The following is a 127,622-nucleotide window of genomic DNA, read 5'->3' on the forward strand; positions in this document are numbered from 1 at the left end:
AATTCCCCAGCTCCACATATACAGAAAACAGCCAGAAGTGGTGCCGTGGCTCAAGTGGCAGAGGGCTAGCCTTGAGCAAAAAGAAGCCAGGGACAGTGCTCAGGCCCTGAGTCCAAGCCCCAGGACTGGCCAAAAAAAAAACAACACAAAAAACTGTGGCCTCTCCATTTTCTTGCTTTCCAACAATATGTAGGCAGAGCAAATTATCCAGGGGAACAATAAGGGACAATCAAAACCCTGATTAGGGTAAACCCGAGGTTCCTGGAGCCCAACAACTCATGACATTTGCAATCCAAAGAATGTCCTCTATAACCTCTATAGTTTGCAGAAAGTTCCCACCTTCTATTAGCTTTTATTAGGATGCCAAGATGGCCTTACTTAGGCCCGGTAGCCTTATTTCAATATGAATATATATTATTTAATATAAAATATATAAATAAATTACGTAGACTTAAGAGACAAGGTCCCTTCTGTTAAATGAATGCGTGCACAGCACCCACGTACACTGGCTGACCATCAGGGGGCGACAGAGAGATCGGGCAGGAACGGAAATGAACGAAAAACCTCAGGAGATTTGGACACCTTCGGCCACCGTCGTGTCGTAGGCCAGAAAGGGGCGGGCCCTTCCGGAGTCCGCGGTACCGGAAGACGGTTTGTTAGACGGTTTAAACACCACTGCTGTGGCCGTTTCGTGGTGGAGTTAAACCTCCGTCCCAGCGCTCAGGGCTTGACCCTTGGCTCTCGGCTTCCGACCCGGCCGCCTGCGTGCGGCTGCTCTGGAGGCTTCGCGGCCGGGAGCCGAGAGCGCGGGTCGCCATGGCGACGCCGGCGGAGCTGGAGCGCTGGGTGCAGGAGGAGCTGCACTCAGTGCTGGGGCTGAGCGAGCGGCACGTCGCGCAGTTCCTCATCGGGACGGCGCAGCGCTGCGCCTCGGCCGAGGAGTTCGTGCAGCGCCTGCGGGACACCGACACCCTAGACCTCAGCGGGCCCGCGCGGGACTTCGCCCACCGGCTGTGGAACAGGGTGTGCGGGGGGCGCGGCGCGGCGGGGGGCGGGCCTGGCGGTGCCCCGTCCAATGAGTGCAGTTCACACACGGTGGGCTAGGTGCTAGGTGCTCCAGCGCACCGGGAACAGAAAGGCTCAGCTGTAGTATTCAGTGTTAGGAAACTGGAGAGCGGGAAAAGAATAGGCCGGACTCGCACGTCAACTGCCAACGAGGGGCACAGACCTTCCTGCAAGTTTGGAGGTTGTGTGAGGGTCTGGATTTGGGGCCTTTTTGTTTTTTCCTTTCCCCCCATTCTTGGGGGTTGGACTCAGCGCCGGGCACTGCCCCTAAGCTTCTTTTATGCAAGGTTGGCACTCTACCACTTGAGCCACAGCACTGAGTACTGAGCACTGAGCACTGATACTGAGGAATCGAATCGAGAACTTCATGCACTTCAGGCACTCTACCACTAAACCACATTCCCAGCCATAGGGCTCCGCTTATATGGGTCTTAATGAAGCTAAGCTGATGCTCTACCACAAAAACCCCAGGTTCTCAAACCACAGTTCAAATAGCCAATCTGTAAAGGGTGTGTTAGAAGCTCTGTTGGAGGGCTGAGGAGGTGAGAGTAGAGATCAAGAAAGAAAAGCTTCCCCCTAAAGACCTGGAATTTTTCAGGATGAGAATGGGGAGAAATGTAGGCATAAAAGATAAACTCCTGGTGGGCAGGTCTGGACACTCTTGTCTTCAAATTCCTTCTGCCCAACAGGTGCTCAGTAAGTGTAGACTCCGTGCGAATGAAAGTGTACATATGGCAGATGATCCTATAAGGTACTTAATGAGAAATGAGGTTAGAAGTAAGTATTATGGCAGGAGCTTGTAGCTCACAGGTAGAGTACATGTGTAGCATGTATGAGGCCCTGGGTTGAATACATAAATAAATACATACAATAGCTGGGTGCTGGTGGCTCATGACCTGTAATTCTAGCTACTTAGGAGACTGAGACCTGAGGATTGCAGTTCAAAGCCAGCCTGAGCAGGAAATTCTGTGAGACTCTTATCTCCAATTAACCACCAGAAAACCCCAAGTGGAGCTGTGGCTCAAAGTGGTAGAGCACTAGCGTTGAGCAAAAGGGCTCAAGGACTGCTCAGGCCCCACGTCAAGACCTACAATTGACAATGTAAATAAAAACAACACCAAAAGTCAGCACCATGAGCCTAAGTACATTATAGGTCTGTTAACTAGTTTGTCCCAGGAGTCTGGTTTTAGGCCATGCATGTGAAGGTACTGTGAGTCTCTTGTGTAGGAATGACTTAATCATTGGGAAGAACAGAGCTAGGAAAAATCTCCATGAGGGCAGAGATTTTTGTCCCTTCTTTATTTCTATAGTCATGGTCCTTGGCACATGGGACAGGTTTAGTAAATGCCTGTTAAGTAGATGACTAAAAGGAAGTTCAGAAGCTGAAGGCTCCTTGTCCAGTCTGATGAACCACATATCAGAGACTGAAGGCTGGCTTAATATCAAGTACTTCCTTACGTTAGGAATTGAGCTAAGTAGGGGCCAAGATCAGGACCTGGCTTACACACCATATTGTCTCCGTTATGGCAGGTACCACGGAAGCCAGTGGTAGAAAAGCCATCTCGGGTGGCAGAGCGAGAGGCTCGAGCCCTGATAGAGAAAAACCGATCTTACAAGTTGTTGGAAGATAGTGAAGAAAGCAGTGAGGAAACTGTGAGTAGGGGTAAGAGCAGCCTCCAGAAAAAGCGTAAAAAACGGAAACACCTCAGGAAGAAACACTATGATGAGGAGGAAGAAGAGGAAGACATTTCTGAAACAGGGAAAAGGAAGAAAGGGTAAGTCAGAAGCATGGGAAAAGAGGATGGAGCAATGGATGATGGGATGATAAGCCTTTTGGAAGCCCCTATTTGATGCAACCGTCTGGTCTGCAGGGAGGATAAAGAGCAGACAAAGAAAGCAGAATCGGAGGATGAGTGGGAGCGGACAGAGCGAGAACGTCTTCAGGACCTGGAGGAACGTGATGCCTTTGCAGAGCGAGTTCGGCAGCGGGACAAGGATCGGACTCGCAATGTCCTAGAGCGCTCAGACAAAAAGGTACGAGCAGCTTGTTGTGTTCTATTTCCAAGGTCCCTGGGTGAACTGTGAGGTGGCTGTGATTGCAGAGATTGTGATCTCTGGGAAGACAGGAGGCTGTCTCCAGGAATGAGTTCTCTGTGGTGAGAGGACCCTTGTGGGTTTCCTGGCAAAGGTGACTATGTACAGCACAGAGGTTCCTCACTGAGATGGGTGCCCATTCAGAGGGTACAATCTGAACATCTTTGGAATTCTAAGAGGACATGGCCATGGGTGTGAGGGCTTTGTTGCTTCATACCCCCTCTACTCTTGGTTTCTTCTCTCAGGCTTATGAAGAGGCTCAGAAGCGCCTCAAGATAGCTGAGGAAGACCGGAAAGCCATGGTGAGTCCCAGGGATAAGGAACCCAAGATCAGAAGACCAAAGGAAAGACTACATGATGGAGCGGTTGGCCATAGGGAAGGGGATTACAGAGGAAGTGCAGTAAGGATGCTGATGAGTGAGCAGACAGGACCCAGCGGAGACAAGACTTGAGTGGTAGAGGGAAGGAAACCCCCACTAACCTTCCTTAACACTTTATGATCGAAATACATTGTACATCAGTGAGTGGAATGTGGCTTTTCCTTCTCATGGAATAATGAGATGTCAGGCAGCTAGAATATTCTCCAAGGGGTGCCTGGAGGACACTGCCCAGAGTATGCTGACCATTCAGTGTAGACATACTGTCTCCATATACCTTCTTTCCACCTAATCTTGGTATCCCCTTTGGCTTTCTGATCTTGTTTAGTTTGGTTGTTTCATGGGAAGGGGCAGAGCCTTTTGAGTTCATGAACTTGGCTTTTTGTGATGTGAAATCAGATAGAGTAGGCAGTTTCCCAAATACTTGGTCCTGTCAAAGTCACATTTAAATTTCTTGAAAGAATTTTTTGTCATTTGTGGGGCTTGAACTCTGGGCTAGGGCACTGTCCCTGAGCTCTTCACCTCAAAGCTAGTGCTCTACCACTTTGAGCCACAGTGCCACTTCCAGTTTTCTAGTGATTAATGGAGATAAGAGTATCATGCACATTCCTGCCTTTGAACCACATTCCTCAGATCTCAGCCTCCTGAGTAGCTAGGATTATAGGCGTGAGCCACTGGTGCCCGGCAGAATTCTTTTCCTGGTGGCACTGGGGTTTAAATTAGATGCTGTGCACTTGCTAGAAAGGTGCTTTACCAATTGAGCCATTCCTCTAGCCATGATTTTGCTATTTTTTTTTAATGTGCTCAAGCCTTTATGTGTTCAAGGCTAGCACTCTGCCATTTGAGCCACAGCACCATTTTCGGCTTTTTTTCTGAGTAGTTTATTGGATTTAGGAGTCTCATGGACTTTCCTGCTCCAGCTGTGTTCAAACCAAGATCCTTATCCAGGTGTGAGCCACCAGCACCCGGCCATGATTTTCCTTGTAATTTTTTCCAACTATTGCTGGAATAACAGGTGGGCAGTGCCCCTCCAACCTTCCCCTCCCCCTCCTCACTGGCCTACAACATGAGTAGCTAAGATTATAGATGTGATCCTTTGGTGCCTGCTAAAAATTTTAGTTTTTGTTTTGTTTTTTGTCAGTCCTGGGGTTTGAACTCTGGGCCTGGTGATGTCCTGGACCTTTCTTTGCTCAAGGCAAGTGCTTTACCCCTTCAGCCACAGTCCCACATCTGACTTTTGGAGTAGTTTATTGGAGATAAGAATCTCAGGGGTGGGGCTGGGGATGTGGCCTAGTGGCAAGAGTGCTTCCCTCATGTACATGAGGCCCTGGGTTCAATTCCCCAGCACCACATATACAGAAAACGGCCAGAAGTGGCGCTGTGGCTCAAGTGGCAGAGTGCTAGCCTTTAGCAAAAAGAAGCCAGGGACAGTACTCAGGCCCTGAGTCTAAGGCCCAGGACTGGCCAAAAAAAAAAAAAGAATCTCAGGGGGTTTCCTGCACCGGCTGGCTTCAAACCATGATTCTCAGATCTCAGCCTCCTGAGTAGCTAGGATTACAGGTGTGAGCCCCCAACACTGCACACTTGGGGTAGGGAGGGAAGGGTGTTGCTGATCTGTACTAGGGATAGACTGTCCCTTCCTGCCTCAGGTCCCTGAGCTGCGGAAGAAATCCCGCAGGGAGTATCTGGCCAAGCGGGAGCGGGAGAAGCTGGAGGACCTGGAGGCGGAGCTAGCTGATGAAGAGTTCCTCTTCGGAGATGTGGAGCTCAGCCGTCATGAACGCCGAGAGCTCAAATACAAGCGGCGAGTGAGGGATCTGGCCCGGGAATACCGGGCAGCCGGTGAGCAGGAGAAGCTGGAGGCCACCAACCGCTACCACATGCCCAAGGAGACGCGGGGACAGGTGAGCTGAAACAGTGGCTCTTCATAGGTTGGAGCACGCCTTGGCTCCCCATGGGTAGTGATGAGAGGAGGGCCCTGGCACAGGAGGCCACTCCTGTCTTCTGATCTTTGCCTGTCCTTTCCATAGCCTGCTCGAGCTGTAGACCTAGTGGAAGAGGAATCGAGTGCTCCTGGGGAAGAGCAGCGGCGATGGGAGGAGGCCCGGCTTGGGGCAGCATCCCTAAAATTTGGGGCTCGAGATGCTGCCTCCCAGGAGCCAAAGTATCAGCTAGTGCTGGAGGAGGAGGAGACCATTGAGTTTGTTCGTGCCACTCAGCTCCAGGGTGATGAGGTAAGAGGGAAACTGGGAGACCCCCTCCCCCCCACCTAAGCTGGCATGTAGCTCATAGCACTCCCTTCCTTCCTTAGGAGCCATCAGCTCCCCCTCCATCAGCACAGGCCCAGCAGAAAGAGTCCATCCAGGCTGTCCGTCGCAGCCTCCCTGTGTTCCCGTTCCGGGAAGAGCTCCTGGCTGCCATTGCCAATCACCAGGTCCTCATCATTGAAGGCGAGACCGGCTCTGGGAAGACCACCCAGATCCCACAGTACCTGTTTGAGGAGGTTAGTCATCACAGCTTCCTGGCTGGGGCATAGGGCTCACAGTCCTGCCCCAGCTCCTTTACATAGCCTCAGGAGTTATTTACCCATCTTTTCCACTAAATCTTGTGGCTCTTTAAAACAAAGACCATACCTTTTTTTCTTCAGTCCTGGGGCTTGAACTCAGATTCTAGGCACTGTCCCTGAGCTCCTTTTGCTCAGGCTAGCACTCTACTACTTGAGGCACAAAGCCCCTTCTGGCTTTTTCTGTTTCTGTGGTACTGAGGAATCGAACCCAGGGCTTCATGCATGCTAGGCAAGCACTCTACCACTAAGCCACATTCCCAGCCCCAAGATCATACTGTTTGTATACCTCATGTCATAGTGTCCATGCCCAGGAGGCATTTAGTACACTCAGGTGGGCAGGCCTAGGAGACAGATGAGATGGGCTGCAGGTCACTGTTGCACTCCCCATACTTTAGCCCAGCATGGCCCCCACCTCTCACTGAGGGCCAGAGAACAAGGAGGTAAAGGGCTTGTTTGCTATCCTTTGGGTCTGCAGTCTGTTGTCTTGTTTGCCTGTCTTTCTCCTTTACAGCTTCTCCCTGTTCTCTCCTTTCTCCTAACCTTCCTGGGTTTTGTAGCTTCTCTGAACTGGGGCTGGCTCCAGGAGGCATATTTAGCAGTTACTTTTTTCTTGTCATTCAGGGCTACACAAAAAAGGGCATGAAGATCGCCTGCACACAGCCCCGGAGAGTGGCAGCCATGAGCGTGGCCGCCAGAGTAGCCCGGGAGATGGGCGTAAAGCTTGGGAATGAGGTGAGCCATGAGAACTCGGGGGTGAAGGGATCTGCCAGAATGTGAGACTCGGTCCCCATTGCCCTTGGGACCCCACACCACAGGAGTACTCATTGATCCCCTGTCCCCTGTCCTCATGTTCCCCTCATGGGACATAAGTCCACTCTCAGTTGCCAATGACCCCTTTGACCAGGTTGGCTACAGCATCCGCTTTGAGGACTGCACATCGGAGAGAACAGTCCTCCGCTACATGACAGACGGGATGCTTCTGCGGGAGTTCCTTTCTGAACCCGACCTAGCCAGCTACAGGTACTCGCAGGGCCCCTACTCAGCTGCCCTCCCCTCCTGTAGCCTTTCATCTTCTCTCCTCTTCCCACCCAGCCAGTTCAGCCATCGCCTTCTGATCAGCCCACCAGTTCTTGACTCTGTCGATGAAATCGTCCTAGAACTGATCTGTAGGTCTCTAGACTACAGAGCAGCAGGATTTACAAATCCAAAATGGCAGAGTGGTGCAGTGAGGACTGGAAGTGCTGTGAGACCATTTGAATGTAGTCAGGTGGGGAGAAACTTAAGGGGCACCTGTGAAGTGTGTGAAGGGCTATCACATGGGGAGAAGTGCCAGGGCTTGTGCCATACATGCGACTCTGAGGGCATTGGAACCTGGGAAGTTCCACTGTGGCACATCAACTCTATACCTCAAGCAGACTCTTGACTCTGACCCAGAGATGTCAGAGTTATCCCAGCCCTGTCCAGCTTCTGCATCCTAGCTGCTGTCCTTTCTTTCCATCCCTCCCTTTTGTTATAGAGACTTGGCATCCAGTTCTCAATCTCCTCCTTCATTGCTCCTTCCCTTTTCCCAGTGTGGTGATGGTGGATGAAGCTCATGAACGGACCCTGCACACAGACATTCTCTTTGGGCTGATCAAGGACGTGGCTCGCTTCCGGCCTGAGCTCAAGGTCCTGGTAGCTTCTGCCACACTGGACACTGCCCGCTTTTCCACCTTCTTTGATGATGCCCCTGTCTTTCGAATCCCTGGCCGCAGGTTTCCAGTTGACATCTTCTACACCAAGGTGCGCCCTCAGGGAGAGTGGATTTAAGCGTGTGTGTGTGTGTGTGTGTGTGTGTGTGTGTGTGAGAGAGAGAGAGAGAGAGAGAGAGAGAGACAGACAGACAGACAGAGAGACACAGAGAGACTGAGAGAAGTTGGGGCCTTTGGGGAGGGGACGTGCAGTAAAGTGTATGATGAGCCGGGAAAAGAGATGCTTGTTTATAAAGGTGACTTTCCACTCTGCCCTCTCCCCCCCAGGCTCCAGAGGCTGACTACCTGGAAGCCTGTGTTGTGTCTGTGCTGCAGATCCACGTGACGCAGCCCCCCGGGGACATTCTGGTGTTCCTGACGGGACAGGTGTGTGCTAGAGTGGGAAAGGGGCTGGTGTATCCCTCGGGAAGACAGCGCGGGGTGTGGGTCTCCGTGACTTCAGGATCACTGATGCTCTCTTACCCCACATCCAGGAGGAGATTGAGGCTGCTTGTGAGATGCTCCAGGATCGCTGCCGCCGACTGGGCTCCAAAATTCGGGAGCTCCTGGTGCTGCCCATTTATGCCAACCTCCCCTCCGACATGCAGGCTCGCATCTTCCAGCCCACACCTCCTGGGGCCCGAAAAGTCAGTTGGAGAAACTTCCACCCTTTGTTTGTTTTTGTTGCTTGTGGGGCTTGAACTCAGGGCCTAGGCTAAGGGAAGGTGAAGTAGAGGAATGAGGGGAAGAAGGGGTCAGGCTGCTACCTAGGAGAAGAGGTCTCTGTAGAAGGAAGAGTGAGGAGAACATGCGCCTCAATGGGTGAGAAAGCGACTACTGGAGGTACAAGTGGCGCCTAGAGGAGGTTGGAAAGGCAGCTGGGGCCTTGGGCCTTGGGCTTTAAGGTTCTTGCTTCAGTTCGGTAGTGTGAGAGCTGGGAGTAATGTGACAGGCTTCTGTGGTTAAAAGCATTCTGGCCAGGCACTGGTGGCTCAGACCTGTAATCCTAGCTGCTCAGGAGGCTGAGTTCCAAAGGACTGTGGTTCAAAGCCAGCACGTGCAGAAAAGTCCACTGAAACCCTTCTTCATAGTCCAGAAAATCAGGGCTAGAGGTGTGGCTCAAGTGGTAGAGTGCAGGTTAAGCAACTATAAAGTTCTGAGTTCAAATCCTAGTATCACCACTGGGGGGAAAAAGGAACCATTCTGGATGCCAGACGGCTCCGTAGCAATAGAAGCTGGGTGATGGCTCTAGGGAGACTATTACAGGAAGTGGTGTGTGAAGATGAATATGGAACTGGTAGTAAGGAAGATGGGGTAAGAACCTGTACACCCCCATCTCCTGTCTCTAAAAGAAAAACCCTAAGTGTTCTCCTCCGTTTTCTTTGCTGACTCCCACCCCCATTTCTTCTTCTTCTTTTTTTTCTTTTCTTTTGCCAGCCTTGGAGCTTGAACTCAGGGCCTGGGCTCTGTCCCTGAGCCTCTCTGTACTCAGGGCTAGTCCTCTACCACTTGAGCCACAGCACCACTTCTGGCTTTTTCTGTTTATGTGGTGCTGAGGAATTGAAACCAAGGCCTCATGCATGCTAGGCAAGCACTCAACCACTAAGCCAGCTTCCCAGCCTGCCACCCCGTTTCTTTTACCTGTTTTCTGGTCTTGTCATCTTCCAGCTTTAGATATGAATTCTTCTGCCTTCCCTCCCCTCCCCGCTCGATTGTCCATTCCTAGCTTTCCTGAGGATCCAGGTGGATGGGGCTCTGGATCCGATCCCATGTGCTTTTCCTCAGGTGGTTGTGGCTACGAACATTGCAGAGACATCGCTCACCATTGAGGGCATCATTTACGTTCTGGATCCAGGGTTCTGTAAGCAGAAGAGCTACAATCCCCGCACAGGCATGGAGTCGCTCACTGTCACACCCTGCAGCAAGGTCAGCCTGGGTCACCAGGGGGTGGGGAAAGGTAGAATTGTCCTCTAGGAAGGGGACAACTCAACAGCAATAGGGTGGCCCCACTTAGAGGATGGGGGAAGAACAGTTTGCATCCTCCCAGATTTCTTACGTAAATACTGCCTCGTCCTTTGTCTTCCCTGAGCCCATCATCGGCCAGCCTGCCTGTTCTTTCTTTCCAGGCCTCAGCCAATCAGCGGGCTGGGCGAGCAGGTCGAGTGGCTGCAGGGAAGTGCTTCCGCCTGTACACAGCCTGGGCCTATCAGCATGAGCTGGAAGAGACCACAGTGCCTGAGATCCAGAGGACCAGCCTGGGCAATGTGGTGCTGCTGCTCAAGAGCTTAGGTGAGCAGGCTACATAAGTGCTCCCGAAAGGCAGGGGAGGCGGTGGGGCCAGTGGTCCGTATGTCGGGTCTCTATCCTTTACCTCTTTCTCCAGGGATCCATGACCTGGTGCACTTTGACTTCCTGGATCCTCCACCCTATGAGACCCTGCTGCTGGCCTTGGAACAGCTGTATGCCCTAGGAGCCCTCAATCATCTTGGGGAGCTCACCATGGTGAGGTGGCCGGGAAGCACAGGCTGGGACTGGATAAAGCAAGAGAACCCTGTTGTGGGGGGGCACCTGACGGAACACTCAGCTTTCTCTTTGTTCTCCTCAGACTGGTCGAAAGATGGCAGAGCTGCCCGTGGACCCCATGCTATCTAAAATGATCTTGGCCTCTGAGAAGTAAGTCTTCCACCTGTCCCAACCCAGGAGACGCCTCCTCTGCCTCAGGGGCCGCCTCTTTTTCCTTTTCTCTTGATCAGATTATCTTTTAGCAAATAACAAGGTATTTAAGAACTCTTATGGCCCCTTTCAAGGCCCTTGTTATAAAATGCCATCATGTGCCAGTGGCTTCACCTGTAGTCCTAGCTTCTCATGAGATCTGAGGATTGTGGTTTGAAGCCAGCCCTGGGCAGAAAAGTCTGCAAAACTTTATCTCCAGTTAACCAGCAAAAGAGTTTGATGATGGCTAGGAATGTGGCTTAGTGGTAGAGTGCTTGTCTAGCATGCACGAAGCCCTGGGTTCGATTCCTCAGCACCACATAAAGAGAAAAAGCCAGAAGTGGTGCTGTGGCTCAAGTGGTAGAGTGCTAGCCTTGAGCAAAAAGAAGGCAGGGACAGTGCTCAGGCCCTGAGTTCAAGCCCTAGGATTGGAAAAAAGAAAAAGAGAGAGACCAAGGCTCTGAGTTCAGGCCACAGTGCCACCACAAACAAAACAAATATGGTGTGCTCTTGATGATAATATTAAGTGGATGTGGTGTGACTCCCCTTTGAAAGCCAGTCCTCTGCTGCGGTTGTCAGAACCCTCCCCAAGGCACACAGCCACACCCTCCTACAAAGCACCCACAAGTCCCCAGTGCTCTTCCTGCCCCGCCTCAGCCGCCATCATGCTGTGTAATGGGGTGATTATATTGTGGCCCCTCCATCTCCATCCCCACAACCTGCCACCACCACCAGAACACATTTGCTGTCTGATTTGTGGCCACTGTCCCAACCAGTTCTTCCCACGAGAGACCCCATCCACCATACTGATCACTCTCCTTTTATTGTGGCCTGTTCTTTGGTGCCTTGCTTTGAACTCTGTCTTTTCCTGTTCAGGTACAGCTGCTCAGAGGAGATCCTGACGGTGGCTGCCATGCTCTCTGTCAACAACTCCATCTTCTACCGGCCTAAGGACAAGGTTGTCCATGCTGACAATGCCCGTGTCAACTTCTTCCTCCCTGGTGGGGACCACCTGGTTCTGCTCAACGTGTACACACAGGTCAGGGCTGGGGTGGTGGGAATGTGGGAACTGTGGAGACTGTGGTCCTCTTGTATGCTGAAGGGCCCTCTGGCTTGCTTTTGATTCCTCCTCATCTAGTGGGCTGAGAGTGGCTACTCTTCCCAATGGTGCTATGAGAACTTCGTGCAGTTCAGATCCATGCGCCGAGCCCGGGATGTGCGGGAACAGCTGGAAGGGCTCCTGGAGCGTGTGGAAGTCGGTCTGAGCTCCTGCCAGGGTGACTACATCCGGGTCCGAAAGGTCAGTGTTGTCTGCTGCTGTCTGCCCAGAGCCCCTAACCCCACCCCCACCCTGCACCCCGCCCCAGGAGCTCTTCAGGCAGGTCCCAGCCTGAGCTCTTCCCCTGGTGGAACATGTGTTCTCTCAGACCACTAGAGCTTATCTCAGTGGGTTTTTTACGCATCCCTTTCTAGTTCTCTGAAGCCTAAACAAGAGTCCCCCCTGTCTGTCGGACCCACTGACTTCTCTCCCTGCTCCCTAGGCCATCACTGCTGGTTACTTTTACCACATAGCACGGCTGACGCGGAGTGGCTACCGCACAGTGAAGCAGCAGCAGACAGTCTTCATCCACCCCAACTCCTCCCTCTTTGAGCAGCAGCCACGCTGGTTGCTCTACCACGAACTTGTCTTGACCACCAAGGAGTTTATGAGACAGGTAAGGGATCATTACCTGCCCGGGAACGGGGAGATTGTGTGGGGAGATGGAATGCTCACAAACTAAGAACCAAGTTTCTTGTTTCTGGGACTGGTACAGAAAAATACATTGTTTTCATGTAGGGTCAGATGAAAAGACTTCCTTTTCTTTTTATCCTTTTTGTGAGTGTATGTGCTGCTATTAGGACTTAAACTTAGGGTCTCTTGCTCTCACTGGCTTTTTTACTACTTGAACCACACCTCCGTTTCTGGCTTTAGAGTCTGACTTGTCTGCCTGGGCTGGCTTCAAACTGAGATTCTCAGATCTCACCCTTCTGAGTATAGAACTTTTATTTTTTTTAATGTCACTCCTGGGGAGTGAACTCAGTGTCGGGGCGCTGAGCTTTTCTGCTCAAGACTAGTGTTCTACCACTTGAGCAACAGCGCACTTCCAGCCTTTTCTGTATATGTGGTGCTGAGGAATTGAACCCAGGGCTTCAAACACACTAGGCAAGCACTCTACCACTGAGCCACATTTCCAGCCCTCTTCTGCATCTTCTAACACTTGTATTTGATATATTCATTAAAACTGTTAATTCATTTGCTCATAGAGAGATCTTTATGTTTTGTTTCCTGGAAGTAAGGTTTGATGCCTATGTAAGGAAGAATGAACAAGCAGCATTCATTGGAAACACCCTAAAGGCTCTGAGAGAATTCTTTTCCCTTTGTCTTCTTGTGTTTATTTTTATTTTATTTTATTTTATTTATTTATTTATTTTGCCAGTCCTGGGCCTTGGACTCAGGGCCTGAGCACTGTCCCTGGCTTCTTTTTGCTCAAGGCTAGCACTCTGACACTTGAGCCACAGCGCCACTTCTGGCCATTTTCTGTATATGTGGTGCTAGGGAATCGAACCCAGGGCCTCATGTATATGAGGCAGGCACTCTTGCCACTAGGCCATATCCCCAGCCCCTATTTTATTTTATTTTATTTTTTGCCAGTCCTGGGCCTTGGACTCAGGACCTGAGCACTGTCCCTGGCTTCTCTTTGCTCAAGGCTAGAGCTCTACCACTTGAGCCACAGTGCCACTTCTGGTTTTTTCTATATATGTGGTGCTGAGGAATTGAACCAGGACTTCATGTATACAAGGCGAGCACTTTACCACTAGGTCATATTCCCAGCCCCTTTGTCTTTTGGATGGAACTTCCATGTTGCCTTCTCCTCCTCCTCCCCCAGAACATTTTAACATGGAACGCTTCATGAATTTGCCTGTCATCCTGGCACAGAGGCCATACTAATCTCCTCGGTATTGTTCTACTTGTAGTACATGTGCTGGAGAAGCAAGCATGACCATTAACTCTTAATTTCACTTTTAGTAGCCCCTTAAAGCTGGCTTCTCACTGGACGCCAGTGGCTCACACCTCTAATCCTAGCTACTCAGGAGGCTGAGATCTGAGATCACAGTTCGAAGCCAGCCCAGGCAGAAAAGTCCCCCGGAGACTCTTATCTCCAATTAACCACTCAAAAAAAATTGAGCTGTGGCTCAATTGGTACAGCCCTAGCTTTGAGCACAAAGAGGCTCACAAACAGCACCCAGGCCCAGAGTTCAAGCCCCACAACTGACCGGAAAGCTAGCTTCTCTCTACTCATAGCTGCCATTCCTCATTCCTTCATTCCCTGTGCAGAGCCCACACAAGCCCGCTTCCATCTATTACCCGAGCTTTCAGGCTTAGCTGCCTTAGGGGCTCCTAAAGACATCACATCTAACAGCTGGCTTGGTGTCTTCTAGGATCTGAGAACTGTAACTCATATTCAATAACATTTAAATGTGTTGTAATGTGTTTAAACACTTCTTGGATCACAATGGTAAATAAAGCAGACGGAGTCTGTCCCCAGAGTGTACTTTAGTCTTTTCATTCCAGCTCCTTCTTAGGGATAGCTTACTTGATATTTTATTTTATTTATTTATTTATTTTTGGCCAGTCCTTGGGCCTTGGACTCAGGGCCTGAGCACTGTCCCTGGCTTCTTCCCGCTCAAGGCTAGCACTCCGCCACTTGAGCCACAGCGCCGCTTCTGGCCGTTTTCTGTATATGTGGTGCTGGGGAATCGAACCTAGGGCCTCGTGTATCCGAGGCAGGCACTCTTGCCACTAGGCTATATCCCCAGCCCCACTTGATATTTTAAATATAGAGTTACATTTGCACCTTAGGTATGCAACACAGCCAATACATTTTTTCCCTAGCCCTGCAGTCAATGGGAAAAGAAGCTTTTTCACCCACACACTTGAGATTCTAGATTAAAAACGAAGGAGCTCTACTGATCTTTCCTCTCTCTTCCAGGTGTTGGAGATTGAAAGCAACTGGCTTTTGGAAGTGGCTCCCCACTACTATAAAGCCAAGGAGGTAGAAGATCCCCATACAAAGAAAATGCCCAAAAAAATAGGCAAGACACGAGAAGAGCTGGGGTAGAGAAAAGGACAAACGGAGAGGGACACAAACAGAACTTGATACCAGCACCTTTCCTTTCTGTACATTGTTTAATATCTATTAAATAAAATTATTTTTGAATAAAGCTTGTGGGAACTTCTTGGATGCCCAGAAAGTGACATGAAATTCCATCTCATATGGTCACTTAAACTATTATTTACAAGTCAGGTTACACAGCAGCTTTACACAGCGTGAGATGGAAAGGAAGGACAGAGAAGGTGGGGAGGCAGCTGGCTCTGGAGATGTTTGGCTGCCTCCTCCTCTTGTGCGTAGCCAAGTTTTCAAGGCTGTCCAGCCTGAGTTCTGGATCAGGCCTTGGGACACACATTAAAGTTGGGCTCTGGCTCCGACAGCCCCAGAGTCACCAGAGCTCCCACTAGCAGCTTCTTCACAGGCGATGGAGGTGAATGCGAAGGCATCATCTGCAGAGAGGATAGTTCATAGACGATGAGGCAGTGCACAAGATAGCCTACCCTTCAGATGGCCCCACCCAAGCCCCAGAACTCACTTTGTCTAAGTGATGGCGGCAAATGAGGCCACTGGAATTCAGGTAGAAGGTAGAATAGGCATCGTAGGTCCTGGCAAAGGAAGAGACTTTGTGAGTTCCGGAGAAGCTACTGGCCCAAAGCTTAATTCAAGTTTTTGGTCAGTTCCAGGGCTTGAACTGGGCGCTTTCCCTGAGCCTCTTGTGCTCAAGGCTAGAGCTCTACCACTTGAGCCATGGCCCCACTTCCAGTTTTTGAGTGGTTAACTGGAGATGGAGAGTCTTTTTTTTGGGCCAGTCCTGGGGCTTGGACTCAGGGCCTGAGCACTGTCCCTGGCTTCTTCTTGCTCAAGGCTAGCACTCTGCCAATTGAGCCACAGCGCCCCTTCTGGCCATTTTCTGTATATGTGGTGCTGGGGAACCGAACCCAGGGCCTCATGTATATGAGGCAAGCACTCTTGCCACTAGGCCATATCCCTAGTCCGAGATGGAGAGTCTTGAGGGGACTTTTCCCCTTGGACTGGCTTCCAACTGCGACCCTCAGTTCTCAGTCTCCTACCTTAACCTCCTGAGTCTGAATTATAGTCCTGTACCACCATGTCTGACCACCTGGGGAACTTTTTTTTTTTTTTTTTTTTTGCCAGTCCTGGGGCTTGGACTCAGGGCCTGAGCACTGTCCCTGGCTTCTTTTTGCTCAAGGCTAGCACTCTGCCACTTGAGCCACAGTGCCACTTCTGGCCGTTTTCTGTATATGTGATGCTGGGGAATTGAACCCAGGGCCTCATGTATAGGAGGCAAGAACTCTTTGCCACTAGGCCATATCCCCAGCACCCTGGGGAACTCTTAAAAGTCCCAACTGTTGGGCTGGGCATTTGGCTTAGTGGCAAAGTGCTTGCCTCGTATACATGAAGTCCTGGGTTTGATTCCTCAGCACCACATCTATAGAAAAAGCCAGAAGTGGCACTGTGGCTCAAGTGGTAGAGTGCTAGCCTTGAGCAAAAAGAAGCCAGGGACAGTGCTCAGGCCCCGAGTTCAAGCCCCAGGACTGGCAAAAAAAACAAAACACAAGTAAGTCCCAATAGTCAGATTGGCCTCTGAGCAATTAAATCAGAATGGCCCAATTTTAAAGATTTAAAAGATCATCAGTTGACTCCACTGTACAGCAATTTTGGGTTTTGCTTTGTTTTATTTTTCTTTTGTCGGTCATGGGGCTTGAACTCGGCCTGGCCCTGTCGCTGAGCTGCTCAGCTTAAGACTAGCACTCTACCACTTGAACCACAGTGCCACCTCCAGTTTTCTGGTGGTTAATTGGAGATAAGAGTCTTATATAGGCTTTCCTGCCTAGCTTTGAACTACAATACTCAGATCTCAGACTCCTGAGTAGCTAGGATTACAGGCGTGAGCCACTGGGGTGCCGACTTTTTTTTGTTGGTTGGTTTGTTTTTGCCAGTCCTGGGGCTTTGACTCAGCACTGTCCCTGGCTTCTTTTTGCTTAAGGCTAGCACTCTATCACTTGGGCCACAGCACCACTTCTAACTTTTTCTGTTTCTGTGGTGCTAAGGGAATCCAACCCAGGGCTTCATGTATGCTAGGCAAGCATTTTACTGCTAAGCAACATTCCCAGTTCCCCCCCCCCCTTTTTTTAATGTTTTTTGTTTGTTTGTTTATGTGGTACTGAGGAATGGAACCCAGGGCCTTATGCATGCTAGACAAGCATTCTACCACTAAGCCACATTCCCAGCCTGTACAACAGGTTTAAGAGCTTATATTCAATGTGAAAGGCTGAGCCTAGTAATTTCTCAGGATTTTACCAGCCAGAAATTTACTAGGTACTTTAAGGCTGTGAAGCTCAACTTAGACACTGTCATTTGTTCTGTATTATGTAAGAACAATAAATGTACATGAAGAAAGAAGTTGAAAGGTTTTGTAATACATATAGTCATTCCTTCTGTTATATTAAACTAGAGTAAAACTATCCCTCTGCACACAGTCCAGATGAAGCACTGGTGAGATATTAAATCACGAGACTCCCAAAAGGAGAAGATGACTGGCTCTTACCGGTAAAGCTCCTCTTTGTCCCGCTTGTAGAAGCGCAGGAAGAACATGTGGATGGGTAATCCCACAAGGCGCCAGCGGGCTTGCAGCGTCCAGTTCTCAGGGTGGCGGGTTAGTTGTAGAATCTCCAATCGAAGTTGTGCAAAGTAGTTCCAGGCCAGGAAGCGACAAAGAGTTAGGGACAGAATGTACCATGCCCGGCCTCTGTGAAGAGGAATAAGAAGATTTTCATTAATGGCAAGATCAAAACACCATACTGGCTTCTGTCCAAAGAATGGGGAGAACTTGTGAGAGCAGCCTAGAACCTTCTCTGGGAAAAGGGTCTCCACCCTTTCCTCCCTCCAAGGCCTCATCCCGGCCCCCGTTCTCACTTGGTGCGAATGTTGAGGATCCCATTGATGAATTCCACATCTGATGAATAGAGAGAATAGTCGTGGGAGTGAAGGAAGAGGTTGGGAAGCTAGGTAGAAGAAGATGGTGTCAACTCAGTGGGAAAGAAAACATACTATTAGAGTTTCAATTTATTGGATTTTTTTGTTGTTGTTTGTTTTTCCGAGATAGGGCCTCACTAGGTAGCTAGGTCTGGCCTTGAACTCCTGCGTCTACTCCCTCTACCTCTGGAGTGGTGGGATGGCCTATACTAGCACACCGCCATGTCTGGCTTTTTAGTTTTCTAATTTTAGGGCTCAGCCCCTTGAATGAAGTCTCATCCAATCCCATGCTAACCTCCCTTAGTCCACATGGAGGAGCATCCTTTCCTCAGGACTAGGTTGTAGATCTGCCTCCTGGTTCTGAGGAAGAACTCAGTTCCCTAACCTATCTCCAATGACGGCCCACATCCTTCCTCCCTGCAGATGGCCATTTGTGAACCCACTTACCTCTTGTCTTAGTTTCTCATACATCGCAGCCAGGTGCTCTTCCATACTAGGATCTCCTGAAGGGGCGGCAGGGGAAGGGTGGGCAGTCCCAGGGGCTTGGAAAGGTATCAAACCCTCAGGAGGTCCCTCAAAAAGGCTCCTAAGCCCATCAAGGCACCCACTGTGCAATTCGGGCCCTGGTCCCTCCTCCCCCTTTTCTGGAGGGAGAACCACCCATGGTGAGTTGAGGGTCAGGACCTGAGAGAGAGGAAGAGGGGGAAGCTGGGAAGGGGACAGGGTTGGAGGACGTGGAGGTGGAGGAGACCAGAAAAGAGGAGAAGATGGAGAAGTGGCAGTTGTAGAGTGGGGCCAGAAGGGTGGGAATGGGAGAGTCCGTGGAGAAAGCTGATCCTAAGGAGACAGAAGGGAAACAAGAATCAGATGCCTAAAGCTTTATTCAAGCTATGCTTGTTAACAGATTTGCAATTCCACCTTCATCATTATTATTATCTCTAAATAGTTGTACAATGCCTGTAATCCTAGCTATTCAGGAGGCTGGTATCTGAGGACCACAGTGCAAAGCCAGTCAGAGCAACACAGTCTGTGAGATTCTGTTTTTTTTTTTTTTTGCCAGTCCTGGGCCTTGGACTCAGGGCCTGAGCAGTGTCCCTGGCTTCTCTTTTGCTCAAGGCTAGCACTCTGCCACTTGAGCCACAGCGCCACTTCTGGCCATTTTCTATATATGTGGTGCTGGGGAATCGAACCCAGGGCTTCATGTATACAAGGCAAGCGCTCTTGCCACTAGGCCATATTCCCAGCCCAAGTCTGTGAGATTCTTATCACCAATTAATCACCAGAAAACCGGAAGTGGAGCTGTGACTCAAAGTGGGAGAATGTTTAGCCTAGAGTGGAAAAGCTCAGGGACAGTGCCCCACGAGTGACAAAAATAAATAGGCATAACAAGGGGCTTCAGTTCAATGTCCATTTTTGGATGATGCAATTGAGTGTATTTTGACCAGTGTCAGCCCTTCCATCTTTCTTCATCCTCTCCATCTACTACTTTGTGTGTGTGTGTGTGTGTGTGTGTGTGTGTGCGCGCGTGTGTGTATGTGAGAGAGTGGGAGAAAGAGAGAGAGAGAATACTCAGGCTTGAACTCAGGCCTGGGCACTGTCCCTTAGCTTTTTGCTCATGGCTAGTGCTCTAACACTTGAGCCTCAGCTCCAGTTTCAGCTTTTTGCTAAATTGTAGATAATATTCTCCTAGACTTTCCTGCTCCAGCTGGCTTTGAACAGTGATTCTCAGATCTCAGCCCCCTGAGCAGCTAGGATTACAGACCTGAGCCACCTGTGTCTGGCTCTACCGACAACTCAGCAGAAGAGATGTATCTTTTTTTCTTTTTGCACCAGTCCCGGGGCTTGAACTCAGGACCTGGGCACTGTCTCTGAGCTTCTTTTGCTCAAGGCTAACACTCTACTACTTGCAACACAGTGCCACATCTGGCTTTCTCTGTTTATGTGGTACTGAGAAATCGAACCCAGGGCTAGGCAAGCCACATTCCCAGCCCGAGAGATGGAATTACTAAAGGGAAAAAGAAATGGACTAATAATCTCTACTGAAAACAAGAGGAAACATAAACACAAGTACAAATACCTGCCCCAAGTGTTAAGGAGCACCCTAAGATCCCAACAGTTTGGGGGAAGTTCCGCCTCTCTGATTGCAAGAATCCTAAGAATGCCTGTTCAATGAACAGGTTTTATTACACTGTGAATGAAATGAATGACCGCGGCAAGAGTAGTTGAGAACATGCAGGTGGAGATAGAGGAATGTGCGTTCAGTTCTCTTGTGTAACCTTCGGCGACGTTCTCACTCCCTAGGCCTGCTTCCTATAAACGTCCTCTTATAAAGGAGGGCAATAAAGACTCACTGGGTTATTACGAGGGCTGTATGAGATAATAATGTATATAAAACTTCGAGGCGAGTGTTAAAGGTGGACTGTTTCATCTTTGGCTGTGAGCGCAGGAGGTCACCCAAAGTCATTACTGACCCGGCTCCCCAGGAAGCCCTGGGGGCGGGCCGTGCCGGGCCCCGGCCCCAGTCCGCATGTCCTAAGAGGCCCTTTCCTGGCCGGGGCGTGGTGATCTTGACAGCCGGGGACCGGGGTCCCAACCTGACCCACCCAGAAAGAAGTTCCTGCCGTGACCGCTCTCTAGGTGCAGGAGGCGCGGGCTGCACGGCCAGGCCCGCGGTCCTGGCCCGAGCGGGGACGCTTAGGAGCGGCGAGGCGGCCCAGCGGCTCCCCTCGCCACCCTGCCCTTCAAATCACCTCCAGGCGCAGGTAACCGCGGACTCGGGCGCGGCGGACACGCCCCGCCGCCCCCCCGCCAGGCAGAGCCGCCAGCCCGGCATGGGTCGCGGGCAGGCAGCACCTCCTCCCTCTCCCGCACGACCCCGGGCCAGTCCACGCGCCGTCCGGAGCAGGTGGGCAGGGGCGGCGGGGTGCCACTGCGCCTGCGCGGGACCCGGCGCGCTCCGCCCCACGCACCGGCTCCGAGGAGGGTCTCTTCCCGCCCCCTCGCGTCCGCTCCCGCTGCTCTGCTCTCACCTGGGGTCGAACCTGGTAGGCGCGGAGGCAGGGGCCAAGACGCAGGGCCGCTCCCCGACTGGGATTGTACATGATCTTCCGGGAGTGGAGAGGGCGCCTGCCGAGTCCGGCCTCCGGCCTTCTCACCGGGGTGAGCGCGCCCCGGAGCCGGCTTCGTGAAGGGGAAAGGGAGGGAGGGGGGGGCCAAGAGCCTGAGGGAAGGGAAACGGAGATGTTGCGCGCTTGCGCACTGCGGGCTCCTGGGAGGCAGCTGAGCGCCGGGTCTGCCGAGACTGCGCCTGCGCTAGTCGGACCGGAGGCTGTCCTGGGGCGCTTGCGCACTACGCCCTGCTTGCGCCAAAAGCTGTGGCTGAAGGCGGGTTTTAAAATGTGAGGAGTGGGTGTGATTGAAATAATGACAGACTGGTTTTTTAATAACTCATGATTAGAAAAATAAATTCTTTATTGTCCTGGTTAAAAATAAGATACAAATGATTCAGAATGGATAGGAAAGTGGTGAATGAATGAGTGAACCAATAAATCCACGAGGAGTGCGGCTTGGCTGTGTCCTTTAGTGAAGGAAAAATTATGCTTTGAAAGGGTGCGGGATGGGGGAGGGGGCCTGTGGTCACCAGGGCCTGGTGCTGCGAAGTTCCTGCAGGTTGCGAATGAACCTGGCGTTGAATATGTCTCCACCCACTGTCCAGGACGGGGCTGGTGGAGCCTGGGCCTGGGGAGGAACTGTGTGCGTGGGTTCCTCCGCAGACCCATCCTGTGACAAGACCTGCTTCTGAGTGGCAGACCTGGTGGGCGAGGAGGACAGTGAATTACAGAGGCAAGGATGTGGAGATTAAGGTTAGGTACCAAATCTTAATGTAGAGGACACTTGATGGATATGCAACCAAGGAATTAATACTGTGTCCAAACTCAACCCCTGAGAATGGCAAAGCGAAGCACCAGACTTCCACCTATGGAGAGAGAGGCTTGTACCATGTTAGTTAGGACTTGTGGGAGGAGCTGCTGTCCAAACAGTAAGATTTAGGAGATAGGAATAGATGAGAGGAGAGTAATGTTAGTCAGGTATTGGGAGCTGTCTCAGAAGGGGTTTAGACCTCACCTATTCTCTGTTTCCCGTTCCCCCTCCTTCGATCCCTGGTTGCCTGTGGAAATACCAGGCATGTGCATGGGGAGATTGGAGTAGACAGTGTTTGGCTTACTGGATTTGAGGATAAGGAGAAATGAATATTTACCTTTATTGAGGGACGGAGAATTCAGGCCCCCATGGCGGCTGTAGCAGCAACTTTGGGCTACCAGCCCTGGGGAAGTCCCCCTGTAGAATAAATGGGAGATGATGGGAAAGAGGCTACAGGATGAAAGATGGGTGGGTATGAAGGATTAGAGGAAAAGAATAAGAGAACCAGCACAGGAACAAAGAGGGTAATTATTGTTCCTAAGAGGCTCTAATCTAAGCTTTGCCCCAGAAAAGGGATGAGAGTTCATTTAACATCCCAAGACTTCCTGAAGTAGTGCGAATACATTTCCTTATTCTAACTGAGGTAATGCATAGTGTGATCTAAACCATATTATTTGCAAAGAAAAAAGCCAGGCACTGGTGGTTCATGCCTGTGAGCTTAGCCACTCAGGAGGCTGAGATCTAGGATCAGAGTTCAAAGCCAGCCTGGGCAGGAAAGTCCATGAGGCTCTTACCTCCAACTAGTTACCAAAATTAATTTTTTATTTAAAAGCCAGGAGGAGAGCTGTGGCTCAGGTGGTAGAGCACTAGCCTTGAGCCATTAAACCTTGGGGACAATGCACAGGTCCAGGCCATGTCTCCAGGACTTCAGGACCGGCACACACACAAAAAGAGAATCTGTTGGGACTTGATGTTTGGTTTGGAAAACATGGTTACCTGAGTATAGGATACCTCAGACTAGGCTGGGAATGTGGCTTAGTGGTAAGAGTGCTTGTAGGCAAGCATGCATGAAGCCCTGGGTTCAATTCCTCAGCACCACATAAACAGAAAAAGCCAGAAGTGGCGCTGTGGCTCAAGTGGTAGAGTGCTAGCATTGAGCAAAAAGAAGCTCAAGATACCTCAGACTAGAGGGAAGTAGGGAGTAACAAAACCAAATTTAGGAGAGAGCTTTTGGAGAATGACAAATGGACTACCAGTGGAAGTAAGGGTTTGTCTTGAGACGAGAGAGACAGCCAAGGGATTTGTGGGACAGACATCAGGGAATCACAGAGCAGGAAGAGGAATCCAGAGAGCAGTCATGAGATCATTAGTGGAGCCCAAGACACTGGTAAGTCTTGACATCCCAGGGCAAAGGAGAAGTTACTGGGAGAACTGGAGAACAGAAGCCTACCCAGAGGGGTCCGCCTGCTACTTAAGAGGAGACCCAACCTGCAAACAACAATGGAGAGAGGCAGACAGCAGATGCTGGAGGAGGTAGTGAGGCTCCAGGAGAGGAGGTTCTGAAGGACTCAGAAGGGAACATAATGAGAAGGACAGGGGTCTGATACCCCGGAAAAACAAGGGGTGGGACACAAACCAGGCTGACACCTTAAATTCCTTTTTTTTTTCCTTTATGGTACTTTTTTTTTCTCATTGAAAATGTCAATTTAGAAAACACAAAAGAATTCACACTTTATTCAGACAACACAGAGAGGGAGAAGAAAAGGGAGGAATAGGGAGAGGGAGATCCTGCTCCCAAGGATTAAAGGGGCACAGTGGGGTACCTGGTCTACCATACATACATTCAGAGGGTGGGGAAGGAAGGGCCTTTCTATATGCTGGGCATGGAGCAGGGAAGGGAGTCTGGCTATGAAGGGAAGAGGAGAGAAAGGCCAGTGGAGAGTGGCCGTGTCTCATCTCAAGACAATCTCACAAGACAGGCATGTATTCGCATATCTACCAGGGAGGTGTGGGATGAACGGGATTCCAGGATTTAACAGATCCTCGAGACCCAGGCCTATCTACAGAAACACGAGTAAAAGGAATCCCAGGGCCTTTGCTGGGATTTCCTGCCAAGAAACCGAGTCCTTCAGAGACTCTGGATCTGGGGGAAGCAGTGGTGTCTCCTTTAGAGACCCCAAAGCCACATCAGCTTAGAGGTTCCCTGGCATTGACACACAATATGTGAAAATGAGGAGTTTGGCAATGTGGAGTGGAACTCCTTTGGGGAGCCAGTGAGTTCCTGTCCTACCTGACTGGGCGGCTCTGAAGAAGAGCTCGCTTCTTGGCTGGCATTAGCAGGCTGAGAGGGTGATCAGTGCAGTGGGTGGCATAAAGCAGTATAGAGCCACCAGTGGCCACTGTAGAGGGAACTGGGATATTTTTACATGGACAGAACTTGAGAGGTTTCCCTGGAAGAAGAAGGCCCTTAGGCCTGTGGTGGTCTGGAGTCTGCTGGCAAGCCAGTGTGCTTCTCTAGATACTCAGGAGGAGCCGCCCAGGCGGGGCCTAGGGGTCTGGCAACAGATCAGGCTGTCTGTGGGAGAGTTCAGAGCCCAGGTTGGGAGAACGAGGGTGCCTTCTCTGATAAGAAAAGCTACAAAGTATTGGGCTATTTGGGACCCTGACAACCCAGTTGTCCAAGAAAGGAGAAGGAGGGCTCTGACGGGTCCTGCCAGGTCCCACTGGGTCCTGAAGGCTGCAGCAGAAGAGTGGGTCAGGTTCTCAGGGAGAAAGGACTGCCCACCCCAGGTCTCCCGTGGACACAGAGGGAAAGGGGGAGGATGGTCAGTAGCGGCTCTCATCAGAGCGGGGAAGGGAGCTATGGAGGGATGTTATGGACAGGAGGAAGGGAGAGGGAAGATGGGGGAGAGAGAAAAACAGAGCAGTCAGAGTTGAAGAAGTGCAGAGAAATAAAGAAGAAGCCCACCTCTGGCCTGCTGGGAAGGGCTCTGGGCACAAGGCATTGGCCTTGGAGCCCAAGGGCTCCCAAAGTGTGACACACACCCCAACTCCGCAAGTGCTAAACCGACATTCCCTGTCCCTGAAGGCTGGGGGCACCCAGGGGAACCCCAAGTCTTCCCATTCTTCCACACAACCCGCTCACCAACACCACTATCTGTGCTTCCTACAAGCTCTAATCTGCTCCTTTGTTCTTTTTCCCAGAGCACTTCCACAAATCTATGTCAATGTATTTTTCTTAAAAAGGTTTTAAAGCTCCTCTTCCCATCCACCCATCACTGTTTCATACTTCACACCTCTGACCTTCTAGTGAGCTCCTGACAGGCTTGAGGCTGGTTACCTGGTGCGGCGCCGCTGGGCCGGGCTGCCCCCAGGGTCGGTGGCCAGCAGCAGGCGGGCCGTGGGGTGGGGAGGACAGAGGCGCAGAGAACGCAGCAACTCCTGCTCTGGCACAAAAGGGCGGAGGGGACCCCGATCTGGGGAGTTTCCCAGGCTGCTGGAGCGCGGGGGTGGGTGGGTTGGAGGTGTGGCACGGCGAGGGGCCCTGTTTAGGGGCCAAGGGGGCTCCACAGCTACCTTCAGAACTGGGGAGAGGAAGAAAGAGCGGGACAAAAGGAAAAGGAGAGAGGGGTCATGACACAAGGATCAGGAAGAAAACAGTTATTTTGAAGGGCATCATTCTTCTCTGGGCCCCTAAGCACCCTCTTTCTTAGTGTTAAGATCCCGAGCCTGGGCGGGGAATGTGACTTCATGGTAGAGTGCTTGTCTAGCATGCATGAAACCCTGGGTTCGATTCCTCAGAACCACACAAATAGAAAGCAGAAAAAGCCGGAAGTGGTGCTATGTGCTAGTTTTGGGCTTTAAGAAGCCAGGGACAGTGCTCAGGCACTGGGTTCGAGCCCCAGGACTGGGGGGGGGGGGAAAAGGCTCAGGGACAGTGCCAAGACCTTAGTTCAAGCTGTAGGACTGGGGGTGGGGGGGCTCCCCAAGCCTGTTCACCCTTCCCCAGCCCCTCTTACACTCTCTGTCACTGGAAGAGTATGGCTTAATGTCTCCTTCTGCCCTCTTGGGTGGCAGCTTCCTTGCTGGAGCTGGTGGGGGGGGGGAGTGGGGAGCAGACAAAGGGAGGCATTAGAAAACACTCTTTGCACCCCTCCTCCCCACCACTCCCCACATCCCCCCCAAACCTCTGCTCCCTGTCACCACAGTTCCTTCTGGGAATGCCATCACAGAAGCCGTGCTGTGGCAAAGCCAGCACACCAAAGGAAGTTTGGGGGTGGGAGGGATAATGCTGGAGCACTTTTGGGGAGAGCCAGGAGGAGTAGGCCAAACACAGTTACAGGAGAAAAACCCTAGGGGAGATTGGGGCCTGGGAGGTGCAGGGAAAGGCGGCCGAGGGGGAGGCGAGCTCTTACTGTCCGTGGGTGCTGTCAGGCCCCCCTGGGGTTCTGGGGCAGTGGAATGGTCCCAGCTAGGCCAGCGAGGACCCTGAGTTCCTCTAGATGAGATGGACAAAGCCCTTGGTTAATTGGGAAATGCTCTGGAGAAGTCAGAGGAGGGTGGGATAGGTAGAACCTCTCCTTCCTGGGCAAAAAGATGTGGAGACTAAAATTTTATCAAGCTAAGAGAAAAAGGATGAGGAAAAATTATAGGCATCCAAGAAGCTGCTATCTGCACGCAGGAGTTGACGGATGTCTGGCCAATGCTCAGCCCCCGTTCCCTCTTAGGTTCTTCATGGTGGGACAGAGCACCCTGCGGGCTGACTCGCTGAAGCCTTGGCTAGCGCATTCCCTGCGCAGCTGCATCCTCGTTGTTCTCCTGCCTGCGCAGGACGCACACAGGTGCAGCTCTAGAAGCCAGCGGAGGCCTGCAGAGGAAGAGCCTCGCAGTGTCTGATGCTGGCGAATGCTAACCACAGGCCACACACTGTTCTCTCTCTAGGCTGGATGTTATTCCCTTCCCTGGGGACAGAGGGAAGGTGCGGGCCAGCTGCAAGGCCAGCGCAGGCAAGGGCCCTTCTGTACCAGCCGCACTGCACAGCCAGTGGGGGCCGCACCTCTCTCCTGGAGGATGTGCTGAGGGAAGGGGCCAGGCTGCGAGATGAACGTGTGGGTGTGGGTGTGGAGATGGGATGGAGAACCTGCCCAGCACTGCAAATTTGATTTCTCCAGGTCAGTTGCCTTTATGTAGTTCAAAGTACTATAAGCCCAGTGCTGGTGGCTCATGCTTGCAATCCTACTCAGGATCTGAGGTTCAAAGCCAACCTAGGCAGAAGAGTCTAGGATAGTCTTATTTCCCACCAAGCAGCAAAAAGCTAGAAGTGGAGGTATGGTGCAGGTGGTACAGTGCCAGCCTTAAGCAAAGGAGCCAAGTGAAAGCTCAAGGCCTTGAGTTCAGGCCTCAATACACACACAAAAAAGTTACAAATATTGAAAGTTATCTTCTAAAATTACTGTTTCAACTTCGGACTATGCCAAGACTGGAAATGGAAGGACTGCCTGCAGTGGCCCGTCCCTGCCTGACTGGGAGAAGCCTGGGAATTTACAAAGGAAAGTCACTGTGGCCTATTTTCTGGATCAAAGTGAGAGAGATTCCGTTGACATGGATCTTTAAACAGGCTCTGAAGAGCTTGAAAACCTGGCCTCCTGGTATGGGGTTGAGGGCGAGGTCTATTGGTAGAGCTCGTTCTTTAGCATTTGAGAGGCCCACAGACTCTCGGCAAGAATAAATACACTGTGTTCCTGTGAGGGCAAAGGCAAACCGGGGTGACTGCTGGCAACTGAGGGTGTTCTGAACTTTTCTGAAATAGCCCACAGAGAGCACTGCTGGAGCCTCTAGAGAAATTCGCCATCACTGTCCTACAGTTCTACCCATTCAATGCAGGCTTTACCAGCAGGCACGGGGTCAACCGCAGCAGCACGCGAGTGTCGAGTTGCCCTCAAAGAAGGAGCTGGGGGCCCTGTGAGGAAGGAAGTGGCGGTGGCCCTCAGTGGGGGCCAGTGGGACCAGGAGCCCCTTCTTTCCTTCCCCTTTCCCAGCTATGGAGCCAGCATAAGGTGAGGAGACTTACGGTGCTGATGCGCAAAGAAGCCTTCAAAGATCACAAAGTTGTTCACCTAGAAGATAAGGCAAACAAAATATAGTTGTCTGTTCAACCACTCCGCACTTACTGGATCTCAGCACTTGTTCCAGAAGGAATAAAAGAGACTTTTGCAAGGAACAAAAGCCAGTTCTTGTCCTTGGTGACAAATCAGTCAAAATCCCAGACCCCAACAAACAATCCTCAATGTCATGTCTAGCTTATATAAAGGACTCAAATAGTACTTAAGCAAATTGTGTAGTGTATGTGTGTGTGTGAATGCACTAGTACTGGGGCTTGAACTCAAGGCTTTTCACTCACTTGGCTTTTTCACTCAAAGCTCGCACCCTACCACTTGAACCATACTTGCTGGTATGTTGGAAATAAGTCTCAAGGATTTGTCTGCCTGGGCAGGCTTCAAACCCTGATGGTCAGGTCTTAGCCTCCTACATAGCTAAGATCATAGGCATAAGCCACCTGCACCTGGCCCAAACAGTCTTTTGAAAGGATAAAATAGGCTAGATGCATCAAATAATAGACTGCCTATCTACTAAGTGGTAAGACCCACAAATTTACTCCTGGAAAAGGAAGCAGAGCACCACAGAGTAGCTATGTGGGAGTAGATCAGAGCAAGTGTAAAGTCCCCAAGCTCAACACCAGTGCTGCCAAACTATCAAGTAAATAAATATATCTCAAACATACTATCAACAAAATGAAAAGTTAGGCATAGTGGCTCTTTCAGGTAATCCCAGCACTTGGGAGGTTGAGGCAGAAAGACACTAAGTACAAGGCTAGCCTGTATCACATAGGCAAGACCTTGTATAAAAAGACACAGGGAAAACAAAAGGAAGTAAAAAGACAACCTATAGAATAGGAGACAAATTGTAAGGCATACACAGATAAAGATCTTATATCTAGATTATAAAGAACTTTTAACAGAGAATGCAGTCAAGAATTCAATGTATATCTTACAAAATTAAGAAAAGTGAGGGACTGGGCATCAGTGGGTCACACCTTCAATCCTAGCTCCTCAGGAGACTGAGATCTGAGGATCACCATCTGAAGCCAGTCCAGGCAGGAAAGTCTGTGCAACTCATATTTCCAATTAACAAGTAAAAAAGCCAGAAACAGCTGTGCATCAAGTGGTAGAGTAACAGCCTTCAGCATAAAAGCTCAGAGACAGTGCTCAAGGCCCTGAGTTCAAGCCCTGCAACCAGTACCCCCTCAAAAAAGTAAAGCAGAAAGTCTTGAGGACATGGCTAATCCCAAACCTAGTAGATGTGATTGGTAGAGTTGGGTCTCAACCACTAGACTTCTGGTTCTAGCTGTAATGTTTCAGCCAAAAATACGGTGTAGAAGTTAAGGAGTACAGCCAGGTGCCAGTTGCTCACACCTGTATTTCTAGCTATTCAGGAGGCTGAGATCTGAGGATTGCAGTTCAAAGCCAGCCTGGGCAGGAAAGTTGGTGAGACTCTTATCTCCAATTAACTACCAGAAAAACCACAAGTGGCATTGTGGCTCAAGTGGTAGACTGCTAGCCTTGAGCTGAAGAACTCAGGTATAGTGTCCAGGCCCAGAGTTCAAGCCCCACAACCACAAAACAACAACAAAACAAACTCAGGGACAGCATTCAAGCCCTGAGTTCAAGCCCAAGGACTGCCTTTCCCTCTCCCCTGAAAGAAAAGAGTAATTAGATCAAACCAGGGCCTCTACCACTTAATAGCTGTGTGAATTTGGTCAAGTGAGATGTGTAAAAATCGATTGAGGTGATGCAGAAAGATGCCACTCAGAGCTCACAGAAAGCTCTCTACTGTCCACAATCTACACTGCTCTGGTTTTCCTGCAAGCTCGCTTATGGGACTGATGACTGATGATACTGTGCTCCTCCCAAAGCTCTCTGCTGCCTCCTAATGGAGAAATGCATTGCGGAAGGACTTTCTCAGTAGACCCTACCTAGACTTAGCTGTCATGTCTACTATTCCAGAAGAGCTCGCAGTACCTTGGGAAAGATGGCTTAATACCGTGCTGCCTTTTCGTTTGTTTTCCTTTTGTTCCAAGTCCTGGGGCTTGGACTCACGGCCTGAGCACTGTCCCTGAGTTTCTTTTTACTCAAGGCTAGTACTCTACCTCTTGAGCCACAGCACCACTTCTGGCTTGTTCTGTTTATGTGGTGTGGAGGAATCGAACCCAGGGCTTCATGCTTGCTAGGCAAGCACTCTACCTCTAAGCCACATTCTCACTCCCCACCCCCTGCCCTAATGCTGCCTTTTCTTATGTTGGTCTTTTTTTCTTCTTTCCCATGGACTTTCCTGCCAGGGATGCCTTTGAACTGCCATCCTCAGATTTCAGCCTCCTGAGCAGCTAGTATTACAAATGTGAGCCACCAGCACCCAGCTTTTTTTTTTTTTTTTTTGGCCAGTCCTGGGCCTTGAACTCAGGGCCTGAGCACTGTCCCTGGCTTCTTTTTGCTCAAGGCTAGCACTCTGCCACTTGAGCCACGGCACCACTTCTGGCTGTTTTCTATATATGTGGTGCTGGGGAATCGAACCCAGGGCTTCATGTATACAAGGCAAGCACTCCTGCCACTAGGCCATATTCCCAGCCAGCATGCATCCAGCTTCTTATGTTGGTTTTTCTATATGGAAAACACCTTAACCTGTACACTTTGACCACCTAACAAGACCTAACAAGAATCCACCTTTATTTGGGGGGTTCTGGAGTTTGAATTCAAGGCCTTGCTATGCAAGTGCTCTACTACTTGAGTCATGCCCTTAAACATCTTTTTTTTTTTTTTTGGTTCATCTCGTCGGGCTTGAACTTGAGTCCTGGGTGCTGTCCCTGAGCTCTTTTGTTCAAGGTTATTGCTCTAGCTAGTGCTGGGCTTACCTTTTTTAGTTTTAAAAGTATGAAGCACATTAGGATTATAGATATCTCCTCTATTTAGATTTAGTATGTATGTGTTTTTTTTGTTTTTGTTTTGGCCAGTCCTGGGCTTGGACTCAGGGCCTGAGCACTGTCCCTGGCTTCTTTTTGCTCAAGGCTAGCACTCTGCCACTTGAGCCACAGCACCACTTCTGGCCGTTTTCTATATATGTGGCTGGGGAATCAAACCCAGGGCTTCATGTATACGAGGCCATATTCCCAGCCTGTATGTATGTTTATCTATTTAGATTTGCTTACAGATGGCTCATCTATTTAGACTTACATATTAGCTGATTGTACCAGTACTGGTGCTTAAATTCAGAGCCCATTACTCTCACTTGGCTTTTCCCCTCAAAGCTGACAGTCTTCCACCTGAGGCACGTCTCCACATCCAGCCTTTTCTAGATAACTGGAGATAAGTCTCTTAAGTCTGTCTGCCCTACCTGGTGCCAGTAAGCCTCAGATATCAGCATCGGTGTAGCTAGGATTGTAGGTGTGGGCCTAAAACCCAGATTTATTTCGTTTTTTGAGACAGGATCTTACTATCTTTGCCAGGGCAGGCCTTGAACTCACAATCCTCATGTCGCCCTCTCCCAAGTGGCTGGATTATGGGTTTGCACCACCATTCTCGCCCTTTCCACTAGTGCTTAGACTTTTGTTTTTTTGCTGGTCCTAGGGCTTGAACTCAGGGCCTGGGCTCTGTCCCTGAGCTTCTCTGTGCTCAAGGCTAGCACCCACTTGAGCCATAGCATCGCTTCCAGTTGAGTGGCTGGCTGGCTTTGAGCCGCAATCCTCAGATTTCAGCCTCCTGAGTAGCTAGGATTACAAGCTCTCTTAGACTCTTAACACGCTGATCAGCAACATTTGGTTCAGGAAACCACTTGTTCCCCCTAGAAATTTTCTTTAACCTTCCAGGCCACCTGACTTGTGAACTTTCATCTATTTCAGAATCCTCTTGTTGGGAGCATTTGCTAGGCTTTCCTTCTGGTCTTTCCTCTTTTTTTTTTTTTTTTTTTTTTGTCTGGTTTATCCTTTTATTTTTTTTTTTAAGATTTCTGCATATTTTATTTTATTTATTTATTTTTTTGCCAGTCCTGGGCCTTGGACTCAGGGCCTGAGCACTGTCCCTGGCTTTCTTTTTGCTCAAGGCTAACACTCTGCCACTTGAGCCACAGTGCCACTTATGTGGTGCTGGGGAATCGAACTCGGGGCTTCATGTATACGAGGCAAGCGCTTTTGTCACTAGGCCATATTCCCAGCCCAGAGGAGACCCTTTTGACACAGGTCTCACTATGTATCCCAGCTTGGTCTCAAACTTGATCCTGTGGCCTTGGCGCTGTCCCAGAGCTCTTTCCCTCAGGGCTAGCGCTCTTACCAGTTTGAGCTACAGCACCATTTCTGGCTTTCTGGTGGTTAATTGGAGATAAGAGAGAGTCTCACAGACTTTCCTGACTGAGCTGGTTTCAAACCTCAAACCTCAGATCTCAGCCTCCAGAGTACCTAGGATTATAGGTGTGAGCCATCAGTGCCAGATCAAATCTAGTTTTCTTCCCTAACTTCTTAAGCGTGCCCAAGGGCTGAATCAAGTACTTTTTCTTTGGCAATATCTTGTCTGATTGCTTTAAATACCAAATGCATGCTGAAAACTTTCTACTCCAAATCTCTTCCCTAGGGAATCTCCAGGGAAATACCCAATTGTCTTCTCAACTGGACATGTCACAGACATTTCCAGACTCTGTGGCCGAGAGTACAGCTCAGTGACAGAGTGCTTGTCTAGCACTTGATTCTATCCCTTGCAACACACATACACACACACACACACACAATCAATCAATAAAATTCAGAGGGCACGTTATTTCCCATGGAAGTTAGATCTAAATTACAGACATATATGAAAACATATACTTGGCCATATACATATATATACAAACAAACGAAAGTATGGTATATGCAGGGGAGGACTCAAATGATGTAACTCCTTTGAACTACTAGCGTAGTTTAACAAAATGAATATTAGGAAGCTGAAACATTTTTTGTCAAGGGGTGGGGGAAGATGGAGAGAGGAAAGATTTGTGTATAGAGTCATAATACCCAATTGAATTGAAAACCATTTGTACACCTACTTAAAGGTAATTCAATAAAATAAAAATTAAAAAGGAGAAAAAATTTTAAAATAAAAAATTTGCCGGAGGGGGGAGGGAAAAGGGGAGGGAGGGATGAGGGAGGGGGTAACAAGTTGAACAAGAAATGTACTCACTGCCTTACACTTGCCTTTAACCCCTCTGTACTTCACTTTGACAATAAAGGAAAAAAAATCTTAAAAAATAAAGTTAATCCATATACAAAGAGAAAAAAAATTTTCCAGAATGTTAAAAAGGGGAATGAGGAGGGGAGAATCAAGCCAAGCAAGTGTGAGGCTCTGAGTTCAACCCCCAGTACCACAAATAAATAAGTGCAATAAAAACAAGATCCAGCCAGTGAGGCTTCCTCCTCATTATCTCTTACAGCTGCTCATCTACTGCCTTCATCCTGATTCATGTCACTTTTCTTGACACAGTCCCACATTGTGGAGTTTGCCCTAGCCATTCCCTCGGTCTAGGATCCTGTCCATCTCAGATTCTCTATGTTACAGCTCAAATGATATGTTCACAGTGAGAACCTCTTAATTATATGTGAACTGGCACTCACATACACCCACATTGGCACTCCCAAGCTGCTTACTTGTTCTCCTTTTTCCAGAGTACTTTTCATTAACCATATTATACTTTACTTGTCTATGTGTTTCTCTCCAAATGGAATATGAACTCCACAAAGGCAGAGACATTGGTCTATTTCACTGAATAAAGTATTCCTCGTGCCCACAACAGACATTAAAATACTTGCCAAATGAATGGACAGCATCAGTAATACATTACTGCAGCTACTTATAAACAACATCACCTTCCCTGTGATGAACCAAAGCTCCCTGAGGATAAGGAATGCATATTATTGTAGCCCTCCAATAAATGTTGACTTACTGAGTAATGATGACCTGTGTGAAAACAAAGTGGTGGAAATGAGCTGGCAGTGCTGAACATGAAAATGAGGTATGAAAACAACCCATGATACAGAACTTAAACATATGAGGGTGAAATAGCTGTGAGATGCACAATGGTACCAGCAGAAAAAGAGAGTTGTATAAAATAAATTCTATGTGATAGAGAATAAAGAACTGTTGGAAGGCATCATGTCGTTGCCTCAAATAAATGAATACAATGAAAGTGTCCAGTGAGGTTCTATCCTTTGAGCCTCTAACCTGTGGGACAGTGGTCTCCAGGTTGTAGTGCTTATTCAGGAACTTCAACAGCTTCTGCGAAGGTCGGTCAATGGCCAGTTGGTGTGGTTCAACTCGCTCCTTCTGCAGGGAACAGGAGATTCAGGGTGGGAAGAGGTATCATAAAAACTTGCCCACAGGAATTCAGGAACTTGGGGAGGAACTAGAAGAGGGGAGAATAGCAAGGCCCTTGGGAGGAATCAGGACAAAAGAGCTTTTGATCTCCTTTTAGATGAACTGGTGAAGAGATAATGATACCTGTAACATATATTGAAAGAGTTCTTGCCCATGGCCATGACGCTGCACAGACTCATGGATGTAAAAATCCAGGATACAAAGTGGTTCTACCTCATTGTGAGCCTCACGATCATCCTAAGAAATAAAGAACAATAGACATCTTCTAGGATCCAGGCATCTTTGCTGCCTTCCAGTCGTTAATATTTTTATTCTCTCAACCAAAGCATACAGATTCCCAGCTTCCAGTAACACTCACCAGTACAAAGAGTTTCTTGTATCCAACTTTAAGGAAACCAATAATGGCTCCCTTCCCAGCCCTGTAGGATGGGGGAAATAATGAACAAGTGGCAGTCAAAGAAGGGAGAAGGGACGTGGGAGGAAGGAATTAGGGTATGGAAAAGCACTATGCACTCACGGTCGGGCTGAAGTGTCTTTGAGCACATAAATAACATGGCGGTTACTTTGCATTCTTGATGCACTAGTGATAGGAGCAGGAAGATGCTGGGCCTGTCAAGAAGGAGGCAGATTTTTTTTCCAAGTCCCTAGGTACCTAAGAACCTAGGCCTACCTTATGTACCCATCCCCAAAGTTCCCCCTTGACTCCCTCTATGACCCTTGAATACCTTAGCAGAGGCTTTGCCCAATTCATCTACGATGGTCATAATTTGCTGCTGCAGATCAACACTGTGGAGAGACAAAGAGTCAGATACTCATTGAATTAGAGGGCTCTGGTCAGTCCTTCCTGGGAATGGGCTATAGCTCCAATCCAGGTTCAACTTTCAAGCCCAGCTGCCTTGACTTGGGAGTCTTCCAAGTGCAACTCCCATCCCACCCCTCTGGATCCCAAACATTTGCTACTCCTTTCAAGATGGTCCCCTCCCTCTCCTCTTGTTAAGATTACTATGGGGAAGCAGGAGGGACAGGTCAGCCACAGACTTTGTGCCCCATTGGACGCAAAGGATAACAAAGGTCACAGATCTAAGGGCGGATCTAGACCTTTAGGCTTAGGGTCAAAAGTCACCCAAGGGTGGAGCCGGGACCTCAAAAGGAAAGGCTGCTAAGGAGAAGGGGGCGTGGTGCCTGGGCCGGTGCAGGGGAACCGGGAGGGGAGGGCCGGGGGACGGGTTTGAAATGTCACCGGGCCGGCGTTGTGGTTCCGGGTCGGCGGGCCGGGGGCCTCAGGTGCTGGTCCAGCACCGTGATCCGCTCCGGGAGCAGCGCGTCCACATCAAACGGGAACTCCATGGCCCATTGTGCGAGGCCGGACCCGCCCGCCCGAGATGTCACTTCCGCCCGCGGCCCCGCCCTGCGCGGCGGCATTTCCAGGGGCGTGGGGGGCGCTCTGGGACCGCCCCCAAAGGGTCAGGGTCGCCCTCCCACCCCAAGCCCAGGGCAGGGATCCTCGGGCTCCAAACCAGCTACACCCTTCGCCAAGCTGCTCCATAGCCCTGCATTCCGCCCCAGTGAAGCCATCCCAACGCTCACTTTCTGGGCCAGTGAGCAGCTGGGAACAGGAACACAGCCACGGGGGAGAAGAGATGGCAAAAGCCATCCTGCTAGGATGGTACTAGTGCCTATCCCCTGCCAAGTATGATACAGGAGCCCCGAGCAGGGCCAGATTAATCTGACCCCCCCCCCCCACTCCCGCCTCACAGCAGTCTATATGTGAAAAAACAGCACCACTGAGCAACTTGCCCCAGATTCAATATGAAGTGATTCAAAGCAAAGCCAGAGACTGGAGAAACAGTTTTATTGTGGAAATGCTGCCTAGGCAGTCTGCAAGTGACAGCTGAAAGCATACACAGAGACTTGGGCTACCACACACATCTACACTGCCCTCCCCCAATCTCAAATGGACTTGTCCTCTTTAACAGTTATTTTCTGGGCTGGGAATATGGCCTAGTGGCAAGAGTGCTCACCTCCTACCTGGGTTTGATTCCCCAGCACCACATATATAGAAAACGGCCAGAAGTGGCGCTCAAATGACAGAGTGCTAGCCTTAAGCAAAAAGAAGCCAGGGATAGTGCTCAGGTCCTGAGTCCAAGGCCCAGGACTGGCAAAAAAAAAAAAAAAAAAAAAAAATAGATTACCTACATTAAAGAAATCTTTAAAAACAAAACCAAAAAATAAAAAACAATTATTTTCTTCCTCTGTCTGTCATTAGCAAAAACTAGACAATCTTCCAGATAAATCCCATCGCATAATACTAGAGACTCTCTCCTAATTCTTCAGACCTCCCCTGTCTACAAATCCTAAGAAGCATTCTGAGGGTCCTCTCTGGAGGCTTCAACTGGTGGTGTGAGAGGCAGCTCAGGCATTGATTCGGGTGGGGGGCCGCTTTCTTCTTTGAGATTTCCCCGATAGAGCCGGCGAAGGCGGGACAGTTCTCTCTCGGGTGGCTGTTGCCAGCTGTACCATGAGTACCAAGGGTCTCCTGAAACCAGGGTGGGGGCTGGCGGAGTAGCACTCACGGCTCCATGAGAGGTACTGAAGTCAACGTCCCGGGGTTCAACCTGGGGAATGTGGTAGCTGAGGAGACCTAAGAGATTTAGAAGGAGAAATGAGCTTAGCTCCACTGGCTCTCACTTTGTAATCCTATCTAGAGGATCACGGTTTGAAGCTAGCTGAGGCAGACAATACAGGAGACTCTTCTCCAATTAAACAGTTAAAAGCCAGAGGTGCAATTGTGGCTCAAGTGGTAGAGTACCAGCTGTGAGCAAAAAAGCTAGGGAAGTACTGGCTCTGAGTACTGGGGGAAAAAAAGCCTAAAACAAAAATTAAAATAAAGGAGAAATGAGCTGGGTGCTGGTGGCTCACACCCATAATCCTAGCTACTCAGGAAGCTGAGATTTGAGAATCGCAGTTCAAAGCCAGCTCAGGCAAGAAAGTTCATGAGACTCTTGTTTCCAATTAACCACCAGAAAACCAGAAGTAAAGCTGTGGCTCAAATTTGGTGGCAGAGCATTAGTCTTTAGCAAAAGAGCTCAGGGTTCAAGCCCTGAGTCCAAGTCCCAAGACCAAGAACTACAACAACAACCAAAAAAAAAAAAAGAGAGAGAAATGAAGAATGAGGAAATTGTAATCCCTCTGTACATCACCTCTATATTAACAATAACATATATTATTTAAAAAATGAGGAGGGGTAGTTCAGATTCAGATGAGAAAAATGACCCTAGAAATAAAAGAATCCTAGTAATCCTAGTACTGTAATCCTAGTACTAAGGAGGCTAAGATATGAGGATTGAGTTTCCAAGCCAGCCCAGGCAGGAAAGTCCACCAAAAAAGCTGGAAGTGAAGCTGTGGCTCAAGTGGTTGAGTGCTAGCCGTGAGCAAAAGGAAGCCCAGGGCAGTGCTTAGGCCTTGAGTTCAAGCCCCAGGACTGGCAAAAAAAGAAAAGAAAAAGAGACCCTTAAAGCCATGCACTACACCTGGGATTGTAGCTACTTAAGAGGCTATTCTTCCATGCAGGAAAAGGAGACTTTTATCTCTAATTAACCAACTTCCAAGCTGGAAGTGGAGTTATGGTTGCAGTGGTAGAGCACTAGACATTGAGCAATAAAGGTAAGAGACAGAACCTAGGCCTTGGGGCTGGGGATATGGCCTAGTGGCAAGAGTGCTCGCCTCGTATACAAGAAGCCCTGGGTTCGATTCCCCAGCACCACATATACAGAAAATGGCCAGAAGTGGCGCTGTGGCTCAAGTGGCAGAGTGCTAGCCTTGAGCAAAAGGAAGCCAGGGACAGTGCTCAGCCCCTGAGTCCAAGGCCCAGGACTGGCAAAAAAAAAAAAAAAAAAAAAAAAAAAAAAAAAAAAAAAGAACCTAGGCCTTGAGTTCAAACCCCAGTACCAGGACCTAAACAAAACAAAAGACTCTTAAACTAGGTTGGGTGCCATCTTTTCAGAGAGGTAGGAGCACTTAAACATATCTTCTGGGCCTAAATCACCTTCTTTAAGCCTAAGAAAACTGGTATTTCCTATCTCATGCTCACCATGCTCCCTGGCTTTGTGGATGGCCTGGGTCAACTTCTTGTGCTGCTTCATACAGACACCTATGGAAAGAAAAATTAACCTGGTGCTCATTCTATAAGGCATAGTAAATAAAAGAACATAACTGTTCCTACATGCTGACAGAGAGCTAGATTTAAAGATGTGCCTTTACTTAGTGGCCAGACCCTAAATCCAAGCCCCACAACTGCCCCTCCCCCCCACAAAAACAGCTGGAAGTGAAGAAGTGGATGAAATGGTAGAGCACTAACGAACACAAAAGCTAAGGGACAGTGCCCAGGCCCAGAGTTCAATCCCCAGGCCAGAAAAAAAATAAAGAAAGAAAAATTGAGGCAGGATGATTGAAAGTTTGAGGTCAGCCTGGGCTATATAATAAAACTGTCTAAAAAAAAAAAATCTGGGAGCCAATGGCTCACACCTGTAATCCTACTCAGGAGGCTGGAAGCTGAGGATCACAGAAAAGTCCATGAGACTACTAGCCACTAAAAATGCTGCAAGTAGAGCTGTGCTTCAAGTAGTAGAGTGCTAGCCTTGAGCAAAAAAGCTCAAGAACAGTGTCCAGACCCTGAATTCAAGCCCCGAGACAGGCAGATACACACAATAGAAACCTTTGTGATAAACAATATTGATTATAGGTTTTACCCCTATTAATAGTGTGGTTGGATAATGGTTTGCTGCAAATTTTTTCAATATAGGGAAAATAAAGGATGTTAGTCTGGCTTTGTGGATCCTCTGGTCTCTGTTTCAACTTTGCCACTGCTGTTTGGAAACAATTGTGGACAATATAAAAACAAGAGGAGGGGACAGCTGTGTATCAGGTGGTAGAGTACTGGCCTAGCAAGCATAAGGTCCTGAGTTCAAACCCCAGAACCATAAAAAGTAATTAAAAAGCACATGGCAGTGGACCAGATGCAGCTTGTGGCTAGAGTTAGGGAATAAATATAATCTTGAGGGTGACACTAACCAAGATAATGTACACATAAATGGACAGGTTAAATTGGAATCCCTTTGTACAACTAAAAAAAAAACTTTTTAAGCATTAAAAATTACACCATCTTGAATTGTCATGCTTAAATTTGGGAGTTCTACCTGAAGTGACAATGTAGTAATAGTTTGCTTATCATATGCCAGGACTGCCAAAATAACTAAGGTGATAATAGTACAAATGTGAGCGCTCATTTATGAGAAAAGCCTTTTGTAAAAGTGAAGAGACCTTAAAGAAAATAACTGTCATTTACCTTTGAAGAACTACATTTAGTCTGCTTATAGATACTTGTATCTTTTGTCTACATATAAATGTTTCAGCATGAGTATCACCATTAAGCTAAGAGTTCCAAAAAGTGTAGGTATACTTTATGTATGCCATAAATTGGAGCCCCCAAATACCTGTTGTCTAACTGCATAAACAAGGGGTGCTCCAAGGAAAAGCTATTCTGGTACAGACAGTGATGACAGGCTAACCTGTGTACGGGGCATGGAAGATAATACCCGTGTGAGCGCAGACAAACTGCTCCAAGAGCTTCACATTCTGTGGAGAATGGTAGAGAAACATAAGCAGATGGAAAAGTAGCAAGACCATAAAAAGTACACAATCCCAACCCATCCACAAAGATACTCTTCCTTCTCTTGTTCTCTGGATGCTACTCTTGTTATTTCCCAGCTTTAATCCCATCAATTCACTTTTTTAATCCCATCAATTTGTTAGCCTTTCAACTATTTCACTTGTCCATCCTATACTCTGCCACTGGACTCTGGCAGAAGTCTCTTTTGAAGAGTTTACCTTCTAAGGTCAACCTTAGAGCAAAAACCTAAGGTTGGTCATCGGAAGGCCCAAAAAGCACTAAAAAATGATGTTGTAATATGTATAAACAGCCAAGGTATATAACAGAATAATGAATATTATACATACATGATGAAAAACAACCTCATAGGTGTTTGTTTTGTTGTTGCCAGTCCTGGGGCTTGAACTCAGGGCCTGAGCACTGTCCTTGAGCTTCTTTTTGCTCAAGGCTAGCACTCACACCTATAATCCTAGCTACTCAGGAGACTGAGATCAGAGACTCTCAGTTTGAAGCCAGGAGCAGGAAAGTTCATGAGACTCTTATCTCCAGTTAAAATAAAAAAGCCAGAAGTAGCACTATAGCTCAAGTGGTAGTGTGCTAGCCTTGGGCAAAAGGAGCTTGAGGACAGTGCCCAAGCCCCAGGACTTGGCAAACAACAACAACAACAAAAAGACTATAAAGGTACCAGAATATAAAAACAGGTGGGGCACCCACAGCACTATCTCTAACATTATGAAGACACTCTAAATCCAAATCCGTCCTCTAGATAAAATGTTCTCCTTACCCTAAAGTCAACGTGCAATTTGTGATCTCGGCAGATGGGGCAAGGATTTCCAGCAACTTTATTCTTACGCTGTAGAGAAGAAATTAGTAGTTGAAAGTATCCAAAAACCTTGTCCAAAAAGAAGTGCTGTTGCTAGCCCTATTACGCATGCCACAAACGTGCCACCCTCAAAAACTCACAATGCACGTCTTTCGAGTCGTCTGTGGGGGTACACCACCTTTGTGATTGCGGCGATAATCAGCCCAGACAGGGCGAGAACCATAGCGATTCTCATATTCTGAAACAAAAAATCAGACAAGTTATATCCCGGTGGGAGTACAGGTGTGTCTGTCCATTTACTTCAGACCTCACCTGATCCTCTCCCTTCCCCAATTAGGTATACCTTCTGATTCCAGATATTTCCAGGGTTCATTCTCATAGGGGGAAATGGGAAGCGTGGGCAAATCTTTTTCAGGAGAGGCTTTGGTGCAAAGAGTCTGGAGGGGAACCTACAAAAGAGGGGGGGAAAATAAGAGAAGGAATTCAAGGAAAGGATTCCATAGTTTTCTTTGCACTTTGGGGAGAGGAGGAATGTGTCCAGTGTATTAATGTAACTTAGCAGAAATACATTATAGAAGGTATTATTTTGTAGGTGTTAAACTGACAAATCAACTTTCTCCAATATCCAACTGAATTCTATGCAATAGGTTAAATGGAAAGGGATAACCAGGAATAGGTAGCTGGGAATCTTCTTAGAGAAGACTAATTAAAAAACCTGGCAAACAAAGGTACTGTGCTTTAGGGGAATTAACTGAATCTGGTGGAAGGGGGAAAATAGGGTATTTGTCCTATTGGAAGCAAGATGTACGGTGGCACAGGGGACATAGCACAGGTTAATCTCCAGTCCAATCCCAAGTCACTGAGTTGCTCAGTTTCATATATGGTTGAAGGTCAACATTCCACAGAACAGATTTGAGTCCTCACGCTTGTTTAAAGCTACCAAGCCTGTAATTAATTCTGTCGTGACTTCGATCACTGCTTTTCAAATCTACTTTAGGGAGTGGCAGCTAAGCAAGTCTTCCTATCTCGCCCTGCACTACTACGAACCTCCAGGGTGGTGAGTACCTAAGGCTGGAGGGAAACCTCAACCTTAAGGGCAGAATTGATCGCTCCTGCGTGTTCTTTTAAGAAACAGATTCCCAAGTCGTAAGAATGTGCTCTGGCTACATAAATCTTGGCTACAGTTACTAGGGGATAGCAGGAGCTGGTAGATATTAAGATCTCTTAAATCCAAGAACATGCAGGGCAACATAGTATTATATAGTTTACGGCTGCCTAATATCTAGGGATATAATCCGACCTTGTAATTACTTTATCGAGGTGGCATTTTGAGAAGTCATAACCCTGATTCTCAGGACTAGAGAATGAGAAGAGGCGCGCCGCTCTGGACAAGGGAAGGTGTTGCGGGAAGTGTCAGGCCAAAACATTAATATCTGCCCGCTGATTCAAGGAGATGGAAAGACGACCTAGAGAAAGCATAACAAAGTCAGGGCTCTGAAAATAACGTCCTCGGAGGAGTTACCTGAACTCCGTAAGCACTTTGGAACGGTAAAAGCCTAGGAAGCCGCCCCCGTAGCGTGTTCAATACGGAGGCTGCCATCTTGACGTACGCCCGGAGTAGAAATGTCCGGGAGAACGACTGCGCATGCGCCGGACACTGGGCGGGCCAAGAATGATCCCGCACTGCGGAAGAGGGCGGCGTGTTTGCGTCAGCGCGGAAGCGTAAAAGGGAAGCCGCGGGGGGCGGGGAGCTAATTTCAACTGCGTCACAATCGAATTAGGCCTCAAAATTACTTGTTTTTGGACTAGTCACTACGAGTCATAGAATCTATACTTATAGTATGCCTTGGAAGAAATTTTGAGCGCGATTTTGAGCGCGATCCTTCCAGTGCGCATGCGCCTGCAGATTTCTACCAATCGAGGGTGAGAAATGTTTGCCTGGGCGGAAGTGGAGGACACAGAGGAAAAGGTGGAGCTAGATTTTCTGATCATGCGCTCGCAACCGGGCGGCGGCCGGGAAGAAGGCGGAAGTTAGTGGTGGGGAGTTGCCCTTAGCGAAAGGTAGGTTATCCAATCAGCGGCCGAGTTGTACTTCACGTTGGCCAATCATCTCACGCCTCGCGCACAATGTCTCGCGACAAGGGCGTTTCAATAGCACGTTTGAGTGCGTTGGGTGGAGTCCGGATATAAAAGACTCCGCCCGAGCGGGCAGCCGCCATTCTGGTGTTCGTTTAGAGGTAAGTTTCCCGTCTTGCCGTTTAGGGCGTTAGGTTCCGCGGCGGTTGTTGGGCTGGGAAGCGGGCTAGGCAGGATCTGGGAGGCAGCCACAGCTTATCTAAAGCGGCTATGACCTGTTTGGGACGTGGGGATGTCTTTTGGACCACAAAGGTGGCATTGGAGGGTCTTCTAAAGCGTCCCGTACTGACCGCATCTTTCTCCCTTGTGTTCCTTTCATCCCAGGTTGAATTTTCTCGGAGAAAGACCACGAGGTTGGCCACGAGGAAAACAGAAACGAGCCGCAGCAACATCTAAGCCCTTCAAAGGATCCTGAGAGGGGGGAAAGGGAAAACAGCCGCCACCAGCCCAACCACTGTGTCTTCTGCCCCTTCCCTCCTCCTATCTTGCCCACCCCACCAGCCCACGCTGCTTGGGACTTGAAATCTGTGGCCGAAGGACCGTCACCACATAACTTCAAAAATAATCAACCACCCTCCCTTCCTAAACCCACTCAATTTCACTCATCCAGCGTTTCCTTTTTTTGAATCCACTCAGCATTTTTTCTACGACCCCCCTCCCTAAATGCGGAGTTGGGTGGGGGGGAAAATGAATACTGAGTTGGTCTTTACTTTTTAAGAGACTTTTTGATCCAATGAGACCCCCCAAATAATTGAGTTTTGGGTCCTGGTTGGTTGTTTTATTTTTTTTCCTCCAAAATTTTACCCCCTCCCCCCTGAGCCCGAGGTGCTGACGTCGCAAAAAAATTGGATAGTAAGTGTCGATTTTCAAAAACCAGCCTTGCAACAAGAAATCAACGTTTCCCGTTGTGAAACCAAATGAGAGGAAGAAATGAGACCATAGAACAAATATAGAACTGGAGAAGGACCAATCAGGTCGCTTAATCTCCATTAAAAGGGCCTTTGGGTCTAAACAGTATATAGTTCTCTCCCTTCCCACCTTCTTCCCTGCCCTGCTGCTGGCAAGGAGAGGGTGGAGGGAGGGCCAGTAAGTGAGGATTTTGATGGTTAACCCTTGGTAATCCAGCAAATTTTCAGACTGCCAAAGCATAAGTGTTTTGCTTTTTATAAGGAGGAAAGTTTACCTTCCTCTGGTTAGCAGTCTACAAAAGGGTTAATGAGCTCACATACAAAAGATGGTGGATCTTGTGGCCCATAAGTCCCACTTCTTTGTGTGTGAGACAAGTAGGGTGCCTTTCAATTTGCCAGATTAATAAGCAATCTGTACATAAAGATTGCAGGGTAAGGAGATGGGCAGAAATGTTAGACGGCTATGAATTAAGTGATTGTTAAATCCTCTCTTTTAAAGTAATTTGCTTGGGTTTATATTGTATGGTTAAAATACGTGGCAATCTAGAAATAAAGATTGCAAGACACTTAAATTTAGGACAATATCTTAGTATCAGTACATACAAAATAGTTGGGGAGGTAAAGAATGTCTTGTAATTGTTGCAGGTTGCATAGGTTATTTAAAAGCAAAAATGATTAACAGTTTAACTTGGTACTTTATGGTGTGGGGGGTATACAGTTATAATGGGGAGGTTGGGGGGGTGCGGGGTTCAGGAGTATAAAGTTAAAAGCCATTTAGTGCAATTGAATGCTAGCTTTCTAAAAGATTTGTGTCGTTAAAGGAATTTTTTTTTCTTCCCTGCTTCAATATGGCGACTTTCCTTGTCCTTTTGTCTTGCAAGCGGCGTTGCAGGTTGTGTCTTGACCCATTTTTCTCCTGTCCTCCCACCTCAACCCTATTCGTTGAGAGGGGTCCAAGTCCTCCCCCTTTTCCCTTTACAGGGAGGATGGGGGTGGTCGATGGTAACAAATTGGACTTCAATTGCAAATTCCATTCTTACCCGCAGAAATTGTTCTTTTAAATATTTTAATTGCTTCTAATTTTCACTAGGTTCTTACTGATTCGAATTAGGTTAAAGATTCAGGATCGGGATTGGCTTCTGTTTTGCTTTCTGCTTTTATTTATTTTTTCTCTCCTTTTAAAACGTGTTTAACAATGTAACTAGAGCTATCGGCAAGGGCGGAGTAGCTTTTTTTAATTGAGTCCTCTTCTCCATTACAAGATGGCGTCTTCCTCCGCCTTTGTTGTTTTTCTCTCCCTCCTTTTGCCACCCAGCGCTTAGGGCCGCCCTAGAAACTTGGCTTAGGGGGAGGAGCAGCAGCCTTGGAAGGTGATGTAATCAGCTTGCTTCTTCCTCTCCACCCTCTGGAAACTCCACCCCCCCGGCAGAGTCCTTCTGAACTCCCAGTGCCCGCTGTTGCTAGGGAGAAGACATTTTTCTTATGTTTCCTGTATTCTTCAGTTACTATCTTTTAAGGCATTTACCTTGCAGGGATAAAAAGCTTATAGGAATTAGGCATGAGCGCTGCCTCTCTCCTTGGGTAGCTCTTGTTTGATTTTCACCGTGCACTCATCACAACTGCTTTGAAGCTTAGCAATCTTCAGTGAAAAAACAGCCAAGTCTCACTTTGAGAATGGGAGGTGTATGTATGGGTGTTTTGGGGGAGACTGAGGAACAAGGGCTAATGAGGCAGAAATGTACCATTGCTACTAAGAGTCTAGTCTTGGGCTTCCTTCAGGGAATTGGTAATGTGGGGGCAGAGTGGGTACTTTTAGGGCTGCCTAAGTCACCTATGTTCCCACCTCAGAATTTTATTCAATGCCGTATTAAGTTCTCCAATTGCTTAGTTCCTGTACACTGGTACTAGGATGAGAAGTGAATCTTTTAGGAAAGGAGGCGGCAGTTGTAAACTCGAGGCAGGGGGAATCAAGCTACGGTTTCTGGTAAGCAAAACATTTCTGGTATTACATTTCACAACCTTCATTTCTTTTTTTTCTAAAGAGCCACCTTTTTTGAATTTCTTTTTCCTCTCTAAAAGAAATTCCTTGGAAGTACCTGATGAAAGAAATATGCCCTCTTCATTTTTTTTTTACTTGTTAAGTGCTGTGGCTATTGGTGCATGTTGAAGGCCATGGCCCTGTGGGTGGTATTGGGTGTCTGGTTCTTTCCTTATCTTTCCCCTCTTCCCTCCAGCTTTCTCAATCAGATCTTTAGGAGACTTTCCTTTCTTAAAATCCTGCATCAAAGCGTGGGGGACAAGTTGCTAGGCAGAATTTGAAAGCCTTTCTCTGCAACTTGTCCTATAATGACTTCGTACAACAGGGCTAGTGTGCTGCTCTGTGCAGGTTCTCAAGTTGCCAAATTTCCAGATTGGATGGGAAAGCCTCTTTTCTATTGACCACAGTCTCTTTTTTTTTTTTTTTTTTTTTATAAATGTCTTTTAAGCAGCTTTCCATGTGCCTCTGCAGCATATCTAACACGACTTGGGAGCGGAGCATTCTACCTACTCAGCTACCTGGTCACTATCGAGCAGGGGATCTTCCTTTATGTCAGGAGATTACAAGAAAGGTCCTCTAGGGGAACCAGAGCCATCCAGAGAACCTTGGAGAACTTCGTCTTTGTAATCTGGCCAAAGTTCTGGGTTCTTTTCCTGTGGATGAGGATGATATAAGTAATTTTTACATCCTTATTGAAACCCAGATAAGCTTTTGGAAATGTCTTGTGCCAGATTTCCAGAACTGACAAGGACTTAAAACCACCTCGAGGAAGAGAACGCCTATGGCGTGTAGTTCACTATTGGGTCATTATGACCATGTGTAAAAGCACTGAGGAAAGGGAACAAAGCATTTTCATTTCCAGAAATTCTAAGGACTTTGCAGTTAAAATAGATGTGGGAGTGTTTTTGTTTTCCTTTGAAGATACAAAAACTGGCTTTTTTTTTTTCTTTTTCTGAGCCAATGCAGTCCATTTTCCTTGAAATGTAGGGAACAACTAGCCAAAATGGATTTTTCCCCCATGTTTTTAAATCAAGTAACCAAGTAAAATTCATTTTGGAGTCATATAAAAATGGTCTTTGTAAAGACAATAGGAAATTTCCAAGTACCTTGGGTCAGTAGTGCATTGCTCTGACCTAACAAACATCCTCTTACAAGAAGCTTAGGTTATGACAAAAGTGGTAGGCAGAGGGCTTGATAAAGCCCCCTTTGTATATGTGCTGCCTTTAAGGAAATTAGCAGCGCATTAAAAGAAAGTATAGCCATGTCTGGACTATTTGTGGTTCTAGGAAGCTTCTCCAAGCTTTATTTCAGGACCCAGATCATGAGTTACCTAGGTGATGTGTTGATATTTGATCCCTGCTTTCCCGATCAACACTCTTGCCCTGGCTGTTGACCTGTACCAGGAATGTTAGGCTATTTCTTTCTACTCAATACCTTGGAACTTCTTTCTTTCATTGTGTACTTACTCCCAAGAAAGAACTAGAAGAGGAGTTCTTAATTTCAAATGAGAAAAAAGCCACTGAGAAATCCCACCTAACATTTTATCATAGTTGGTGCTCATAAGACAAGCTTAATTGCATTCCAAAATATAGTAGAAGACAAATAGTCTAATGTTTATATTTTCTCTGCTAGCTTCTTTGATTATTATCTTTTATTCTGGCTTGCTTTATTATACAAACGGGAATTATAAAGCACCTGGGTCTCACTTCCAGCAGAGGGCACTGGACACAATGTAGCTTCCTAGTCTTTGTGTTTTTCTCAAAAATGGCTATTCTCTCTCATCCTCTTAAATGAAGGATGCTTTGAATTCCTGGAGCACAGTAGCAGGCCTATCCGCTCTTTAGAGGGGAGTTCTTCAAGTCCTATTTATTTACTCTGAATCAGTGGAGTCAGTTTGAAGTGATTAAGGCTTTTTTGTTAAATTTCATGTATTTTGATTTGGGATCTGCTAGGTGTGTATATACATAAATTTTTTCTCAGTCTCGATTGCTTATGAGATTTATTATTACTCTGGGCCCACTCATTGCTTTTTCATTTCCCCAACAGATGGGAAATCTGTTATCTTTATAGTTTATATCACTCTCTAGGATCTTACTACAAGGGAAAAATTCCTTTATTCCTATTTGTCTCTAAAAGTGATTATATTTCAGTGGATTTAGCCATGAATTCTAATCTGCTTGAATGTTTTTCCCTCTGACCTCAGGTTCCACTGGTCCTCCTGGGAGTTCCAGGGCAGCAGTAACAACACAGCTTAGAAAGTAGTTTCTACTCATCTCTTAGCTGTTCTTTTTTTCTTTTTCATTTTTGGTGCTAGTCCTGAGGCTTGACCTCGGGGTCAGGGTGCTGTCCCTGAGTTGTTGTTTTTTTGTTTTGTTTTTTTTTTTATGCCAGGCTGGTACTGTACCACTTGAGCCATAGCTCCACCTCTAGCTTTTTTGCTAGTTAATTGGAGTTGAAAGTCTCATGGACTTTCCTGCCCAGGCTGGCTTCGAACTGGGATCCTCAGATCAAAGCCTGAGTAGCTAGGATTATAGGTGTAAACCATAGGTCCCTAGCAGTGTCTCGTAGCATTTCTTACCATGTTCAGCTCATGTTTTTGCTCATCTCTTAACATTTCTTACTGAATTGCCTCTCCACTTTCAGCCTGCAGGTTATAATTTTCAGAACCAAGATTGTATTACAAACCCCTGCCTTGCTGGTGCTGCCTCCTTGTTGCTGCTGCTTGCCTAGATTTTAGAAATTAATTTTTTCATTGAACTAAAAAGATTGATGTTGTTTTACTTATTTTTCTCTTTGGTTTGATGGAAGAAAACAAAATTTTCATCTTACAAAAAACTTTTCTACTGTAAATATAGTCATACTGACTTCATCTTTCTGCTGGGGTTATATCTGTCATCTTGTGCTGGATATAGGATTCAGAAAGATGTCTGTTTCTTTCCCACTCAGCATTAGCCGTCACCCTAATGCACATACTGCTGCTAAGGTTTTTATTTTGGTCCTCAGAAGCCTGTTTATAGAGGTAGTGTAAATAAAAACCCACGTGAGAACTATCTTGATCCTAAACAACCTGCTTTGTAATTTTATCCTGTCCATAAATAAAGTTTAGCTTTTAATTAACCCCTTTTGCCAATCCTGTCCAAAAAAAAAAAGCCTCTTTAAAATTTCCTGGCACTTTTTTTTTCCATCTAGCTTTGTTCCATGATATTTAAGTTTAGGCTTCTCTTGGGGATCTTGGGCTAGTGTGATTTTTGAGGAAGGGACCAGATATCCCTCTTTGCTTCTGAGAACACAAAATTTCTCTTTAATTCTGAAATAAAAACACATGCAGTGTTTGGTCAAAGCGTAACATCAGGGTTGAGGATGACCTTGTTTGTACCTTTGTTGTCATACTCTAAATTTGTGGAAGAATTTCACAGGTTTTTTGTTTTTTAAATCAGCTTCTACCTAAGCTGACAACTAGCCTGCCACTTGACAGTGATTATGGCCCTTAAAAGGCTAAGATGAAAAGGAATTTTTATAAAACAGCCCAAACATCCAAGATTAGCCCAGTTCTTCTCAAGCAACGAAAGGAGATGAGCTTAACAAGCAAAACTAAATGTCTAGTAGCACTGTACATCTTGTTCCGGGGACTAGGATCTTAGCTGTCATTGTGTGCAGACATAACGGATGTAAATAATGTGAAGCTCAGCTGCCCTAGGAGGCTTTAGTGGGAGTGCCAGAAGGGCCACCTGGTCCTCTGTCTTCCCAATCAGTCTTGTCAGGGTGGTTTTATCTAGAAAATGATGTCAATTAATGTAGATTAATTAGTCACAATTTTTTGTAAAAAACAAAACAAAAACTGATGGGATTAGAGGACTGTCTTGGCTACCCATTTATTCTGTGGATTTGTTTTGTCTTTCAGAAACCATAATCATGGGTTCGGGTCCCATAGACCCCAAAGAACTTCTCAAGGGCTTGGATAGCTTCCTTAACCGAGATGGGGAAGTAAAGAGTGTTGATGGGATTTCCAAGATCTTCAGGTGAGTCCAATACCCTTTGTTTTATTCCCTGGGAACAAAGCATGCTTTGTTGTGCTGTGGCTACAATTGAAGCAGCAGAACTGACTTTTCTGGAGGGGAAGCAGCGGTACAGTAAATGGAGGAGAATTGGAATTCATTGATACTAGATTAAGGAATAGAAAAAGGTGATTCGTTGGTTTCTAGCCACAATGAAAGCTACAGATTTGAACACTCAGCAGTCCCAGAGGAGTCACACTTTGCAAAGAGCGCGAGAGCCTGAATCCTTGGCTCTTGTGGGTCCTGCTCACTTATCCAAAATGTCAATTTCTTCAGATAACATCAAATTTTCCAAGAAAAAGCAAGTAAAGCTACTTCAGTCTTTTTTTTTTTTTTTTTGGCCAGTCCTGGGCCTTGAACTCAGGGCCTGAGCACTGTCCCTGGCTTCCTTTTGCTCAAGGCTAGCACTCTGCCACTAGAGTTTTCTGTATATGTGGTGCTGGGGAATCGAACCCAGTGCCTCATGTATACCAGGCAAGCTCTCTTGCCACTAGGCCATATCCCCAGCCCCTACTTCAGTCTTAAGTGGTCTGTGAAGGGCTAGACTGCCCAGAATCAATTCAGGTATATTGTGTGGATTAGAGAAGGGACAGTGGTCCCTCTTCAGATCAGAGACTTGATTGCCTCATTGATTGCCTTTTACCCCCACTTCATGGATTTCCATGTCCCTAGGGAACCATCTCACCTCCTGGAGGCCTGGTGACTTCCCCTCTCTGGAGTAAAGATCCTGTCCTCTGAGGTCTGTGGGAACTCCACAGATTATTAGATCCTTCTATAGGAGGAAACTGGCCGAGCATGTAGTGCATATCTTGTAATCCAGACTTGGCTGGCTGAGGCAGGAGAATTGTAATTGTGAATCCCAAGCCAGTATGGGCTACATAGACCTTGCTTGAGTGAATGCATGAATGAGTGAAGCTGCTATAATTCTAATTCCATCTCCTCTTTTGTAGTCTGATGAAGGAAGCACGAAAGATGGTGAGTCGGTGCACATACTTGAACATTCTCCTGCAGACCCAGTCATCAGAAATACTAGTCAAGTAAGTGGGGATCTGATTGGCTGGAATGGGAAAATGTAGCTGGATGTTGGGGAAGGCAAGGCACCGAGGTTCTGAATCATTAATAGGGGATCAAACATAGAGAATGTGCAATTTCCCAAACCCAAGATTCTTCTCCTAACTTCTTGCAGATTTATTGATGTTGGTGGCTATAAGCTTCTGAACAATTGGCTGACATATTCAAAGACAACCAACAACATTCCTCTCCTTCAGCAAATTCTACTGACCCTGCAGCACCTACCCCTAACTGTGGACCATCTCAAGCAGGTACCTTCATAGTGTGTGTGTGTGTGTGTGTGTGTGTGTGCACTAGACTTAAACTTGGGACCTGGGTGCTGTCCCTTTAGCTTTTATGCTGAAGCTTAGTGCTCTGCCACTTGAGTCACAGTTCCACTTCCAGATTTTTTTTGGTGATTAATTGGAGATAAGAGACTTCCCTGCCTGGGCTGGCTTCAAACTGTGATCCTCAGATCTTAACCTCCTGATAGAATTACAGGCAACCGGCACAACCCTAATTCTTTTTTAGAGTTAGCCTATGCAAAATTCCCACCAACTCTAATATGGGGCAGTCTACCTCTGTAAGGTAAAATGGCCAGAAAAAAAGAAATAGGAATTTATATTCAGAAGACTTGGTTTGAATTTATCTCCTCTAATAAGTTTGTGACTTGGGTCACTTTTTATTTATAACAGAGCCTCACTCTTTTCATTTATAAAATGGGAACAATTATTCCTACTTAACTGGATCATTCTAAGGATTAAATAAGAATTTATCTATAGCCACCCAGCAAGACACTTCCATTCAAATCCTATTACTACAAAAAAAAAAAAAGTAGAATGAATCTACAAAGGCTTGGTCCGTTTTAGTCAGCATTATGGGATGACTGAGGGGTTGTGCGTTTGTGGGTGTAGTTAACTCAGTGAGTTTATTTTCCTCCATCTCTTGTAGAACAACACAGCTAAGCTGGTGAAGCAACTGAGCAAGTCAAGTGAGGATGAAGGTAGGAGGCCTTCTCCCTGTTGTGGGCTTCTCTGTTCTCACCCATCTTTTCCCATCCTTGCATCCAGCCTTCCTCTTTCTGCCTCACCTTGTCTTTCTCTTTTTATTGAAAGTTTAAGTCTTCCAATCTATCTATCCTCTCCTCCTTATTCTCAATTCCAAATGAAATTGGTCCATTTCTCTGCTCTTGGGTATAAGATAAAATGCTGTACTTTAACTGAAACTGACTCTGAAGTGCATTTAGGATAAATTGCATATGCTTACCATTTTGGGAGGAAATACTGTCATTGTAGATTGTCTTATAGCCACTTGTTCCTGGTTTCCTTTTCTCCTTTTTTTTTTTTTTTTTTTTTTGCCAGTCGTGGGGCTTGAACTCAGTCTTGTGTGCTGTCTGAGGCTTTTTTCTTTCAAGGCTAGTACTCTACCACTTCAATCACAGCTCCACTTCCAGCTGTGTGTGTGTATGCGTGCTGGTTCTAAGGCTTGAACTCAGGCCTGGGCAATATCCCTGCGCTTTTTTGCTGTGCTCTTACCACTTGAGCCACAGTTCCATTTCTGGCTTTTTGGTGGTTAATTGGTTGGTTGGAATCTCACAGACTTTGCTGCTCATGCTGGCTTTGACCCTCGATCCTCATCTAAGCCTCCCGAGGAGCTAGGGTTACAGGTGTGAGCCACTGGCGCGCAGGACTTCCAGCTAGTTAGTTGGAGATAACGAGTCTCAGCTTCCTGCTTGGCTAGGATTATATGTATTTACCACTGGCTCCCAGCTGAGTTGAATCTTTATCACTAACAGTATTCCAGGAAAAAAAGGTTGCTCTGAACATTATTTAAGAGTCTGGTTTTAAATATGTCTCAGATTCTTTTTTTTCTTTTTTCTTTGGCCAGTCCTGGGGCTTGGATTTAGGGCCTGAGCACTGTCCCTGGCTTTTTGCTCAAGGCTAGCACTCTGCCACTTGAGCCACAGCGCCACCTCTGGCCTTTTTCTGTATATGTGGTACTAGGGAATCGAACCCAGGGCTTCATGTATACAAGGCAAGCACTCTTGCCACTAGGCCATATCCCCAGCCATGTCTCAGATTCTTTAAAACTTTTGTGTTGTATTGCACAGATTTCCCCAGTATTCTTTGTAAGCATCCCACTTTGTTTCCTGAAAGATTGTTAAATTATTACTCAATTATTTATTATCTGGTTTTCTTACCTGTAGAGCTCCGGAAATTGGCCTCAGTCCTTGTCAGTGATTGGATGGCTGTCATTCGCTCCCAGAGTAGCACTCAACCTGCTGGTAAGCTCCTTAGTCCTTTATCCCTGGCATTTATTTCTTTCCCACTAGGCTATGGCTGTTGGGTATCCCAAGTTAGCTGCACTTCTGACAGTCTTTTTCTTTAACTAAATGAAATCCTTTTCTACTTTGTATTTCTACGACAGAGAAAGATAAGAAGAAACGGAAAGAAGAGAGTAAGGGCCGAACCACTCCTCCTGAGCGGCCTGTAATTGAGGTGAAGGCTGAGACCCGGGCTGAGGAGGCCCCGGAGAAGAAGAAAGAGAAGCCCAAGTCTCTTCGAACCACAGCACCTAGTCATGCCAAATTCCGTTCTACTGGTAAGGCTGCTGGCTGGCCTTGAAGGGTGACAGGCACGTGGGCAGCTAGAGTATCAAACTCCCATGTGAAAGAAGGACACGGAGAGGCTGTGTGTGTGTGTGTAAGGGGGAAATACAAGGCTAGTGGAATTTCTATGGATGGGAACAGGGAGGACTAGTCAGGAGTGAGTTGAACTACAGCACCATATTGTCTTCCCAGGACTAGAGCTGGAGACGCCATCTTTGGTGCCTGTTAAGAAGAATGCCACTCCAGTCGTGGTGTCTGACAAATACAACCTTAAGCCCATTCCCCTCAAGCGCCAGAGGTATACACATCATTGTGGATTTCTGGAGGGGTTGGTGTGTGGGCACATGGGAGAAAAACTGGGGCAACTCAGATGTGGTATTGATCATTCCTTTTTTCTTAGCACCGTGGCTGCTCCAGGAGACCCTGCCCCTCCTGCAGAGAAGAAATACAAGCCCCTCAACACAACACCCAATGCCACCAAAGAGATCAAAGTGAAAATCATCCCGCCTCAGCGTGAGTCTAAAGTGGGGTTCTACTTGAAATTGGTAGCAAGCTCTTCTGGGAGGAGAAAATTAGTTTTTCTTCTTTCATTTTTTTTTTCCTTCACTTGCCTTGATGTCTTTTTCTTTTCCTTTTTTTTTTTTTTTTTCCATTCTGAGCCACTGCCCCTGGCTTCTTTTTTTTTTGGCCAGTCCTGGGCCTTGGACTCAGGGCCTGAGCACTGTCCCTGGCTTCTTTTTGCTCAAGGCTAACACTCTGCCACTTGAGCCACAGCGCCACTTCTGGCCATTTTCTGTATATGTGGTGCTGGGGAATTGAACCCAGGGCCTCATGAATACGAGGCAGGCACTCTAGCCACTAAGCCATATCCCCAGCCCCTCTGGCTTCTTTTTGCTCAAGGCTAGCACTGTCCCACTTGAGCCACAATGCCACTTCTTTTTTTTTGTTTATGTAGTGCTGAGGAATTGAACCTAGGGCTTCATGCATGCTAGGCGAGCACTCTACCGTTAAGCCACATTCCCGGCCCCACTTGCCTTGATTTCTTGGCATCCTTTCTGGTTTTTGCCTGTCAGAAGAGAAGTGAAATAGTGATAGTTTGGAATTTCTTGTGTGAGCCCTTTCATCTTGGGCTTTCTGTGTCCTAAGTGGAGGCAGTCTCACGGGCTCATTGCTACCTAGACTTTGTAGGAATATGATTAGAAGGAGGTCTGATGACCCCACTGTGGTTTTCTTTTGTAGCTATGGAAGGTCTGGGCTTTCTGGATGCCCTCAATTCAGCCCCTGTCCCGGGAATCAAAATTAAGAAGAAGAAGAAGGTTCTGTCACCTACTGCTGCCAAGGTATGGGGTCCTAGAATAGGAGAAAGAAGGGCAAAGTGTCAAGGAGTTGTTGGGTCTTGGGTTTAAACGGGAGGGGGGCGGTGTGACTGTTAGAAGAATCAGTTTCCCTTTCTTGGCAATCATTGAACTCAGTTGCCCTTCCTTGCCCCTGGCTTCCTGACAGCTCATTCTCTTTTTCTCTCTTTCATAATAGCCCAGTCCTTTTGAAGGGAAAACAAGCACTGAACCAAGCACCGCCAAACCTTCTTCCCCAGAGCCAGCACCACCTTCCGAGTGCATGGACACAGACCGCCCCGGCACGCCGGTGCCGCCCGTGGAAGTTCCCGAGCTCATGGATACAGGTAACCTGGAAACTGAGGGGCTGTGTGGGTTTGCCGGAAGATGGGATCTGGGTCTCAAACCTCTCCTCTTTGCAGCCTCTTCAGAGACTGGAGCTCTGGATGCAAAGCCAGTGGAGAGCCCTGGGGATCCCAGCCAGCTGACCCGAAAGGGCAGGAAGAGGAAAACTGTGACATGGCCTGAGGAAGGCAAGCTGAGAGAGTATTTCTATTTTGAACTGGACGAAACCGAACGAGGTGAGAGGCCCAGTTTCCTGCACAATAGGTGTGTGTTGCGAGCTCCAGAAGGACTTGGTTGGGCTTATTTTCCCTCGTTTGCTCTTTCTTCCCCCATCGTAGTAAATGTGAACAAGATCAAGGACTTCGGTGAGGCAGCTAAACGAGAGATACTGTCAGACCGCCATGCATTTGAGACAGCCCGGCGTCTGAGCCACGACAACATGGAGGAGAAGGTGCCCTGGGTGTGCCCGCGGCCTCTGGTTCTCCCCTCGCCTCTCGTCACTCCTGGTAGCAACAGCCAGGAGCGATACATCCAGGCTGAGCGGGAGAAGGGAATCCTTCAGGAACTCTTCCTGAACAAGGAGAGGTGAGCAGAGGTGTTGTTGTTCGTGTCCTTGTACTCCTGTGGGGAACCTGACACGGGAATTAAAGAACTGGAAGGGCCACCTGAGTAAATCTGTTTTTCTTTTTTCCTTTTTCTCATCATCTGCGATGTACCTGACAGTCCTCATGAGCCTGATCCTGAGCCCTATGAGCCCATCCCCCCTAAGCTCATCCCCTTAGATGAGGTGAGTGGTCAGTGGTCTGTGGTGATGGTGGGTGCTGCCGGACCAAGCTTGGTGTGTCTTTCATGTGAGGATATTTGCACTCTTTTCACTAGTCCCGACTTTTCTTCTGTTCCTAGGAGTGTTCTATGGATGAGACTCCATATGTGGAGACCCTAGAGCCCGGTGTGTCGGGGGGCTCACCTGATGGGGCAGGGGGCTCCAAGCTGCCTCCAGTTCTGGCCAATCTGATGGGAAGCATGGGTGCTGGGAAGAGTCCCCAGGGCCCTGGAGGAGGAGGCATCAATGTCCAGGAAATCCTCACGTCCATCATGGTACGCACTGTCCTTCCTTCCCCTTGCCCACTTTCTGTAGAGCCTCCTTAGGAGTTCGCTTTGCATTCTGTCTCCTGCAGTTTTTGGTTCGTATATTTTGTATTACCTCAGTGTATTGTTTGTATGTTTTGTTTTACCCCAATTTTTTTCGTGTGCATGTTTTGTTGGTGACAGAGTCTTGCCGTGTTACCAAGCTGTCCTGGAACTTGTAATCTTCCTGTCTCAGCCTCCTGAGCACTGGGATTGCAGGTGTGCACCCCACACTTGGCTTAACCCAGTTCTTTTGAGTCTTCCCACCTGCTAGTTACGGTTTTCTTTCCTTCCTGATGGTTGCCCTCACTGTCTATTCACCCTGTCTGTCCTCTTACCTCCTCACAGGGCAGCCCAAACAGCCACCCTTCCGAGGAACTGCTGAAACAACCGGACTATTCAGACAAGATCAAGCAGATGCTGGGTAATCTCCAGGGCTGGGCCAGGGGGCCCTGGGGCGGAAGCCAGCCAAGAGGCTGTGGGAAGCCGGGTTACACAGCTGCTCAACAGCTTAGGCAGCAAATGGGAGGGAAGACTGGATGGAGGGGCCCTAATTTTGCCAGGTTGGTCTGAGAGGGTCAGTTGGGTACACTGTTGGGGAAGCCATGCCATTCTTCTAGAATCCTCTTGCTGACTGTTCTCCTTTTTTCCTTAACAGTGCCACATGGACTCCTAGGCCCTGGTCCAATCGCCAATGGCTTCCCACCAGGAGGCCCTGGGGGCCCCAAAGGCATGCAGCACTTCCCCCCTGGGCCTGGGGGACCCATGCCAGGTAGGTGGTGAACGGGTACTTACATGGGCTTAGCTGCTTAGTTAGAAGCAGCAGAAGGTGCGAGGTGGTTGAGGCTGGCACTCATGACCGTCACAGAGAACTGATTGTCTCCTTTTTTCCTCCCTAACAGGTCCCCATGGAGGCCCTGGTGGGCCAGTGGGTCCCCGTCTTCTGGGTCCCCCACCCCCTCCCCGGGGGGGTGATCCCTTCTGGGATGGCCCAGGTGATCCCATGCGGGGTGGCCCAATGCGCGGGGGTCCGGGACCAGGTCCTGGACCCTACCATAGGGGCCGAGGTGGCCGAGGAGGAAACGAGCCGCCGCCGCCTCCCCCATTCCGAGGAGCCAGAGGAGGTCGCTCTGGAGGAGGACCCCCAAACGGACGAGGAGGCCCTGGTGGAGGCATGGTTGGAGGTGGTGGGCATCGTCCCCATGAAGGCCCTGGCGGTGGCATGGGCGGTGGCAGTGGACATCGTCCCCACGAAGGCCCTGGCGGTGGCATGGGCGGTAGCAGTGGACATCGCTCTCATGAAGGCCCTGGAGGAGGAATGGGCAGTGGACATCGCTCTCATGAAGGCCCCGGCGGGGGCATGGGCAGTGGACATCGCTCTCATGAAGGCCCTGGCGGGGGCATGGGTGGTAGTGGACATCGCTCTCATGAAGGCCCTGGACACGGGGGACCCCATGGCCATAGGCCACATGATGGCCCTGGTCACCGCGGCCATGATCATCGAGGGCCCCCTCATGAGCACCGTGGCCATGATGGCCCTGGCCATGGGGGAGGGGGCCACCGCGGGCACGATGGAGGCCACGGTCACGGAGGAGGTGAGGATGACATCTGGTACTGTAGAAGTTTCTGGAGAGTTGGGAGGCAGATCACCTGAGGTTTCCCTGTGTGCATGGCAGTTCCTACGTCCTCCAGACAAGACAGTCATCACTGGAGGCCATCGTCAGGATAGGCTAGACCCGGGTGGTGAGGGTACTGCTGGCCTCTTGGCCGTTTCCTATCTAACCATTCTGCCGTCACTCCACAGACATGTCAAACCGCCCTGTCTGCCGACATTTCATGATGAAGGGCAACTGCCGCTATGAGAACAACTGTGCCTTCTACCATCCGGGTGTCAACGGCCCCCCCTTGCCCTAGGGACTGCCTCCCCGCCCCCACCCACACCCTTGTGTGGACTACAGCCTTGCTCCTTCCACTTGTTATGGCTTCTGTGAGGCCCGTTTCCCCTTTTCCCCAGCTGATGAGGAGCCGGCCCCCAGTTCCCACCTGTTTGGGTTCCGTGGGGGGATTTGATCACTGGTGCGCATCGATGTGTACATATTTTCCTCCAGTCTGAGGAGGAGAGAGACTGGACACATTCTGTACCCTGGACTGCTGAAGAGGAGACCCAGTTGGCTTCACTTTATGAGGAGATTCACCCTGTGTCCCCCCAACCCCTTTCCAGTATTAGCCCTAATGCCTGAGAACCTAAAGCTGGTTATACTGGAGAACACTGCTCTCCTGTTGTGGTCCTCCACATGCACACACAACTCAGACATGGGGTCAGCTGCACTTAGGAAAGCGTCCAGCCAAGCTCACTATTTCTCATGGGGTGGGGAGATGGTGAGGGGTATTGTACATCCCACTGCACTGAGAGGGCTCAAGCGGGCTGGAATTGAGTTCTGGACCACACATCATCCCCACTCCTGTTATCACAACAGGCTTTTACTCTGTCCTTTTCAAGTACAAGACTGCAACTGTCAACACCCAAATCTGCATTATGGATCTGCTAGGTTCAATGATGGCACGTTCATGTCTGTGTCCAGTGAAGGTTTTAAAACGCTGGCAGAGAGAAAGCCAGTGGTGTTGGTCTGTCTGCCTTTGCTTACAACCATTCTGGAGACTTCCTAAAACACTGGAGACCAGCTTTTCATCTATTTAAGCCTGGCGCGCTGGGCCTGAGTCACACTACATGCACTGCCTCCGGGAGTTCACTTGCTCCTTGCCCTCATCTGGAACCTGTCAGCGTGAGGTTTGCTTCGGCCTCACCCTGCCCGCCGTCTCTGAATCCCCACCAGCTGCTCCCTGGATGGGTTCACAATGATTTTGCCCCTTCCCAGTCCTCTTCACCTGTCTTGGCATCAGTTGTTTTCTATGAAAACAGTGAATTGGTTGGGTTTGTGCAGGGTCTTGGGTTAGAACCACAATGGATTTGAGGATGAGTATTTTTTTCTTTTGGTTTTGTATATTTTGTACATTAATAATAAACAGTAAAGAGAAACAGCTTATTTAACCATTGCTATGTTTGGCCTCTTACTGTAACAAAAACAGCTGTTTTTAAGGTGCATTATGTGATCTTTGTGAGTCCTTTGTAACTAAACACTTGTTCTCTCTTCTAGTCACAGACCCAGTGGAATTAAAGACAGTTGTGTGGCATTAATTCCAGGGTACCCTCCCACGTGTACCAAAATCCAATACTGTTCACATTTTACAAAATGGCACATAACTTGACACCTCCAGTTTTTATATAAGTACAATGCATTTTCATCGATAGCACTCCTTCCATCATTCAACAATTTTTCTTTGCTGATGCTACCCAGGTTTGAAATCAGAACATTACACTTTGCTTTTCCTAGCTCAACTAGTGCTCTACCACTTGATTCATGGATCCAGCCAGATTTTTTGCTGGTTATTTTGGAGATAATCTCCCACTTTGTGTTTGGTTTTGTTTTGGTTTTTTTTGCCAGTCCTGGGGCTTGAACTCAGGACCTGAGCACTGTCCCTGAGCCACAGTGCCACTTCCAGCCTTTTCTATTTATGTGGAACTGAGGAATGAAACCTAGGGTTTTATGCAAGCTAGGCAAGCACTCTGCCACTACGCCACATTTTCAGCCCGATCTCTTGGACTTTTCTGCCCAGGTTGGCTTCAAACATCCTCCAGATCTCACCTCCTGAGTAGCTAGGATTACAGGAATGAGCCACCAACACCCACTTTGTGTGTGTGCCAGTACCTGGGCTTGAATTCAGGACCTGTGCACTTATCCTCTTGTTGTTGGTTGTGAGGCTTAAACTCAGGGCCTGGGCACTGTCTTGAGCTTTCACTCAAGGCTAGACCTCTACCACTTTGAGCCAGAGCACCACTTCCCATTTTCTAACGGTTAATCGTAGATAAGAGTCTCAGCCTTTACTGCTCAGGCTGGCTTTGAACCATGATCCTCAGATCTCAGCTTCCTGAATAGGTGTGAGCCACTGGTGTCCCCTCCCCCCCCCCAACACTTTTTTTTAAAGATGTGAGCCACCAACTCTTGTCCCTCCTGGACTTTTATTATAAAGATGATATACAGAGGAGTTACAGTCCCATGAGTCAAATGAGTATACTTTTTGGACAACATCACCTCATCCTTTAGTTTTTTGGGGTTTTTTTGCTCAAGGCTGGCTGACACTCTACCACTTGAACCATAGCTCCACTTCTTGCTTCTTGCTGGTTAATTGGAGATGAGTCTTGTGGATTTTTCTGCCCTGGCTGACTTCAAACTGATATCCTCAGATGATATAGCCTCCTAAGCAGCTAGGATTAGATATGAGCCACCAGTGCTGAGTTCCAGCACTTTTCCTGGGGTAATTAGTGCCTGGGTGTTCTCCTGAGCTTTTCTTGCTTTAGGCTACCACTTGAGCCAGAACTCCACTTTTTTTTTTTTGCCTGTTTAATGCTAACATTCTACTACTTGAGCCACATCACCACCTCTGGCTTATTGGAGATTAAGAGTCTCAAGGGCTAGGAATGTGGCTTGGTGGTAGAGTGCTCGCCTTGCATGCACGAAGCCCTGGGTTCGATTCCTCAGCACCACATAAACAGAAAAAGCCAGAAGTGGTGCTGAGGCTCAAGTGGTAGAGTGCTATCCTTAAGCAAAAAGGAAGCCAGGAACAGTACTCAGGCCCTGGGTCCAAGCCCCAGGATTGGCAACAAAACCAAAGAGTCTCAAGAACTTTCCTTCCTGGCTGGCTTCAAACAGATATCCTCAAATCCAAGTCTCATGAGTAGCCACTGGCACCCAGTAATGGCATTCCCTTTGCACTTACAAAGCTCAAGATCAGGTCCTGAGGCTGCTGTCCTGAGACACTTGACAACCACCCCAGGTGTACCCGTGGTTGCACTCCGCATAGGCCACAGAGAGGCAGCCTTACATTCCCAGCCCGCCTTTCAGCATTCTGGGGCAATCTCTCTCCTAGTTTACATCTTTCACCATGGCACTGAGTATCCCCTAAAATGCTTGTGTTCCTAATCTGGCTTTCATGCCCTGCTGGGGTGCTTCTGGTATCCTGTTTACACTCATCGATCAGGGAGGGAAACCCCATCTCTGAAACCAAGTAAACCTAGTGTACTTTAGGTCTGTTTTCTTACTAAGTGTGGGAAATCTTTACTTTTAAAAGATGTGGTACAGAGTGGGGCGCTGGGGGCTCATGCTTGTAATTCTAGCTACTCAGGAGGCTAAGATCTAATGATTACGATTCAAAGCCAGATTGGGAAGAAAAGTTCCCCATGACTTATCTCCAGTTAACCACTCAAAAACTGGAAGTGGAGCTGTGACTCAAAGTGGTAGCGTGCTATCGCTGAGCAAAAGAGCTGAGGGAGAGCACCCAGGCCTTGAGTTCAAGCCCCAGTACAGGCAAGGAAAGTTTCAACTTCCATGAGTCTTCAAACAGCAACAGGACAGTTAAAAATTGCTTTTTTTATTTCTTCCTCTTGTAAAAGGAGATTCAAGTTCAGCAGCTTTCCTTTCCTGCCCACAAGTCCCCAACCAGACAAGAGACCACAAGCATCTGAACTTGGCCTGGGGAAGAACACAGCCTCAGATTCCCACCTCCAACTCTGAGGAGCAGTAGTCGTTCAGTCAAGATGTCAGCACTAAACCCACCAGGAAAGCACAGCACCACTCGAAGACCCAGGGGGCAGTTAGGCCCCCAAAACCTTAAGAGAAGACCAGAGGCAGGATTCTGAGGAGTCTTGAGACCAGAGGCCACTCAGGCTTGGCTGGAGCGACCCCTGTAACAGTGGAGCTGATGTGGCCTCCGCTCGTACAGAGGGATGTCGAGGATGAGACAGTGACACTATCTGCAGAAAAGCAGAGCAGCCACATCTTCCAGAGGGCAGGAAGCAATCTAAGGGCTATCCCGGTCAGGTCAGTGCTCCACTCCGTCTTCATGGGCCTGAGCTGGCTGCACGGGCGGTCAGCTGTGGACCAGAGGCAGGCTTCCAGGTGGAGAAAGGGTGACCGCAGATAACTTGTAGGCCATGCGAACTTGTCTCTCAGGACGCTTCCGGGAGGGAAAGCTCACTCTCGTGGTCGGTTGACCATGACTTCACCCAGAGCCTCCAACACCTCCCGCTTGTAGTCCTCGAAGTCACCGTCGATTTGGCTAACACTCTGCTCCTCCACTACCCACAGCTGGCAGTTGGTTTCTGTGATAAGTCGGGCATCGTGGCTGACAACAATCACCGCTTAGGAGGAGAAAGAAGAGACTTAGGAAACAAGAGAATAGAGTCCAGGCTGAATACACTTCGGCTTGCTCCCCTGAGGGAGGAGGAGGACATGTTCCGCGCTCACTTACCACCCTTGTACTCATTGATGGCCTCGCCCAAAGCATCAATAGACTCTATGTCCAAGTTATTGGTTGGTTCATCCTATGAGGAAAAAACAATGGTAAATTTGGCTTAGATCTGCTTGCTCCAGAGTCATTAAAAAAGTCTTCCTGGTTACCGGTGAATAATGTATAATGCTTCTCCTGGGGAGCAGGCTGTTAGAGGGATGGCTGCTTGTATTACTGCTATATATAAATAACAGCTTTTATTGCCCTCCCATATGCTGTTACCCATATACCTGAACCCCTCCCCACTCCCCCAGCTGTCTCACCAAGATGAGGACATCAGGCTCCCGGCAGGCCAGCTCTGCAAACACAACCCGGGCTTTCTGCCCACCTGAAGCAGAGGAAAAGGACAGCTATAGGTTTTCTATCACCTTGCACTGCTGAAGGTTAACCCCGGAGATGTGCTTGTGTTTGCTGAGCCGCCCCCGCCCAAGTTCCTGGGTCCTCTTCCTTTCAGCCTCTAATAACAATCGGGACAAAAAAATGAGGGCATCTGGAGTGTACCAGAGAGTTTGCAGATCTGGATGGTGTGGGCATGGCTCTCAAGGCCAAAGCGGCCCAGGCACTTGCGGGCGTCCTGGTAGGGCAGGTTGAAGCTCCGCTGCAGGTACTCAGTGGGCGTCTCCTCCATGTGCAGCTGCTCTGCATACTGCTGGTTGAAGAAGCCAATTTTCTGCCCAAGAGATGGAAGTGATCAAAGTCATGTTTCTTCTGTCAGATTTTCCTTCCTTAGTTTCCAAAGCCAACTTACCAGCCGGTGATTCTTTCTCATTTCTCCATGGGTCTGAAAGGCAAAAAGCAATTGGTAAGAGAAAAGGGGCTATATCAGCTCATCCCAACTTGTCTGAAGGGAAACAAACACCAGATTTCTGCTGGGACCAAGTGTATGCAGGAAAGGGAACATGGACATTCTGCCTAATAAGACAAAGGCACACCCAGGAAACTTTAAGCTTAAAATCAAGAGGAGACAAAAAGGATAAAGCAGGAACTTCCACATACAACGAGATGCGTGAACAGCAGTGTTATAGTTCTACTTTGATGAGAAGTTTCAGGGGCCTATTAACACCTTCTAAAAACCTTCTCTGCAGGTATGGGAACATGGGCCTCTGCTGGAGAAAGGGAAAATGGCTCCAACTTTTCCTATCTACTGCAAAGTCCTAAAAGCAATTCCAAATAGCAGACCATATAAAATATGTGGTATGCATATAAAACAAAGTGTTTGATGTGCATTATCTGGAGAAGGCTGGTTATTACACAACTCATATGACATCTCATTTGTAAGAAACAATACACATTTGCAAATGATAAAAGGAGAAAATTATCCACCAAACCCAAAAGATGCATACCAGTTACCTTTGTGATTTCCTTCTGGCTTATACAATTTCTAGCCATTCTATAATGGTCATGTATTTTCTTTTTGTTTGTTTGTTTGTTTGTTTGTGCCTGTCCTGGGGCTTGAGAGCCTGGGTGCTGTCCCCAACTCCCTTTTTGCTCAAGGCTAGCGTTCTATCACGTGAGCCACAGTGCCACTTCTGGCTTTTTCTGAGTAGTTTATTGGAGATAAGAGTCTCAGGCTTTCCTGTCTAGGCTGAACCATGATCCTCAGATCTTTGCCTCCTGAGTAGCTAGGATTATAGGTGCAAACTACCAACGCCTGGCTTTTTTCCCCCCACTCGAAGCTAGTGTTCTACCACTTGAGCCACAGCCCTACTTCTGGGTTTTGGGTGATTAACTAGAGTTAAGAATCTCACAGATCTTCCTGCCTGGGCTGACTTTGAATCTTGATCCTCACATCTCAGCCTCCTGAGTGGCTAGGATTACAGGTGTGAGCCACCAGTGCCCAAGCCTATGCATTTTCTGTATAAGCAAAGCATACAGGAAGGGGTGGCTCCAAAGCCCTGCCCTGAACTCTTTCTCCACAGCCCCCACATCAGTCTTCTAGGATGAGGTCTGCATTAACTCTGTCCGCAGACATACTCCCTAATTCCAGCCACTGGTGAGTGACAGGGCCCACAAGCTGCTCATACTCGCCCTTCTTGCCTCCAGGACTCACCGGTGTGAGCTTGCCAGTCAGCAGCAGAAGCAGTGTGCTCTTTCCCACGCCATTAGGGCCCACAATGCAGACTGCAGGAAGAAAGACAGGGAGTCAGGAGGTCCCCAAAATTCTCCCTGGGGTCCCTGTTCCACATACCAAGCCACCCAATGCCAACTTACTCCTGGAGTCCATGTCGATGCCAAAATCCAGATTTTTAAAGAGTGGTTTCTGCCCCTCATAGCCAAATGTCACGCCTGAGAGACAGGAAAAGCAGCAAACTTAAATTCTCAGTCACCCACGGGCCCCCCTGAATGTCCTGGCCTTGGAGGAAAGGAAGGGAGCAGTCTGGTGGAGCGCGGGAGTGCCGCACCCTGCCTTGTCGCCGGCATGGCGTCACTCACCGTGCAGGCCCAGCACCGGAGGGCTGAGCGGCGGCGGGTCTGGGAAGGTGAAGCGCACCGTGTATTCCTTGGGGCGCTTCAGGAGCTCAGGGGCCTCCTGGGATTCCTCGTCCTGGTTTTTCCGTCGACATTTCTGCTGCTTTCGAGTCAAAGCTTCCTTTGTTTGCTTTTCCTGGATGGAAAAAAAGGGAGGAAGCTGCACACTGCCCAGCAGTCTGCGCAGTGTGTCCCGTTTCCCGCCGTCGAAGAGCAGGGCTTACCGCCTGCTTGGTGGACTTGCCACCGGCCTTCAGCTCCTTCAGCTTTTTCTCCTGCTTCTCATACTGTTTCAGCAGTTCCTTCTGCTTCTGCTGGTACATCTTCTTAAAGGTCACTGGGATGCAAAAGAGGCATAACTACGGATAGGCAAGGATGAGGGAAGGCACCACCGTCCGGAAGTCTGCAGAGATTTAGTTTATCACCACAGTCCGGCGGCCAGAGTCTCTCTCCTCCTTCCACCCACAAACTTCTCTGCTTACTGTAATTGCCCCTGTAGTAATGGAGCCGCTGGGCATCCAGATGGATAATATCTGTGCAGACGTCATCCAGGAAGCCCTGGTCATGGGAGACGATCAGTAATGTCTTCCGCCAGCCCTGAAGGTAGCTGCGATTTAGAGAAGAGTGTGCGTGTGTTACAATGATGAGCAGAGAGACAGATGATGGGGCAGGAAGGGACGGAAACAAAGCCCATAATGGGGACCTATGATGCAAAGGCTATAAACAAGGGTAACGCACTTATTGAGCCAGATGACAGCGTTGAGATCTAGGTGATTAGTGGGTTCATCCAACATCAGCAGCGTGGGTTCCATGAACAATGCTCTGGAGGGAAGAACAATGGCACGTTGATAGGGTGAGGAAAGGAAGATCTCTGCTCAATGCCACCCCACCCCCCCAACACACAAAATGCCTCTTGAGAGGCAGAGTCTAGCAGCATGAATATGCTTCTCAATCTCTCCTCAGGGAAGGTAGAAGATAGACATTTACGAGCACATACTGTCAGGGAGAAAACAATGTATACAGTAAGGCAGGGAGAAGTCAGCTTTGAACTTCCCTTCTGGCTTTAGAGGAGTGGGAAGAACGGAAAGTCCTGATCGTCTGAGATTAGAAGCCAGTGGTAAGGTGTACTGCCCACCTTGCCAGGGAGACACGCATGCGCCAACCCCCTGAGAACTTCTGTGTGGGCCGGTTCTGCATCTCAGGGTCGAAGCCCAGACCAGCCAGGATCCGCCGTGCTTTGGCCTCTGCAGCTGCCGCCCCAGTGGCCCGCAATTCTTCATATACCTGGGAGGAGGGAGAAGAGGACACATGTCTGAGGGCCCAGGGACCCCCGAGTCTTAGCTCGTGTCCCCTGCGCCATCTCCTCTACCTTCTCCAGCTTCTCAGCAGCCGTGTCGTCCCCCTGCTCCAGCTGTCCCTGAAGCCGACGCTCCTCCTCCAACAGCTTTAGTCGCTTGGTGTCAGCACGCAGAACAGCCTGTACTGCTGGTGTTTCGTCTGCTACCACCTCTGGGGAGCAGGGCAAGAACAGTCAGGGCACCCAAGGGCCACGTTACCTAGTTCCTCTTCCCTCAGTTCCATTTCTGGTCGGCTTGTAGGACATTTTCAAGCACCTGCCTAGCAAGTGTGAAGCCTTAAGTTGAAACCCCTGTGCTGCTCAAAAACTTAAACCATCAAGTCTGTTATTTGCCGTCTCCTCCTTTCCTTAGCCTCCCTCCTACCCTCCCAACTCGGCAATCACAGCTTGCTCTCCCACCTCAGTGGCTCAGCCCCAGGCCCTATACCCACTGGCCTACCCTGCTCGCACAGCAGCACGTCGATGTTGGGAGGGATGCTCAGGGCACGATTGGCAATGTGCTTGAGGAGTGTGGTCTTGCCTTTGCTGAAGAACGAGAGTTATGAGGACCTGCCCACCATAGATAAATCCCCCCTCTGCCCTCCAGCCCCATCTCCTCACCCATTGGGTCCCACAAGCCCATAACGGCGGCCGGCTACAATGTACAGGTCAGCATTGACAAATAACTCCTTGCCATGGGCTGAGATGCTGAACTTCTCCAGCTGCAACCAGAAGGGGAGGGGAAAGGGAGAAGAGATCAGCACATGAGACCCTTTGGGACAGGAGCTGTGTCTTGGGAGCTTCTGACCTACAACTGTAGCAGAACCCCCCACCCCTCAGCACAGCAATGGACATCTCTGTGCCCACTGCCTCTTGTGGGAGTCTCACCACCCTCAAGCTAGTTGGTCTCACCATATCCCTCCAACAGTGGCCTATCTTTCTATTGGTTTTTCTCTCCCTGTTCAAATGCCCTGCCCTGCCTTTCTGGTGAATGAGCTCCTTCACATCCTGCTTCCTGAGCTGCCACAACCACTCAGGGGAAATGCAGCAGGCTCGCTAGGTGAGCGGTTACAGCAGGGCCCCACACAACCTCACCTTGATGTCAGATGCGTTTTCTAACATGGCCTGGCGGGAAGACACCTCTGCCTGGGACACAGAGAAGTCATTTTCCGCAGCATTCGCTGCTTTTAATGAAGCCACCTGGCGTTCATAATCCATCTGAAAAGGAAAGCAAAATTGTGAGGCCATCTGCATCATCTCCTATCGCTGTACAGCAAGCCTATGTATTCACATAGCCTATGTATTCACAAGACTCAGAGAAGACGCTTTGTGCCTTATTCCAAAAGATTCACTTCTTGCAGAACTCCCCAATTTCACATGCCCCTTAGCTGGAGCATGAAAAAATCAAATTCCCCTACATTGACTACAAAGAACCAGACTTACCTGTTTTTTTAGCTTTTTCTTCTCCTTTTTGCTGAGATGAGCATAGGGATCATCTGCCTTAGTAGAATCTCCCTCCTCGTTCTCTTCTCCTTCTCCCCCTGAGCCCTGGGAAATGATTTTTAAAATCAGCAAGTAATCCAGGAACCGGTGGCTCATGTCTATAATTCTAGCTACTCAGGTGGCTGAGATCTAAGGATCCCAGTTTGAAACCAGCCTGAGCAGCAAAGTCTGTGAGACTCTTTTCTCCAACTAACCAGAAAAAGCCAAAAGTGGAGCTATGGATCAAGTGGTAGAGCACAAGCCTTGACCAAAAAAAGCTTAGAGAGGGTGCCCAGGCCCAGAGTTCAAGCCCCAGGCCTGACAAAAAACAAAAAAAGGAAAAAAAAATTCATAGCTGAAAATACAATATGCTCTTTATGAAAAATACTTAGACTCCTGCTTTGAATAGCAACAATCCCTAGAATCCCGACTTCCCCTAAAGCCCCAGAGCCTAAATCTCTCTCTCTCTCACACACACACACACACACACACACACACACACGCACGCACACACATGCACACACACATCTACCTGTTCTGTCTTCTTGACCTTCTCCTTCTCCTTCCCTTGTTTAGGAGGCTCCTTTTCTTTAGTTATTTCTTCTTCCTCTTCATCATCCTCTTCATTGTCCAAGGCAGCAAATTTATTCTGAGGCTAACAGACAATAGAAAGGGCAGATAAAGTGGTATAACTCTCAAGATCTAGTTCCTCATCCGGCCAGTCACTCTCTCACCTTTGCCTTCCCTTTGGACTTCTCCTCCTTTCCCTTTTTGCCCTTGGGCCCAGGCTGCTGGTCTTCAGATACAGCCTGCAGGAGACACATATTAATTTATGTTTAACTGCTTAAAAGCATTTTTAGAGAAATGTTCCAATTAAGTATATGAGTGCAGCTGGGGAGAACCTGGCAGAAGAGCAAGTTTAAAAGCGCCACACCCTAGCCAAAGGCACTGCGTGGGTGGGAGCAACCACTTACCTTGTTGATCCTATTCTTCTCTGGCTTGGCAGGTTTAGGAAAGTGTTTTTCTTCCTCCTCCTCCTCTTCCTCACTCTCATCCTGAATCAGGGCTGCAAAAACATTACCCCCCTAGAGGAGAGAACCACAAAAGTCAGTGGGGATGGTCATGGCTACGGTCACACCCTTGGGGTCTCCGCTTACCAACAGACAATTCACCTTGTTTTTCTTCCCTCCTCGGGGTACCGGTGCAGGTACTGAAATGACAAAGGGCAAAGATGAGGTAGGCAAGAGAATAACACTGTCTGGCTCCTCCAATTCAAAAGACCAAAACAGGAGGCATCACGCCTCCTCATTCAGGACCTCAGGTGCCTTACCATCCTCCTCCTCGTCGCTGGCTGGCACAGAGAGCTTCTTGAGACGCTCCATGAGTTCTTTCTCTTCTCCATCGTCATCTGCATCTTTCTTCCGCCGGCCTTTCCGGGGGTCTCGCTTCTTCTTTTGCTGCTGAAAAGCAAAAGAAAGTGGGAGGATGAAGCAAGGCTCCTGCTCTATTTTTGCCTCATGGAGGGTTCCCCATAAGCTGAGCAAACCAATGTTAGCTGAAGAAAGGCTGAAGGACTTAAGGTGTTCCCAGGATTGGGGATTGTCACTTTTACCTGTTGCTGCTGATGCTGTTCCTTCTCCTTGAGTACTTTCTCTTCTTCCCCAGCCTGTTTATCTTCTACTGCCAGCTCCTCAAAGAACTATAAAGGGGTTAAGATATGGACAAGCATGGGTCTCTGTATACACAGGCTCTCTATCCAACGCTTCCCTTGTCTCCTCTCTCTCTTTTTTTAATATCAGTAGGTATTTTAATTTTAATTTTTGGGGAACAAGGTCTTGGCCTATTGCTCAGGCTGGCCTCAAACTTCTAGACTCAAACAATCTTCCTGCTTTGATCTTCCAGGTACCTGGGACAGCAGCCGCACCCACCATGCCTGGCTCTTCCCCTTGCAAGACCTTTTTCCCTTCCCGCCACCTTTACATGGCCATTTATTATGTCTGAAAACACCCACAGTCATTACTCCTCTTCCCCATTTCCTCACCGTCTTTTTGGTCTTCTTATCCTTCTTCCCTTTCTTTACCACCTTTTCTGGAAGGTTAAGCAGACATCATGAGTGCTTATCTACAAGTTCCAAAGCAACCTGGGCGTCCCTGAAGAATTCACAGTGGCTCTGGCACAACAGCACTACTTTGTTGGCTCACCTGTCACTGCCTATACTTTATCCCATTTCACAAGTTAAATCTCCACTCATTCATCCCATAAATATCTATTTACTAAACTGCTACCAACTAAACTGTCAGAGACAAGTGTAGCAGCAAATGAGACTACTCTGCTTTCCTCTGAATCTTCCAGGCCTGAAGAACTTTAAGGAGTAGTAACAAGTGCTGAAGGGAAGGTAGACCCTGCTTGGTGGGAAGGGACTGGCTGCATCTCACGCTGTCCTCCCTGTAGGGATACAGCTAACCCCTGCAGCATGAGGAGTTGTTAGGCACAGGGCGGGGCTCCAGTGCTGACACAGGTCCAGCTGTGAGTCCAAATGTTGGAGGGTAGAGGGGGACAAGGGAAGGCTGTAGTGAGGACCATATAATCAGGATCAGGAAGCAGATACCAGTGGCTCACCTCTGTAATCTTAACTACTCAGGAGGCTGAGATCTCAGGAGCACAATTCAAAGACCACTTAAGCAGTAAAGTCCATGAGACTCTTACCTCCAATTACTCACCAAAAAGCCAGAAGTGGAGCTGTGGCTCAAGTGGGAAAGTGTGAGCCTTGAGTTAAAAAAATGGCTAAGGTACAGTACCCCAGGCCCTGAGTTCAAGCCCTACTACTGGCACACACAGACACATATATACAAATACACACACACACACACACACACACACACACACACACAATTCAGGTTAATGGGGACTTTATTGGTATGATAACTTTTTTTTTCACTCTCAAGTCTCACTCTGACTTCATACAGAACAAGGGCAGAAGGAAACGATGAGAAATCTGTTGTAAGACCATACTGGTAATCTAGGGTGGTGGCAAGGAGAGGGAGAAAAACTGAATTTATAGGGTGGAAAAGAAGTGGGAAATAGGGCTGGGGATATGGCCTAGTGGCAAGAATGCTTGCCTCGTATACGTGAGGCCCTGGGTTCAATTCCCCAGCACCACATATACAGAAAATGGCCAGAAGTGGCGCTGTGGCTCAAGTGACAGAGTGCTAGCCTTGAGCAAAAAGAAGCCAGGAACAGTGCTCAGGCCCTGAGTCCAAGCCCCAGGACTGGCCAAAAAAAAAAAAAGAAGAAGAAGAAGTGGGAAATAAAAGATAGTACTCAAGAGACCACTCCTTTTTAGCGAACAAAATTAACTTGGCTAGTGACTCCACTCACTGTCTCAGGAAACAGTGGCAGAGATCTCCTGTCCTCTATGAATCCAGCTAGGGATATGTTGTATATGAAACTTAGAAGCGGTGTAGTTAACTGATAAGCACATGGCTATCTTGGTCTGCCCTACCAGCACATTACAGCAAAATATATTGTTTTATTTATCTGTGTGACAGTCTGCCAGCCTAAGAACCTTGACAGTTTCATTTGTATTCTGGGGATCAGAGTGAGAAGTCAGTAAGTTTGGTCACTCCACTAATTCTAGCTCCTCCTTCGATCTGTTTCTCTGAAGGTAGATGATGACCAGGTCTAAATGCCTCATGCCAGTGGCTCACATCTGTAATCCTAGCTACTTAAGAGGCTGAGATCTGAGGATCTCGGTTCGAAGACAGCCTGGGCAGAAAAGTCCCTGTGAGACTCTTATCTCCCATGAACCACCAGAAAACCAGAAGTGGCACTGTGGCTCAAGTGGTAGAGTGCTATCCTTGAGCAAAAGATCTCAGGGACAGCACCTAGGATCTGAGTTTCAGCCCCATGATGGACAAACAAAAACCATCCCTCCCCTTCAGTCCATCAAACTGGGAAGAAGCAGCCTCACTATTTCTCTTCATATCTAGTCTTTCCAGTATTATATAAACCATCATGTCTATGCAAAAGATCCCTACTACTTAACTTTAAAAACACAAAAGAATACATTAAGTACTCTTTGACCAGAAATCCACATATCCCATCACTAATTTAGAAAATTTTTCTGAACACTGACTATGCCAAAAGCTTGAGATAATAAGAGACAATTTCTATAATCTAGGACTTCTTCTAAAGGAGTACTATTCTATCTTCTCTGTTTCCTAACCCCACCTACATACAGGGCACTGACTTCTCCCTGATCCAGCATGATTAAATCCTATTCATGCTTTATGTGTCCATCCTGAATACGTTTCAAAATCAAATCCTAGCATTTGTTGGGTGAATACCAGAGATGAGACTGGAAAGATGCACAAGATTAATGGTGAAACCCCTTGCAGTATGCCAACATGAGGGAGTTAGATCACCTGCTGAAATAAATTTGAATGATAAGATCAGCTGACCCTGACAACCCTAATGGACTCACCCCATACGCTGATTTCTCCCCAAGGACTAGCAGAGGCCCACACAAAACCTCTTCTGTACTTCTAATCTCCTCCTCTATTGGATATCCTTTAAGCTGCTCTCAACATTAAAGCAAAAGAAAATATATGCTGCCAGTTCCCCTTGCATAGAACTTACAGGAGACATCCAATAAATGCTTGTAAAATTAGTCATGTCACTGGGTACTTAGTTTCTTGTGTCTATTTTGTTCCCCTCTTTAAATAACAAATGACTTCAAGCCTGGAAGAGTATCTTCATACTATTTTCTTCTTCCCACTCCCAAAGCCCAGTATAAAACAGTATCTAATTTAAAACAGGTACTTAATAACCATTCGCTGCTTTTAAGTAAACCTTGGGCTGGAGGCGTGGTACCAGTGGTGGAGGACCCGCCCTAGCACTGGGTGGTGCAGGTCCCTCAGTTCAAAGCCCAGTACCACCAGAAAAGAAAAGGAAAAAAAAGCAAAGCTTAACCCTCAAACACTCAGAATCTACACTCGCAGATGAGTCAATGGGGTGTCACGCAGAGAGCCGGCTTCCTCTGAGACAAAAGTGAGATCACTAGCTCCCCGAAGTGTGTGGCCACGGGGTTTATACTAATGATCTTCCGAGACAGAGTGTGGCAGGAGCGACGTACGAAATTGCAGAAGGGAGGTCTCTCCTGGCACCCCATCTCTCCCTCGCTGCCATATGCTTTTTCAGTCCCTCCTTCCACACCAGTGAGGCTCAGGTGCAACACACGGACACTTCCTCTCCGAACTCTAACCCTCTCTCCAGCCCGGGCAAACTCTCCACTGCCCCACGACACACATGCGCAGTGACCCCCGCAAGGGCCTGCTCGGTCAGGCGCCCCATGCCCTTCTCTCAAAGGCTGCGCCCTGTCCTCTGCCTTCTCTCCCCTCTCCCGTTTCCTCCCTGCCCATCATCCTCACCCGCGGGACTCGTGCTCTCTCCGTCCCCGATCCACTCTGGCTCCGGTGGCTGCTGCTTGGGCCCTTTCGGCATCGCGCTGGCAGTTGGGGTTACTTTGGCGGCGGCCCGGCTCTGTTTCCGCTTCCGGCGGCGTGGAGTCCCGAAAAGGGGCGGGCTCTCCAAACAGGCGCAGGCGCAGGCGCTTCTGCCACTGCCTTTGCTCTTGGGTTGCCCACGTGCTCGCTCCTCGCAAACCACCTGGGGGCGTGGCCTCCCTTCCAGGGGCGGGGCCTGAGGTGAAGAGGCGTGGCCCGACTTTTCCTAAGGCGTCGGTGTAGCTTTTATTATTGTCTGGCAAGCGTGACCTGGTGACTCCGTGACGCCGGCGTGGGACTCAGAGAATGAAAATATTTTTTGGATAGTACGAGGTAAATTGAGGCACACTTTTTTCTTTCTTTTTGGTGGTTTGAACTCATGCTTGTTAGGCAGATGCTCTAGTCCTTCAGCCCATGCCTGCCTTCAAACCCTTTAGTGTGTGTGTGAGGGGGGGTGGAGGAGGAGAGGGAGAGGAAGACAGTTTGATATAGTATAACTGGCATATAAACAAACTCACAGAATAAAATGACATACACAATCAACTGCAAGGGGTAAATGCTAAGTGTCCATACCTATTGACTTCATTCAAGATGTGTTCAGTTTTAAAGTCTACTACTTAAGTAGGAACTTAAGCAAGGCTTTCCCATAGCCCTGCCAGCTCCTATTCCTCTTTAGACCACAATCCTGCGTTTGTTTCTGTCCCAGCTATTGCTTCAACTACTCCAAGGTCAACAGATCAGGGACCATTTCTCTTGACTTTATGTTACTCTCTCAACATGTAATATACATTTGATCACTTCTTCTGTGTTTTCTTCAAGGACATGACCTTTCATCTTAAAGGCTGGTCCTTTTTCCCACCGCTGGGTGCTGGTGGCTCACACCAGTAATCCTAGCTACTCGGGAGGCTAAGCTCTGAAGATCAGGGTTCAAAGCTAGCTGGGGCAGGGAAGTGTGTGAGACTCTTAGCTCCAGTGGATCACTAGAAAACTAGAAGTGGCGCAGTGGCTCAAAGTAGTAGAGCCCTAGCCTTGAACAAAAGAGCTCAGGGACAGTGCCCAAACTCTATAAGCCCAAGGGCCTACAAGCCCCATTACCAACCAAAGAGAGAGAGAGAGAGAGAGAGAGAGAGAGAGAGAGAGAGAGAGAGAGAGAGAGAGAGAGAGAGATTCAGTCATGGGGTTTGAACCCAGGGCCTGGGCACTGTCCTTGGCTTCTTTTTGCTCAAGGCTAGCACTCTACCACTTGAGCCACAGTGCCATTTTTGGCTTTTCCTGTTTATGTAGTGCTAAGGAATTGAACCCAGGTTTTCATGCATGTTAGACAAGCACTCTACCACTGAGCCACGTTCCCAGCCTGATGAGGCTATATTCTGAAAAAAGAGCCAACAAGGTTTGTTAGTAGAGGTCAAGTATGACAAAAAAAATTAATGATGACTTCAAGATTTCTGGCCTAAGCAACTAGAAAAATGGAATTGATATCAATGAGATTTGTCTTTGTTATTATTGGTTGTGGATCTTGAACTCAGGGCCTGGGTGCTATCCTTGAACTCTTTTACTCAAGGCTAGCACTCTACCACTTTGAGACCAGAGCCACTTCTGGTTTTCTGGTGGTTAATTGGAAAAAAGAGTCCCATAGAATTTCTTGCCCAGGCTGGTTTTGAACTGCGATCCTCAGAGATCAGCCTTCTGACTAGCTAGTATTACCGCAGTAAGCCACCAGTACCCAGAACCAATTAAATTTATTTTTGGTGGTGCTGAGATCCCAGGGCCTGCTAAGTAGATGCTCAACCTCTGAGCCACATCAGCAGACAGACCAACAAAAACCCCAGAAAACCTTGCCTAAATCATTTGCTCAAAATACTCAGAATAAAGCCTCAAAACATTACCAGAGCATATAGGGTTCGGAATAATATGACGCCTATTGTTTTATTTTTATTTTCTTAGTACCAGGGCTTATTTGTTTATTTTGGCAGTGGGATTTGAACTCAGAGCCTTGTAACTGATAGGCAGCTATTCTACAACTTGAGCCATGCCTACAGTTATAAAATTTCTAGGCAGTGTCATGTGCTGTTACAGGATGGTGGGCTAAGTGTCATCCCAGGTTCTTGGCATCTCAAAGAACTGAGCAGAACTGAGGTTCTTCATGACTGACAGTTTTGAGTGGTAGGAGGTGGTTACATCAAGTTTTTAATTATGCTTATCCATTCCCACAATGCTCTCTGCCATAATAATGTTAATGATATTCCTTGCGCGCACATGAGGCATATTAGGAGTCCCTACTAAAAGTTTACTTAAGGACAGCTAAGTGCACTACTGCACATGTGCTATCAAGAGGAATGTTATTTTGCTGAGCAAGCATCCTTTTTTTAATAGGATGTGACTCCCATTTGTCCGGTCTGTGGGACATGTGTTGGTACTTTTTTGATGGTCATTCCTGGGAAATTAAGAGAGGTCTTGGAGAAGTCCTCAGGTAGGGCAGATCAAAGGCTAAGACAACTATAACCATGTTTTATCTGCTTACCTCAGTTCTTTTGCCCATGAGCAATGATGTGCTCCTGTCTCTGCCTTCTGATGTGATTACAGGAGTGTATCATTATATCAGCAAACCTCCTGTCCCCCTCCTTTTGATACAGGATCTCATTCTGTAGCTTACGCTGCTGTATATTCTCCTGCCTCAGCTTTCCAAGTGCTGGGATTACAGGAATGTACCACCAGGCACAGCTTGCTGAACTTCATGATTTCATTGTCCTACCATCTAGCCACATTGGCTCTCTATTTGTATGTCAAAACTCATCCCTGCCTCAAGACCTTTGCCCTTATGTATTCCCTATGCATGGAACGAGCTTACTTCATTTAATTTAGGTCTCTGTCCATGTTACCTATTTTAATGTTAGTTTTATCTTTTCCAGCTGTCACTGTAGTTTTTTGGCCATTTTTCTTTTCCTTCTTATTTTCTGAACTTCAAAAGGTTTTACAAGGGGGTTACAATTAAACATGTTCCCTTCACATTTTCTTCCAAATACTTATTAAAATTTTACTACAGTTTTATCTCTTGTGCTGAAAACAATGTAAACTCCATATGGTAGGGATTTTGTCCTTTCACTGATAGATCCCCAACCCCCTAAAACAGTCCCTGCCCTTGAGTTGGCAGTAAAACATGCAGTAATAAGCATAGTGAATGAATGCAAGGCTTAAATAAGACAATGCTTATAAAGAGGTCAGCATGGAACTCACCCAGAGTGGGCCGCCAGTGCCATTCTGAGAACTCTCACTGCCTCGCTTTTACTTTTGTTGTTGTTGGTGGCAGTATTGGAGTTTCATTTAACCAAACCACTGAATGTCAGAGTTCCTCAAGGCCAAGTCCTGGGCTCTTTCTTCTTCCCGGGATTCCCAGCTAGACTTCTGAGAGAAGCCTATTCTAGCCAGCATGTTTTGGGTAGCCCTTTAAGCCATTTATTTCCTTCACATTACTCATTACAATTTGTCATTTATCCATTTTACTTTTGAGAAAAACAGTCCCTGACAACTAGGACATCCCTACATGCAGAGATTTGGTGTTGCCAGGAGCTGGTCAGACGTGGATAGGCTAAGGTACTCTTCTTGTTGAACATAATCTCATAGAACACTGTCATATAGTCATTCTGTGATGGTGAAGTTAGGCAAATTTTATAACTTGTTGTTGTTGTAGGGCTTGAACTTAGGGCCTGGGCACTGTCCTGGAGCTCTTTTGCTCAAGGCTAGCACTCTACCACTTTGAGCCACAGCTCTACTTCTGGTTTTCTGATGACTAATTGGAGATAAGTCTCACAAACTTTCCTGCCTGGGCTGGCTTAGAACATTGATCTTCAGATCTCAGCCTTCTGAGTAGATAGGATTACAGGTGTGAACTACCAGCATCTAGCTTTTTTTCTCTTCTTCTTCCTTTCTGTGGTCATGGGGCTTGAACTCTGGGCCTGGGCGCTGCCCCTGAGCTCTTCAGCTCAAGGCTAGTGCTCCATCATAGTACCATTTCCAGTTGCTAATTGGACATGAGTCTCATGGACTTTTCTGCCAGGGCTGGCTTTGAACCAGGATCCTCAGATCTCAGCCTCCTGACTAGCTAGGATTACAGCATGAGCCACCATACCCGGCTTAGCACCCAGCTTTAACTTTTTGAAGCAAAAAAGTAAGATTACCATGCAAACCACAAAAGCACAAATGTAATACTAGCCACTCTACAAGGGAGGCAGAGATTGGGAAAATCAAGGTTTGAGATCCACCTAGACAAGGTTGCCAAATCCCTTCACAAGCATTCACAACTGACCAAGGGAAGGTGACAAGCCAATCATATCAGCTAAGTGGATGAGTAAGCAGAATGATTTTGGCATGTGCCAAACCAGAAATAATTTAAGATCTTCACCCCAAAATAACTAAGGCATAAAGGACTCAGATTGTGGCTCAAGTTATAGAACACCTGTGTAGTTAAGTGCAAGGCCCTTGAGTTCAGGCCCCTTATTGCAATTTTTTTTTTAAAGAATTAAAAGAACAAATGAATTCTCTTGGCAGGAATGACTCATTTTGATCACTTCATAACTTTCATCTTATTCTATTCTTTCCTCCTATATAAGGTAAGTATAATCATAGAATTGTTCTACCTTTTAATTTTTATTTGGGACAGTGTCTCACTATGTTGTTGCTCAGGCCTTGAACTCACAATCCTACTTCAGGATCTCAGTTGCGAAAGTGGATTAAAGCATGCTCTGCCAAGCCTGTTGCTCATGCTTGATAGCATGCTCTTTGAGATCACATGGTTCCCAAAGAACTAGGTAGTATAGCCACAATAGAATATAAATCAGCCAGTGGCTCATGCCTGTAATCCTAACTACTCAGGAGGTTGAGATCTGAGGATCATGCTTTAAAGCCAACTTGGGCAGTAAAGCCTGTGAGACTTTAATCTACAATAAATCACTCTGAAATGGCCAGAAGTGGCACTGTGGCTCAAGTGGTATAGCAGTAGCCTTGAGCAAAAGAAGTTCAGGGACAAAAAGTCACAGGACTAGGAAAAGAAAAAAACTTTGGAGAGTTTTAACTCCCATTTCCTGTGTGGGGAGTAAGAAATGTTTCTCTTCTTCATTTCTTCTTATTTTAATGGTGTGATAGACTGAAACAAAACCTTGCTACAACAATAATAAAAATATGTCTCAAGTAGTAGAGTACTAGCTTTGAGCACAAGGCTCAAGGACAGCACCCAAGCCCCAAGTTCAAGCCCTACAACTGACAAGAAAAAAAAAGAAAAAAGCTGGGAGCCAGGTGCCAGTGACTCACACCTGTAAATTTCACTTCTTAGGAGGCTGAGATCTGAGGATCAAGTTCAAAGCCAACCTAGGCAAGAAAGTCCATGAGACTCTTACCTCCACTAAACTACTCAGAAAAAGCCAGAAGTGGCACTGTGGCTCAAGTGGTAGAGTGCTAACCTTAAGCATAGAGAGACTCAGGGACAGAGCCCAGGCCCTGAATTTAAGCCCAAAGACTGGCAAAAAAAAAAAAAAAAGAAAAAAAAATTAAAAATAAGCTGGGTTTCTATTGTGACTATACTTAAAATCGACAATCTTGGACATGATAGGTGCTTAATATGAAGATAAATGATAAATATACATACTTATCACTTCAAACCCACCTATGTGCAGGTAACTGACCTAATTTTTATCTGGATGTCAAAACTTGTATATTCAACTCATAGCTCCACTTCCTACTTTTTCTGCACCTTCAGAGGGCTAGAACGTAGAGATGAAAGAAAATGTTTGTTTACACTGTGTTTATTACTAATATAAAAATGTTAAAAAGAAAAAAATCATTCTCAGTTCTCCAACACTCATCCTTCCCTCTTGCCTACACAACTCCTGACCCATTTCCTCAGGGTCAGCTCAGAACTGAACCTGTTCACTGCCGTTTTCACAGAAAACAACCAGTGCCAGGGATGTGAGGGAAGAGGGTTGGAAGAAGGGGACAATGCTGTCCAGGTTCCACCCAAAGACAGGCCAGGTAGATATTCACAGAATCCAAATGAAAGGGCTGGTGGCCTCGCCATGACAGAGCCTAACCAAAATAGGCTGGGGAGGAAGGCTTGTTGTCTGAGGCTTTACAAGACATCACTGGTCCATGTCGGACTCAAAACAACCAACACCAGAAGAGGGAGGACCAGGGAACAATCTGGGGGGAAGTTTCACAATTCTTCCATGTCGGGAGGTAGGGAAAGGCTAGAGGGCACCAAGAAAAACTTATTCTAGTGTTGGGAAGTCACAAAAATGTCACGGACACTGAGAAAGGCTACGAGGGGGATGCACAGTTTCACAAAGCACAGTGATCACAGACCACAGTGGTGGGGATCATGCTACTGACAGAGAAACTACGAAATCCAAAAGTAGGGGGATGGCTGTTCAGGAAGCAGCTGTGTGTCAGCCAGACAACCTGGCAAGTTTCCCAAGGAGCTGAAAATATTAGGGTACCACATAAAGAGGACAACCAGCTAGAGGGGATAGCAAACTGCTCCAAGGCTCTTAGGAATTGAGGGCAATACTGGGGAACAGGTGGACAGATGCACAAGAAAGAGCACCAAAGGTTTCCTGTGAAGCAGTCATTTGGCGAAGGGGAAGATCCGGGTGAAGGGAGCAAGATGGGGTCCTGAAGGTGAGTCTCTGGAGCCTGTATCAGAGTCAGCGTGCACTGTGCACTGGTGAGGAAACACAATTCTGGACTCCAAATGGAGGTGGTGGTGGATGGGTCTGGGGGTGCTGGGTGGAAGAGCCTCGGAGTAGCTGTCACTGGGCCACAGGGAAATACATGGCCACTAGGTCAGAGGACTCTTTCCAGTCTGGGTGGGAAGGCACAGTCTCACAGAGGAGGTCCATTGACGCCTGGATGGTAGAAGGCACAGAGGTCTTCATATCGACAGTGACCCTTTTTGGAAAAGTGTCGGCAGACAGGGCGGCTGGATTTGTCTGTGGATAAGTGATAATTGAATGGTTTAAAAATCTGAGTAACAAAAAGAAATGGGGTAGAAAGCCAAAATAAAAGTCCAATTTCCTACCCCCTACCACTTCCAGTTAGTCTGGCTTCAGGCATACTAAGTACAGTAGACACTGACCTTTCTTTTTAACACCTCCAGGTATTATGGAATAGTACTTTTTCTTCTGGGGGGAAAAGAAATCAGGGCTGTCTTACTTCGTAAGAAAGCTGGGAGATTAGCCTTAGGTTCAGTCCCTTGCACTGCAGCTCTGGGCTCACAGGTATCCTGGGAATTAGGCCACTATGGGAGTGATGGGTATGAAATGTATGTAGGCATCACAACACGGACCTCACCTTCCATAACCTGGGGGCCATCCTTAGGTGGGCAGGTATTCTTGATAAGAGACCAGCTTTTGAGCCTTCGAGGGTTTCTCTGCTCTTTGTGAAAGCTTTCCCTGGAGGGACCCCCATGGCCTGGCCCCAGAAAAGGAGGTTCAGCATTAATTCCCCACCATCCACGACCATAAGGACCAGACCTGGGGCCAAGGCCTCCCCGAATTGGGCCTCTGCCCCGGGGAGGAGGAGGGAGACTCAGCAGTGGTGGAATCATTGGTCCCCTTGATCCTGGAGGGCCTCTGTGAAGAGCTGGAGAAAGACAGAGAAGAGTCACCAAATGGGCATGGCAGCGTCATCGTCAAACAGAAGCCCCTTTGCCCCCATCTTTATTAAAGTAGAACATACAAAGATACATCCACTTTAAGTGCTTAGTTCAATTACCACAAAATAACCATCTGTGTTTCCACCACCTAGGTGAAGAGATAAGAGTCTTATCAGTATTTCAAAAGACCCTTCCACGTGCCCCGCCTTCCTCCCCAAGGAGAACCATCATCCTGTCTTCTAACATCATAGATTATTAATCTTTGCCTGTTTTTGAACTTTGGCTCCTTTCGCTCAACGTGTTTGCGAGATTCATTCAGGTTGCCTGTAGCAGTGTTCGTTCATTTTCATTGCAGCGTGGTATCCCATTGCATGCACACGCAACAACTGATTTATCCACTCTATTGATGATGAACATGTGGGTGGTTTCCAGTTTGGGGCTATAAGGAAAAATGCTGCTATGAACATTTTTATACATGTCTTTGTTACACTTATGAATGCATTTCTCGAGTATATATGTAGTCTAGGAATTCTGGGGTCAAAGAGTGCATGTATGTTCAAGTTTAATAATGTTAAACTTTGTTTCAAAGTGCTTATAACCAATTTCTACTCCCAGCCAGTTCCTGGCCAAACTACACTTGCTATCCAGTCTTTTCCTTTGTCACTCTCTTGAGTGGTACATTTTCTGAAAATCTGCTATTTATCCAGGTTTTTTGTTGTTATTTTTTTTTTTTGTACCTGTCCTGGGGCTTGAACTGGGGCCTAGGCACTCTCCTTGAGCTCTTTTGCCCAAGTATAACACTCCAAGACTTGAGCCTCAGCTCCACTTCTGGCTTTTTGGTAGTTAAATGGGGGTAAGAATTTCACAGACTTTCTTGCCTGGACTGGCTTTGAACTGTGAATCTCAGGTATCAGACTGAGTAGCTAGAATTATAGGCATGAGCCATTGCTGCCTCCTCCCTCTCGTTTAACTAGTTTTAAGTGCACAGTGTTAAGTATATTCATGTTGTGAAATATATCCCCTGAAATTTACATTATAAAACTGACTGCATACATCAAACAATTCTCTTTCCTCCTTTCCTCTACATTTCTTCAGCCACTAGTAATCATCATTCTATTATTTCTACCTTTTTTGTTGTTGTTGTCTTTTTTTTTTTTGCCAGTCCTGGGGCTTGGACTCAGGGCCTGAGCACTGTCCCTAGCTTCTTTTTGCTCAAGGCTAGCACTCTGCCACTTGAGCCGCAGCACCACTTCTGGCTTTTTGTTTATGTAGTACTGAGGAATCGAACCCAGGGCTTCATGAATTCAAGGCAAGCACTCTACCACTAAACCATCTCTCTAACCCTCTACTTTTTTTTTGTTTGTTTTGGTCAGTCATGGAGCTTAAACTCAGGGCCTAGATGCTGTCCCTGAGCTCTACCACATTGAGCCACAGTGACATGTCCAGTGTTCTGGTGGGTGGTTAATTGGAGATAAAAGTCTCCCAGACTTTCTTGCCCAGGCTGGCTTTGAACCACGATCCTCAGATCTTAGTCTCCTGAGTTGCTAGGATTACAGGCCTGAGCCACTGATGCCCAGCTACTTACTTGGTTTTAGTTCATGCAAAGATAATTTTACAGCAATGATTTCAGTTTATGTCACTTAGCATAATGGACTTAAAGTTCATCTATGTTATATAGAACCTGAGGGCATTTTTCTTCCTTTACAAGGTCAAGCAAGCCTGCTGAATGCATATACACTTTGATTATCCATTCTTGTCAATAGACAGAAGATTCCTTCTATTTCACTCTTAAGTATTGTGAATGGTGCTGCAATCTATGAATGAGTGTTGAAATCTTGGTTTGTTTTGTTTTGTTCATGGGGCTTGAACTCAGGGCTGGGCACTGTTACTAAGCCTCTTTGTGCTCAAGGCTAGGTGCTGTACCACTTGAACCATAGCACTACTTCTGGTTTTTGAGTGGCTAATTGGAGATAGTCTCATAGGGACTTTTCTGCCCAGGCAGGCTTTGAACCACAATCCTCAGGTCTCAGCTTCCTGAGTAGATAGGATTACAGGTGTGAGCCACAAGTGCCTAGCACAAATCTTGTTTTCTTCTGAATATATACCTACGGGGGGGCAGGGAGCTGTTGGCTCATACAGCACTTTTATTTTGAATTTTTTGGATAGTTTTCATACTGCTTAACATAGGGGTTACATAGTCTTTATAATGAGTTGTCTGGAGAAATTATTTTATTTATTGTTTTAATTTGAGTGCTGGTAGTGAGGCCTGAACTCAGGGCCTGGGTGCTCAAGGCTGCCACACCTCTACTTCCAGCTTTTTGCTGGTTAATTGGAAATGAGTTTCTCATCTATCTCTATTCTTGAACCATGACAGGCAGATCTCAACCTCCTAAGTAGCCAGAATTACAGGTATGGAACCTAGCCCTGGAGAAATTCCTTATATAATTCTAGATATGAACCACTTTATTATTGGGTTATATTTGTTATAAACATCTTCCTATACTATGCTTCCTGTTAAATTTCTTTGTGTGTGTCAGTCTTGGAGCTTGAACTCAGGGACTAGGAGCTATCCTTGAGCTTTTGTGCTCAAGACTAGTGCTTGAGCCATAGCTCTACTTCTAACTTTTGGAGATAAGAGTTTCACAGACTTTCCTACCCCAAATGGATTTGAACCATGATCCTAAGGTCTCAGCCTCTTGAAAGCTAGGATTACAAGTGTGAGCCCCTGGCACTCAGCTTATTAATTTCTAGTGTTATCTGACTAATATCTTTTTTATTTTTTGCCAGTCCAAGGCCTTGGACTCAGGGCCTGAGCACTGTCCCTGGCTTATTTTTGCTCAAGGCTAGCACTCTACCACTTGAGCCACAGCGCCACTTCTGGCTTTTTCTGTATATGTGGTACTGAGGCAAGCACTCTACCACTAGGCCATATTCCCAGCCCCAGTTTTTTTTTTTTTTTTTGGCCAGTCCTGGGCCTTGGACTCAGGGCCTGAGCACTGTCCCTGGCTTCTTCCCGCTCAAGGCTAGCACTCTGCCACTTGAGCCACAACGCCGCTTCTGGCCGTTTTCTGTATATGTGGTGCTGGGGAATCGAACCTAGGGCCTCGTGTATCCGAGGCAGGCACTCTTGCCACTAGGCTATATCCCCAGCCCCCCAGCCCCAGTTTTTTAAATTTAATTTTATTGTTAAGGTGATGTCCAGAGTGGCTAATATCAATTTGTACTATTGGGTAGGGTTCAACTTATTAATCTTCCTTTTAACTTTAGGGCATGTATGTGTTTTTATATATTTACTTTCTAGAAGAATGATTTTTCTACCTTTTACATGTGTGAAATTGATGTTCGTATCTGATATGAGAAAGAGGTCAAATTTCTGGTTGTTGTTTTTTCACAAATGCTCAGCACCATTCACTTTCTGAAAAGACCACTTCTTCAGTTGTATCTCTACATTCATGTGTCTGTACAGCTGTGGACCTTTTACTAGACTCTCTAAGCTGACTTATACATCTGTATGTGTCCAAACCAGTGTCATAACTACTGTGGCATTGTGGTGCCTTGATGTGCAGAATAAAGGTTCCCTCTTTTAAGAATGTCTTGCCAGTCCCTCTACCTAGGTACTCCGCTTTTCTACATAATGAGGTAGAATGCTTATTTTTACATAAACGTTACAGGGATTGATTGGGAATGTATTGAACATATGGAACAATTTGGGAAGTGATATTTTGTGACACTGGATTTTCAAACTTATGAACATACAATTTCTTTCCATTCACTTAGGTACAAATTCCTAGTTTTTTGATTTTTAAATCTCTATTGGTTTTACCCTCTCCTCTACGACATAAAACAAAAATTCAGGGTCCTTACTCCTCACCTGACTTGGGTTCACCAGGCTTTCCGTTGGCCATGGGGGGAGGGCCTAGAAGGCTGGGTGGTCCTAAGAATAGACACAAAAGTATGGTCATCAGAATAGACCAAAGTACTGACAATCCTGTTCTCAGGCTATTTTGTTCTATTACTCTTTTTTTTTTTTTTTTTTTTTTTGCCAGTCTGGGCCTTGGACTCAGGGCCTGAGCACTGTCCCTGGCTTCTCTTTGCTTAAGGCTAGCACTCTACCGCTTGAGCCACAGCGCCACTTCTGGCGGTTTTCTATATATGTGGTGCTGGGGAATCGAACTGGGCTTCATGTATAGGAGACAAGCACTCTTGCCACTAGGCCATATTCCCAGCCCTATTACTCATTTTTTAAATACAACCAGAAGTATATTATATTCTCAATGATGTTATAAATTTTCATTTCATTGATCTGCCCTTTCCACTGTAAAGTTTCAGGCTTGGCAGAAAGTGGAGACTCCATCAAAGGGGTTATACAGGATACTGACAACTTTCTTTCCTTCATGATGCCATTAGCCATACATAACATCCTTCCATGGATAACCCAATCCCTTCCTTAACAGCTGGCCATCTTTTCTCTCTCTCCTCTCCCCTTCTGAAAAGCCCGCACTTCCACCGTCGCAGTGAAGTATGGTCACAAATTGTCACCCCAGTCATCACAATCTGTCATATACCTTACAGTAGTCCCTCTTCCCTGCCATTCTGCGGCTGCGCACATGGGCTCTTTATCCTCACCACCTCCGCCTTCTCTAGAAAGGTTTTTGGGGGTCAGGAAAAGGTTGAGGGTTGAAGTCAGACAACTCCTCATTGAAAGGTTCCGTCCGGGGCAGACCTCTCCCAGCATTGCCCCAGCACCTGCGCCCTTCTTCCTTCTGCTAGAGCCCCTTTCCCGCACCATCAGCCTCTCGCTCCTGGCCCTGAGCAGGTTGACAAGCGGGTGCCTCCCCTCTCCCAGCCCCTCACCGATGGGGCTCTCATCTTCCTCATCTCCAGTCTCTTCCCGCTCATTCAGTGGAGGCTGTTGCGGCGGCTGCTGCGGCGGCGGCGGATTCTGCTTCTTTCGCTTCGGCATCGTGGCTGCGGCAATGGCTGCAGAGGGATTTGGAGGGCAGTGGGGAAGGGGCACACTGGGATTCTGTTTCCGCTTCCGGGGGCTGGGGGGCCGTGAGACCGCGGCTCCCACCGGCCCACTTCCGGGAGGCGGCGGGGAATCTTGGCTTCGGCCGCGTTCTCATGTAAACTGCCTTCGCCGGTCTCTGCCAGGCGTGGCGGCAACCTCAGGCCGTCCCTTGGCTGCGTTCCTACAAGTGGCTAATTTTTTCTCCGCTTTTCTCATACTGAAAAGCACCACAACCCGCAACTCACGGCGTGCCATAGAGTCAACAGGCTGTTCGAGGGGCCTGAAGGCCTGAGACGGGAAGGTTTGTCGCGTCCTAAAATCGCCACATCCGGTCCCCGGTTACTATGGTAACAGCTGCAGGCACAACTTGGTGCCCTCTGACCTCTCTCCAAAAGTCCTCGCACCCCCTCGCTTTTCCTTCTCGTTCGGGCTTGCACTTATGAGCCACTGTAAGCCCGGCTCTCCTCATCGCCGTTCCCACGAGGGGTTTGGGTCACAGCAGGTTGGCACCCAGGACTCTTCCGACCTGTGATCGCGCCTCTCGCCGAGCCCCGCAGTCCCGCCGCATCCCCCCCGGGCCTCGCAGCCTCGGCTTTGCACAGAGGTTGGCCAGCGGGTCCACGCCCCGCCCTCGTCCAGGTGGTAGGACCCGCCCCCCGCCGCGCCGCCCCCCCCCCAGGTGAGTGGTAGCTTCCCCCGGGAGCGCAAGGTAGTGATGACACGCACCCCCCCCTCCTCCGGGCGCCACTTGGTAGCGCCCGTGACGGAGTTAGCCCGGTCCTCCCACGCGCGCCCCTCTCCTCTCAGCCGCCACGCTTCTCGGTCCCACTGGCCCTCATGTGCCGGTAGCCCACCCCCGCCTCACCCCCTCGCCTCGGTCCTCGAGGGCGGTGACTCCGTTCCTCCCCCACCCCCGTGCGCCTTCTCCTTTCAGGCAGCCGCGGCTCCGCGGTCGGGCCCGCCCGCTGACGTCACCGTCTAGCCCCGCCTCCTCCAGGGTCCCGGGCCCTTGCGGCGGGGGCTGCCCGGGGGTGGGGGGGGAGTCAGTTGAGGCGGCCGGAGCTCGGCGGAGGGCGGGCCAGGTGACTGGTCCGGGCCATGCCGAGGAAGAAGCCCTTCAGCGTGAAGCAGAAGAAGAAGCAGCTGCAGGATAAGCGGGAGCGGAAGCGAGGTCAGTGCGGGAGCGGGAGCGGGAGGAGGGGGCGGGGCTCGGGCTCCCGCACCTCTGGAAGGAGGGGTGTGCCCGCCGCACCTCTGGGGGGGGCGTGGGAGTGACCGTGGGCCCCCGCGAGGATCTGCGTGGGAGCCCGCAAAGGGGATTCCCCGACTCCAGTCCCCCGCACCTCGGGAAGGGGTGGGGAAGGATGGGGAGTTGGGGGTGGGGGAGTCCCTCCCAGCTCCGATGGGGCGCCATCCCCGCAGTTTCCTGGCGGAGTAACTACTCCCCGAACACCGCGGGAGGGTCCCGCCCGGGCAGGGCGGCCGGGAGGACTGAGGCCAGGGAGAAGTTGGATAGGCTGAAGGAGACCTGGCTGGCCGGGCAGGGGGTCTTCCGATCCCTGAAGACCAGGCCAGCCCTGGCGTCACCGGCCCCACCCCGCAGGGCTTCAAGATGGGCTGCGCTCCAGTTCCAACAGCCGCAGCGGGAGCCGCGAGCGGCGGGAGGAGCAGACCGACACCTCGGACGGGGAATCTGTGACCCAGCAGATCCGCAGGCTCAACCAGCAGCCTTCCCTGGGCCTGGGTCAGAGAGGCTACGATCCAAACCGGTGAGGGAGGGTGGGAGTGGGGCGCCCACCTGGAAATCGGAGCGTGGTTGGGAAAGCTATGCTGCTGCTACTGCTACTGCATTCTTGCTTCTGCTGGAGGCTCGAAAGCATAGACAAGTGGGGTTGGGGTGCCACAGTGCTTTCCGGAGCAGGCTATGATACTCCTTTCTTTTTAAAAGTGGTTGATAGGATCTTTGGTGAGACTGGTGAGGGTGTGGGGGTGGTGTTAGGCCTACTGAGAGAGACTTGAACAGGTTGAGAGGAATGTTTATGAAGTTGCCCAACTAGGGAGAAGACTGAATGTGTGGCTGGATGTATGGTCCCTGTTTATTTAGATACCGGCTGCATTTTGAACGGGATAGTCGGGAAGAGGTGGAGAGAAGAAAGAGAGCAGCCAGAGAACAAATACTAACTCCCGTCAGTGTGGAAGTGCTGGAGCTGGATATCCGAGAAGTCTATCAGCCTGGCTCAGGTGAGCGAGAGCAAGGCTTCTGGCCGTTTCCCATCAGCATTGCTCTTGGGGAAGGGTAAGAACTGGCTGAAATCAGGGTCTCATACTTGCTTGGACTTTTTCCTGATTTCCTAGTCTTGGACTTTCCTCGACGTCCTCCTTGGAACTATGAGATGTCCAAAGAACAATTAATGAGCCAAGAGGAACGGAGCTTCCAGGAATATCTTGGGAAGATACATGGAGCTTACACTTCTGAGAAGCTCAGCTACTTTGAACACAACCTGGAGGTGACAGTGGAGTGGGGGTCAGCAGTTGGGGCTTTATGACCCTGGAAAAATTAATCTGGGTTCAGGTTGGATAGGACTCTGGGTTAGGTTCTCTTCCTTTGATCTTGTCTTTTTAGACGTGGAGGCAGCTGTGGCGAGTGTTAGAGATGTCTGACATTGTCCTGCTCATCACTGATATTCGACATCCTGTGAGTACTTGGGTTGAGAGTGGGCAAAGGAGAAGAGGGAGGAAGGTTCTTGTGGGGAAAGTGAGAGGCAGGAGTTGGAATGGAGAGGTATCTTTTCCATTCATTCATTTTTGTTTTTCCTTTCAGTACTGGGGTTTGAACTCAGGTTGCTGCTTGCTAGGCAAGTGCCTTAACACTTGAGCCGCATTCCAAGCCTTTTTGCTTTAGTTTCAGATAAGATTTTGTATTTTTTGTCTTGGGCTAGTCCTCGACTGAAATCCTTCTACAATGTATACCTCTACCACTAGAATTACTGGCATGCTCCACTACAACCAGCTTGTTTTTTGAGATAGGGTCTCATTGTTTTTGCCCAGGCTGGCCCCAGACCATGATCTTCTCATCTCTGCTTCCTGCATAACTGGGGTCCCTTGTTCATTTTTTTCCAGCTTCCTCTAATGTTTACAATCAGGAATTTAGTCCCACCCAACCCCAGCTGTATGTGCTGGCAGCAGGGCTTAAACTGATGCTTTCACTTGCCTTTTTCCACTCTAGGCTGACATTCTACCACTTAAGTCACATCTCCACTTCCAAAGAGCTCATTTTGGTTTTGGATTTTGGTCCCAGTACTGGGGCTTGAACTCTGCTTGGGTGCTATCTCTTGACTTTGTTGCTCAAGGCTGCCTGATGCTCTGGCAGTTGAGCCACAGCTACACTTCCAGCTTTTTAGTAGTTAGTTGGAGATAAGACTCTTACAGCCTTTTGAACTGCAATCCTCAGATCCAGCTTCCTGAGAATCTAAGATGATCAGCATGAGCCACCAGTGCCTGGCTCGGAACTCAGTTTTTTATTCATCTCTTATCATATCCTTTCACTCCTTTCCTGGCCTTTGTACTTCTATTGATGAAAAACTGCATCGTCTGTCTTCCATCTTACCAGAACTAGATCAACAAAATTCCAGGGGTTCTATGGAAGGAAGCTGGGGGCTTCCCCTGCCCATCCCAAAGCTGCCCTTTCTTCCTTATCTCATTTCTCTAGTGCGGCCACATCAGTTGCTACGGAACGCACCTGGAATGCTAGGGTAGTGGTTAAGGCTGTAGACTGCTGCTGTGAATCCCGACTTCGCCACTTCACTGTTGTCCTTCAGTAGAAAGAGGAAGGTCTGTGGGGGACATTTAGGCTGGAGTTCCTAAGTGAATGCACATGCACATACTCACAAATACACGAGTGCATGTGTACATCCATATACACAAGTACATTCACACGCTCACGTTCGTTCACAGTCATTCATGCTGAACACGTTCACACATGTGCACATACCTGCATGCATGCTCGTATGCACGTGTACCCACTTGTACAGATTTTTGCACACAAAAACAGGTATTACTTTCTACCTCAACCCCTATTCCTGTTTTGATCCTAGCCTTTACCTCAGTGTGCTAGGTGTTGCTATTTCCTTCTTATATCTTTCATTGATTTTTATTTTAATCATGACCTCTAGGAAGCAACATGAGACTGCACAGGTATTACTAACCCCTGCTTTGTCTTTTTTTGTTCAGTTTGGCTGGTTTACTGTTTTTACTCCAGATTCTGCTACTGCCAGGGTCTTGTCTGGGAGCTGTGCCTTGTGAGTGGGGAGCTGGAGGCAGAAATTTCTGGGTGGACCTCTCATCACTGTTCCTCTAACTACCTTGTCCTAGGTTGTGAATTTCCCACCAGCACTTTATGAGTATGTGACTGGAGAACTTGGGTTGGCCCTGGTGCTGGTCTTGAACAAGGTGGACCTGGCCCCACCTGCTCTCGTGGTTGCCTGGAAGCATTATTTCCACCAACACTATCCCCAGCTCCACATCGTCCTTTTCACTTCTTTCCCTCGGGACCCTCGCACTCCGCAAGAGCCTAGTAGTGGTGAGTGGCCAAGGAGGAATACATCATGGAAGAAATGGGTGGCAGGGGACAAAAGGAAGAGCAGAGAGGTGTACTGGCCCGGGTAACTCATCGTGGGCCTGAGGGTGTTGGGAGAGGTGGGCTGCAGAAGCCCATTTGCTAATCCTCGGGTGCCATCTCCTCTCAGTCTTGAAGAAGAGTCGGAGGCGGGGAAGAGGATGGACTCGGGCCCTGGGGCCAGAGCAGTTACTGAGAGCCTGTGAAGCCATCACTGTGGGGAAAGGTATGTGCTTACTAGAGTGGGGATGGAGGAGCTCAGGGACGGGACTTGAGACTTGGAGTCATTTTACTCATCTATCTGGAAGTCAGTCTCTGTATTTTGGATATACAGAGGGGTGGAATAAGGAGCAGAGGCTGGGTGGGACATGAGACCCATGAGGCAGGCAAGAGCCACAGTGGCTTTGTTACCTTACATCTTCCACGTACTTTCTAGAAACTCAGACAAAAATGTATGTGAGTCCAGGGTGGGGGTCAAATGAAGGCAGGGAAGATACTCTGGCTTGAAGTTGTGCAGGTTGACACTGTGTTACTCCAGAGGATGCCAGTGACATCAGATTTGCAGGGCACAGCTCGTACTGCCCTATGTAGCAACTTCAGTGGGGCCTCTTCCTTCTTTCTCTGAACAGTGGACTTGAGCAGCTGGCGGGAGAAGATTGCTCGGGATGTGGCTGGGGCTACCTGGGGCAATGGCTCTGGGGAAGAAGAGGAGGAAGAGGATGGGCCTGCAGTCCTCATGGAACAGCAGACTGACTTAGCAATGGAGCCCACTGGCCCGACTCGGGAACGCTTCAAGGATGGTGTGGTGACCATCGGCTGTGTGGGTAAGGACAGGATAGCCTGTGCCCAGTGGCCTACAGGAGGCCCTGTGTTTACAGTGTTTACAAAGGAGGCCTTCAGATCTCTGAGAGTGGCCTCTGCTAGTGGTCCTCAGAAGGCCGAGGAGGCCTGTTGGAGTTAAATTCCACCCCCTTTCAACTGGATGATTGTGACCTTTAACTATTGAGTCCTAGTTGCTTTGATTTTAAAAATCAGAATGTTGGGCTGAAGGCGTAGCTCAAATGATAGAGCACCTGCCTGACAAGCAGCAGGCCCTGAGTTCAGACCCCAGAACTGCCAAAAATAAATACATGAAAACAAGCATGCTAAACTGAATGTCAGTGGCTCATGCCTATAATCCTAGCCACTCAGGAGGGTGAGATCTGAGGATCACAGTTCAAAGTAGCCCAGGCAGGAAAGTCAGTGAGTTTCCTATCTCCAATTACCTGGGGGGAGTGGGGGAAGCTGGAAATGGAGCTGTGGCTAGAGCACTAGCCTTGAGCACAAAAGCTTAGGGACAGTACCCATGCCTTGAGTTCAAGCCTTGACACAGATAAAAAGCAAAAACAAACATGCTTATCCCCAGTTCAAGAAAGTGGATGTGAGGAATGAAGAACATGGTATTAATAGTGATAACAGTAAAAACAAATGGTGGTGGTTACATTTTTAGTGTTTAATATGGTGTTTTTACCGTGTGCTAACCTTGTTCTGAGGTATCCATGAATATTCATTGTTCCAGTTGTGGTTCTTAGTCCCTAGGGCAGGGATCACTAAGTCATAGCAGGAGGATCTGAACCCATTTCGTCTGTGACATCAGAGATTATCTCCCCTTGACTAAGGGCTTTGTCTCAGCTCCCATTGGAGGCAAAGGCTGTTGGATTTTTCAAGGGTCCCTTTGCATTGTGGGTGGGAGAGGTGATGAGGCCTTGGCAAAGCCGTGGTATCTGAGATGCTTTTTGGAACTAGCTCATCCAAGAAGCAATTGTAGAGATGCGAAGTAGGTAGCTGGACTCCTCAGGAGTGCTGCTGACCTAACTTTTTCACTGTCCTTTTTGTTTTGTTGAAAACCTACCTGCCTGCTGGGCAATAGCTTCTCTTCCCAATCATGTCACCCTGGCTTCCTATCCTCTGACTTCTGCCCTGTGCTGCCCTTCCCAGGAGCCTCTGCTGGCCTTCTCAGTGGCCTCAGTGCTAACCGGTGCTGTGAAAGGAAGAGTGTTTGCTCTGGCACAGGCAGCCCTGAGTTTGCATTTCCCTCACTTCTGATTTATTTATTCATTCAGTAAATATCTTAACAAGCACCTACCTGGTGCCAGATGCCATTCTCGAGATGGTAAATGCCTCTGTGAAGGTGGCAGAAAGATCCCTGACTTACGGGGCATGTTTCCTTGTGAGTAAGTAGATGTGTGTACAGAAGTCATACTAGGAGCAATGAAGTAAAGCTTTGAAGAGGGAAAGAGTGACTAGAGGGGAGGAGGAGATGGAGCTCCAAATGGAGCTCTGGGGAAAGGATCTTGAGAGCCAGTGAATGAGAGGGTCTTGAGGTGGAGGGGTGAGCTTGGTGATTCTGGGATTAGCAAGACTTCCGGGCTATGGAGGATGGAGGATGGGGGACAGGAAAATGAGGGACGATGGTCACAAGGGACCACATCACTTTGGGTCTCATGGCTGTGGACTTTATTCTCAGTACCATTAGAAGCCCATGGTGGAGTTAGAGCAGGGAGTGACAGTGTCTGATTTCCTTTTTTAGAAGTTCATTCTGCCTACTAAATGGAGTATGAATGGCAGAAGATGAGCAAGAAAGGAAGCTGAGAGAGCAGCAGAGGCTTCCTCATTAGTCTAGGGCAGAAATGATAGCTGCTCATAGCAGATGGTAATGGGTAGACAAGGTCAAACGTATTTTGAAGGTAGAGAGAATGAGATTGCTGATAGCTTATATATGGCACATAAAAGAAAGCAAGGAATAATGAACTTCCAGTCTGGCACTGGTGGTTCAGACTGGTAATCTTAACTACTCGGGAAGCTGAGATAGAGAATTTTGGTTCAAAGCCAGCGGGGGCAGCAAAGTCCATGAGACTCTTAGCTTGTAACTCATCACAAAAGCTGGAAATGGAACTGTGGCTCGAATGGTAGAGCACTAGACTTGAGCAAAAAAGTTCAGGGACAGTGCCCAGGTCCTGAGTTCAAGCCCCAGGGCTGTTACAACAAACAAAACCCTCACAGAACTGAGCTGTGGGGACTGGGGAAGGGAATAATCTTTGAGAGTCAAGTGTAAGCAGTGAGGGTCGAAGTGTTGGACAGCAGATCTGGGTAGGCCCTGGGACTCAGCTAGAAAGATGGAGAAAGGGGTAGTGAGCTCCATGGGCTGCTAGGTTTCCCTTTACAGAGGTCAGGATAGTTATGAGAAGATAGAAGGACCAAGGTAGGAGGTATCTGTCCTGTGAAATGAAGAAATGGGCTTGAAAGGTCCAGTACTTTGCCTTGAGGTCACAGAGCCGTAAGTGGAGAGGCTGAGATTCATTGCCAGCAACCCAGATCCTTGATTCGTAGTCTGCAGTGTTATACCACTTCCTTCATTTCTCAGCCTTGGTTCCCCTTTCATCTACAGTAGGGATGGGATTTTTTGTTTTCTGCCATGGACCATTTAGACATTTATGACAACAGAGGCAGATGGGCCTGGGCAGCAGAGGAGCAGCACAGGTGTGTGTGTGCTGTCCTGTGCCTAATGGTTTTACAGGCCTTCCACAGTCATCAGGATATTTTTCTGATCTCCAGCCTTGCCAGAGCACTACTGGCCAGAGCAAGGGCCTGACAGAGGCTGCTCTTCCTGTCCTTCCTCAGGTTTCCCCAACGTGGGCAAGTCCTCACTGATCAATGGACTGGTGGGCCGGAAGGTTGTCAGCGTCTCCAGAACCCCCGGCCACACCCGATATTTTCAGACCTACTTCCTCACTCCCACGGTGAAGCTCTGCGACTGTCCTGGCCTCATCTTCCCCTCCCTGCTGCCCAGGCAGCTGCAGGTATGTGGCAGAGGGGCGGGAGGGGCGGGGGGAGGCTGAGCAGGTAGGCCACCACCGAAGGCACTGAGTGCTGTTCCCGCAGGTTCTTGCTGGGATTTACCCCATCGCCCAGATTCAAGAGCCCTACACCGCCGTAGGCTATCTGGCCTCCAGGATCCCCGTGCAGGCAATCCTCCACCTCCGCCACCCAGAGGCTGAAGACCCTGCCGCAGAGCACCCCTGGTGTGCCTGGGATATCTGTGAAGGTGTGTTCTCCAGCTGGCCTGGCTGCCGTGACCTCGCTCGCCTGCCCCTTTCCCTTGTCCTCCAGATTCTACAATGAATGAAGCCTCTGTTCACTTACTTCTAGATTGTGTGTGTGTGTGTGTGTGTGTGTGTGTGTGTGTGTGTGTGTGTGTGTGTGTGTATGTGTGCGCGCCAGTACTGGGGTTTGAACTCAGGGCCTGGGTGCTATCTCTTAGCATTTTCACTCAAGGCTAGTGCTCTACCACTTGAGCCACAGCTGCACTTGTAGCTTTTTTGGTAGCTAATTGGAAATAAGAGTCTCATGGAATTTGCTGCCTGGTCTGGCTTTGAACTGTGATCCTCAGATCTCAGCCTCCTGAGTAGCTAAGATTATAAGCATGAGCCTCCAGCACCCTGCTGCCTTCAGCTTTTTGCTAGTTAATTGGAGATGACCGAGTCACAAGGATTTGTCTGCTTGGGTGGGTTTGAACCTTAATCTTTAGATCTCAGCTTCCTGAGAAGTTAGGATTACAGGTGTGAGTCACTGGGTGCCTGGCCACTGGCCTGGAATATTTTGAGGAAAACTTAAGGACTTCCATGGGAGTGACTGGAACCTGAATCTCATGTTTCTCTTCTTTTCTCCTTGCAGCCTGGGCAGAGAAACGTGGGTACAAGACAGCCAAAGCAGCACGTAATGATGTGTACAGAGCGGCTAACAGCCTCCTTCGGCTGGCAGTGGATGGTCGCCTCAGCTTGTGTTTCCATCCCCCCGGTTACAGTGAACAGAAAGGTCAGAACCCAGATATTCTCCCCAGCCCCTGCTGGGGTGGGCTTTGGTGGCCAGACAAGTGAATGTTAAACGTGGCTTCTGTGCCTGCTGGCCAGTTGTTTCTTAACATCGCTGAGGTGTTCCCCAGATCTGCACACGTACTTTAGTAGCAAGGTGGTTGTCAGGACCGAGTGGAGTGTGAACAAGCTTCTACTCTGTGCTCCACACGTGAGGTTGGATGATGAGTGAACGCCAGCTGCTATAAGAATCACTGTGTTTTGCAGTCTTTGCCTTTTCCTCATCTTTCTCTGGCTTTAATTCCTTGCTCAAAAATCTCCTCGAGGGGCTGGGGATATGGCCTAGTGGCAAGAGAGCTTGCCTCGTATACATGAGGCCCTGGGTTCGATTCCCTAGCACCACATATACAGAAAACGGCCAGAAGTGGCGCTGTGGCTCAAGTGGCAGAGTGCTAGCCTTGAGCAAAAGGAAGCCAGGGACAGAGCTCAGGCCCTGAGTCCAAGGCCCAGGACTGGCCAAAAAAAAAAAAAAAAAAAAATCTCGATTCTCTCTCCTTTTTGTTCCCCAGGCACCTGGGAGTCTCATCCAGAGACCACGGAACTGGTGGTTTTACAGGGCAGGGTGGGGCCAGCCGGTGACGAGGAAGAGGAGGAGGAGGAAGAGCTGAGCAGCTCCTGTGAGGAAGAAGGAGAGGAGGACCGAGATGCGGATGAGGAAGGAGAAGGGGATGAAGATACCCCAACCTCAGCCCCAGGGTCCTGCCTGGCTGCCCGAAACCCTTATGCCCTGCTGGGTGAGGATGAGTGCTGAGTCCCCACCTAGGGCCATCTTTCCTCCCAATATCTTTGCTTTTGGACTGATCTGGAGGCATCTCCCGTCTGCCACCCTGATTGTGAATAAAGATTGTCTGCTTTGTAGCCCTTTCCCAAGGTGACCTGAGGTTCACAGCGGCTGCTTTGGGCTGACAGCTATGGGAGGTTTCTCTCCTCTTCTCCCTTCTTTTCTCGTGCCTTCTCTTTGCCAAGGCAAATTCTTTATTCATTGGGTTTTTAGCCACTCTGCTCTGCACCCTAGGAATCCATTATCCCTGCCCATAGCGACAGGAGGCCTAAACCCAGCCCTCCTGCAGTTTGTGCCATCCACTTTGATCTGTGCTTTGTGCCCCCTGCTGGCACACCTGGGTTCCATCAGGAGCTTCTGGAAGGAGTCCTGAGCGGAGTCACAGCTGATGTAGCCAAGTGAAGTTTTTATAGGAAATTTTCAAATTCAAATATTCATTGAGAGCCTGATCATGTGCCTAGAAAGTGGCAAACACAACGTATAAAGATGCACAAGCAAGGCCTGGCCAAAACTTAAATAGTTAAGACCCCATAGGGCACCTATAGTGAGTGTATAATGTTCTCTACGTCCTGGAATCTCATACAATATAATTCTAGGACATCTTATTTATATAGATTTTTAGTTCAGACCCACTATTATGCTTGTAAGAACATTAAATGTGCATGAGTGGAGACTTCATTGTTAGCACATGACTTGTCTGCATATTTATGATTTGTGCAGAACAGCCCTGTAAGTGCTCTGTTAGGTTTCGTTATTTACAGGTCTTGGAGCTGGTGACAGCACACAGCCAGCCTCCTCTGACCTATTTAGTCTGGTTTGGGAATGGAGCAAGCTGCAGAGTTTGAGCCAGAAGCTGGCAGGTGGCCAGCGCCATCTTGGAGGGTCATCTGCATTTCAGCAGAGATTTCCCTTGCGAAGCAACCCAAGCTAGACACTTGGGTTGAATTCCTGGAGAAAGAGGAGAATGGACTTTGTAGTATTGACTGCCATGGCATTGTCTAGGTTGGTTCACAGGTTGACTGTTGAGAGGAAAGGCAAGGTGGAGAGGGAGGGCTACTGGGTCCCTCTTCACTTTACCCATATCCTGATCAAGTTCTGGGTGACTGGGAAGTTTCTCTAATGCCCTCAGAGACCTCGTCAACCAAGGAGCAAAGGAAATCACCTTCCTGCTCCCTTCACCTCCCCCCCCCCCCCCCATTGGTGCCAGTGAGGACATACGTCCTGAGATTTACACTCTAGTGCCAAGTTTCAATACTACTAGCCTGGGAATGTGCTGGGAAGGTTCCTCAGTGTGCTAGGGAAAAGAAGTCCTGGTTGCAGGAAGCAGAGTCCCTAGTGGGACTCTGGCCTCACAGATGGGTCTGGTGAGGGCCAGCTGAGCTTCCCTTGAGAGTTTGTGATGTTCAGAGGGGCTCGGGGGGTTCTCTGCTGCAGGGGTGGACATTAGGTTCCCTTTTTCAGTGGAAGAAAGGAAAAGCAGGATTGTTGGTTCCCCTGCCTCTTCCTCAGCTGCTTCTCACTTGCCTTTACCAGGGGAGGACCTGGTAGGGACAGGCTGAGGGTAGCATGGAGTCCCGGGGCTGGATGGCTTGGGCAGTTAGAGACGTGGCGGGAGGTAGCCCCATCATGTGAACTCCGCAGGACCTCCCAGGTTCTGTCAGGGACTCACAGACTTGATAGGAAAGTAAGGTGAGGAAAAGCAGCATAGGAAGGGGCAGACAGGAAGAGGTGGGAGATGATGCAGTCAGTGGCAGAAGCTGACGTTGAAATCGAAAGGAAACCAGGGTTCCGTCCCCCATGCCGGCTGGGATTTCTTGCCTGGGTCAGTCGTCCACTGTGTGGATACTTGACCTGTGAGGTCCGGGGAGCTCTGGCGCACAACTGGCCAGCTCCCAGTGGAGAGAAAACAAGGCTACTCTTACCTATGCTCGGACTTCATGGGGACGTCAGCTTCACCTCACTGCCCTTTCTCCAGACTGGGTTCCAATCTTGGTTCTGAAGTTAGTAGTTATGTGTGTTCCAGGGTAGTTCAATTATCTGAGCTTTTTTTGGTCAGCTATGGGGCTTGAACCTGGGGTCTGAACACTGCCCTTTGAGCTCGTTTTGCTCAAGGCTAGTGCCCTGCCTCTTTGAGCCCCAGCGCCACTTCCAGTTTTCTGGTGGTTAATTGGAGATGGGTCTTTTGGACTTTGCTGCCTAGCCTGGCTTTGAACCAGGATCCTCAGATCGCAGCCTCCTGAGTAGCTAGGATTACAGATGTGAGCCACTAGTACCCAGCTTTTTAAAAAATGTTTTGTTTGTTGTGGGGCTTGAACTGCGATCCTCAGATCTCAGTCTCCTGAGTAGCTAGGCTTACAGGTGTGACAGCTGATGCCCGGCTAGAGCAGGTGGGTTTCTATAAGAAGCCTACTGTTCTCCTAGGAGAGGTTTGGAAGTCACATCAAGCCTGTTACCTGGGTTAGCTGTGTTGTTTACCCTCCCAGACCACCTGTCTCCACCCTGTTTGGTTTTCTGGTGGGCGGAATTACAGATTGTTACCAGGGTTCCCTTTGCCTTCTGGATTCCAGTTGGGTTTGGACAATGGGAAGCATTGATAAGAGCTTGGAGGGGAGTAAGAGAGCATGCATCCCTCAGCTGTCTCGATTGGAGGCTATCACATTGCTCATTGCAAACCATAGTCGCCGACAGGGAAACAGATTTTGCTTTTCCCAAAGTGCCTCAGAATCTAGGTTTTCTTTGCTAGGTTAACTTTGCTCACACCATTGTAAAAATGTCTTTCCATTTGCCAGATGTTGGTGGCTCACACCTGTGATTCTAGCTACTCAGAAGGCTGAGATCTGAGGATTGTGTAAAAGCCAGCCCTGGCAGGAAAGTTCTTGGAGACTTATCTCCAATTAACCACCAGAAAACCGGAAGTGGCACTGTGACTCAAAGTGGCAGAGCTGAAGAGCTCAGGGACAGTACCCAAGCTCTGAGTTCAAGCACCACAGCTGACAAAAGAAAAAAAGTCATTCCACTTGCTTTCCTAGTTGAATGTGCCATTTGACTCCTGCTGATACCTTGACAGATCCAGTATTTTGGACCACGGTGGCCCCAGGGAACAGCTCTTAGTGGATTAGGTTAGTACTTTGTACTTGAGAGGAGGGCCCAGTAGCATCACTGCAAGGTTGAAATAGGACACTGGTAATCATCTACAGCATGGCAGGGCCAAGCATGGAAAACATCCAATTTATCAACAGTAATGGCATGGAATGGGTGCAGAATATTAGGAAATCAACACACCATCCTTGGAGGTGTGATTATAGATCGTGGGGGCAGTCATAGGACTTGGAAAGATCAAGATTGTAAGCTGGGTAACAAATGTCAAGGAGTATGGATCTCTTGGAAATGGGCAGAGACAAATATTCCATGGTTCACCCAAATGTCCACTAGAGGGCAGCCTTGGGGATTGGAGAGATGGTTAGTCTCCAGCCAGCCTCTATCTCGCTGCTCCAGGGCATGTTGTAGGAACTCATGTTGGAAGAATCCGTGGCACCCAAGAACAGAGACTGAATGAGCTCTTCAGGCTTGCATAGGCTTGCCCTCACTGTGGGGGGCCAGGCACGACACCCTCAGCCGGCATAAATTTGGCCAGAATAAACACCCATGTTGGAAACATTCTTGCCTTCCTGTCCTAATGTTTTGTTCTGCCAGAATCGTCACTCACTGGCTCCCAGAATGCTTGGGTTTTCACCATGTTAACTTCACATTGCTTCTGAACAGGAATCCTATTTTATGACAAGGGAGTGTAGCAAGGGACTCAATACTATGGTCCTGGAGCCAACTCACCAGCTCTGGAATTGTTTTCAGGAACTGTGTGAGCCACTTGCTAAGCTCAACCATCATTAAAAATTATATAAGCTTACAATTGAATGAATTAGGCCAGGCACTGAAGACTCATACATGTGATCGTAGCTATTCCGGAGGCTGAGCTCTGAGGATCTAGGTTCACAGTCAACATGGGGAGGGAAGTTCGTGAGACTCTCATCTCCAACTAACTATCAAAAACCCAGAAGTGGAGGTGTAGCTTGAGAACCTTGACCCAAAGAGCCACACAAAAAGGCCCTGCATTCAAGTAGTCCCCCCCCCCCCCAAATCAAACCAAAACATTTGAATGATTGTGGTTGTGCCAATTACCAATGGAGCTGTTTCCCTTCTGTGAAGTTTAGGTCTTTTTTTTTTGTTTGTTTGTTTGCTAGTCCTGGGCCTTGGACTCAGGGACTGAGCACTGTCCCTGGCCTCTCTTTGCTCAAGGCTAGCACTCTGCCACTTGAGTCACAGCGCCACTTCTGGCCATTTTCTGTATATGTGGTGCTGGGGAATAGAACTCAGGGCTTCAAGTATACAAGGCAAGTGCTCTTGCCACTAGGCCATATCCCCAGCCCTGAAGTTTAGATCTTGAGGAACTTTTCTACCTGGAACCCCAGTTCCCAATTCTCCTCCACCTCCCAGGTAGCTGGGACTACAGGTCTAAGTCACTGACAGGGCTCTCCTCAAGGTTTCAGATGTGCAGCGGCAGGAAACACTTCATCTATGCACTGTTTAAGGCCCTAGAAATCATTTTGTCTGGCCACCAAAGCAATCACAGGTGGAACTCAATACACACACACATATATATATGTATATGTGTGTGTGTATATATACACACACACACACACACACACACACACATATGTATTCAAGGGAATTTTTTTTTTTTTTTTTGGCCAGTCCTGGGTCTTGGACTCAGGGCCCTGAGCACTGTCCCTGGCTTCTTTTTGCTCAAGGCTAGCACTCTGCCACTTGAGCCACAGCGCCTCATGTATACGAGGCAAGCACTCTTGCCACTAGGCCATATCCCCAGCCCCAAGGGAATGTTTTTTAAGTGAAATTTAATAGATCTAGGGCATGAGTAATGTTATAAACATCCAAATGGCCCAGGGCAAAGAAATGTTCCACCTTTAATATACGGTTCTAACAAGATTGTGTTTGTGTGTGTGAAAAGTTTCTTTTGGTGACATTCCTGGGGCTTGAACTCAAGGCCTGTTGCTGTTCCTGAGTTTCTTTTTGCTCAAGGTTGGTTAGTGTAAGCTTATAGAATGCCCCTGACCCAGACATAAGGTCTGCCTTTGGCAATGTGACCCCACCTTTGGCTGATGATACCTGAGGGGCAGGCAGAGCACCTCCCACCTTAGTTGCATGAAGGTATAAAGACCCCCTGAGAGAGAACTCCGTGCCATTTTCCTTTACTCCTCTGTGGGAACTTGGCCTTGCGGGCCCTGCTGGCAAAAAAGTCTTCTGCTCTAAGTGACTTTGTCTATGGTCTGTGGTTTTCTATGGTCTGTGGTTTTCTGGGGGTAATTTTCCTTTCAGTTAGTGCTCTACCACTTGAGCCACAGCTTAATTTCTGGCTTTTTGGGTAATTTAGTGGAGATGAGTTTCACAGACTTTCTTGCTCAGGCTGCTTTTAAATTGATTTTCATATCTCAGCCTTCTGAGTAACTAGGATTGCAGGTGTGAGCTACCAGTGTAAGTATACAATTAATTTTTTTTTTAAAGCCAGAGAGGCTGGGAATATGGCCTAGTGGCAAGAGTGCTTGCCTTGCATACATGAAGCCCTGGGTTCGGTTCCTCAGCACCACATATATAGAAAAGGCCAGAAATGGCGCTGTGGCTCAAGTTGGCAGAGTGCTAGCCTTGAGCAAAATGGAGCCAGGGATAGTGCTCAAGGCCCTGCGTTCAAACCCCAGGACTGGCGTCCATGAGACTCTTTTTTTTTCCTTCCTTTTTGCCAGTCCTGGGCTTGAACTCGACCTGAGCACTGTCCCTGGCTTCTTTTTGCTCAAGGCTAGCACTCTACCATTTGAGCCACAGCACCACTTCCAGCTTTTTCTGTTTAAGTGGTGTTGAGGAATCAAACCCAGCTTTTATGCATGCTAGGCAAGCACTCTACCACTAAGCCACATTCCCAGCCCACCACCCCTGTTTTGTATTAGTCATTTTTAGGATAGGATATTGATTCTGGTACAGGTGTACATCTCAGTTTTGATGTCTATTTTTTTTTGTCAGCCCTGTGGCTTGAATTCTTGGCTTTTATGTTGTCCCTGAGCTTTTGTGCTCAAGGCTAGCACTCTACCACTTGAGCCACAGCTCCACTTTGGGCTTTTTGTGGTTAACTAGAGATAAGAGTCTTACATACTTCCCTGCACAGGCTGGCTTTGAACTGCAATCCTCAGATCTCACCCTCCTGAATAGCTAGGATTACAGGCATGAGCCACCAGTGCCCAGGCTAGCACAGTACCATGATCCAACCTGTCTTCTGTGTAGCTTAGAATGACAGATGTACCAATTTCTTGAGCTTTTCTGCCTAGACTGGCCTCAAACTACAATCCTCCCATTCTCAGCTCCCCATGTAGTAGAATTTTAAGCATGAGGTATCAGCACCAGTTTAACTGTATATTTTTCATTATCTTTAAGTAGTGTACAAAGGAGTTGCTATTCAATAAAGCAGCTCCTGAATACAATGTGTCTCGAGCAATGTCACTCCTTTCAACATCCTCACCCATCTCCTTCTCTCACTTTTCTTAATTTTTAGGATGTATATTGAGTTTTTGACTGATCTCTCCCCCTAGTACCAAGCTTTTATCCTTTCTTGCATTAACTTGTACATAGTAATCAATTCCATCATGACGTTTCCATATGTGATGTAGTATAGTTTGATCATAGTCATTCCCCTCTATTGTACTTTTTTTTTTTTTTTTGCTAGTCCTGGGGATTGAGTTCAGGGTCTGAGCACTGTCCCTGGCTTCTTTTTGTTCAATGCTGGCACTCTACCACTTGAGCCACAGTGCTACTTTTGGCTTTTTCTGTGTCTGTGGTACTGAAGAATCGAACCCACAGCTTCCTGCATGCGAGGCAAGCGCTCTAGCTAAGCCACATTCCCTGTTATTGGTTTTAAATGACTGAAAAGACTTTTTGTCTTAATTGTTTTCCTCTGATACCATCCAGGGCGCTCTCTCATCTGAACGAGGTTTCAGGCAGAGTAGAAGGCACCAGCAGGGATGAAAGGAACACAGTGATTCTTGTATGTGCAGGATGGAGACCTTGCCCTGTGGAATAGGGCAGTTTGATAAAATTCATGACCACTGCTGGGCATTAATCCTTCTGCTTCCTGCATAGCCTACCTTACCTGTCCTTACCATGAGGATACCAATCTCATTTTCCTGCCATTCCAGCAAGCTCGCCTCCCTCAGCGAGTGTCATTCACACCCACAACCCAACTTGAGGGTCACTGAGGAATGCAATGGATTCCTGGCCTGGGGGATCTGGCCAGAGCCCCCAGGAGGAGGTGACAGGTAAGGGGGCAGGAAGCCCATTTGGGGAGTCAACATCACCAAGCAGCAATAACCACCAAGGTTGTGCCTCACAGACCATTTCCTGAGAGTTCTGGCTCAGCCAAACCCTGGTGCAGGAAGAGAAGTCAGGAGCTCCCGATATCCCAAGGAGGACCAGAGGCAGGAGCAAATGTTGTACCTGTCAGCCCCACACAATGCAGCTGTTTCTCACTGCAGGAGATAAGAATAAGGAAAAAATGTCAAATCTCTGTGAGGGACACACTCCCCAGCCCATAGACCCTGCAACCCTAACACAGGCTTTCTTGTGCCCAGCCCTGACCCCCACTTAGGGCCACCAGATTGTCACTTTTTTCAGCTGTTGCAAACCGCTGTGAGTGTCTTGTCTTGCCATGGCCAGTGTTAGGTTTTTAAAGTAGGTAGCCGATAAAGGAGAACGCCATGTGGTATTCAGGCAGGAGAGAATGTTTATTACTGAACTGCTGGTCTGTGGCCAAGATGATCCATGGCCGGAGAGAAGGGAGAGCGAGAGCGACACCCACCCAGCCCTGCCTTATATCTAGGGCAGGGGCAAGGGGTGTGGCCAGGTGGATTAGGATGTGACCTCAGGGAAAGGGGAGGCAACTGCCTCCAGGTCTGCAGGTTACCCAGGTAACTGGGTGGAGACTTGATGGGTGGGGGCATCTGCAGGTAGCCCTCAGGGAGAGGACCTTACACTTACAATAACTAATTAAGAAGTTAAACAGGTAAATACCAGTCTCACTCAGAACCAAGAATAATTTTGCTTTGATTGCTTTGTTTACCAGAGTTTACTGGAATTGTAATCACTAACAATTCTGCTTCTGTATGTCTGCTTGCTTGCTTTGCCCAACTTGCCAGACCACCTGCGTGTGGTACATGTGATTTTGCCTTTAAAAAACCCAGCCCTTGTATAAACTATCCTGTTTCCATACTTCTTCAGTGTAAGGTCCACCCAGGAGTGCTCCATGCAGATGCCCCCCCCCACCTGGTTAAGTCTCCACCCAGTTACCTGGATAACTGGCACACCTAGAGGCAGTTACTCCCCCTTCCCTGAGGGCACATCCTAATCCACCAGGCCACACCTCCCTGTCCCTGCCCTAGATAACGCAGGTCAGGGCAGGGGTCTCCCCTTCTCTCCAGCCCTGCATCACGTCGGCCACAGGCCAGCAGCAGTTCGGGAATAAACATTCTCTCCTGCCTGAATACCGTGGGGTGTACTCCTTTATCGGCTACCTACTTTAATAAACCTTACACTCAGACCTTGGAGCCTGGCAGGAGCCTAACCAAATTGTGTTTGTTTACTGCTCACCTTCACCTCCTGTTTTCAGGAAGTCACCAATCCTAGGATTGTTTCCCCCATTCTGTGTCAGTAACTTCAAAGAGACCTTGTTTTCTGCACATATTACCTACTTGATGTTGAATAAAAGCCCTGTTCACAGGACCCTCTGGATCGGTTGCTGACAGCACGCAGCAGGCCCCCTGGGACCCCTAACCGGTTCCACGGTCTGGTCCCCATCATTGCTTTGCTCCTGGCTGTAAGGTCCTCTCCCTGAGGGCTACATGCAGATGCCCCCACCCATTAAGTCTCCACCCAGTTACCTGGAGGCAGTTACCTCCCCCTTCCCTGAAGTCACATCCTGGCCACACCTCCCCATCCCTGCCCTACATAAGGCATTGCGCCGCCCCCCCCCTCCCCCCCCCCCGGGGTGGCTTGCTCTCTGGCCTACCTCGTGCACCTGGAACTTGGGACCAAGTCAGTAGAATAAACTTTTCTCTCCTGCCTGAAGACCGCGTGGTGTTCTCTTTTACCGGCTACCTACTTTAAAAAAAAGCTGGAAGTGGTGCTGTGGCTCAAGTGAGTATAGCCTTGAGCAAAAGAAGCTCAGGGACAGGCCCAGGCCCTGAGTTCAAACCCTAGGACTGGAAAAAAGCAAAAACAAGTTATGGGTCCAGAAATCAACGATCAATGAGACCACTCAGATGACAATTAAGGATGGAAAGAATTTTATTGTGCAGGAAAGTACTGACGCGCCAGGTGGTCGGGATCGCAAGATGCAGCCCTGAGCTGTTTTAGCAGGCTGCTTATAAACCCAAAAACCTACAGGAATTTCCCCTTTTGCCTAACTATAGTGACTGGTTACTTTCCAGGAACCAGTCACAAACAGGTCAGGATGTCTTGACCTTTACTGGAAATTGTTGAATACCAGGTACCCAGGTGGGCCTCGAACTCATGAAAATAGTCACCAGCACTCAGTCAATTGGGCTAGGAGTCTTTAGCTGTGCACAGCGTCTTCTCGCCACCACCTGGATGGTAACAAAGCGCTGGGGCCCAATGGGGCTGAGCTTTTAAAGACGGTCATCACATTTACCACATGCAGGTGGTCTGGCAGGTCAGGCAAAGCAAGGAAGCAGAATTACTGTTAGTGATTACAATTCCAGAAAACCCCAGCCATCAAAGTACTAATGATTTCAGTAAATTTCAATAAGCAAGGCAAATCAATACAATTCTTGGTCCTACGTGTGACTACTTAGCCTTAAGCTTTCTCTTTCTAGAACTTCCCCTAAACTGAGTGGTCTTCCTCATTCCTTACACTTTTGCCTAGGTCAAGCTGCTTTGGGCTCCCATTATTTGGCTTAGGTTAGCCCATCCCCAAGCCCACTAATTTGTCTAAGCCTGCCGTTACCAGGGACTCCAAAAAAGAGGTTCCTTACACCTTTCACTTGGTTTCTCTAAGAGTTATTAAAATAGCTAGCCTGTAAAGGAGAATGCCATGTGGTATTCAGGTAGGAGAGAAGTTTATTACAGAACTGCTAGCCTGTGGCCCAAGTGGCTGGAGAGAAGGGTCGACCCCCTTCTAGCCCGCCTTATCTAGGGAGGTCTGCTGGTTACTCATGTAACTGGGTGGAGACTTAACCAGGTGGGCACATCTGCCTGGAGCCCTCCGGCGGTAGACCTTACATTCCAGCCAGTGGAGGTAGAGGGGAACGTGTCAGAGCCCACAGGCGTCACTGGAGGAATTAAGGGTGGATGAGCTCCCTCGGTCCAGTCTCCACCACAACAAAGGTCACCTGCCTCCCCCAAGGTACTCACTTGCAACCTTATCATAGCCTTCTCTTTTCTCACTGGTAAGTGAACCTGGGCAGCCGTTGCACCTCTATATTGTAGCTTGGGCCTGACCGGGCCCTGAAACTTCCTGGAATAACTGCAGAACATGTCAATGTGAAAATGCAGTCTAAAATAATGAAGGTAGCCCGAGAGACTTCATTTGACCAGAGGTCAGTTAAAGTTAGAATGCTTCAGCCATTGTAACACAAAGGAAATGTATTGAAGTGTGGCCAGTGTGTTTTGTGTTTTGAAACATGGTTAATGTGTCCCTCATAAATGAGAGTAGCCACTTCTGAGAAATAAGGCCCACTCTCATCAGGTGTGTGACTTAAGGCCCTAAACCTGCCCCTGTGACAAAATACAGAAGTGCAGAGATTCCAGGAGAAGAGTCAATAATTCCTTTGGGTAGTGAAACTCTCATGATGACCAAGTGATCAAGAAAGTGTCAATAACTTCTTTGGGCAGTGAAACTCTCACAATAACCAGCAATCAAGAAATAACAGGGGGGGCTGGGGATATAGCCTAGTGGCAAGAGTGCCTGCCTCGGATACACGAGGCCCTAGGTTCGATTCCCCAGCACCACATATACAGAAAACGGCTGGAAGCGGCGCTGTGGCTCAAGAGGCAGAGTGCTAGCCTTGAGCGGGAAGAAGCCAGGGACAGTGCTCAGGCCCTGAGTCCAAGGCCCAGGACTGGCCAAAAAAAAAAAAAAAAAAAAAAAGAAATAACAGGGGGCTGAGGATATGGCCTAGTGGCAAGAGTGCTTGAGGCACTGGGTTCAATTATACATTCATTATACATGAGGCCCTGGGTTCAATTCCCCAGCACCACATATACAGAAAATGGCCAGAAGTGGCACTGTGGCTCAAGTGGCAGAGTGCTAGCCTTGAGCAAAAAGAAGCCAGGGACAATGCTCAGGCCCTGAGTCCAAGCCCCAGGACTGGCAAAAAAAAAAAAAAAGAAAGAAATAACAGGAAATACCTAAAATTCCAGATGTCCCCTCAAGGTAAGGATGACTTGGGCAACACCCTTGTGACCCAGATCATTTGTCTAAACCAATCATTTTGAACCCCATAAGCTAGCCAATCACCTTCAGCAGGCCCGTTCCCATCATTGATTATGCCAATCATTCTTATGAATTATTTTATAATTTTCTTGCAATATGAAATGATTTGCTGTGAGTTGCTATGCTGTTTTGTGATTTTCCCGCGGTGTGATATGCTTTGCTGTGTGAGGTGACACATAGAATGTTCCCCCAAACCCTATAACCCTGCTGAATGGAGGGTCGGGGCTCACGATTCAGACCCGCAGCGTTGGTGACCATCGTGAGCCCAGGCTTGAGCTTGCAATAAAGACTCTCATGTGATTGCATAGGCTTCGGCTCCTGGGTGGTCTTTGGGGACCCTGAAATCTGGGCATAACATAAGGAGAAACAACCTGTGAGATGTGGGGTACAAGCAGTGCCACCAGGACCTAGATGAATCAATCCCTATCCATGAGCTCTTGGAGAGTTTCCAGAAATGTGACTATACAACCTAGGAAGCATCTGAAGAGATGAGCACATCAACTGGGAAGAGACCCCAGGACCTCCTGGATTCTGCCTCAGTGGGGACCTTCCCTGTGGCCCTGAGTGCTGGAATCTGCTCCCCATCACCACCCTCGGGAGGGGAGTTTGTGACTTTCACTTTCCAGGTGATTACAGGACAGGAGCTGTCAGGCTGGGGAAGGCCCTGAGGGTGGAGCAGCTTCCCGTTATGTGTGCAGGGCACACTGCTACCTGGAGCCTGAAACCCCACCAGTGGTCCAGGAATTCAGGGCTCCACCTTCCTACCTGCATTCTTCTTCTTCATCCACAGAATAAAACCCACAGCAGCTAGAAGAGCAATCATTAGGACGATGACAATTCCGTTTTTGGGAGAGGCATGGTGAGCAGGCGGCTCTGGGAAGAGAAGGGAAAGGATGATGAGGGGTGTGACCCCAGCTCTCAGTGCTTACCTGCTCAGGGGCCCCAGATGCCTCCTGCTTTCTCTGACCACAAGCTCTGTGCCCTCAGCCCCTGCTCACCCCATGTCAGGGTGAGGGGCTCAGGCAGCCCCTCATGCTGCACTTGGCAGGTGTATCTCTGCTCCTCTCCAGAAGGCACCCTGATAGCTGCCCACTTCTGGAAGGTTCCATCTCCTGCAGGCCTGGTGTCCACAAGCTCCATTTCCTGGGTCTGGTCCTCTCCATCCCTCTGCCAGGTCAGGGTGATCTCCGCAGGGTAGAAGCCCAGGGCCCAGCACCTCAGGGTGACCTCATGGTCAGAGGTGGGGTGGTGGGTCAGGTGGGTCTGGGGACCCTCTGTGGTAGGCAAAGTAAAGAGGATCCATGTGCAGCCATGTTGCATAGCATCTGATGTAATGAATGACAGGAGCCATGAGGCCAGCCACTCCAGGGGTGTCATCTAGGTGGGGGTGGAGAGAACCCACAGGGACCCAAAAGAAAATCCTCCATAGGCTGCCCCACTTTCTGGCTCTCAGGCTTCACATCAGTTCTCATGGCTGCGTCTCCAGTGGGAAAGAGGCCAAAGTGTGAGAAAACCCCCAGGAGCCTAGGAACGTGCCCGCTGGTCTCCTGAGAGATGTAGCAGGGAGCACAGCCCAGGAGACTTCAGAGGGGAGTTCCTTCAGCACATGGGCCCCACCCTCCACTACAGATAGCCACGCCCCTGTGCAGGTGTGGCCCTGAGGGACAACTTCCTCAACCCCAGCTCTGGGATGAGAATGGGCCTTGATGGAGACCTGGAACACTGGGAAGAGGACTTGGGGGACGTCATTACCAGTGCGCCTCAAAGAATGTCCTCCGAGCTTCAAATACTTCTTCAGCCACAAGATGCATTCATGTTCCAAATAGATCTTGTCCTGTTCTATCTTGTTCCCATTGGCCTCCCACTTTCGTTTGGTGTGGCTGGCAAGGGGTGAGATTGCCCGGTATTCTGGAGAGTCCATATCTAAGATCAGGTAGTCTTTACCGTCATAGCCATACTGCCAGTGTCCTCTCTTTCTGCCATCTTCCCACAACTCACAGCCGTAGGTGAACTGGAGGGTATGGGAACCTACCACCCCCCAAGAAAGGCATGTCAAAGAAGTTAGGCAAGTACTCCAGGCTTCCCCATCCTGGTCTCTGCCCCCTCCCCTCCACTCCCCAGTCCTTCCCTCCCTCCTCCCCTTGATCTCTTGACTTACTCTTCTTTCCTTCCTTCCTTCCCTCTTCTCCCTTCCTTCTTTTTTTTCTTTCTTTCCCTCCCTCCTTCCCTCCCTTTCTCTTTTGTCTAAGACTCAGACTCTATCTTGGTATCTGATGCTTTCACTCTTTGGCTGGTGCTCTACCACTTGAGCCACTCCTCTAGCCTCTCTTGGATTTTGTTTTTTCTGATGTCCTTATCTTGCTGTTGGCTCTTGAGTGGTTTGTGCTCCATACCAGGATGTCATGGGAAAGCTTTAGTGGGAAGGTAAGGACTGAAGTTTTGCCATGAATTGTGGTGTCTGGATGAGCCATTCAGGCCCCACAGCTCTCTGTTTACCTCATGTTCATGGAAGGGATAGAGAATGTTCCACAGGTCTCTGCTTTGCTGACTGACTCAGACTATCCATGTGATTTCCTAGAAATAGGATCTCAGTATACAGTGTTCCCATGAAAGGATACGCTGCACTCACTACAATTTTCTTTCAAGTTCTCAGGAAATCAGACTTGGAAGCAGTAACTTTTGCTGAAAACTCTGAGGACTTCCAAAGCCAGATAGAACAAACTCTGAGATTGCTCCATTTTGGATCGTGTCCTGTGCTGAGATCTCAGAGCCCATAGACTGGAGCAATCTAAATCACACTCACATGTTATATGGAACTCTGCTGTGCACCCTTTCTTCCCCGCTTCTCCATGATCCCTTTGAAAGTTGGGAAAGTTGACCTGTTCCTTCAGGAGCCACTGGTAGACAGTGGAGCAGCTTCACTCTTCAGGTTTCATTCTATCAATCACTGTTTTAGTGTGTGTATGTATGTGTGTCCATCCTGGGACTTGAACTCAGGGCCCTTAGCTTTTCTTTTTCTCAATGATAGTGACCTACCACTTGAGTCACAGCTCCACTTCCAGCTTTCGCCCAGGTTGGTTTCGAACCACGATCCTCAGATCTCAGCCTCCTGAGTGGCTAAGATGACAGGCACGAGCCACCAGTGTCCCACATGCTCACTGGTTTAAAGACTCTTCACAAACATGTTGGCTATTCACAATAGCCCAGTCATAGAATCAGTCATGGCAGAACAGATGAATGGTCAAACAAGGAGTACTGCAGTACTGCAGTAGTACATGAAATATGTGCATAGGCACAATTAGATATGTACATATGTGTGGGGTTTTTTTTTTTTAACAGACTGGAGTTTGAATTCTGATCCTTGAGCTTACTAGGCAGATGACTTGAGTCATGTCTACAGTCTTTTTTTCTTTCTTTCATTGTTTCTCAAATAGGGTCTCACATTCATACCCAGACTTACCTTGCCTGGACTACAGTCCTCCAGTATTTGTGCTTCCCACAAAGCTGGGGTGGCAGGCATACATACACTGCCACATCCAGCTCTTTTTTTTTTTTCTTAAAGACAGGCTCTCTTTATGCAGCCCTGGACAGCTCTGAACTCAAGATTCCCTCTGCCTCCCAAGTGCCTGGGATTACAGACATATGCCATCATGCCAGACCACAATGGAGAATTATTCATTCATACAGAAGCATCGTATATTGGTACAGATCACAACAGAATATTTTCTTTCTTTTCTTTCTTTTTTTTTTTTTTTGTCGTCAGTTGTAAGGCTTGGACTCAGGGCCTGGGCGCTATCCCTGAGCTCTTTCTGCTCAAGGCTAGCGCTCTACCACTTTGAGTCACAGCGTCATCACTTTCAGTTTTCTGGTTAATTGGTTTGAAACCATGATCCTCAGATCTCAGTCTCCTGAGTAGTGAGGCGTATAGGCGTGAGCCATCGCGAGCCATAGATGAATATTTTCATTCATAGACAAGTATGGTAGCATGGTTCAGATCAAGTATGATATCATGGTTCAGATCAAATATGGTAGCATGGTTCAGATCAGATATGGTATAAACAGTTCAGATCAAATGAAATATTTTCATTCATAATGAATACAATATAACATCTCAAATCACAGTGGAGAATTGTCATGCATAGGTAAGTAATGCTCCAATCATAGAGAAATATGGGATAACATCATTTGCAGGAAAATAGGCAGAACTGGAGATCATCAAGTTAAGTGAAATAAGCCAGACTTAAAAAGACAAATATCACATGGTCTTTCTCACATATGGGATCTAGATTAAAAAAACAAAAACAAAAAAAAAGATGAAAGTCAAAAGGGAACTAGTGTTGGGAGGGGGCTCAGCTAGAGGAGTGGGGTGATGAGAGGTGAAGTGTGCGGATGATCTAATGAAGTGATATTTCTGCATAGTTGTCGGGCTCTGAGGACTAGCATGGGTGACTCCGCTTTTCTAATTTCTTCCTCCAGCTCCCAAAGATGCATGCTGCTGGTGTCTGTGATGGCCAGACTGTGCGATGCTTAATGGCAAACAGTCCCTGACTGTCGGGACAAGTGACAACTTGTCAGGAGGTTTGCTGGGGGTCCCCCGCCTCTGAGGGTTGGGGTGATATGAAGTCTGCTTCCCACTGCTTTGCTACGGCACTTACCTGCATGCACGGGGAGCAGGGAGTCCAGGAAGGTGGTGTTGTAGCTCTGCACATTTCTCAGACTTAACTGGAAAAGCTTCATCCGGTTTAAGAAGATTTGGGTCTCATCATCAAAGTAACTCGGGTCTTCTGTCAACCAGTGAGCAAGAGGCTCTGCCTTCTCCTCCTCACTGTTGTACTGGATGAAGGGCAGCTCATTCACGAAGCCAGTGGCCAGAAAGGCAGGAACTCCTGGACTGGGGTCCGACACAGCCAAGTAGAAATACTGCAGAGAATGCGACCCTGCAATAGGAACCGTGCATTCACAGTGAGTGACAGATTTATTGAGTGAGAACCTAGCTCCCAGTATGTGTATATATATACGCATGTGTAAATATGAGTGTGCATGCATGTGTACATGTTGTGAATATGTGTACAGCTATGTGTGTGCATTCATGTGCATATGCACATATTTGTGCACACATACATATATGTGTGCATGTATGTACATATGCATACAGTAGAAGAGACAAGACAGAGTGTAAAACAGTGGGAACATAGAACAACCTATCAGCCCGAATTCTTTTTTTGGGAGGCGGGGGGAGTGAGAGTGCCAGTCTTTTTTTTTTTTGGCCAGTCCTGGGCCTTGGACTCAGGGCCTGAGCACTGTCCCTGGCTTCTTCCCGCTCAAGGCTAGCACTCTGCCACTTGAGCCACAGCGCCTCTTCTGGCCGTTTTCTGTATACGTGGTGCTGGGGAATCGAACCTAGGGCCTCGTGTATCCGAGGCAGGCACTCTTGCCACTAGGCTACATCCCCAGCCCCTAGAGAGTGCCAGTCTTGGTGCTTCAACTCATTACCACTTGAGCCACAACTCCCATTTCCAGCTTTATGGTAATTATTTGGAGGTAAGAGTCTTTGGTTTCCTGGTGGACTTGCTTTGAACCTCAACCCTCAGATCTCAGCCTCCTGAGTAGCTAGGATTACAGGTATGTGCCACTGGTGCCAGCCCAAGTGAATTCTAATTCCACACAGTATATTTCAGAAAAGGGACAATAATGCTTGTTTAAGGTCTCATTAGAAAGTCCCTGTGGGGACTGGAGACATGGCTCATGTGAGAGAGTCCTTGCCGAGCACGCTCCAGGCCCTGGATCCAATCCCAGAGAGAAGTTCCCACAAAGATGCTCTCATCTGAGAAACGGAGGGATCTTGAGCAACAGATACTTCAAAACACCCTCAGAGCATGAACTGAGGTCTATTCTGTGAAACAGGGCATTCCTTTCTTTTCTCACTGCAGTATCTGGGTGGGACCCTGCCTCAGGGTCCCTCACTTTAGATGCTGCACTGGGAACTGGAGTTAAAAGCTGATAGACTAGAAACTCTGGTAAACATTGAACTCAGAGGGCTGGGAATGTGGCTTAGTGGTAGAGTGCTTGCCTAGCATGCATGAAGCCCAGGATTCCTCAGTACCACATAAACAGAAAGAGCTGGAAGGGGTGCGATGGCTCAAGTGGTAGAGTGCTAGCCTTGAGCAAAAGAAGTTCAGAGATAGTGCTCAGGCCCTGAGTTCAAGCCCCAGGACTGGCAAAAAAAAACAAAACAAAACAAAAAAAAAGATTTAACTCAGAGACTGTGGTTGGCTATGCAAATACTACCTTAAGCCACACTGCCAGTCCCTTTTGTTATTAGTTGTTTTTGGCAAGGTCTCACTAGCTTTGCTTAGGTAGACCTTGAAAGAACCATTCATTATTCTCTGGCCTCTGCTTCCTGATTAGCTGAGATACTCCTTCCCCTCCTCCTCTTCCTCTTTTTTTTTTTTAAATTTTTTAAAAAAAGTACTGGGGTGTGACCTCAGGGCTTCATGCTTGCTAGGTTGGTGCTTTAGTGCCCTGAGGGTATTTCTAGTCTATTGCTCTAGATCCCTCTCTTCCTCAATGAAGAATTTTTTGTAGGAAGTCATCCTTCCCTGGAGGTTTCAACCTCTTCTTAGAACTTTGGGGGATGTGTGGGGAGTCCTGGGGCTTTAACTCGGAGCCTGGGCATTGTCCTTGAGGTTTTGGAGGTTTGTTTTCTGTTCTGTTTTTTCACCCCTCATGTCTAGCACTGTACCATTTGGGCCACAGCTTCACTTCTGGCTTTTTTTTTGGTGGTTACTTGGAGATTACAGTCTCATGGACTTTCCTGCCCAAGTCTGGCTTCAAACTGCAATCCTCAGATCTCAACTGCCTAGGGTAGCTAGAATTCTAGGTGTGAGCCACTGGTGCCTGGACCTCCTTGAAACTTTCCAGCCCTTATTGTTCTCTCATCTGGAACACTTTGTCTCCACCTTCTGGCTATTATTGGTCTGAACTCAGGGAGGCCTCACCTCTCCCCACCTCTCAGCCCAGGGAAGACAGATGTATGTCACAATACTCAACGAACATCAGTTGAGTATGTGTTCACTGTCTGCTGGCCAATACATTGGGTAAGACCGACTTCTCTTTTTGTTGCTCTTTGCATTCTTAGTGTGTATAACAATGCCCTATTAGGCAGCTCCAGAGAAAGAAACTTGCTAGGATGCAAGGGATTGTCTTACAATGTTGTAGGGCAAATGCAAACGGTATCACACAATGGTGAGAGCACAATGAAAACAGCCCATGGAGGCAGTGTAGAGGGAGAATTCTTTCCTTCTCAGAGACCTCACTCTTTGTCTCTTAAAGTCTTCAGCTAAATGAGAAAGGCCCACTCACATGAAGGGAGCAATCAGCTTTACTCAAAACCCACTGGTTTAAGTGTAAATCTCATCCCTATAACTCCCACAGAAACATCCAGAATAATGTTTAATAAACAGCTGTATACTGTGGCCTGGTCAAGTTGACACATAGCATTAACCATCATGCTGGGCATGGGTGGCTCACACGTGTGATCCTAGTTACTCAGGAGATTCTGAGGATCAGGGTTGAGCAAGCCAGCCCAGACAGGAAAGTCTCTGAGGCTTTTTATTTCTTATCTCCAATTAACCACTAGGAAACTGAGAAAGTGGCACTGTGGCTCAAAGTGGTAGTGGTAGAGCAAAAGAACTCAAAGACAGTGGCCAGGCCCTGAGTTCAAACCCCAAGGCTGACAAAAATAAATAAATAAATTTAACCATCATAAGCACCCAAAACAAATGCATAACTGTTTATAGGCAGATAGAGAAAAATTTTAAATGATGTATTAATCTTACAAAGATGCTAGAAAGATAAATCCTATCTTGAAGATACATAATTATGATGGTTATTTCCATCATACATTGTTAGGGCTGGCCTGAAAACTGGAGTAACTAAAGATAAGTTTTAGTGTTAAAATTATAACAGCTTCTAAACCCTGGTGATGACTCCATGATAGAGGGCTGCACCCCCACCGATGAGACTAGTTTCTTGTAGTTTGACATTTAAAAATGTAGGGAGCACTTGTTCACCTCTGTACCTGGGTAGCAACCATGGAAATGGACAGTAAAAATGATCATAGTCATAAACTATAGAAATAACCATAATAGTAGTAGAAATGCCATGGTAACTGTCAGGTTGGTTTACTTATGATTGAGTACTGGATTGTTTTAGCCCGCTCAAGCTTGCTTAGTGGTAATGGGAAAACATGGTCACAATTGTTAAAATAAAGTTGCTACTAGGTCAGCCTGACTGCACATTCTGCTTCTGTAAAAGGCTTGCTTAACCCATTTGTGACTTGCTCTACCCCCTGTACTAACCCCCTGCATCAGTGCTACGTGACCACCTGTTGTCAATTCCTGATATGGAGGCCAGTTCCCGATATCAAAGCCAAAAATAGATAACTGAAAGGGTAGATAGCCAATAGAAATAGGACAAGACTTGCTTGCTAAATGCCATCCAATCAAGTATCTGTCAAGTTGGAAATACCCTGCCCCTGTTGTAACTACAATAAAAACCCTGCCTATCTGAGGGTCGGGACTCTCAATCCAGATCCGATGTGTCGGTGACGGTTGGGAGTCCAGGCTCAAGCTTGCAATAAAGACTTGTGCGTTTGCATCGGTATCTGCTCCTTGGTGGTCTTTGGGGACCGGAAATCTAGGCATAACAACATCATAGTCAAATACCAAGCCCAGGGGGCTGGGGATATAGCCTAGTGGCAAGAGTGCCTGCCTTGGATACACGAGGCCCTAGGTTCGATTCCCCAGCACCACATATACAGAAAACGGCCAGAAGCAGCGCTGTGGCTCAAGTGGCAGAGTGCTAGCCTTGAGCGGGAAGAAGCCAGGGACATTGCTCAGGCCCTGAGTCCAAGGCCCAGGACTGGCCAAAAAAAAAAAAAAAAATACCAAGCCCAGCATATGACTGTGCATTGGAAAACACTAAGGCCAGAAAAGATGATAAAGAGAAGCTTTCCAGCCTTTCTAAGGCTGAGTTCATCAGCCAGGTCTCAGTGGCTGTCCATTTAGTCAGATAAGAAATGCGCAGCCAGGTCTGGGCATATGGCCTAGTGGTAAAGTGCTCGCCTCGTATTCATGAAACCCTGGGTTCGATTCCTCAGCACCACATTTGTGGAAAAAAGATGGAAGTGGCGCTGGGGCTCAAGATGTAGAGTGCCTTGAGCAAAAAGAAGCCAGGGACAGTGCTCAGGCCCAGAGTCCATGCCCCAGGACTGGCAACAAAAACAAAACAAAACAACAAAACAAAAAACAAAAAACAAGAAATGCCCTGCCAGGCGCGTGTTATCTCTAATTAACACTCCCAGAAAACGGGAAGTGCTGCTGTGACTCAAAGTGGTAGAGAGCTAGCCTGGAGCACAAAGAGGCTCAGGGACAGAGCCCAGACCCTGAGGTCAAGCCCCAGGAACCCTAATATTAATAATAATAATAATAATAATAATAATGAGGAAGAGGAGCTGCCCCCCCCTCCGCTGGTGGCCCATGCTTGTAATCCTAGTCACACAGGAAGCTGTGATCTGATGATGGCAGGTTGAAGCCTGCTGTGGGAGGAAAGTCCCTGAGATCCTTATATCATTTACCACTCAAGAGAGCAAAGTGAAGATGTGGTGTGGAGTGCTAACCCTGAGCAAGCCCTACAACCGACAAGCCACAAACAAAACCCACAAATAAATAAAAACAATGAAATACCAGGACAAAGCTCCAGAAACCTCAAGATCTGTCATGGCCCCTACCAAGACTTTGGGGAGCCACCCCTAAGAAACAAAAGGCCCTGAGGTTCCAGGCTGGGCGCTTTCTGGGCGCGTGGATTGCCCTGCCCCGCCTTACCCACCCGTGCCCTACTCACGGGATCGGACCAGCGAGAGGACCGAGGTGATCACCAAGACAACCCGCAGCATCGCGGGGCTCAGCGCCCCAGGGGTCAGGGTCCACGCTGCGTCCTTTTTACCAGTCCTTCTCGACTCCTGGACTGGGGGAGTTTCTCTTTCGATTTCTTCCGGTGGTGCGGGGTGGAGCAAGCCAGAGCCTACGAAGCGTCAACAGCGCGCGGTGGCGGGTGGGGGTGGGGAGTGGGGTGGGGGCTGCCCGCGGGGCAGAGGGTCTGAGAGGCCCTCCCTGGGCTTAGGACCCATGTGAAATATGCACCCCCGTCCCCGCGACGTGATCCACAGCCTACAGCTCCGAAATCAGGCATGTTAAGTGTGGGCGTGGGCGTCACACAGAAATGGTGATCACGTTAATGAAACGACTATGTTGCAGGGACCAGTTTCGAGGTTGCAGTATTTTCTGCCCTGGGTGTCATCTTGAAGATCTTCCCTGTTCAGGTGCAGTAACACTGAAACTCCGAAGGAGGAAGTGGTGTGGCTGTCACCCAGCGCTTGTGTGGGGGATGGGGTCAGGAGAGCCATTTGGGTTTGGGAGGAATGGGATGGAATTGGGGTGGGGTTAGGGAGGTGAGAGGGCTCTGCACAGCTCCCACGGGAAGCATCCTGTTCCCTACATATATCGGGAGGAGGGTACCGGTCAGCTATCGAATCCACAGGCTCCTAATCGAATGGTATTTTTTTTTTTAAACACGTCTTGTACTGCATCCTCCGAGTAGTATGGAATTAGAGCACTTGGCTTGCTAGAGTGCTAACAATTGACTCAGTGGGCTGTTTCCAAGTTCAGTTTTCCTGGATCCCCAGGAGGTAGGGACCCGCCCTCCTGGTGTGGTGGCCTATCAGGAACCCAGCGGAAGAGCTGGTCCCTGGTGATAAGAGCACGGTCTCGGGGAAATAGAAAGTAAGCCAGCAAGAGAGGGGATTGGCCAGACGGGCGTTTTTTTGTTTTTTTTTTTAATTGTCCTACCAGGGGCTGGGGATATGGCCTAGTGGCAAGAGTGCTTGCCTCGTATACATGAGGCCTTGGGTTCAATTCCCCAGCACCACATATACAGAAAACGGCCAGAAGTGGTGCTGTGGCTCAAGTGGCAGAGTGCTAGCCTTGAGCAAAAAGAAGCCAGGGACAGTGTTCAGGCCCTGAGTTCAAGGCCCAGGACTGGCCAAAAAAATAAAAAAAATAAATTGTCCTACCAGAGTTTATTCAGTGTTCTACCAGCCCCTGTCCTCCCCACCTGTTTTTTTTCCCCTCCCTCCCTTCCTTTCTTAGTACTAGGGGGTTTGAGTCCCTGGTATCTTGCTGGCTTAGGCAATTCTCTCATCTTGAATTCCCATCTTGTCCCAATGCTTCCTTCCTTCTTCCCTCCCTCGGTCCCCTTTCTTTCATGCTGGACATTGAACTCTGGGCCTCAGCTGCTCTACCACTTGAGCTACTTCCCTAGCCTTTTTTGCTTTATTTTGGGATGGGGCTCTGGAGTTTACGCCCCTTATGCCTGGGGCCAACCTGGACCTCCATCTTCCTACTTATACTTCCTTTGAAGGTGGGGTGACAGATGCATGCCATCATACCCAGCTGCTGGTTAACAATGAGGGTCCGCGGGTTGCCCGTGGCTCATGCCTGTAATATTAGCTATTCAGGAGGCTGAGATCTGAGGCTCTCCTTTCCAAGCCAGCCTGGGCAGGAAAGTCTGTGAGACTCTTATCTCCAATTAACCCCCAGAAAACTGGAAGTGGCAACATGGAGATAATGCATACATATATATGCACACATGTGTATTTGTGTATGTGAGTGGATATATCTACATATATGTATGTATGTATTGGTACCACTGGCAACTGTTCCTGTTCGTCAGTGGGTAGTTAGGACTACTCCATAGGGGTAGAGGCACTTGTTCAGTGGAAACACTCTACCAACTTGAGTTATAACTCCACTTCCAGCTTTTTGGTGGTTAACTAGACATGAGTCTCATGGACTTTTCTACTTGGACTGGCTTTGAACCACAATCCTCAGATATCAGCCTCATAGCATTGCAGTTGTGAGCCATCATTGCCTGGCTATTATTATTTTGTAGTTCAGGGGTTTGACCTAAGCACCTCATACCTCCTGTGTTTTTGTCAGCCTGGGGCTTTTTTTTTTTTTTTTTTGTCAACTTGGGGCTTAGGAGCCTGTCCTGAGGTCTTTTTGCTCAAGGCACAGCACCATTTCCTGTTTTCTGGTGATAACCTGGAGATAAGAGTATATGGGCTGGCTTGAAAACTTGATCCTCAGATCAGCCTCCTGAGTAGCTAGGATTACAGGCTTGAGCCACTAGCACCAGGCTTTTTTTTTTTTTTTTTTTTGGAGGGGGAGGGGGGCTTAACACAGGGTCTTGCTTCCTGATAAGGTTTTTCCACCCAGACACACACCAGTACCCCAATCCACCAATTTCAGGCTTTGCGGAGTTCATTGAAATGGCAGTTTTTTGTTTTTTGTTTTTTTTTTGCCAGTCCTGGGCCTTGGACTCAAGGCTTCTTTGTGCTCAAGGCTAGCACTCTGCCTCTTGAGCCACAGCGCCTCTTCTGGCCATTTTCTTTATATGTGGTGCTGGGGAATCGAACCCAGGGCTTCATGTATATGAGGCAAGCACTCTTGCCACTAGGCCATATTCCCAGCCCAACTTTCCGGTTTAAATGGGCCTGGAACTTACAACCAATTTCAGCCCCTCGCTTAGTTTAGGGTGACAGGCTGGAACCCCTGTACCCAGCTCTGGGTTTAGAAGGGGTCTCATGAGCTTTTCTGCCTGGGCTGGCCTTGACAAACAGAATTTGGTGTGGGAGAAAACAGGGGTCAGGATAAAGGCTGAGGTCCTAGGTTTAAGACCTTTGGGTATCAGTACCTAGGGCGGTCCAGCCCTGGAGATGCTCCCTCCCCGGTTTCAATCTCCCAACCCGTGACAGCTGCTGCCGCCTGGACACTCGTGACTCGGCCACGGCATCAGTTCTCGCTCCTACTGAGTGTTGGGTTCCTAGAAAAGCCAATCAACGCCCCCAAGTTGAAGTTCTCTCCAGCAACAGATCGACCCAAACCCCGAGGATGGGTGCCATAGCTCTCTTAAGCTCTCCTCCTGCTTCTCTCAAGAGCCTGGGCCCTGACTGAGACGGGGGCATGCTGTGCGGGTCGGGAGGGACCGGCCTCTGCGGGGAGGTGCGGGGGCCTGGAAGCAGCGTTTCGATTTGTACTTTCTCCGCTGCTACTTCTCAGCTACCCCACGCCTTCTTCCACGTTTCACCGTCGGATGAGGCCATGCGCCCCTCTTCCTCCCTTGGCGGTATTAAGCTGAGAGCCCCCCTCTCCCAGGCCTCCCCCGCTCCCGCCCGCAGGCCCCCACTCCCTGCGGCACTTCCACACCGCCGCGCCCTGGCCGGGCCTCGGGGAGCCCCGCTTCATCTCTGTGGGTGTCGCGGACGACTCGCCGAAAGTGCGCTCCGCTAGCGACGCGGAGAGTCCGAGAGAGGAGCCGCGTGCGCGGTGGGTGGCGCGGGAGCCGCCCGAGAACCCGCGGCGGGCCCCGGCCAGCGGCCGGTCTTATCGAAGGAACCTGGGCGTCTACTTCAACCACGGGGAGTTCGGTGAGTCATTCTGGTCTGACTCTGAAGTCTCGAACCCTCCATGTCCTCCCACCCACTAGGCTTCAGGGCTTGGACCAGGAACTCCCAGGCTCTCATTTTCACTCTGGGCCGAACTCACGAACTGGGCGGGGCTTACTGTCGGGGCGGAGTCGTGGGCGTGGCTAGAGGCAGGCGGGACGCATGGGAGGGGCTTCTCGTTGGGGCCGGGGGCGCGTGGGTGTGTGGGCGTGGCTTTTGTTGAGTGAGCTGTGCGTCGCGCGCGAGTGTTGGCTGCAGGGACGGGCCCAGTGGCTGAGACATAAAGATATCCATTCAAAATCAGCACGGGCAGGAATATACATGAGATTCCATCTCCAACTAACCAGGAAGAAACAAAAATTAAACAACCAGAAGAAGAGCTATGGTTCAAGTGGTAGAGCACCAGCCTTGAGCAAAAACGTTCAGGAACAGCACCCAGGCCCTGAGTTCAAGTCCTGGAACACACACACACACACACTCTGAGAGCCTCATCTCCAATTAACCAGTAAAACATCAGAAGTGGAGTTGTTGCTCAAGTGGTGGAGCACCAGTCTTGAGCAAATAATCAAGAGCATGAGGCCCTGAGTTCAAGTCTTAGTACCAGCAAACTAAAACTAAAGTAAAATAAACTTTTTTCCAAGTCAGGTGTGATGACTTACACCTTTAATTCCAACACATGGGAGTTTGAAACAGAAGAGTCCACAACACATGGGAATTTGAAACAGAAGAGTCCAAAGTTCAAGGCCAGCCTAAGCTATAGAGCTATATCATGTCTCAAAAACTGCACCTAAGACTGTGAGATATAAGGATTGCAATTCAAAGCCAGTCCTGGCAGGAAAGTCTGTGAGGCTCTTATCTCCAGTTAACACCCCCAAAAGCAGAGAGAGGAGCTGAGGCTCTGGCTCAAGTGATAGAGTGCTAGCCTTGAGGACAAAAGCTCAGGGAGAGTGTCCAAGCCATGAGTTCAAGCCCCAGGGCCAGCACAAAACAAGAACAAACAACACACACACACACACACACACACACACACACACACACACACCAAAAAGCACCCAAACCAAAAGAAACTAAAAACTATTATTTCTCCTACCATGTACTTATTAGTTATCAATATTCTAAACAAGCATCTTAAACACTTATTTTGTCTAACATATTGAATACTGACAGAATCCACATGGTACAAATGGCCTTGGGGTCCCCAGGATGTGTGAGTGTGCAGAGGTCCTGGAAGTGAAGGCCAGGAGAACAGCTGACTTGGCCCCGGGCCAGGAACCCACAAGAGGCTGGGACAGAGGGCTGGAGCCCAAGGACAGGGATGGGGTAAAGCCCCCGGTGCCCCAGCCTAGAACTCAGGGTTTCTGGGTCGGGAAGTGCAGCACTGGGGATCCCCAATCTCCTACCCTTGTCTACGGCTTCTGCCCAGACACTGGGGATGCAGCCCCACTTGTAGCTTCAGCCCCACTTGTAGCTTCTACTAGAGGAGCCCACCCCACAGAGCCACCTGACCCAGACTCACCCCAGATTGTGAGGCTGGGGGCCTGGTGCCCTGAACCTATTGCTGCTGCTGTCAAGTGTGGTGGCAGTGACCCAGACTTGGGTGTGTGTGTGCAGGGTTGGGAGATCTGTGTGGGGGGAATGAGAGGAAGGGGACTGTGGGGGGGGACAGGGCGGGGGAGGGGACAGTGTCTTTGCTCCCCCTACCTGCCTTTGCTCTACTAATCCTAGCACAGCTTCTGCCAGGAGATGAATGGACTCTCCTGCTCTACCATGACCTTCCCACCAAGTGGACTCACTCCCTGACAGTTAATTTCAGCTCATTTCCCAGGAAGGGGAAGAGAGCAAGGAGGGATGGAGGTCACACAATCCCTTTTCAAAGTCCATCCCAATAGCCTAAGGCCCACCCACTAATTTCTACTTCTCAGAGGTTCTGTTCACCGCCTTGAGGACCAAGCCTTTTTAAATTTTTATTTTTTATTTATGTCCCTGGCTTCTTTTTGCTCAAGGCTAGCACTCTGCCACTTGAGCCACAGCGCCACTTCTGGCCATTTTTTGTATATGTGGTGCTGGGGGATTGAACCCAGGACCTCATGTATACAAGGCGAGCCCGAGGACCAAGCCTTTAATATTTGGGTCTTAAGGAACACTTTTCAACCTTACTACACCAGTCAGATGGGAGAGGATCGTAAAAGACAGTGTGCAGATGGAGAAATACAGAAGATGCACCAATGCCAAGAAACTGGGCAAAAGAAAAAAAGATGTATTTCATCAGAAATGAAAATCTGGGGAAGCGACAGGCTGGGGTGAAGATGGAAGACTTCAGAGGAGGCTTCTTTTGTGGTTGACGAAGTGAGCAACATTGTCAAAGAGGCCATTGAAAGTGCCATTGGTGGGGCTGAAGATATGGCCTAGTGGCAAGAGTGCTTGCCTCGAATACATGAGGCCCTAGGTTCGATTCCCCAGCACCACATATACAGAAAATGGCCAGAAGTGGCGCTGTGGCTCAAGTGGCAGAGTGCTAGCCTTGAGCAAGAAGAAGCCAGGGACAGTGCTCAGGCCCTGAGTCCAACCCCCAGGACTGGCCAAAAAAAAAAAAAAGAAAGTGCCATTGGTGGTAATGCCAACCAGCACAGCAGAGTCAATCAGTGGACCACAAATGTTGTAGAGCAAACCTTAAGCCAACTCACCAAGCTGGGGAAGCCATTCAAATGCATTGTGACCTGTGTAATTATGCAAAAGAATGGCGCTGGATTACACACAGCAAGTTCCTGCTTCTGGGACAACTCTACTGACGGGAGCTGCACTGTGCGATGGGAGAACAAGACCTTTGGGCTGTCCATCTGACCCCCATGCCCAGCCTTGGGCCTCCTAAGTCACGTTTCTACCCCATCTTCTTTTTTTTTTGTAATTTATTTATTAATTAAACAAATTTTTTTGACAATCTACCCCATCTTCTAAACACCAAGTGCGATTCAGTGAACACCTTCCTCCTCTTTGCATGTGTTATGGCACTCTTCAAACATGTAGAGAAATAAACCAAATGACTGTCCTGTTATACAAACTGCAAGTCAGTCAGTAAGTCAGTCAGTAGTTCTCTGTAGTAGCCAGCAGCCTGTCTTACTGCCAGCTGCCTGTGTTGCCACGTCTTAACTCTGTATTTCTTTTCAAAGGTGCTAATAACTGAAATCTGCTAGTGGGAAACTTTCTCTCCTTTCAAAAATGATACAAACACACTAATTTCCCATACTTTATACTTTTGTTAGAATAATAAATTATTCAAATTTAAAAAAAAAGAAAATCTGTCTCACTACCCCCCCCCCACACACACTGTTTCGAAGAAATGTACGTTAGGCCTGCCTGGGCCGGAAAGTCCATGAGACTCTGATTTCCAAATACCTACCAAAAGGCTGGAAATGGAGCTGTGGGGGAGTGCTAACCGTGAGCTGAAGATTTCATAGACAGTTCCCAGGCCCAGAGTTCAAGCCCCATCACTGACAAAAAAAAAAAAAAAAAAAAAAAATCACTTTATTTGGGCTGGGAATATGGCCTAGTGGTAGAATGCTTGCTTCACATACATGAAGCCCTGAAATCGATTCCTCAGCACCACATATACAGAAAAAGCCAGAAGTGGTGCTGTGGCTCAAGTGGTAGAGTGCTAGCTAGCCTTGAGCAAAAAGCAAGGAACAGTGCTCAGGCTCTGAGTTCAAGTCCCAGGATTGGCAAAAAAAAAATTGCCGTTACAGAGTAGAATTTACTTATTTATTTTTATTATTATTTTTTTTTGGCCAGTCCTGGGCCTTGGACTCAGGGCCTGAGCACTGTCCCTGGCTTTTTCCCTCCGCTCAAGGCTAGCACTCTGCCACCTGAGCCACAGCACCCCTTCTGTCCGTTTTCCATATATGTGGTGCTGGGGAATCGAACCGAGAGCTTCATGTGTAGGAGGCAAGCGCTCTTGCCACTAGGCCATATTCCCAGCCCCAGAGTAGAATTTATAACTGAGAGAAACTGTAAGCACACAGAAAGGTCCACTAAGGTCATCAAGACACTTGGAAATGGCGTGCACACACACACACACACACACACACACACACAGAACAAGAAGAAACCAAGGTGAGCCTGTCAGTATCAGTGATATGACAAGGGCCACCATGGTCTCCAGGGGCTGATGTGCAGATATGAATATCATAAGCACCAGGGATAAAGAAGAGCCATCACTACTGTCAATCTGCCAGAGGGGGATAACAGAGCCAACAACCTTCCCAACACCATCAACTTCAGGATCCTGGGAGAAATAGGGCCAAGTCATTAAAAGAAAAACAAAAGGCCAGGTGCCAGTGGCTCATGCCTGTAATCCTAGCTACTCAGGAGGCTGAGATCTGGGAATCACAGTGCAAAGTCAGCAGGGGCAGGAAGTCTACCAGACCCTTATCTCCAATTAACCACCAGAAACCTGGAAGTGGTGCTGTGGCTCAAGTGGTAGAGCTCAGGGACAGCGCCCAGGACCAGTGCTCAGGCCAGAGTTCAAGTCCCATGACCAACAAAAAGAAAGAAAAAGAAAACCAAAAAAGCCAGAGGACCCTGAGGACCATGTTTGCTGGGTGCTAGGAGTTACAGACATAAGGGGAAAGACAGGGATGAAACCAGCTCCATCTGAAGAGCCAGGCCACAGCCTACTCCACATTCCAGGAGCCAAGGATGGAGTTCCCAGCAAGGGGCCTGGGTCCTGCTCTCAGGGCTCATGAAGAGCATGCAAGAATGCTACTTCTATAGCAATGAGTCTGAGAGGAGAAGGGGAATGAGGGTCCCCTGCTGAGCCTGAGGTTTCACACTCAGCACAACTAGCAGAGTGCCTGGCTAGGCTCCAACCACAGCAGCACAGCAGTCCCTCTCTTCTGGGACAAGATAGATATTGTGTGTATATTACCCAATTGGCCACTAGTGTAGGGAAGGGCATATACTTGGCATACCTCAACAGCTGTCTTTTTCTTCCACTTTTGAGAAAATAACATTGAATCAGCTGAGTGTCAGTGGCTCACACTTGTAATCCTCAAGAGACTGGAATCTGAGGATTATGGCTTGAAGCCATCTTGGGGAGACAAATCTGAGAAATCAACAATTACCCAACAATTACCCATCAAAAAGTCAGAAGCAAGTTGTAATCCTAGCTACTCAAGATGCTGAGAGGTGAGGATTGAAGTTCAAAGCCAGTCAGAACAAGTAAATCCATGAGATTTTTAATCTCCAAATGAATCAGGAAATAAAAAGTCAAAAGTGGTCCTGTGGTTCAACTGGCAGAATGGTAGCTTTCAGCAAAATAGCCAAGGGACAGCCCCCCAGGGCTTGAATTCAAGTCCCAGTACTAGCACCAAGCAAACAAAAAACCCCAGAACAGAAACAAAAAACCCTTACCAAAAGACTAATAAACAATTCTTTCTGTTAACTTAAAGTTACTTCTTAATTCTATAAACAAATCAAGTATCTTTTGTTGTTATGATAAAGGTGGTATACACAGGGGATACAGTTACAAAAGTCAGGTAAAGAGTACCTTTCTTTTTGGACAATGTCATCTTTTCCCTTGCTCTCTCCTGTCCCCAGACATAAGTTGTAGAGTTCATTTTCAATATTTGTGTCTAGTGAGTTCCAGTGCTGAATTTGTTTACGCTTTGTTTCCCCATGTCTGTCAAGTTTTTCTTTTCTTTTTTTTGTTTTTTTGCCAGTCCTGGGCTTGAACTCAGGGCCTGAGCACTGTCCCTGGCTTCTTTTTGCTCAAAGCTACCACTCAACCACTTGAACCACAGCGACACTCCCAGATTTTTCTATATATGTGGTACTGAGGAATTGAACCCAGGGCTTCATGTATATGGAGGGAATACTTTACCACTAGGCCACATTCCCAGCCCCAAGTCAAGTATTTCTAAGGACTGTTATTTTTGTTGATCAGGGGCATAAACTCAAAACTAGAACTCTATCACTTTGAGCCACAGATCCACTACAGTTTTTTTTTATTAATTAAATTTTATTCACAAGGTGATGTACAGAAGGGGTACAGTTACATAATAAGCTAGTGAGTACATTTTTTGTCATATTTATTACACCCTCCCTCATTTTTCTTTCTATTGTTTTTGTTGGTGGAAGACTTGAACTCAGGGCCTGCATGTTAGCCCTCAACCTTTCCACTTGAAGCTAGC

The 127,622-nt window shown here is 48.2% G+C and overlaps 8 protein-coding genes and 1 non-coding gene across 25 annotated transcripts; 3 read left to right on the top strand and 6 right to left on the bottom strand.

The window, feature by feature from the left end:
* The first annotated feature begins 674 nt into the window (after positions 1–674).
* Positions 675–14,846, top strand: Dhx16 (DEAH-box helicase 16). Its single transcript, XM_048348095.1, has 20 exons — positions 675–1,023; positions 2,596–2,840; positions 2,937–3,099; positions 3,405–3,461; positions 5,186–5,440; positions 5,567–5,770; positions 5,848–6,039; positions 6,724–6,834; positions 7,007–7,122; positions 7,674–7,884; positions 8,121–8,219; positions 8,327–8,479; positions 9,618–9,758; positions 9,959–10,121; positions 10,216–10,334; positions 10,438–10,505; positions 11,421–11,583; positions 11,683–11,844; positions 12,086–12,259; positions 14,576–14,846. Exons 1-20 carry the CDS (start codon positions 817–819, stop codon positions 14,702–14,704), a joined length of 3,132 nt encoding a protein of 1,043 aa, XP_048204052.1. The 5' UTR covers positions 675–816; the 3' UTR covers positions 14,705–14,846.
* LOC125353993 lies at positions 13,477–13,579 on the bottom strand. Its single transcript, XR_007211389.1, has one exon. It is a non-coding gene; the product is annotated as a U6 spliceosomal RNA (small nuclear RNA).
* On the bottom strand, positions 14,754–35,460 carry LOC125352768 (alpha-tubulin N-acetyltransferase 1). Of its 7 annotated transcripts, XM_048348124.1 has the most exons (17): positions 35,303–35,447; positions 34,788–34,848; positions 34,580–34,671; positions 34,421–34,481; positions 34,186–34,299; positions 33,910–34,011; positions 27,684–27,729; positions 27,504–27,572; positions 25,633–25,704; positions 24,954–25,197; positions 21,951–22,030; positions 20,722–20,912; positions 18,140–18,529; positions 17,633–17,721; positions 17,265–17,465; positions 15,231–15,300; positions 14,754–15,144 (listed from the first exon to the last, which is right to left on the bottom strand). In XM_048348124.1, the coding sequence occupies exons 1-17, from the start codon at positions 35,407–35,409 to the stop codon at positions 15,031–15,033; spliced, it is 2,103 nt and encodes a 700-aa protein (XP_048204081.1). In that variant the 5' UTR covers positions 35,410–35,447; the 3' UTR covers positions 14,754–15,030. The 7 variants fall into 7 exon arrangements, with proteins under 7 accessions (XP_048204081.1, XP_048204082.1, XP_048204084.1 ...); XM_048348125.1 differs by lacking the exon at positions 27,504–27,572; XM_048348127.1 differs by lacking the exons at positions 14,754–15,144; positions 15,231–15,300; positions 17,265–17,465; ... (1 more) ...; positions 18,140–18,529; positions 20,722–20,912 and adding exons at positions 21,217–21,503; positions 21,818–21,860 and having other exon boundaries at positions 35,303–35,460.
* Positions 35,461–36,303: 843 nt separating this feature from the next.
* On the bottom strand, positions 36,304–42,184 carry Mrps18b (mitochondrial ribosomal protein S18B). The gene is made up of 7 exons (XM_048348181.1): positions 42,076–42,184; positions 40,897–41,002; positions 40,694–40,791; positions 40,515–40,583; positions 39,630–39,696; positions 38,153–38,212; positions 36,304–36,703 (listed from the first exon to the last, which is right to left on the bottom strand). The coding sequence occupies exons 1-7, from the start codon at positions 42,151–42,153 to the stop codon at positions 36,417–36,419; spliced, it is 765 nt and encodes a 254-aa protein (XP_048204138.1). The 5' UTR covers positions 42,154–42,184; the 3' UTR covers positions 36,304–36,416.
* A 369-nt stretch (positions 42,185–42,553) lies between these two features.
* Positions 42,554–59,204, top strand: Ppp1r10 (protein phosphatase 1 regulatory subunit 10). 5 transcript variants are annotated; one of them, XM_048348100.1, is made up of 21 exons: positions 42,554–42,790; positions 43,014–43,541; positions 49,537–49,654; positions 50,641–50,727; positions 50,877–51,012; positions 51,692–51,743; positions 52,947–53,024; positions 53,168–53,341; positions 53,541–53,646; positions 53,749–53,861; positions 54,588–54,688; positions 54,882–55,029; positions 55,105–55,263; positions 55,366–55,612; positions 55,751–55,814; positions 55,931–56,125; positions 56,504–56,579; positions 56,814–56,927; positions 57,058–57,420; positions 57,469–57,750; positions 57,960–59,204. In XM_048348100.1, the coding sequence occupies exons 3-21, from the start codon at positions 49,548–49,550 to the stop codon at positions 58,067–58,069; spliced, it is 2,712 nt and encodes a 903-aa protein (XP_048204057.1). In that variant the 5' UTR covers positions 42,554–42,790; positions 43,014–43,541; positions 49,537–49,547; the 3' UTR covers positions 58,070–59,204. The 5 variants fall into 5 exon arrangements, with proteins under 5 accessions (XP_048204057.1, XP_048204056.1, XP_048204054.1 ...); XM_048348099.1 differs by having other exon boundaries at positions 42,557–42,790; positions 57,058–57,401; positions 57,450–57,750; XM_048348097.1 differs by having other exon boundaries at positions 42,561–42,790; positions 57,058–57,543; positions 57,589–57,750.
* A 2,417-nt stretch (positions 59,205–61,621) lies between these two features.
* Positions 61,622–73,424, bottom strand: Abcf1 (ATP binding cassette subfamily F member 1). 3 transcript variants are annotated; one of them, XM_048348109.1, is made up of 25 exons: positions 73,277–73,424; positions 69,889–69,935; positions 69,460–69,546; positions 69,178–69,304; positions 69,020–69,057; positions 68,822–68,932; positions 68,582–68,656; positions 68,380–68,502; positions 67,809–67,913; positions 67,461–67,583; positions 66,987–67,087; positions 66,826–66,911; positions 66,399–66,538; positions 66,165–66,313; positions 65,768–65,851; positions 65,512–65,636; positions 65,254–65,366; positions 64,994–65,165; positions 64,772–64,846; positions 64,611–64,681; positions 63,309–63,341; positions 63,062–63,230; positions 62,824–62,888; positions 62,522–62,594; positions 61,622–62,411 (listed from the first exon to the last, which is right to left on the bottom strand). In XM_048348109.1, the coding sequence occupies exons 1-25, from the start codon at positions 73,347–73,349 to the stop codon at positions 62,245–62,247; spliced, it is 2,532 nt and encodes an 843-aa protein (XP_048204066.1). In that variant the 5' UTR covers positions 73,350–73,424; the 3' UTR covers positions 61,622–62,244. The 3 variants fall into 3 exon arrangements, with proteins under 3 accessions (XP_048204066.1, XP_048204067.1, XP_048204065.1); XM_048348110.1 differs by having other exon boundaries at positions 68,404–68,502; positions 69,178–69,307; positions 73,277–73,423; XM_048348108.1 differs by having other exon boundaries at positions 69,178–69,307; positions 73,277–73,423.
* A 5,707-nt stretch (positions 73,425–79,131) lies between these two features.
* Positions 79,132–86,855, bottom strand: Prr3 (proline rich 3). 5 transcript variants are annotated; one of them, XM_048348192.1, is made up of 6 exons: positions 86,250–86,582; positions 85,848–85,973; positions 84,865–84,927; positions 80,690–80,980; positions 80,475–80,520; positions 80,198–80,328 (listed from the first exon to the last, which is right to left on the bottom strand). In XM_048348192.1, the coding sequence occupies exons 1-5, from the start codon at positions 86,257–86,259 to the stop codon at positions 80,483–80,485; spliced, it is 528 nt and encodes a 175-aa protein (XP_048204149.1). In that variant the 5' UTR covers positions 86,260–86,582; the 3' UTR covers positions 80,198–80,328; positions 80,475–80,482. The 5 variants fall into 5 exon arrangements, 4 of the variants coding, with proteins under 4 accessions (XP_048204147.1, XP_048204146.1, XP_048204150.1 ...); XM_048348190.1 differs by lacking the exons at positions 80,475–80,520; positions 86,250–86,582 and adding an exon at positions 86,733–86,855 and having other exon boundaries at positions 79,132–80,328; XM_048348189.1 differs by lacking the exon at positions 80,475–80,520 and having other exon boundaries at positions 79,132–80,328; positions 86,250–86,581.
* Positions 86,856–86,945: 90 nt separating this feature from the next.
* Positions 86,946–96,387, top strand: Gnl1 (G protein nucleolar 1 (putative)). The gene is made up of 12 exons (XM_048348136.1): positions 86,946–87,175; positions 87,608–87,773; positions 88,109–88,245; positions 88,360–88,511; positions 88,628–88,699; positions 90,376–90,583; positions 90,750–90,845; positions 91,249–91,443; positions 94,280–94,458; positions 94,541–94,703; positions 95,333–95,473; positions 96,039–96,387. The coding sequence occupies exons 1-12, from the start codon at positions 87,103–87,105 to the stop codon at positions 96,278–96,280; spliced, it is 1,824 nt and encodes a 607-aa protein (XP_048204093.1). The 5' UTR covers positions 86,946–87,102; the 3' UTR covers positions 96,281–96,387.
* An 11,473-nt stretch (positions 96,388–107,860) lies between these two features.
* LOC125352797 (HLA class I histocompatibility antigen, B alpha chain-like) lies at positions 107,861–117,908 on the bottom strand. The gene is made up of 6 exons (XM_048348170.1): positions 117,777–117,908; positions 112,529–112,810; positions 109,626–109,901; positions 108,872–109,147; positions 108,639–108,746; positions 107,861–108,218 (listed from the first exon to the last, which is right to left on the bottom strand). The coding sequence occupies exons 1-6, from the start codon at positions 117,826–117,828 to the stop codon at positions 108,166–108,168; spliced, it is 1,047 nt and encodes a 348-aa protein (XP_048204127.1). The 5' UTR covers positions 117,829–117,908; the 3' UTR covers positions 107,861–108,165.
* Positions 117,909–127,622: the final 9,714 nt, after the last annotated feature.

Source organism: Perognathus longimembris, chromosome 6 (assembly GCF_023159225.1).
Source record: "Perognathus longimembris pacificus isolate PPM17 chromosome 6, ASM2315922v1, whole genome shotgun sequence".
Lineage (NCBI taxonomy): Eukaryota > Metazoa > Chordata > Mammalia > Rodentia > Heteromyidae > Perognathus > Perognathus longimembris.

What these genes read in the sequence shown, in the direction of transcription:
- Mrps18b (XM_048348181.1), bottom strand. Translation starts at nt 42,153, where the DNA reads ATGGCAGCCTCCGTATTGAACACGCTACGGGGGCGGCTTCCTAGGCTT. An exon ending in CTTCCATGCCCCGTACACAG is followed by an intron (nt 38,213 to 39,629) that starts GTTAGCCTGTCA and finishes TTCTTTCCATAG; the next exon opens with GTGTCTGTATGAAGCAGCAC. An exon ending in CCACAAAGCCAGGGAGCATG is followed by an intron (nt 36,704 to 38,152) that starts GTGAGCATGAGA and finishes TAAATCTCTTAG; the next exon opens with GTCTCCTCAGCTACCACATT.
- LOC125352768 (XM_048348124.1), bottom strand. Translation starts at nt 35,409, where the DNA reads ATGGAGTTCCCGTTTGATGTGGACGCGCTGCTCCCGGAGCGGATCACG. An exon ending in GGAACCACAACGCCGGCCCG is followed by an intron (nt 34,849 to 35,302) that starts GTGACATTTCAA and finishes GTCTCTCCACAG; the next exon opens with TGTTGATCTGCAGCAGCAAA. An exon ending in AAAGACACTTCAGCCCGACC is followed by an intron (nt 34,482 to 34,579) that starts GTGAGTGCATAG and finishes CCCATCCTACAG; the next exon opens with GGCTGGGAAGGGAGCCATTA.
- Ppp1r10 (XM_048348096.1), top strand. Translation starts at nt 49,548, where the DNA reads ATGGGTTCGGGTCCCATAGACCCCAAAGAACTTCTCAAGGGCTTGGAT. An exon ending in GCCTGGGGGACCCATGCCAG is followed by an intron (nt 56,928 to 57,057) that starts GTAGGTGGTGAA and finishes CCTCCCTAACAG; the next exon opens with GTCCCCATGGAGGCCCTGGT. An exon ending in AGGCCACGGTCACGGAGGAG is followed by an intron (nt 57,751 to 57,959) that starts GTGAGGATGACA and finishes GTCACTCCACAG; the next exon opens with ACATGTCAAACCGCCCTGTC.
- Gnl1 (XM_048348136.1), top strand. Translation starts at nt 87,103, where the DNA reads ATGCCGAGGAAGAAGCCCTTCAGCGTGAAGCAGAAGAAGAAGCAGCTG. An exon ending in AGAGGCTACGATCCAAACCG is followed by an intron (nt 87,774 to 88,108) that starts GTGAGGGAGGGT and finishes CTGTTTATTTAG; the next exon opens with ATACCGGCTGCATTTTGAAC. An exon ending in ACTTTGAACACAACCTGGAG is followed by an intron (nt 88,512 to 88,627) that starts GTGACAGTGGAG and finishes TTGTCTTTTTAG; the next exon opens with ACGTGGAGGCAGCTGTGGCG.
- Abcf1 (XM_048348108.1), bottom strand. Translation starts at nt 73,349, where the DNA reads ATGCCGAAAGGGCCCAAGCAGCAGCCACCGGAGCCAGAGTGGATCGGG. An exon ending in AGAAGAATAGGATCAACAAG is followed by an intron (nt 68,657 to 68,821) that starts GTAAGTGGTTGC and finishes TGTCTCCTGCAG; the next exon opens with GCTGTATCTGAAGACCAGCA. An exon ending in CATCGACATGGACTCCAGGA is followed by an intron (nt 64,682 to 64,771) that starts GTAAGTTGGCAT and finishes TTCTTCCTGCAG; the next exon opens with TCTGCATTGTGGGCCCTAAT.
- Prr3 (XM_048348189.1), bottom strand. An exon ending in GCCTGGTGAACCCAAGTCAG is followed by an intron (nt 80,981 to 84,864) that starts GTGAGGAGTAAG and finishes GTCTTTCTCCAG; the next exon opens with CTCTTCACAGAGGCCCTCCA. An exon ending in TGGCCCCCAGGTTATGGAAG is followed by an intron (nt 80,329 to 80,689) that starts GTGAGGTCCGTG and finishes ACTTATCCACAG; the next exon opens with ACAAATCCAGCCGCCCTGTC.
- LOC125352797 (XM_048348170.1), bottom strand. Translation starts at nt 117,828, where the DNA reads ATGCTGCGGGTTGTCTTGGTGATCACCTCGGTCCTCTCGCTGGTCCGA. An exon ending in CCTGCTCCCCGTGCATGCAG is followed by an intron (nt 109,902 to 112,528) that starts GTAAGTGCCGTA and finishes GGGGGGTGGTAG; the next exon opens with GTTCCCATACCCTCCAGTTC. An exon ending in GCCCCTCACCCTGACATGGG is followed by an intron (nt 108,747 to 108,871) that starts GTGAGCAGGGGC and finishes TTCTCTTCCCAG; the next exon opens with AGCCGCCTGCTCACCATGCC.
- Dhx16 (XM_048348095.1), top strand. Translation starts at nt 817, where the DNA reads ATGGCGACGCCGGCGGAGCTGGAGCGCTGGGTGCAGGAGGAGCTGCAC. An exon ending in GCGTAAAGCTTGGGAATGAG is followed by an intron (nt 6,835 to 7,006) that starts GTGAGCCATGAG and finishes CCCTTTGACCAG; the next exon opens with GTTGGCTACAGCATCCGCTT. An exon ending in TGGTGTTCCTGACGGGACAG is followed by an intron (nt 8,220 to 8,326) that starts GTGTGTGCTAGA and finishes CCCCACATCCAG; the next exon opens with GAGGAGATTGAGGCTGCTTG.